Genomic DNA, 144,179 nt, shown 5'->3' with positions numbered 1-144,179 from the left:
AGGTTGATTGACTTCGCGGCAGCAAAAAACATGGTAGTTAGCAGCACCAGGTTCAAGCATCTCGATATACACAAAGCCACCTGGATTTCTCCTGATCAAGCAACGATAAATCAAATTGATTATGTTGTGATGGACGGAAGGCATTCATCCAGTGTATTAGACGTTCGATCGATCCGAGGAGCGAATATCGATTCAGACCAGCCAAGATTCGCACTCGTCTTAATGTTGCAGCAAAGGTACGATCTAACACAACATGGAAACTCGACGTCGAAAAGCTGCAAACACAACAGGTAGCCGAGGCCTACTCCGCTCAACTTACCCACCTGCTTGATGAAAGCACTTCTAGTCCCGATAATAGTATAGAAGCACAATGGCAAAGAATTGCCCTACAAAATGCAGCAAAAGCAACACTTGGGTACCAAAAACCACCATCAAGAACTCCATTTTACGATCAGGAGTGTCGTAATGTTACTGATGTGAAAAAACAGTAATGCGATGGAGAATTATCGGGAGAAAAGGAGAGAGGAGAAACGTATTTTCAGAAAAAAAGAAGAAGAAAGAATAATAAAAACATGAGCGTGAGCAAATCGAGATGTGCAGGAGTCAAAATTAAGTCCGAAAATTTTACCAACGAGTAAAACACCAAACCGAAGGTATTGGTACAGGCACATCATCCTGTAGAGATGAAGAAGGAAACCTGGTGACAGATACAGACAGCGTGTTGAGGATCTGGAAGGAACATTTTGAAAAAAACTTCTGGTATCAAATAGTAGCGGTGAAGAGGATACCCCAGAACCAATAATAGTTGACGGTATAGAGTGTATACCACCTATCCAAGATGAGGTCAGAATAGCAATCAATAATAAGAAGAATAATAAAGCAGCAGGTGCCGATGGGTTACAAGCCGAACTATTCAAGACTGGTGGTCAGATGCTGGTAAGGAGCATGCACCAGCTGATTAGTACAATTTGGCTAGAGGAATGCATGCCCAATGATTGGAAGCAAATATAGAGGAATAAGTCTCCTTCCCATCGCATATAAAGTGCTGTCCAGTGTGCTGTGTGAACGACAGAAGACAATGGTCAATGACATTATTGGACCATACCAATGCGGCTTCAGACTTGGATTTTCACTCTGCGCCAAATCCTGAAAAAAACCGCGAAAAACACATCGACACATTCAACCATTCGTCCACTATAAAGCCGCAACGGATAGGGCTGTCTATCCGTTCAGAGGTGTTAAAGCCATGTCTACGTTCGGTATTCCTGCAAAATTAACTCGGCTATGCAGGATAACTTTAACTTGTACAAGATCTGCAGTTAAAGTCGGAAAGGACCTTTCGGAGCCGTTTAATACCGAACGAGGATTCAGACAAGGTGACATTTTGTTGTGTGACCTTTTTAACATTCTGCCGGAAAAGGTCATACGAGAGGCTAAGGTGAATAGAAATGGCACTCCGTACACCAAACAACACATGTTACTCGCATACGCCGAAGACCTCGAACATTGAGAGCGGTAACAGCCACCTTTGAACAAATTGAAAAGGTGTCTGCCAAAGTGGGTCTGGCAGTAAATGGCGAGAAAACCAAGCTGATGGTATCAACGCGCAAGACATCCAGTAGACTCGGACCAACTGTGGAACTGGATAACTACAGCTTCGATGTAGTCAAAGATTTAATATACCTTGGTACCGCCATAAATAAAACTAATGCCATCAGTTTTGAAATTCGGAGAAGGATTGTATTGCCAACAGATGCTACTCAAAAGCAAGGCCACCTCCCGCCAGACCAAACTCACACTCTATAAGACGCTGATACTACTCGTGCTATTATATAGATCTGAAGCATTGGTACTTACGCAAGCAGATGAGGAAGCTCTTGGAGTGTTTGAGAGAAAAATTCTCCGAAAGATCTATGGGCCGATCTTCGTTGACAGTGAATATCGCCGTCGAAGGAACCATGAGCTGTATCAGCTATTCTCGGACATCGACATTGTTAGGCGCATTGAGCTGCAGCGACTACGTTGGCTAGGTCATGTTGTGAGAATGAATTAAGATGCCCCAGCCCAAAAGGCATATAAAAGCGAACCAGCTGATGGTTCACGCAGAAGGGGGGAATATGATCTTTCAAACTGGAAAAACTTTGCAAAAGACCGACGCGCCTGGAAATCTTTTTTAGCTCGGCTTGTGGAACGTAAGTTCTGTCACAAGCCAGCTAAGTAAGTAAGTAGGCATGTCCTGGATTTTTTTTTTAAATATTTTTTTCAAGCCATAGACACGGCGTGGGTTACCTCTAACATCCACATGTATATTATCACATGAGATCAACTTTTTCAAAGCCATCCTCTTTACATCCTGTCAAAATATTGAAATAATTTCTGTGTTTCCTTTCATTAAGCAAACATTTGAATACTACGCTTATTCGTTTATTTTCATGTTATTCGATTTTAATGAAAATATTTTGTAAATACAATAAATGTCATTCTGACTGGCCTTAGGCCTTTGCGGAGCTTTTGCATTTTTCACTAATCTATTTGATTACGGATTAAACACTCTCTTCCGTTGAACAAGAACAACAACAAACCTTAGGGCAGACAAACAGACAGACAGATATGAGACGAGTCGAAAAGACGCACAGATTGTTGTCACATTACTGCCTTCTGTCTATCTGACTGTCTGTCTGTTTGTCTCTCCGGCTCGATATAATCGCATTAGGAATAGAAATGGGATATTCACCGCCGCCGACGGTGGCAATGCGAGGAAATATCTGTTCTGTCATCATTTGCCATTGACACCAGACGCACAAATTCACCACCCGAGCGAAGAGGAATGGATGGTTCCTTTTAATACCGAAAAAATTTAATTTAAACATTTTACATGACAGGATGATAGCATTTTCTTCCTCACATCTCTTCCTGGGAGAAAAAGTGACACAAACACACACACACTTAGTTGTATAGCTGCAAGCCATAATAAACAAATGAAAATAAAAAAAATGTAAATCGAAAATTGAAATGATGAGGATTATTATTCGCCACTACTTCTGTTGTTGTCCTCCGGAAACAATGACAATATATTTTTGGGAGGTTGGTTCGGAAGTGGTGGCAATAATTTCAATAACATTTTATTGAATACTTCAAAAGCGAATGCGTAATTTTTTATGCGGGTCAACAAGGAAAAATATTGTGAAAGGACCTTCAGAAGGTCCTTGGAAAATATTGTTTAAAAAATCCACGCCTTGTGTCCTGATTCCTTTTCAAAAAATATTCTTTAACAAATCAACGCCTTGTGTCCTGAGTCCTTTTCAAAAAAATATTCTTTAAAACATCCAAGCCTTGTGTCCTGAGTCCTTTTCAAAAAAATATTCTTTAAAACATCCAAGCCTTGTGTCCTGATTCCTTTTGAAAAAATATTCTTTAAAAAATACACGCCTTGTGTCCTGAGCCCTTTTCAAAAAAAATTTTCTTTAAAAAATTCACGCCTTGTGTCCTGAGTCCTTTTGAAAAAATTTTCTTTAAAAAATCCACGCCGTGTATCCTGAGTCCTTTTCCAAAAAATATTCTTTAAAAAATCCACGCCTTGTGTGGGTCCTCTTCAAAAAAATTTTCTTTAAAAAATCCACGCCTTGTGTCCTGAGTCCTTTTCAAAAAAATATTCTTTAAAAAATCCACGCCTTGTGTCCTGAGTCCTTTTCAAAAAAATATTCTTTAAAAAATCCACGCCTTGTGTCCTGAGTCCTTTTCAAAAAAATATTCTTTAAAAAATCCACGCCTTGTGTCCTGAGTCCTTTTCAAAAAAATATTCTTTAAAAAATCCACGCCTTGTGTCCTGAGTCCTTTTCAAAAAAATATTCTTTAAAAAATCCACGCCTTGTGTCCTGAGTCGTTTTGAAAAAAATATTCTTTAAAAAATCCACGCCTTGTGTCCTGAGTCGTTTTGAAAAAAATATTCTTTAAAAAATCCACGCCTTGTGTCCTGAGTCGTTTTGAAAAAAATATTCTTTAAAAAATCCACGCCTTGTGTCCTGAGTCTTTTTCAAAAAAAATATTCTTTAAAACATCCATGCCTTGTGTCCTGAGTCCTTTTCAAAAAAATATTCTTCAAAACATCCATGCCTTGTGTCCTGAGTCCTTTTAAAAAAATATTCTTTAAAAAATCCACGCCTTGTGTCCTGAGTCCTTTTCAAAAAAATATTCTTTAAAAAATCCACGCCTTGTGTCCTGAGTCCTTTTCAAAAAAATATTCTTTAAAAAATCCACGCCTTGTGTCCTGAGTCCTTTTCAAAAAAATATTCTTTAAAAAATCCACGCCTTGTGTCCTGAGTCCTTTTCAAAAATATATTTAAAAAATCCTTTCTTTAATTTCATATGACTTCATATCCCTTTAAAATAATTTTCTTGTCCTTGTGGTGACATTAAATTTATCCTTGAAGTCATTTCATTTCACTCCTCTACAAATCTTGACATAAGCATCTTTTGTACGTTCATACATACATATATTTTTTTGACAAAACTTAATTAAAAATTACACACATTCAAACATACATTTTACAGACACAAAATATTTATATTATGTGCCTGTATGTATGACAATGTGCGGTTGGGTGTTTGTGTGTGTACAGCAACTTATTTGTAATTACATGATTGTGTAATTAAAACAATTTCCAAACCACAACAAAACAAAAACAACAGCAGTAGCAGCAGCAACACAAACCCGTTGTAAAAGGTTTTCAAAATTTACTCTGGCTCAAGAGTTAAACATAAAAATAATACACATAAATGCCCTCAAATAAAATAATTTCCTTTAGTCATATAAACAAAAACGTCCTGCGCAAATTAAACTCACACACACAAGCATACGCATTCATGCACACACACCCGATTAAAATACCACCCACATCCGTTGGCATGCACGCACTCACTTACACACACACACACCCACCCACAATCATCTGTGAATTTCAAGCACCTATAGTGAGATTAACATTTTGCACATTACATACATAGTTTTGAACAAACGCACCTACACATCGTGAAAGGTACTCACCTACTTACATACAGGCTACTGAATACCCATCTGCAGCAAGAACAGCAACAACAACAGCGACAACGGCATTACAACAATAACTACTACTATGTATACTAACAAATAGTATAAACGTTGTGATATTAGTCATGTTTTTATTGAAGTAAAACAAACGAAAAAATGACTTTGGTTTTCAAAGAAGAAGAAGAACAAAAAAACAGAATCAGCATCAAAGTGTCTCTGCTCTGGAAATCAACACAATTGTTTAAACGATTAAGTTATCACACGAACGAACACAGCGCCACGTTTATTCATAATGTCATACTCTTTCCCCACACACAGCGAGGCAATCACTTACTGCTACTTACACACTCTCACACAATCCCTTCCACCCACACATAACAACACACACACTCATTCAATCTTTAATCTCCATATTTTATTCAATTTCATTATGAAAATAAACAAAAAGCAAAAGAGACAGATAATATCATGTTAATACAAAATACCCCATAACATAACGGAGAGAGAGAGTAAGATAGCCAACACACAATCTCTTTTACACTCAACAGCATCCAGTTAATGTCCGTTACACTCAAACGAAAGGCGTTGCTCTCCATCAACACTCATTGTACAAAGTGACGCCCCTTTGCATGTTGTGTTAAGGCATTCTCTCTCTCCCTGTGTGTTTAACGTATAACTCACCGTTACTCTCTCTCTCTCTCCATATGGCTCCATTGTTGTTTATGAGATAACACAATGTCATGGGAGTTTTTCTTGTTGGATGCTAAGGTAGTTACTGCTGTTGTTATTGCTATTGCTGCTATCGTGTCACCCTTAGTGAAAACAAATAACAACATGATTGTTGTTGTTTTTGTTTGCAATTGTGGCTGCTGACTGCCATGAGTTGGGTTATTATTGTTGTTGTTTTTGTACACGCCGTGTTTATGTGGGGAGTTGTTTTTCTCCATTGCCGCTACGACGATGATGGTATTTTGGAGGTTCAACAGCAGTACTCAATTACATTGGTGTGTGTGTGTGTGTGACTATGGTGTGGGTGTTTTTACCTCTTGTTTTTGTACTACTTAGTTGGCTCAAGTGATTTTCAGTCTTTTGCTGTTCCCGTCAATAACTAGGGTTTCTAAGTAAATAAAATTAAAAAAAATAGATCATTTTAAATTACAACTTTTTAATGAATATTTTTGCACGTGGATTTTTTAAAGAATATTTTTGAAAACGATTCACACAAGGCGTGGATTTTTTAAAGAATATTTTTTGAAAAGGACTCAGGACACAAGGCGTGGATTTTTTAAAGAATATTTTTTGAAAAGGACTCAGGACAGAAGGCGTGGATTTTTTAAAGAATATTTTTTTTTGAAAAGGACTCAGGACAGAAGGCGTGGATTTTTTAAAGAATATTTTTTAGAAAAGGACTCAAGACAGAAGGCGTGTATTTTTTAAAGAATATTTTTTAGAAAAGGACTCAGGACAGAAGGCGTGTATTTTTTAAAGAATATTTTTTTGAAAAGGACTCAGGACAGAAGGCGTGGATTTTTTAAAGAATATTTTTTTGAAAAGGACTCAGGACAGAAGTCGTGGATTTTTTAAAGAATATTTTTTTGAAAAGGACTCAGGACAGAAGGCGTGGATTTTTTAAAGAATATTTTTTTGAAAAGGACTCAGGACAGAAGGCGTGGATTTTTTAAAGAATATTTTTTTGAAAAGGACTCAGGACAGAAGGCGTGGATTTTTTAAAGAATATTTTTTTGAAAAGGACTCAGGACAGAAGGCGTGGATTTTTTAAAGAATATTTTTTTGAAAAGGACTCAGGACAGAAGGCGTGGATTTTTTAAAGAATATTTTTTTCAAAAGGACTCAGGACACAAGGCGTGGATTTTTTAAAGAATATTTTTTTGAAAAGGACTCAGGACACAAGGCGTGGATTTTTTAAAGAATATTTTTTTGAAAAGGACTCAGGACACAAGGCGTGGATTTTTTAAAGAATATTTTTTTGAAAAGGACTCAGGACACAAGGCGTGGATTTTTTAAAGAATATTTTTTTGAAAAGGACTCAGGACACAAGGCGTGGATTTTTTAAAGAATATTTTTTTGAAAAGGACTCAGGACACAAGGCGTGGATTTTTTAAAGAATATTTTTTTGAAAAGGACTCAGGACACAAGGCGTGGATTTTTTAAAGAATATTTTTTTGAAAAGGACTCAGGACACAAGGCGTGGATTTTTTAAAGAATATTTTTTTGAAAAGGACTCAGGACACAAGGCGTGGATTTTTTAAAGAATATTTTTTTGAAAAGGACTCAGGACACAAGGCGTGGATTTTTTAAAGAATATTTTTTTGAAAAGGACTCAGGACACAAGGCGTGGATTTTTTAAAGAATATTTTTTTGAAAAGGACTCAGGACACAAGGCGTGGATTTTTTAAAGAATATTTTTTTGAAAAGGACTCAGGACACAAGGCGTGGATTTTTTAAAGAATATTTTTTTGAAAAGGACTCAGGACACAAGGCGTGGATTTTTTAAAGAATATTTTTTTGAAAAGGACTCAGGACACAAGGCGTGGATTTTTTAAAGAATATTTTTTTGAAAAGGACTCAGGACACAAGGCGTGGATTTTTTAAAGAATATTTTTTTGAAAAGGACTCAGGACACAAGGCGTGGATTTTTTAAAGAATATTTTTTTGAAAAGGACTCAGGACACAAGGCGTGGATTTTTTAAAGAATATTTTTTTGAAAAGGACTCAGGACACAAGGCGTGGATTTTTTAAAGAATATTTTTTTGAAAAGGACTCAGGACACAAGGCGTGGATTTTTTAAAGAATATTTTTTTGAAAAGGACTCAGGACACAAGGCGTGGATTTTTTAAAGAATATTTTTTTGAAAAGGACTCAGGACACAAGGCGTGGATTTTTTAAAGAATATTTTTTTGAAAAGGACTCAGGACACAAGGCGTGGATTTTTTAAAGAATATTTTTTTGAAAAGGACTCAGGACACAAGGCGTGGATTTTTTAAAGAATATTTTTTTGAAAAGGACTCAGGACAGAAGGCGTGGATTTTTTAAAGAATATTTTTTTGAAAAGGACTCAGGGCAGAAGGCGTGGATTTTTTAAAGAATATTTTTTTGAAAAGGACTCAGGACAAAAGGCGTGGATTTTTTAAAGAATATTTTTTTGAAAAGGACTCAGGACAGAAGGCGTGGATTTTTTAAAGAATATTTTTCAAAAGGAGTATTTGCCCAAAAAATAATTTAAAAAAAGTTTTCAAAAATTGATTTTTTGAAAAAATTTAAATAAGTCAATAACTCAAAAAAATTTAATTTTTTAATGCAGCTTCGGATTATTCGATAATTTGGGGATATTTCAATCGAATTAGCTCCGAATTGATATTTTGAATTCTCATTGGGTAACAAATATCACTACTAAAAATTATCAACAATGACCAATTTTTTAGGGTAGTCTCCATATAACTGTACCAATATTTGTTTTTTTTTTTTGGGGGGGGGGGGGCTTGTTCATATTTCTTAAACAAATTGGCTGTATTTTGTTATTTACATTTTCATTGAGTTGCAAATCTGTCTACCAAAAATCATCTTTATTGGTAAATTTTTTAGGGTATAGTCCCCATATAACTATACCCTCCAAATTATGAAATTTTGCGGCTTTGGATTACGTTTTTCAACTGAACTGGTTTATATTTGGTATTTAGGGTTCTCATTGGATGGACAAACCTCCCTACCAAAAATTATCAATATTGGTTAATGTGGGTGGCGCCCCTATATAACGTACCTTCCGAATTTCTATATTTTGGGAATTTTGAGCACGTTCTACATTGGTTGGTAAATGTTCCTACCAAAAATTATCAATCCACTTTTAAGGGTAGCCCCCATATAACTGCACCCTCCGAATTTCGTTTTTTGTGGAGCTTGGTCACGTTTCCTTTTCAAATTGTCTGAAATTTGTTATTTTGAGTTGTTGCAAAGTGTCTAATTTTCCTATCATAAATATCATAAATATCGGCACTTTTTTTTGAAATTCCTTGGGTGCCTATTTTTTGGTATTTCGTTTTCGCTTTCTAGCAATTTTCCTTGATATAGCCCCCACATATAAAAGTCCGATCCTGATTTAAGATATTTTGATTGCCTACCTAATGGTGGAGGTTCCGGTCCGGCGGATCTTTAACAATTTTTTTATTTGTTTATGACAAAAAAATTACCTACCCCCATTTTTATTTTCTTTTGAGAAAAATATTTAAAAAAAAATAATTTTCAAAAAAATATCCCCAATTTTTTTCCGCAGATTGGTAACCTTCATCGGTAGACCTGAGTTAGTGTTGAAAATAGTTTTTTTTTTATTTTTTGTTCGCCAAATAGAAAAGAATGCTATACACAATCAATGTATATGTTTTTTTGACTTGTACATTAAAAACATGCAAACACCGACACACACAGAGCACTCACACACATACAGTGGTACTCACACATTTAAATATTTTCACGTTTATAAATATGTATTGTATTATCATAGCTTTATATTGGTTGGAGGCAAGAGGAGGGTGTGTAACTATTACTTGAATGGTTGATGGGTCTATGGATAGCAGTAAAGTGGGATACCGACACCCTTACACCCACCCACAGCACATCCAATTGATATTACTATTCCCCTTGATTTCGAACTCCTCCAACTACTCTCCTTCGAATAAAAATAAATATTGAAGTATAGTTTATATGACTCTATTCGTATTCGTATTTGTATTGGAAAATTGCTAATAATCTGTCGATATGTTGAGTTGGAGTGGTTTTTGGAATGAAATTACATACTACAAATAAAACTTCGCCTCTCCCGCACTTCCTTTCCCCCTTTATCGTGTTACCACTTCCCCAGAAGTTACACAAATAGTCGAAAGAAAATAACATTTTCAATTTTGTGTATTCTTGCTCAAAATGACACAATAGGAAGTTGCAAATGTATGGGTGGTTGTGTCAGTGTGTGTATCGGTGTGTCCACCGTACCTAGAAAATTTCAAAATTGTGAATTCAATATATATAGAAAACCTTATAGATATAGGTAGATAGCTGGCTTTGTTCTGTTATACCCTGGCTATGTGTAAATATTTGCTTGTGTATCTCTGTGTTCTGTGCCCTGGCATTGTATAAATGGGTATGCTTGTGTGTGTGTGCGTGTGCTGGGGCATTCAAGCTCTGTTTGTGTGTGTGTGTGTGCAGATCTCTGTGGAATGCCAACATTAAATAAAGTTTATATAATTTACAGCAACATTTTTAATAAAAATTCTTGTGATCTTTTTTCTGCTTCTGCTGCTTCTTCTTCTTCTACAAACATTCGTTTTATTTTTTTATTATTTTCTTTGGGTTGGTCGTTTTTATTGGCATTTGTTGTTGTTGTTGCTGCTGCTGCTGTTTTTTGTATTGTGGTATGTAACAGTATTGGAAGTTTAATTTAATTTTGTATGGAATTGGTTACATGGAAAAAAAATTCGCCAATAGATCAAAATATTGAAAAAAAAAATATTCTTAAAAAAATTTAAAAATAAATAAAAATATCCATTTACAAAAATTAAAATTTTGGAAAAAATATTCGTTAAAAAATTAAGAAAAAAACCTTCACAAAATTTAAGTTTAAAAAAATCCATGTTTACAAAAAAAAATAAAAAAAAATCGTAAATCGTTAAAAAAATATCAATAAAACCAGTGAGCGGAGCAGTATAGTCGAACGGGGCCGACCATACGATACCCTACACAACTTCCACGGAACTCTAACTTTCTGCGGATGTTTATTTCGAGCCTGGGAAATATTTCGTGATATGTGTTCCCCCTAACCTGATTAAAGGACAACAGCACCTCTTCCTTACACTGACATATTTTCCGAATATTACTATTCAAATACAGTACAGCCCTTCTAATAAATTGTGTGATGTTCGGCTTATTATTGGCATCGACTTGAAAAAAACACAAAAAATCAGTCCCCTCCAACCCATAATTATAATATGATCAACACCAAAAGTTATAGGCTTTGTACTTGACCATAACTGCTACCTCATGGAAAATTTAAAAGCGATCAGCGATATATTTCCGCCCTCTAGTGTGGTATTGGGAATATATAAACACCTGTAAATATTTAAGTGTAACTCCTACATCCGAGTATATACGACCATATAATTGGTATCAATTTAAAAGTCAACCACGCCTCTTGGATATACTACCAACTTCTAGAGGGCTATGTCCTTCAGAAGTAAATACATTCGCCATTATATCAAAATGTTGTCATTTTTCACACAAAAGTCGAGGTCCATTTGACCATGCTTATTCTTCGGCCCAATCACCTTCTTCATGTAAACATTTCAGATTTGTATTTGATCCATTTCATCCCCTAAATATTAAACGATCTTTACCCAAAAACAATTGGGGTCTTCATTGGGCAGAACCCATCCTACATCCAAAATTTCGTGAAGATTGGTCCATAAATGTGGCCTGTATCGTGTTTAAAAATTATAATGGACAGACCTACGGACGGACACACATGTCTAGATCGACTCAGCTACTCGAGATATGACGATTGGTATACTTAAAGGTGGGTCTAGGAATATTTCGCGGTGTTACAAACTCTTGGGGTTACACAAAGCTATAATACCCTGACAGCATAGTGTAGGATATAAAAATACACTCCTTAAAAAATATTCTAAAAAATCTAAAATCCTTGAAAAAAATATTTTTAATAAAATTAAATTTTTGAAATAAATAAAAATTGCCATAAAAATCCACGTCCTTCTAAAAACCTCCAAAAAACATTTTTTAAATCAACGCCTTTAAAAAAATATTTTTTTTAAACAACGCTTTAAATAAATATCTTTTAAAAAATCTACGCCTTGAAAATATTCTAAAAACCCTGAAAAATATTTTAAAAAAATCTTACTTACTTAGCTGGCTTGTGGCAGAACTTTCGTTCCATAAGCCAAGCTTAAAAAAAGATTTTCAGGCGCGTCGATATTTTGCGCAGCTTTTCCAGTTTGAAATATCATATTCGGCAATGTTGTCTTCCACTTGATCTTTCCATCTTATTCGTGGCCTTCCTCTTCTGCGTGAACCATCAGGTGGTTCGCTTTTATATGCCTTCTGTGCTGGGGCATCTTCATCCATTCTCATAACATAACCTAGCCAACGTAGTCGCTGCTGTTCAATACGTCTAACAATGTCGATGTACGAGAATAGCCGGTACAGCTCATGGTTCATTCGACGCCGATATTCACCGTCAACGCAGATTGGCCCGTAGATCTTTCGTAGAATTTTTCTTTCAAACACCCCAAGAGCTGCCTCATCTACTTGCGCAAGTAACCATGCTTCATATCCATAAAACAGCACGGGTAGTATCAGCGTCTTAAAAAGTATGAGTTTTTGTCTGGCGGGAGGTGGCCTTGTTTCTAAACGGCTTACTTAGACCATAGTAGCATCTGTTAGCCATCACAATCCTTCACCGAATTTCAAAACTGATATCATTCGTTTTATTTATGGCGGTACCAAGGTATATAAAATCTTTAACTACCTCGAAGCTGTAGTTCTCAAGTACCACAGTTGGTCCGAGTCTACTGGACGTCTTGCGCGTTGATACCATCAGCTTGGTCTTCTGCCAGACTCACTTTGGCAGACTGCTTCTCAATTTGTTCAAAGGTGGCTGTTATCGCTCGCAATGTTCGACCCATTATATCGATGTCATCGGCGTAGCCGAGTAACATGTATTGTTTGGTGTACAGAGTGCCATTTCTGTTCACCTTTGCCTCTCGTATGACCTTTTCCAGCAGGATGTTAAAAAGATCACACGACAAACTGTCAGCTTGTCTGAATCCTCGTTTGGTATTGAAGGGCTCTGATAGGTCCTTTCCGACTTTAACTGCTGACCTTGTGCCACTTAAAGTTATCCTGCATAGCCCGTATTAATTTTGCAGGAATGCCGAACGCAGACATGGCTTTAAACACCTCTGAACGGATAGGACTGTCGAATGCGGCTTTATAGTCGACAAATAGGTGGTATGTTTCGAAGTGTTTTTCGACTTTTCCAGGATATAACGCAGAGTGAAAATCTGGACAATTGGTGATTTTTCAGGTCTATAGCCGCATTGGCATGGTCCACTAGTGTCATTGACCATTGGCATCAGTCGTGCACACAACACACTGGATAGCACTTTATATGTGATGGGAAGGAGACGTATTCCTCTATAGTTGGCACATATCGTCTTGACTCCTTTTTTCGCATGGGACACATGATGCTAAGGTTCCAATCATTGGCCATGTATTCTTCTAACCAAATTGTACTAATCAGCTGGTGCATGCTCCTTACCAGCATCTGACCACCAGTCTTGAATAGTTCGGCTGGTAACCCATCGGCTGCTTTATTGTTCTTGAACCGATTAATTGTTTTTATGACCTCATCTTGGAGGTATACACTCTATATCGTCATCTATTATTGGTTCTGGGGTATCATCTTCACCGCCACTATTTGATACCAGAAGCTTTTCAAAATGCTCCTTCCAAATCCTCAACACCCTGTCTGTATCTGTCATCTGGTTTCCTTCTTCATCTGTGCAGGAGGATGTGCCTGCACCAAAGCCTTCGGTTTGCTGTTTTACTCGTTGGTAAAATTTCCGGACTTCATTCTGACTCCTTTACATCTCGATTTGCTCAAGCTCACGTTTTTCTTGTTCTTTCTTCTGAAAACACATTTCTCCTCTCTTCTTTTCTCCCCATAATTCTCCATCACATTACGTGTTGCTACTGTCTGCAAGGTTCACCTATACGCTGCGTTTTTTCATATCAGCACCATTACGACACTCCTGATCGCACCATGGGTTTCTTGACGGTGGGTTTTGGTACCCAAGTTTTTCTTTTGCTGCAGTTTGTGGGGAGTGGGCAATTCTTTGCCACTATGCTTCTATGTTATTATCGGGACCTGAAGTGCTTTCGACAAGCAGGCGGGTAAGTTGAGCGGAGTAGGCCTCGGCTACCTGTTGTGGTGTTGCAGCTTTTCCACGTCAAGTTTCCGTGTTGTATTATATCGCACCTTTGCTGTAAAATGAAGACGAGTGCGAACCTTGGCTGCTACAAGGTAATGGTCCGAATCGATATTTGCTCCTCGGATCGATAGAACGTCTAACACACTGGATGAATGCCTTCTGTCTATCACAAAATGAACAATTTGATTTATCGTTGCTTGATCAGGAGAAATCCAGGTGTCCTTGTGTTTATCGAGATGCTTGAACCTGGTGCTGCTAACTACCATATTTTTTGCTGTCGCGAAGTCAATCAACCTCATGCCGTTGTCGGGTGTTTCTTCATGGAGGCTGAATTTCCCGACGATGGGGCCAAAAATATTTTCCCTTCCGATTTTTGCATTAAAATCTCCTAGCAGAATTTTAATGTCATGGCCAGGGCAGCGATCATATGCTGTTTTTTTTTTCTAGGTGCTCGTAAAGCATGTCTTTGGTCTGCTCATCTTTACCCTTGGTCGGAGCATGGACCGCTTTTATACAGATTATATAAATTCGCCCATCTACTGGAATGAACATGGTCTGCTCATCTTTGTCTTCGATCGGAGCATGGGCGCTTTTATACAGATTATATCGATTCGCCCATCTACTGGAATGAATCTGGAGACGAGGTCTTTTATTCTACTATTAACCATAAATCCGCAGCCAAATTTATCTCTCATTTCATGGCAGCTATAATACAGGGCGCATTTCCTGCTAGGCTATAATATCGGCTTTGTACGTCTTAAGTACATCCGCCGAAGCAAACACTGCGCCTGTTCTGTACAACGTGCGAACATTCCAAGTGCAGATTCGCAGATCGTGGTCCTTTATACGTTTGCGGGGGTAGTCTACATTGAGGTTTTTTTTTCGTTGCTTTTTCATAGTAGGTGGGGTTTTCCCAGTGTGAGCAACTAACCCGACGGCTCAACTCATTTTTTATAGTTCTTATAAGTGAACTCGCGGCACATATCAGCTCACTATTTCAACGGATGATGGAAATAGCTATCCCCGGTGACACCGAGGGAAGGTCAGTGTCCACAATTGAGATGAAAGAGGGACCAAGATAAGCCTGGGCTTCGCCATGTCAAAGCCAATCAGAGCCGTTGCTTGGTATCTATCATCCTCTATGTCCCCCAAAAACAAATCTACACCTTAAAAATATGTTTTAAAGAGGCAACCCCTTAAATTGTTTTTTCTCAAAAAATCTAAGCATTAAAAAATCTAAAATTCTTTAAAAAAAAATCATTCATTAGGCGTGGATTTTTTAAAAATATTTTTTTGTGTGGACCATTAGAGGTCTGAATTTTTTTTTAAGAATATGTTTTTTGTGGGCCATGATAAGCGTGGATTTTTAGGCGGATTTTTTAATAATATTTTTTTGTTGTGACCATTTTTTGAGTTTCAAATTTCACCCAATCTTAAATTAACCCACTTTTGCTCTCATTCCCCCCTACCTTAGCTTTATAAATCGCTTATGAACACGAATTATGAATCGAATTGGTATCTAGAAAAAAAATCCACTAAATTAGTGTGCAGTCTGAACCCTTTATGAAAAGCGAAAGGAAAAAAAGAAAATTAGCAGAAGAAGAAAATTGAAACACAAACAAGGAAATGATGCACTGGGCCAAATGAGTCGCTGTTGTTGCTGTCGCGTTATGTGCAGTCTTAAGTAGTCACACAAGGTGGAATTACAACAAATATAGAATTTCTGTTACAAACACACACATACACACACACACACAAGTTACATTCATCATGTAAAACAATTACATACCCCCACCAACATTTACCTATCTTTCGTAAATTGTTTTGTGACGTAGTTTTTTTATTTTTTGCTTTGCAAAATATTTGCCACCAAAACGTGAACATCACGAAGGTGAGCCCCAAAGGAGAATAGTGAAAAAAAAAACAGTGGCATTTTTTACCAAATCTTTGGAAAAATATTTTTATAAACAAGTTGGAGGAAGGTAAATGGTCTTACGTAGTGTCTTCATGCAGTTGTTGCTTCTTCTTCTTTTGCTTTGTAATATAAAAATTGTTTATTAGATGTGAGAGAGTGTGTGTGTGTCTATTTGTGGGGGAGTGCATTTGTTTGTGTAAATTTGCAGAAAAAAAGATATTTCGAAACATGAAACAACATCAACCAAATTCCGTTTTTACTTTCATTCGATTTATTATGCAGGCTACAAAAAAAAATAGGGATGACCATACCAAAAAAATTAAAATTTAGAAAATTAATTTTAAAATCAGTGAGCGGAGCAGCATTGTCGGACAGCGCCGACCATATACATTATATCGCACCTTGCGGGTGCGTACCTTGGCTGCCACAAGGTAATGATCCGAATCGATATTCGCTCCTCGGATCGATCGAACGTCTAATACACTGGATGAATGCCTTCCGTCTATCATAACATCATCAATTTGATTTCTCGTTGCTTGATCAGGAGAAATCCAGGTGGTCTTGTGTATATCGAGTTGCTTGAATTTGCTGCGCCGAAGTCAATCAACCTCATGCCGTTGTCGGATGTTTCTTCATGAATGCTAAATTTTCCGACGATGGGGCCAAATGATACCCTACACAACTAACACGAAAAGTTAACATTCTGCGGTTCTATATTCTGAGACTGGGCAATATTTTGTGATATTTGCACCCTTTGTACCAATTATAGATCATCAATTCCGGGTGGCGTAGGGGATGATTGATACCAAACAACGGCTCTGATTGGCTTTAACATGGCGAAGTCCAGGGTTATCTTGGTCCCTCTTTTATCTCAATTGTGGACACTGGCCTGTCCGCGGTGTCACCTGAGGTAGCTATTTTCATCACCCGATGAAATAGTGAGCTAGCATGTGCCTCGAGTTCACCCATAAGAACTATAAAAAAACGGGTTAGTTGCCCACCCTGGGAAAACCCAACCTACTATGAAAAAGCAAAGAAAAAGAAAACCAAACCCCCCTAAATGTTGGCGACCCTCGCAAACGTATAAAGGACCACGACCTGCGAATCTGCACTAGGAATGTGCGCACGTTGTATAGAACAGCCGCAGTGTTCGCTTTGGCGGATACACTCAAGAAGTACAAAGCCGATATTATTGCCTTACAGGAAATGCGATGGAAAGGGGCTGGCGGAAGTAAATAAGATGATTACGCCCTGTATTATAGCTGCCATGAAACGAGACATGAATTTGGCTGCAGATTTATGGTTAACAGGACAATTAAAGACCTCGTCTCCAGATTCACTCCAGTAGATGAGCGATTTGCTATAATCCGTATAAAAGCGAAGTTCTTCTGCATCAGTCTTATTGGCGCTCATGCTCCGACCGAAGACAAAGATGAGCAGCCCAAAGACATATTTTACGAGCGCCTAAAAACAGCATATGACCGTTGCCCTGGCCATGACATTAAAATTCTGCTAGGAGATTTTAATGCAAAAATCGGAAGGCAAAACATCGTTGGCCCCACCGTAGGAAAATTCAACATACAACATCAGACAACGGCATGAGGTTGATTGACTTCGCGGCGACACAAAAACATGGTAGTTAGCAGCACCAGGTTCAAGCATATCGATATACACAAGGCCACTTGGATTTCTCCCGTTCGAACAACGAGGAATCAAATCAATCAAATCATGCTGTGATAGACGGAAGGCACTCATCAAGTGTTTTAGACGTCCGATCGATCCGAGGAGCGAATATCGATTCGGACCATTATCTTATGGCAGCCAAGGTACGCACCCGTCTTAATGTAGCAGCAAAGGTGCGATCTAATGTAATACGGAAATTTGACGTCGAAAAGCTGCAAACACAACAGATAGCAGAAGCCTACTCCGCTCAACTTACCCAACTGCTTGACGAAAGCATCCGTTATCCCGATAATAATATAGAAGCACAATGGCAGAGAATTGCCCACTCCCTACAAACTGCAGCAAACGCATCACTTGGGTACCAAAGACCATCATCAAAAAATCCGTGGTACGATCAGGAGTGTCGTAATGTTACCGCTATGAAAAACGCAGACAGTAGCAACACGTAGTGCGATGGAGAACTATCGGAGAGAGGAGAAACGTATTTTCAGAAAAAAAGAAGAAAGTACAAAAAAAAAACGTGAGCATGAGCAAATCGAGATGTACAGGAGTCAGAATAAAGTCCGGAAATTTTACCAACGAGTAAAACACCAAACCGAAGGTTTTGGTGCAGGCACATCCTCCTGTAGAGATAAAGAAGGAAGCCTGGTGACAGATACAGGCAGCGTGTTGAGGATATGGAAGGAGGATTTTGAAAAGCTTCTGGTATCCAATAGTGGCGGTAAAGAAGATACCCCAGAACCAATAAGAGATGATGGTATAGAGTGTATACCATCTAGCCAAGATGAGGTCATAGTAGCAATCAATCGGCGGAAGAACAATAAAGCTGCAGGTGCCGATGGATAACCAGCAGAACTATTTAAGATCGGTGGTCAGATGGTGGTCAAGAGCATGTACCAGCTGATTAGTACAATTTGGCTAGAGGAATGCATGTCCACTGATTGGAACCTCAGCATCCTGTGCACCGTGCACAAAAAAGGAGACAAGACGATATGTGCCAACTATAGAGGAATAAGTCTCCTTCCCATCGCATAAAAAGTACTATCCAGCGTGCTGTGTGAACGACTGAAGCCAATGGTCAATGACATTATTGGACCATACCAATGTGGCTTCAGACCTGGCAAATCCACCATTGACCAGATTTTCACTCTGCCCCAAATCCTGGAAAAACCCACGAAAAACATATCGACACATTCCACCTATTCGTCGACTATAAAGCCGCATTCGACAGCCCTATCCGTTCAGAGGTGTATAAAGCCATGTCTGCGTTTGGCATTCCTGCAAAAATAATACGGCTATGCTGGATAACTTTACGTGGCACAAGATCAGCAGTTAGGACTTTTTGGAGCCCTATAATACCGAAAGAGGATTCAGACAAGGTGACAGTTTGTCGTGTGATCTTTTTAACATCCTGCTGGAAAAGGTCATACTAGACGCAAAGGTGAACAGAAATGGCACTCTGTACACCAAACAACACATGTTACTCGCCTACGTCGATGACATCGATATAATGGGTCGAACATTGCGGGCGGTAACAACCACCTTTGAACAAATTGAAATTGAAAATGAGAAGGAGTCTGCCAAAGTGGGTCTGGCAGTAAACGGCGAGAAAATCAATCTGATGGTATCAACGCGGAAGACATCCAGTAGATTCGGACCAACTGTGGAACTTGAGAACTACAGCTTCGAGGTAGTTAAAGATTTTATATAACCTGGTACCGCCATAAATAAAACGAATGACATCAGTTTTGAAATTCGGAGAAGGATTGTGATCTCCAACAGATGCTACTATGGTCTGAGCAAATAACTCAAAAGCATGGCCACCTCCCGCCAGACCAAACTCACACTCTACAAGACGCTGATACTACCCGTGCTGTCATATGGATCTGAAGCATAGGTACTTACGCAAGCAGAAGAGGCAGCTCTTGGAGTGTTTGAGAGAAAAATTCTCCGAAAGATCTATGGGCCGATCTGCGATGACGGTGAATATCGCCGTGGAATGAACCATGAGTTGTACCACCTATTCTCAGGCATCGACATTGTTAGACGTATTGAGCTGCAGCGACTACGTTGGCTAGGTCATGTTGTGAGAATGGATGAAGATGCCCCAGCCCAGAAGGCATATAAAAGCGAGCCTACTAATGGTTCACGCAGATGGGGAAGACCACGAATTATATGGAAAGATCAAGTCGAAGACAACATCTCCCGAAAATGATCTTTCAAATTGGAAAAACTGCGGAAAAGAAAGACGCGCCTGGACATCTTTTTTAAGCTCGGCTTTTGGAATGAAAGTTCTGTCACAAGCCAGCTAAGTAAGTAGGTCTTTTATAGACATGGATTATTTAAAAAATATTTACATATCCTTTTATAGGCGTGGTTCTTTAAAAAAAAATATTTTTCATGTTCTTTTTTAGGCGTGGATTTTTTAAAAAATGTTTCCCCTTCTCTTCTCAATCGACATCCCTATTTTTTGTTACATTCCTTTGTTTTTTCTTTTGCCAATCGTGGAATTTCTAAGGTTTCTTGTTTCTCTCTCTCTCTCTGCTGTTGTTGTGTTGTGAGGGTCTATTGACTTGGCGCGATGCGTGTTGTGCCTTCGTTGTTACGGACATTGGTTAAATGACCAGAATTTGACCTTAATGCAAAAACCAAAAACAAAGGCAGTGGAACAACAAAAAACCAAATGACCAATAGACCAAGTGGCATTTTTCTCGCCCAATGCGTTTACCAGAAACCTAACGCACTTTCCTTTTTCTCGTCTCAAAGAAATTTTCATTTCGATTTTTTTTTTTAAATTTAATCAATTATCTAAAAAAAAAATCATTCAATTCGATTACCAAATAACTTAAATAACCTTCCAGTCGGCCATTTGCCATGGAATGGCAAAAAACATGGAACTTATAGCCATTGGCTGTCTGTCTGTCGGTTGTCTCACTATTCCAAGAGATAATTATCAACAACAACAAGAAGAGGAACAACAACAATCGATATTCTGCTGCTGCTGCTTCTAGCCGTTTCATAGTCTGGCCACCATCACTAAGTCAGTTAGTCGCCTCTGCCAGTGGCTAGTCTAAATGCAAATTAGTTTGCTAACGAACTTCATCGGAAACGGATCGTGGTCTTAGCCATTTAGCCATTCATTCTTCTTCCTCATGGGATTTTCCCTACAGTATTAGAGGACAGTTTTTCAGGGAAATCCATCAATAAATCTTATCGCTGCTTCGATTAAAAAAATAATAGTTGGCCGTGAAAGTGATATTTTGAAAAAAAGAATAAAGAAATAAAAATTCAATTTTGAATTAACGACTTCAAAAACGAAAAAATGGTGCAATTAAATTCAGGGGGTGGTGGTGAGTTTTATCGATTTTTTTTTCAATTTTGTGCAAAGCTAAACTAATTAAAATGCGGGATTATATAACAATTAACTGTGATTTTTAAATAAAAAAGTGAAGCTTCAAAAATGAATATTCAATATCTAAACTCAAAATATGTGAAACTAAAAATCGCAAATAAAAAATAAAAATAGTTTTATATGATAAATATAATTACCTCGATAATCGATAGTCCATAACATCCCGTGTACAGAACATGGCTGCAAACATGTTCGCCTCCATAATCACGACACGGCTTATAAGAAATTGAATAACGAACGAAACCCTACACAAGTACGAGAATATGGATTACAAAACAAAACATGATGGTTTGCAATGCCGAGCAAAAAAAAAAAAATATTTTGAAAAAAAAATCCACACCTATATTGGGGCGTGATTTTGCCTAAAAAAAAAACTTAAAATCCATTTTTTTTAAATTCCAAAAAATCCAAGCCTCGATTGAGACTTGAAAAAAAAATAATTTAAAAAAAAATCACGCCTGGATTTAAGCAAACATTTTATAAAAAAATTCATGCCTATATTGGAACCGCGTCCATTATTCGTCATAAAAAACCATTATGATACCCTTCACCACTTGAGGTATATTGTATATATGTATCCTTACAATTGCATATAAATGTGCCCTCGAGGGAACATGCTCATGTCTTCCTGCAACCTATGCTAAATTTATTTACATTTATGTAAAATCGTATGTATATGTATATGTGGGAACTATAACGAAATTTGAACCGATTTTCTCGAAACTTACCACACATCATTCTAGACTTAATTCAATACGCTATGCAAAATTTCGTGCAAATCGAAGAATATAAAGGGACTTTGGTGCACTATTTACCTAAAATCGGACGAAAATAAATATGGGAGCTATATCTAAATCTGAACCGATTTTCTCGAAACTTGACACACATCGTTCTAGACTCAATTCAATACGCTATACCAAATTTCGTTGAAATCGAAAGATATATAGGGACTTTGGTGCACCATTTACATAAAATCGGACAAAACTATATATGGGAGTTATATCTAAATCTGAACCGATTTTCATGAGACTTAGCACACATCATTCTCGATCTAATTCAGTATTCTATGCCAAATTTCATGCAAATCGAAAAATATACAGGGACTTATGGGATATATGGGAGCTGTATCGAAATCTGGACCGATATTCAGGAAACTTAACACACATCATTCTAGACCTAATTCATAACGCTATGCCGAATATCATACAAATAGAATGCTATACAGGGATTTTGGAGTCACATTTACCTTAAATCGGACGAAAATATATATTTGGGAACTATATCTAAATCTGAACCGATTTTTTCGAAACTCAGCACACACCATTGCGGACTTAATTCAGTACACTATGCCAAATTTCATGCAAATCGAAAGATATATAGGGACTTTGGTGGCCCATTTACCTCAAATCGGACGAAAATATATATGGGAGCTATAGCTAAATCTGAACCGATTTGAACGAAACTCAGCACACACCATTCCGGACCTAATTCAGTATTCTATTCCAAATTTCATGCAAATCGAAAGATATACAAGGACTTTGGTGTCCCATTATGCAGCACGCATAATTTCCAAGAGAACCCACCATCCAACAAAACTTCCTAAATACCCCAAACCTTCGCCCCCACAATTATTCCAAATTCAAATTTCAGGATTCCAACTCTATCGGTTCACCCAGAATTAAAATTGTACCAAATTTAGTACAATTTCCAAAACTTCTTAGAAACCCCGAAACTTCACCCCCACAGTGATCTTAAATCCAAGTTCCTGGATTCCAATTATATCGGTTCAGCAACAATTTCAATTGTACCAAATTTAGAACACAGTACTACGAATTTCCAAAACTTCCTACATACCCCAAACCTACACTCCCACAGTGATCTTAAATCCAAGATCGGTTCACCCACAATTTAAATTGTACCAAATTTAGTACTCAATAGTACAAATTTCCAAAACTTCCTACATATCTCAATCTTATACCTCAACAGTGATTCCGACTCCAAATTACATGATTCTAGCTCTATTGGTTCATCCAAATATTCAAATTGTACCAAATTTAGTACCCATAAGTATTAATTTCTTAAACTGAATTCTGACCCTAATACTATACCCCTACAGTGATTACTTACTTACTTAGCTGGCTTGTGACAGAACTATCGTTCCATAATCTGAGCTAAAAAAAAAAGATTTCCAGGCGTTCACTTTTGTTAAACGGGTCACACGACAAACTGCCACCTTTTCTGAATCCTTGTTCGGTATTAAAGGGCTCCGAGAGGTCCTTTCCGACTTTAACTGCTGATCTTGTGCCTGTTAATGTTATCCTGCATAGTCGTATTAATTTTGCAGAAATGCCAAACGCAGACATGACTTTATACACCTCTGAATGGATAGGGCTGTCGAATGCGACTTTATAGTCGACGAATAGGTGGTAGGTGTCGATGTGTTTTTCGTGGGTTTTTTCCAGGATTTGGCGCAGAGTTAAAATCTGGTCAATGGTGGATTTGCCAGGTCTTAAGTCACATTGGTATGGTCCAATAATGTCATTGACCATTGGCTTCAGTCGTTCGCTGGATAGCACTTTATATGCGATGTGAAGGAGACTTATTCCTCTATAGTTGGCACATATCGTCTTGTCCCCTTTTTTGTGCACGGGGCACAGATGCTGAGGTTCCACTCATTGGGAATGCATTCTTCTAGCCAAATTGTACTAATCAGCTGGTGCATGCTCCTGACCAGCATCTGACCACCAGTCTTGAATAGTTCGGCTTTATTATTCTTCAGCCGATTGATTGCTATTCTGACTTCATCTTGGCTAGGTGGTATACACGCTATACCGTTCTAGGGTATCCTCTTCATCGCTACTATTTGATACCAGAAGTTTTTCAAAATACTCCTTCCAGATCCACAGCACGCTGCCAGTATCTGTCACCAGATTTCATTCTTCATCTCTACAGGAGGATGTGCCTGCACGAAAGCCTTCGGTTTGCCGTCGGTAGAATTTTCAGACTTCATTCTGATTCCTGTACATCTCGATTTACTTACGCTCACATTTTTCTTGTTCTTTCTTCATTTTTCTGACTATACTCCTCTCTCCTTTTTCCCGATAGTTCTCCATCGCACGTGTTGCTACTGTCCACAGGGTTGCCCTATACCCTGCGTTTTTCAGTAGCATTACGAAAGTCCTGAACGTACCACGAATTTCTTGATGGTGTTCTTTGGTACCCAAGTGTTGCTTTTGCTGCAGTTTGTAGGGAGTGGGCAATTCTCAGCCACTGTGCTTCTATATTATTATCGGGGCAAGGGGTGCTTTCGTCAAGCAGTTGGGTAAGTTGAGTGGAGTAGGCTTCTGCTATCTGTTGTGTTTGCAGATTTTCGACGTCAAATTTCCGTGTTACATTAGATCGCACCGTTGCTGCTACATTTAGACGGGTGGGAACCTTGGCTGCTACAAGGTAGTGGTCCGAATCGATATTCGATCCTCGAATCGATCGAACGTCTAAAACACTGGGCGAATGCCTTCCGTCTAACACAACATGATCGATTTGATTTCTCGTTTTTCGATCGGGAGAAATCTAAGTGGCCTTGTGTATATCGAGATGCTTGAATCTGGTGCGTCTAAGTACCATGTTTTTTGCTGCCACGAATTCAATCAACCTCATGCCGCTGTCTGACGTTTCTTCATGGAGGTTGAATTTTCCGACGGTGGGGCCAAATATATTTTCCCTTCCGATTTTTTCATTAAAATCTTCTAGCAGAATTTTAATGTCATCATGGGCAGGGAAACGATCATATGCTGTTTCTAAGCGCTCGTAAAATATGTCTTTGGTTATTTTTATCTTCGGTCGGAACATAGAAGAACTTCGCTTTTATATGGATTATAGCAATTCGCGCTCATCTTCTGGAGTGCAACTGGAGACGAGGTTTTTTATTCCCCTGTTAACCATAAATCCGCAGCCAAATTCATGTCTCGTGTCATGGTAGCTATAATACAGGGCGTAATCAACTGATTTACTTACGCCAATCCCTTTTCATCGCATTTTCTGTAAGGCAATAATATCGGCTTTGTACTTCTTGAGTCCATTCGCCTGTACAACGTGCGCACATTCGAAGTGCAGATTCGCAGATCGTGGTCCTTTATACGTTTGCGGGGGTCGTCAACTTTCTTTGCTTTTTCTTAGTAGGGGGGTTTTCCGAGTGTGGCCAACTAAGCCGACGCCTCAACCCATTTTTTATAGTTCTTATGGGTGAACTCGCGGCACATACACTCCGTAACATATGTAAATATTATTTAATTACTATTTGTTTTATATTTTCAGTTTTTACAGTAGCTTTAGATAAAACTGGAAAGAAATCATTCGGCATCAGCATAATAAGGGGTGAGGTAAGTACTTACAATAATACCCAATATAATTTAATATTTTTAAAATAAATTATGAAATTTTCATATTTTTATATTTCAGATCAAAGGCACCAAGACAAATGGCATTTTCATTAAGGGCATAGTACCGGATACTCCGGCACAATTATGTGGCAAATTAAAGGTACGACAATTTTTTATTTATTTTTAAGAAATATAAAACAGATCGATACTAATTTTCTATTCTGCCTAGGTTGGCGATCGCATATTATCGATAAACGGTAACGATGTACGAAATGCCACCGAACCCGAAGTCATTATGCTTATCAAAGATGCCGGCACTGTCATCAACTTGGAGGTACAATCTGTGGACCAGGATAAGGGTGGTGATTCAAATAAGCCGGTGGAAAATGGATTTGCTGCGAATAAGAATAAATTCAATCAATCGATAAAATTGAAACAGGCTCCGGCTCCAAAACCGCCAAATGTTAATTCAATGTTGAAAAATACCAATTATTCGGCGACAATATCTAGCGGGCCAACTGGAGGTGGTGGAGGCGGCGGTGGTGATGATGATGAGGAGGATGAACGTGATATGACCGGTCGTATTAGGACAGAGGCGGGTGTTGAGGTGAGTTGGGGGGGGAGATGGAGTTTTTAAATATTTTGAAATACAAATTATTGTTGTTTTTAGATCGATCGTGCATCGGCCGGTAATTGTAAACTAAATAATGCAGAAAAGGCTCGTGATAAGGAAACGGAAGATGAATTTGGCTATACAATGGGTGAGTAAGGAGAAAGTGGCCTCCATAAAGATGAGCACATTTTTATTTTCATCCCGAGTTGTAACCTCAAAAGAAAAAAATAATCTAACCTCTAAATATAAAAATGAACCTAACCTCATTCTTTTCTTCCGATGCACAGCTAAAATCAACAAACGTTATAACATGTTAAAGGATGTGCGACGTGTAGAAGTGAATAGACCCGCAAATACACCCCTGGGTATGGCCTTGGCTGGTCATGTAGATCGTCAGAAAATGGCTTGCTTCGTAGCCGGCGTAGATCCCGAGGGTCTAGTCGCCCAGCTGGACATTAAGCCAGGTGATGAAATTGTCGAAGTTAATGGTGTTGTGCTGAAAAATCGTTGCCATTTAAATGCTTCGGTTGTCTTCAAAAATATCGTCTCCGAGCGGATTGTGCTGATAACATCGCGTCGCAAGCCCAGTGATGATGGTATGAGTGTGAAGCCGGTCAAACAATTTCCACCGAAAATTGATGATGTAAGGCACCTAGTATATGTTTCCAAACTATTTTTAATATTTCCCTTTTCATTTCAGACCAAATTCTTGTTCGAACAATTCCCCAAAGCCCGAACGGTGGCTGTCAAAAAGGAGGGCTTTATCGGTATTATGATTATCTATGGTAAACACGTAGAAGTGGGTAATGGTATTTTCATATCCGATTTACGTGAGGGTTCCAATGCTGAGGAGGTAAGTTTTGAAAGGAAAATTTCCCTGTGTACCCCAAAAAAGTACTAAACTTCGATTTTCTCTAGGCCGGCATTAAAGTTGGTGACATGCTATTGGCCGTCAACAAGGATGTAACTCTGGAATCCACCTATGATGAGGTAATGTGTGCAGATCCCTATCTACCATCTCTATGTTTTTAGCAAAAAAATTGCATAATTTTAGGCCGTTGCTCTGTTGAAACGCGCCGAAGGTGTTGTCAATCTGTGTGTCTTGACCCTGAAACCCGAAGAGAAAAAAGACGAAAAGAAAGAGGAGGAGAAACCAAAGGAACCGGAAAAGATTGACCCAGCCACAGCCCCAGTGAAACCGAACACCAAAATGGTCATTGAATTGAAGGTGGAGAAGAAGCCATTGGGTGTAATTGTGGTCGGTGGCAAAAATAATCATGTTAAGGTAAGAAGAGAAGATGGGAATGTCCAAACAGAATTTAACACTCTATTCAGCAATGCTGAATTAAAGATTTTCCATATTACACCTGATTTGAAGGTTTCTTATATTAAAGTTTTTTCAGCTGAGCTGAATTGAAGATTTCCCACAGCAAACCTTATTCAGCTTAGCTAAATTGAAAACAATCCATATTAAACCTTATTCAGCTATGCCAAATTAAAAAGTTTCTACAGAAAACCATATTCAGCTGAGCTGAATTGAAGATTTTAATTGGGAAACCTTATTCAGCTCAGTAGAATTGAAGAGTTCCCATATTAAACTTTCTTCTTATATTAAAGTTTTTTCCGCTGAGCTGAATTGATGATTTCCCACAGAAAACCTTATTCAGCTGAGCTCAATTGAAAAATTGCCATATTAAACTTATTCAGCTATGCCAAATTAAAGAGTTTCTATAGAAATCCATATAAAGCTGAGCTGAATTGACAATTTTTAATGAGAAACCTTATTCAGCTCAGAAGAATTGAAGAGTTCCCATATTAAACCTTGAGCTGAATTGATGATTTCCCACAGAAAACCTTATTCAGCTGAGCTGAATTGAAAAATTGCCATATTAAACCTTATTCAGCTATGCCAAATTAAAGAGTTTCTATAGAAAACCATATACAGCTGAGCTGAATTGAAGATTTTTAATGAGAAACCTTATTCAGCTCAGAAGAATTGAAGAGTTCCCATATTAAACCTTATTCAGCTGAGCAGAATTGATGATTTCTTCATTTAACCCTTATTCAGCTAAGCTACATTGCAGATTTTCCACACTAAACCCTATTCAGCTGGTCTAAATCAAGATTTCTAGAGAAGATTTTTATTGGAAACCCTATTCAGCTAAGCAAAATTGCAGATTTTCCATAGGAAATCTCATTCAGCAGAGTAGAATTAATGATTTTCGATAGGAAACCTTATTCAGCTAAGCTAAATTGCAGATTTTCCATACTAAACCTTATTCAGCTGGTGTAAATCAAGATTTAAACCCAGATTGAGGCCCGAAAAAAATATTTTTTAAAAAATCTACGACTTTTTTGAGGGCTTAAAAAATAATTTAAAAAAAAGTTAAAAAATATTTAAAAAAAATTCAATTAAAAAAATTGACACCTAGATTGAGGTCTCCTAAAAATATTTAAAAAATATTCTTCAAAAATCCACTCCTAGATTGAGACCTGAAAAAAATATTTTTAGAAAACCATGCCTAGATTGAAAAAATATTTAAAAAAAATCCCTGCCTATATTGAGGCCCGAAAAAATAATTTTTAAACTTTTAAACACACTGTTTTCTACGGGAAGAAATTCGTTATCCCCTAATGTCCTTATTTTTTCTTTAAAAAAATGGGATTCCCACGGGGTCTATTTTTTATAGAAAAAATTCGAGGTCCTCTCGGAGTCTATTTTTTCTATGGAAAAAACATCTAAAAAACATATTTTCTATAGAAAAAAAATTGAGTTCCCTTCAGGACATTTTTTGTTAGTGAAAAATTTGGAGGACTAGTTATTTCTATAGCCAAAATCGTGGCAGCCTTTTTTATTCCCTCAGTCCCGTATGTCTAATAAGGGTACATAAACATTGCTACGGCAAAAATGAGCCTTATCGAAATATTCGTTTTTGACCCCATGTTTCTTTGGTTTATATTCTATTGCCAATATGGAATAAAACTTTGGAATTCCCTTGAACCATTTCTGCAAAATTTATGAAAATCGGTTAAGTAGTCGCTGAGTTATTCGCATTTGAAGTCAACGATGTTCCAGACCTACCCTACATTGACAGATATTGTGTTTCGCCTAAAAGTATGCTACAATTTTTGTTTACAAACCAGCAGCCCATTATGAAAGCGAAAAATTGCCGTTTTCAAAACATCCATTTTTGTGTGGTTTTTCATTTTACGGTAACAGGTGCCCAGCACCGAACAGTAGGCGTAATTCGGAACATCGTTGACTTTAAATGCAAATAATTCAGTGACTAATTAACCGATTTTTATAAATTTTGCACAGATGGTTCGAGGGAATTATAAAGTTTTATTCCATAATGAGAAAACATATAAATACTTATGTTTTATATGAGAAAATTAGCATTATGTGAAAGGTCGAATATATGTTCATTATCGACGAATTTTTTGGTAAATGTAACAAAGATCGAATTACACAAAAAATTAGTTGTGGTCCTCTCAAGGACTAATAGATATTGTGGCTATATAAGACCTATTTATTCTAAAATATTAAATTTTTGTTTTTGTTTCCAGACTGGCTGTGTTATAACACACATCTATCCGGACGGTGCCATTGCGGCCGATAATCGTTTGCAGATCTATGATCACATTATTGAGGTGCAGGGCAAACAAATGGATTGTACATCGATGACAACACTCAAGGTCCATCAGGCATTCCATACATGTTACGAAAATCTGCTCACCCTACAAGTATATCGGGCCGATCCACCAGAACTGGAAACCTTTAAGGTGGAATTCAATAGAAAGGCGGGAAAAGATATTGGACTGTCGCTGGCACCCAATGAAAAAGGATGCACAATTTCGGAAATCGTAAGTAATTATCCAATAACTATTTTAAAATTTAAAAACTATTCCTTATATCCCTGCTCCAGACCTCTGCGGGCTATGCGGATATTGATAATAAACTACAACGCGGCGATATTATCACCAAATTCAACAATGAATCCCTAGAAGGTTGTACATTTGAGGTATGCTTTGCCTTGTTCAAGGGAGCAACTGGTAAAATCTCATTGGAGGTGACTCGACCAAAGCCCACAGTTCGCACAGAGGCCAAGAAGTAAGAAAGCGACAACAAGCGCATGGCAACAGCAGCAAACTCTGTATAATCCTATTAATAAACTAATCCAAAAGTAACAAACAAACAAAAAAAGAAGCAACGAAACCTAATCTCCATACCAACTAACTTTGTAATTTTAGTTTGTAAGAAGATGAGATTTTGAGATTGATTGATGAGCGCTGATGACAAACAAAAAATACACTCTCCTAAAAGGATTCAAAAAATTACAAATAAAAATAATAAATAAAACAATTTAAAATAGTTTTTTTTTAGTTCTTTGTGTGGTCTCCTACATTTTATTATAAAAGCAAAAATAAATTTTTGGGGGGTTTTATTTAAGCAATTGAACTGGCGTTTGATGCAATACGGGGCCACAAATCAGCGCATTCCTTAGCAACGGGACCGGTGATAGCTGAACCTTTCATTTCACCCTTATTATTTACTATCACCCCCGCATTATCCTCAAAATAGAGAAAAACGCCATCCCTCCTTCTGAATGGTTTTCTTTGACGAATGACGACAGCTGGCATTACCTGGAAAGAAAAGCAAAATAAAATAGAAAAAATTAGTATTTTGTTGTTGTTGTGAAGAGTATTGAGTTATGATTGAAATGCTGTAAATGGTTGGTGGATAAAAAGAAGTCATAAGCGATTTAGTTGAGAGGAAACTAATTGAAGTTCGCTGTTATCCAAGAAGTTTTTGTGAGAACATCATCTACTTGAGCTTTATAAAAAAATCTGCATAAATTCAATTTTGGGACTTCACTGGAATTCTGGACATGTCGACACAAACAATTCGTGGTCCTATCAGAGACTTTTTGTCACATATGACATATCTCCGGGAACTATTTTTCTTTTGCGGAGGAGCCCTCTGGGGCATTTTTTCTACAGAAAAAATATTTTTCTATAAAAAAATTTACAAACAAAAATTTTTTTCTATAGAAAAAATATTTTTCTATACAAAAATTTTTTTCCATAGTAAAAAAAAAAAATTCTAGAGAAAAAATATTTTTCTACGACTATATTTTTAAATATTTGTCTATAGGTGCATTTTTTATGGAAAATAAAAGGTTCTGAGCTCAGGGGCAATTTTTCTAAACAAAACAATCGTGGTGCCACCAAGCACCACCAAAAATTGACCCCAAGAAAAAGGGTCGATTTTTTATAAAAAAAAATTGTTGCTCCAACATGGACAAAAATTTCTGGTCCCATTAGGGGCAAATTTTTCTATAGGAAAAATTTTATATTGAAATAATTCACGGTCCCCATAGGGGATATTTTTTTTGTCAAAAAAGGGTCTACGAGCGATTTTTTGATGGAAAAAAATTTAAAAAAAAACAGAAAAATCTCAGGGGCAATTTTTCTAAAGAGCAATTTTTTGATAGAAAAAAATTTAAAAAAAAAAAACAGAAAAATTTCGTAGCCAAATTGCGGCTATTTTTTCCCCGTGCCTGATTCGTGGTCGATTGTTTCTATAGAAAAAATTCATGGTCTTCTCATTGTGGTTGATTCCGTGTTCTCCACAGGGTCTACTTTTTTATAGAAAAAATACCAATAATTCTGGATTTGTGGAAGGGTAGTATATAACTTCGCCTGATATCGAAGGATATGTAGCGTGGAAAAAAATAAACCATCGATGTCTATTCACACTAAACATGTTGTTGTCCAACTCTCTTGTGATGGGTCTGGTGCCGAATCATAATCACGTGCAAGACAAGTCTATGTGAAGCTCTATATTTTCCAATCGAAGTCATATGAGGAAGCAAAGAATGTATTTTAAAGACATATTAGATTCACCTGTCTGAGATATAGCCCAGAATTTGTAATCAATTTGGTTTTGATTAGCAGATGCTGTGCTTTTTTATTTATACGATTTGGTAGGTGACTAAAATCAGATGGTGTTCAAATTAAATTATCAAAATCATTACTCCCTGCAGATGATCCGAACTGAACTAGTCCAACTAAAACTGGACATGGGACTCAAAACATGGTAGGTTAAATTCCACTTTTCTTCTCATTATTCGAGGTTTGAGCAATCGAATGCAACAGGTTATTAAATTCAAGACATTGGTATTTCCATAAACATATTACAAACGGGTCCATATTTTTCTGCAGTACCTAAAGTTTATCCCTTGATCTCCATAGAGAATATAAGTAGAAATCCAGGTTTAAAATTAAGTTTACAGGCAGGAAGTCAGACCGGAAGTTTCAGGCTCCCATTATTTTTGGGTGTTGGGTATTGGGGCTATCCGCAATACCTTGATCCCCTGTTCTTAGTTGTCTCATCACGCCCCATTGACAAGCCGGCATCAAATCACAATTCTAGTTTTTGGTATTCATTCAAAAGTATACCCCAATAACATCTTGAAACTACTATTCAGTCTCCATTATTTGTTTTCAACCATGACTTCTCCTCCAAATACCATCAAAGTAGAAGTGGAATCACTTTCAAAACTTACCTTCTTTCTCAATTCTGGTTTACCCTTCTTAACAGTAGCGACAAACATATCACCGACACCAGCAGCGGGCAAACGGTTCAAACGACCACGGATACCGTGAACAGCGATGACATACAAGTTCTTGGCACCTAAAAAAAATCAAAAAAATTAGCATGCTTTCCACAAATAAGAATTAAAATAATTCCAATCTACACACCTGTATTATCAGCACAGTTCATGACGGCGCCTACGGGCAAACCAAGGGAGATGCGGAATTTTCCTCCCGCAGTTCCACCACGTCCTGTTCATCAGTCATTCAATCATCACATCATATAAAAAATTGCAATGCGAGCGAAAACATAGAAAAGTAGAAAAATAGCACAAAAATAACACGTTAGTTAAATTCTTCACATAATTTTATTATAATTTTCATTTTTTGTTCACTTTATTCATTTATATTTTGTTTGGATTCACTTAGATTAAAATTTTTTATTGAAAATCACCTCTCTTAGACATTTTAGCTGGTTCACAATCAAAAGGAAGTCAAAAAAGAAAGAAAAAACAAAAAATTTATTGACAGCCAGCTATTGGCAGCCAACTTCGCGTGGTGTTGCCAACCACACGGTTACATGGTTGTATTTTTTTGACAAGTGAGAACAGTTGTTGACAGAGCGCAAATACAGGCAAATGGAAGATGGGAAGAGTTATTTGGTTGAAGAGAAAAAAATGTGTTTTATATATTAAAAACAAATAAATTAAATAATAATTATATATAATATTTTAAATAAAAAAACTAAACACATTTCCGCTGACATGTAGTGATTTGTAAAGTTTTGTCAAAAAAAAAAAATAAATAAAAAACGGCCCAAATATTTTCTATAGAAAAAATACTTGATTGTTCAAAAACTTGTGAACTTTTCTATAAAAAAAAGGTTCTAAAGACAGATAGGTATAATTTATTTGTATAGAAAAATACCACTGAGGGTTCGTAGATTTTTTTCCAAGACACTCAGGAGTGTCTTGAGAATTTATCTTTTTATAAAAAAAAACCCTGAGAATTTGTTTCTCTAGTATTAAAAAGTAGCCCTGAAGGCCCTGACATTTTTTCCAGACGTTTTTTCTACATCAAAAAGGGGAAGGCATTTTTTTGGCAAAAAAAATATTGTAATGCTCTAAATATTTCTATTATAATAAAAACAGGCCTGTGAAAAAGTACATGAAGGGTCTAGACAATTTTTTCTTATAGAAAAGAACTCTATATGGTTCGGAAAATAATTTCTGTAGAATAAACTTTGAAGGTTTTCAGAAATTTTTCTATAGAAAAAAACTATTTCATATATATTTTCTGAGAATTCAGATAATTCTTAGAAACTTTTCAGGGCATGAGTGCCTTGATTTTTTATAAATATCCACGCCTATGAAAATATTTTTTAACAAATCCAGGTTTTTGGCTGAGCCCCAACAAACCATTTTTTAACAAATTCAACGCCCATAGTTTAACAATTAGGGAATAGTTAAACAAATGCGCCTAAAAAATCACTAAAATATTTTAAAAAAAATCCACATTAAAAAACGACGCATATTATTGGTTACTAAGAGAATAGTTAGAAAATCCAATATTTAAAAAAATACAATCCTGAAATATTTAAAAATTAATCACGCCAATGACTAAAAAAGTTTAGGCTAAAATATTTTTAAAAAATCCACGCCTAAAATATCCACTAACATATTAAAAAAATCCACTAAAATGATATAAAAAAAAATCCACGCCTAACTTATAACAATTTTTGGGAAAATTCTCAACTAAAATATCCACTAACATATTAAAAAAAACTGAACTAAATTATCGCCTAAAATACCCACTAAAATATTTTTGTTTTTAAATCCACGCATAAAAAGTCATTAAAATATATATATAGTTGGACAGGATTTTAGGCATGACATGTTTAGTTGACATTGTATAAAATGTCAATTTATAAAAGAATATAAGAGTCAAAATTAAACTTTTTCTTCTTAATTAAAACAATTAAACAATTCCAACTTCAGATGTCATGCCTGAAGTCTTCATATGTCTCTCCCCCTTAATCGTTTTATTTGTCTAAAAATGCTCATAGTTAATACTTCCTTCTATTGTTAAAGACTTCCTTATATTGTTGCTGAAATTCTAATCAGAACTCAAATAAGAGGAGACTGGTTTGATCTTTCAGGAGATTTCTCTCAATTATGATTAATTTTTAACATTATTGTTTATTATTTATCTTTCTCCAACGAACTCTTTAAATATCCTATAAATAAAGAAAACAAAAAACAATATCAAAATTAATATTCTTTAGCATAATTTTATAGTTTTTTCAATCCTTTTTAATTTTTTTTTTTTTGTTAAAAAATATATTTATTTCCAATTTCTCATATTACCATGCCCCCCTTAATATAATGTACTTCCGCTTTGTCAATTTCACCTAACATGTTGGCAACGCGTTAATGCAATGTCATGCTTTGTATTTTTATTTGTAACTATTTCCGTTGTTCATTGTAGTGAATCACTCTACAACAAGCTATTCAAAATTCATTGCATGTTCAAAAATATCAGTAATAATTTATTAATAAATATACCACAATCTATAAAAATAAAAAAAAATTGTATTACTATTGAGCACATATTCCATTTTTTTTAATTTAATGGCTGCTGCGAACGCCACATATCATTGCAATATCTCATGTCTCCCTCTACACTAGTTCCCTTGTTCACCATCAGTGAATCATTCTATTGAACCAATTGGCGGCGTTTGCATTGTATATTTTTTAATGTTATTTTATTAATTGTTTTTTCCTATAAACAAATGTGAACAAAATGGATAGTGGTTATTTAAATCAAGTTAAAGCCATACTTAAATCGCTGGTCATATCATGTCCCGATAAAATAACCATTGATAAATTAAATCGAGATTATCGTGAAATTGAGGGACAAAATATACCCTATCGCCGGTTGGGCTATACAACATTGGAACAGTTTCTGAGGCAAATCCCGGATACATTGGTTGTGAGTATATTTTGCATTTCTATATTGAATGAATGCTGATTGTTATGGTGTTTTGATATTTCCAGGTTGTTGGTAGTGGCCAATCGGCCTTGGTTTATTTTGTGGGCAATGACAAATCGGCTCATATCCATGAAATGATAATGACCCAAAAGAAAACTCGACCCAGGACAAGATCGAAAAACAATGCAACGCCAAAACAATGTAACCTGAGACAAAATAATAAGGCTTGTTTTCAAGGTCGCCGTATAGCGCAGGGTCAACAATTGTCACCATTTCAGATTACCAATAGAAATGTTTCCACAGTACGATTAACCGTTAGAGATGTTCCCATGCAACAACAACAAAATATGCAAATGCCGGTAAATATTTTACAATTAGCTGCATTGAATATGTGGGGAAATATTAATAAATTATTGTTGGGCTATCAGTCACAGATGGGAGGTTATCATCCACAGGGGAGGCCGCCGGTACAAGTGCCACAAGTTCCCATGTATAATCCAGTGCAACAGGCTATTAATAATTCAGCCATGGTTCATAAATATGAAGAGCATGTACAGCAATGGAAAAGTTTAATGCAACCAAAAATATATCCACAAGCCCCTATGATGAATTGGGTGGCAAAAGAGCCAATTCAAAATCGAAATATGACAGAAGACAATAATATTAAAAAAGATCAGCAGAATGAAATGCCTCAGGTACCACATAATGGACAAGAGGCAAGTGATCCGGATCCTACTACACCAAAGACCCCAGCTGAAGTAAAACCACATCCTACCCAATCTCTTACAAATGATTCTCAAAAAAATCCAAACCCCAAGGAAGTTGATCAGAAATATCAAGAGCATGTTAAACAATTGGAAAGCCTATTGGGTTCTTCATGTCGTATAACAACTGAACCACCACCCGCAACACGAAAAGTCACTTTTTCAAAGGATATTGAAAATGATATAAAAATTACTGTGGCGGATAAAAATTCCAATGAATCGAGGGTCAATTTGACCAATGTTAATCCACCAAAACCCAAAATAAAACTATCGGAACGTATGGAGAGAATATTGAATGCAACTGCACCGCCCAAAAAACTTAATCCAATAGAAAATTCTGAAATTGGAAATGTTGAAGTACTAGAGGCCGAGGAAATGAAATCACCCACCAAAGTAACCAAGAAGTGTGATAGTGTCACAAATAAATTCCAAAAACTATTGGATATAACCGAAGAGGAAATAGTCAACAATGATTTGGATGAGGCGGTGCCGGAATTTGCAGCGGTATGTTGAATTTGAAATTTACAATTTTTTTGAAATATTGTCCCCCCTAGTTTCGAAAAATGTTCAAAACTATTTTTCTAAACGCACATAAAAAGCGGATTTTTTTAAAGATTATTTTTCTATGTCCTCCACAAGGCGTAGATTTTTTAAAGATTATTTTTCTAGGTCCTCCACAAGGCGTAGATTTTTTAAAGATTATTTTTCTAGGTCCTCCACAAGGCGTAGATTTTTTAAAGAATATTTTTCTAGGATTTTTTAAAGATTACTTTTTCTAGGTCCTCCATAAGGCGTAGATTTTTTAAAGAATATTTTTCTAGGTCCTCCATAAGGCGTAGATTTTTTAAAGAATATTTTTCTAGGTCCTCCATAAGGCGTAGATTTTTTAAAGATTACTTTTTCTAGGTCCTCCACAAGGCGTAGATTTTTTAAAGAATATTTTTCTAGGTACTCCACAAGTCGTAGATTTTTTAAAGAATATTTTTCTAGGTACTCCACAAGTCGTAGATTTTTTAAAGAATATTTTTCTGGATCCTCCATAAGGCGTAGATTTTTTAAAGAATATTTTTCTAGGTCCTCCATAAGGCGTAGATTTTTTAAAGAATATTTTTCTAGGTCCTCCATAAGGCGTAGATTTTTTAAAGAATATTTTTCTAGGTCCTCCATAAGGCGTAGATTTTTTACAGAATGACAAGAGGTCCTGTCCTAAACTGTATCTCATTAGGGCTTCTATAATGGTACTAATTACATTTGATTTTCTCTTTTCCAGACCAGCAATGTCTTCCGCCTTGATCTGCCCAAATACACTGTACCTTATGGACGCAAAATTGAACCCTGTGAAATACCCGAGAATGTTGATGTTGGCTCCTGCTTGGGTATATTTATATCAGAGGTTGTATTTGAAAAATAGACCCTTCCACGACTATTTTAAAACATATCTCTATTTTTAGATCCACAACCCCTTCCGCTTTTGGTTTCACATACACAAAGAGAATCATGAACTCGATTGTCTAATGCATCAAATGGAACGTTATTATGGTACGATGACGCCACAAGAATTACGCATACCAATTGCATGCCTCAATCCTGGACAATTTTGTGCAGCTGCCTTTAATGAAATGTGGCATAGGGCAGAAATTGTTGCCGCACCGGTTAATAATAAAATTAAGGTTTCATTTATTGATTATGGCACCGTATGTGATGTTGATATTTGTGATATTAAATATTTGGGACAATGTTTTTCACAATTGCCAGCCCAGGCACTGAGAGGTTCTCTATCGAATATAAAGCCTAGGGGTTTACACTGGAGCCATGAGGCCACAATACATTTCCTATCATTGGTATCCGAGAAAATGCTCTATGCCAAAATTACAGAAATTGATAGAGAGGTGAATATTGATATAATTTCTACGATCCCAAAGGAAATTTTAAAAATTGTCTCTCATTTTAGAATTCGGTATTCTATATGATCCTCTGTGATACACACGATGATGAGGTGTTGCAAATCAACAAAAATATGGTTGAAATGAAATATGCTCTCTACAATGAAGATTGGCAGGAAACCAAAATTGAAAAGGTATTCCAAAAAAAACAATTTAATTCCCAAAGAAATCTTTCTAAATTTTTAGTTTTTTTTTTTCAGAACAATGGTCATCGCACGCATCATCCCCGTGAAGACTTTCCTACGTGAGATAGTTTTTATGTATTTCATTCTGTAACCTCCATTTACTAACTAGCAATTCTTATCCTCCCACATAAGAAACTGTTAGCTCAATGTGTTTTGTTTCCGTCCTTCTTCTTTTTTGGTTTTCATTTCGAAATAGGTTTGCCATGATTGAATCTGGTGAATATCCAACATTTACTGAATTATTGGAACTCAAAGAAAAGGGTATCGATTATGAGCTTATCTATGATCGGATTATATTCAATAAATGTGCAATTCTAAATACCTATGATAATGTTCCGGAACCAATAAGGAAATTGCCATTTTTTCTATTGACGAATAATCCATTTCGTGCTGATATTGTTTTGCAATTGACATCTGCGGATATGAAATCAACAACCTGTGCTAAATAGAAATTAAATGGTCTCATATGAAATGAAGTGATATTGGCATCTCGTTTTTTTATTTTATTTTTTAAGATGATCAACCAAAAAATATGTGAATTTATTTTTAAGTTTTAATTTTTTTCATTGATTTAGTTTGACTTTTTTAAGGGAATATTATATTTTTGCATTTGTTTTTCTTTTATTTTTATAACTATTGGATGGTTGATTTAAAACATTTCATTGTTAATAGTGTTTAAGTTAATATATATATGTATATATAAATACATAGATATATATTTTTGTATACATATACTTGACAATAAATTGGTACAATTACAAATTTTGTATCATTGCATAACAAAATATATATGTATCTCTTTTTTAAAAATCTACGCCTTGTGGAAGACCTAGAAAAATAATTTTTAAAAAATCTACCCCTTGTGGAGGACCTAGATAAATAATCTTTGAAAAATCTACACCTTGTAGAGGACCTAGAAAAATAATCTTTAAAAAATCTACGCCTAGAAAAATAATCTTTAAAAAATCTACCCCTTGTGGAGGACCTAGATAAATAATCTTTGATAAATCTACACCTTGTAGAGGATCTAGAAAAATAATCTTTAAAAAATCTACGCCTGTGGAGGACATAGAAAATAATCTTTAAAAAATCCACGTGGAGGACCTAGAAAAATAATCTTTAAGAAAATCTACGCCTTGTGGAGGACCTAGAAATCACGTTAATTTCAATAAGATTTATACAAAAACTAGTGAAGTGTCCGCTAATTCGTATACGGAAAAGGGAATACAAAACAAATAAATACAATTTAGTACCATTTAGCACCTTCTGTACCCAGTAAAGTACGAAGTTTCAAAACTACCTCAACCTACCTCATATTAAGTAAATTTAGTACTTTCCCATATGTACGAATTTGCAAAACAACATCAATCTTAAACTCTAACAGTAATTTCAACTGCAAATTTCAGGATCTCAGCCCTAACCGTTCACACAAAATCATATTGTACCATATTTAGTACCATTTAGTACTTTTCATACACATACGTAAGAATTTCTGAAATCATTTCCATAAATCAACACCACTTTCCATATATTCCACATAAAATGTCAAGATTCAATATATATATACAATTATAACTAAATTAATAACGTTTTGTACTTTTCCTACACTTATAGGACGAATTTTCAAAAACCCTTTTGTATATCTTCCTAATTATTGGAATGTGGATCACTACGCATATTCCAAATTTCAAAATTCTAGCTCTTCGCGTTTGCCTAATACAAATGATACCATATTTAGTACTTTTCGTGCCCTTCTAGTACGAATTTCCAAAAAAAAAAAAAAAAAAAAAAAAAACAGCCTCAGCTCAAGTCTACGCATTAACAACAAACCACTAATCACTTAAAATTTCATGCTTCTGCGCGATTCACTTATCATTAAGATCTTTTATATATTATATATATTAAAGTTTTATTATATATTAAAGTTAATCTTTTAATTATTACAAATACACTGATACAATACACGTTATTTTAATAACGTCTTGCAGACAACATTAACAAATCGTGCAAGACAATGGCAATTCCTTGAAGACACTTTGCAGATAACAATTTTCACACAAGTGTCGCAGCATTCATGCAAGACAACTTGGGCGACAGGGTAAGCGAAATTGTCGTTGACGACAATTTCGGATGATTTTCTCGATTTTAACACCATCTGTAAAAAAAAACAAAAACATTAAAACGCATTAAAATATATCTTTCAGATATTACTTACAATATTTCACCAATTGTCATTTATTTGACCCATCCTAAGAGTAAAAGAAAGCATTTAATGATAATGATACAAAGAAAACACGCTTCTTTATCCTAAATTTCTTATATATATTCATAAAATTCTTCTTATTTGCTTCTGTCAATATTTCATATGGGCAATGGGCTACTTAATAGCTTCATTTAACATGTGGCCAGGTGGCTTTACTAATTAAACGTCAAATAATAAACATGGCGTTACTACACAGATGACAACACACGAAAACCCATTGACGCGCCAAAAAGTAAGAAGAAGAATGTGCAGAAACGATTTTGTCCGTATGAAAAGTTAAGCAAATGTTGAAATTTCTTATTGGAAATATAAAAATTAAAATAAATTGTGAAAATTATCAAAATATCAGCATTTAAATCGTTGATGTGAATAAAATGATGTGTATTTTATGTGGTCATATTGAAAGAAGCTCATAATGTTAAGTATAAAAGGAAGAAAAATGAAAAAATGGTGTCGCATAACGTATTTAACGGCCGAGTCATGTAGAATATGGTTGAATAATTTTTCGGTGCGGTTTTGTCGGTCGGTTCGAGAGTCTGTTGCGCGTGGAGCCTCGAAATAACTATCCGGGAATGTATTGGTAGGCGTAACAATAACTTAACTTTTCGGTTCGTGTAAAATGTAAGTCGCGGTTTCTATTGTCGGTCAGTTCGAGTGTCGATGGTGCTTGGAACATCGAAAAAATATACGGGAATTCGTCGGGAGTCGTGTCAACGGGAATAAATTACCGGGAATATATTATTTCCAATTTTTTATGTATGTGTTTGTAGAACAAAATACAGAAAAATACAAAAACATGGAATGGTAACGTCTTATGGAATCAACGGCGGGACTTAAATTTCAATTCAATTTACAAGTGGTTTCTACATTACGGGCAGATAATGCTGGAATGCTAACTACATCAGTTATAAACAGGTAAGGGGAAATAGTGTTATTTTTTTAGATGTGTCTTAAATTCTTATTTTTTTACTTTTCAGGTAATTGTTTTCAATTCACATTTGCAATGTATCTCTCTTTTGATTCAAATGGATTCATTGATTCAAATTTCAATATTGAGTTGGTCTTGGTCATGAAATACAACCGCTCTCCAATTCTTTAAGGGGTTCAATATCCACGCATAGTTCCGCAGGTTTTGTCATAGTAGTTAATATAAAATACAAATCTTAGAAATCTAAAAACTTTATTTTCAAAACTTGGAAGTTCGTATTGATTCCAAAGTACCTAAGTTTAAGAGTCATAATTTCATGTAGTCAATAAGGATGAAAGTGAACATCTTGAATTCATAAAGAAAACACATAAAAAATGAAATTAATAAGATTCAAACCAACGTGAGCTGAATACGGATGGGTAAAAAAATGGTTAAAAATTCAACCTATACAAATGTTACAACACAAATTTAATGGTTAAAGTAGAATAATATGAATATTGTACAATAAGGAAAAGAGAAAAGGTATGAATAAGAGTTATTTCTTTAATCAGTTTGAATCTGCTCCATAAATCCAACCAATCATGGCGATGGATTTTTTTAATAATAGCAGAAGCCTACTCCACTCAAATTACCCAACTGCTTTACGAAAGCAACCCTTATCCCAATAAAATGATCCTAGAAAAATTGAATATTGAAGCTCAATGGCAGAGAATTGCCCACTCCCTACAAACTGCAGCAAAAGCAACACTTGGGTACCAAAGACCACCATCAAGAAATCCGTGGTACGATCAGGAGTGTCGTAATGCTACTGATATGAAAAACGCAGCGTATAGGGCAAACCTGCGGACAGTAGCAACACGTAAAGCGATGGAGAACTATCGGGAGAAAAGTAGAGAGGAGAAACGTATTTTCAGAAAAAAGAAGAAAGAGCAAGATAAACGTGAGCGTGAGCAAATAGAGATGTACAGGAGTCAGAATGAAGTCCGAAAATTCTACCAACGGATAAAACACCAAACCGAAGGCTTTGGTGCAGGCACATCCTCCTGTAGAGATGAAGAAGGAAACCTGGTGACAGATACAGACAGCGTGCTGAGGATCTGGAAGGAGCATTTGGAAAAACTTCTGGTATCAAATAGTAGCGGTGAAGAGGATACCCCATAACCAATAACAGATGATGGTATATGCATACCCAAAAGATTGGAACCTCAGCATCCTGTGTCCCGTGCAAAAAAAAAAAAAAAAAAAAAAACGAGACAAGACGGTATGCGCCAACTATAGAGGAATAAGTCTCCTTCCCATCGAATATAAAGTACTATCCAGCGTATTGTGTGAACGACTGAAGCCAATTGTCAATGACATTATTGGACCATACCAATTCGGCTTCAGACCTGGCAATTCCACAGCAGATTTTCACTCTGCGCCAAATCGTGGAAAAAAATACATCGACACATTCCACCTATTCGTCGACTATAAAGTCGCATTCGATAGCCCTATCCGTTCAGCGGTGTATATAGACATGTCTGCGTTTGGCTTTCCTGCAAAATTATAGCCGTATTAATTTTGCAGGAATGCCAGCTTTAACTTTAACTGACACGAGATCAGCAGTTAAAGTCGGAAAGGACCTTTCGGAGCCCTTTAATACCGATCGTGTGACTTTTTTAACATCCTGCTGGAAAAGGTCATTCGAGAGGCGGAAGTGAACAGAAATGTCACTCTGTACACCAAACAACACATGTTACTCGCTTACGCCGATGAAATCGACATAATGGGTTGAACATTGAGAGCGGTAACAGCCACCTTTGAGCAATTTGAAAAGGAATCTGCCAAAGTGGGTCTGGCAGTAAATGGCGAGAAGACAAAGCTTATGGTATCAACGCCCAAGACGTCAAGTAGACTCGGACCAACTGTGGAACTTGAGAACTACAACTTCGAGGTAGTCAAAGATTGTATATACTTTGGTAGCGTCATAAACAAAACGAATGACATCAGTTTTGAAATTCGGAGAAGGATAGTGATGATCAACAGATGCTACTATGGTCTGAGCAAGTAACTCAAAAACAAGGCCACCTCCCGGCAGACCAAACTCACACTCTACAAGACGCTGATGCTACCCGTGCTGTTATATGGATCTGAAGCATGGGTACTTACGCAAGCAGATGAGGCAGATCTGGGAGTGATTGAGAGAAAAATTCTCCGAAAGATCTATGGGCCTATCTGCGTTGATGTGGAATATCACTGTCGAATTAACCATGAGTTGTACTAGATATTCTCGGACATCGACATTGTTAGACGTATTGAGCTGCTGCGATTACGTTGGCTAGGTTATGTTGTGAGAATGGATGAAATATGCCCCAGCCCAGAAGGCATATAAAAGCGAACCAGCTGATGGTTCACGCAGAAGGGGAAGGCTACAAATCCGATGGAAATATCAAGTGGAAGACAACATTGTCGAATATGTTCTTTCATATTATTTCTTAGGGAACGAAAGTTCTGCCACAAGCCAGCTAAGTTAGTAAGCCAAGCCGTGAATTTAATAAAATATATATTGATATATTGAGGCTTGATTTTCACTCCCAAATCCCCACACTTTGTGAAATAATTAAAACAAATATTTAAATGTATTTTTTTATTTTATAAGGCAAACGCTGTCCTTCTGGTTTTTTTTATTAGTTTACGTGTAATAAAATACAAGATATTTTTTTACATTTTTTTTTGGTTTTTTCGGTTATCTCTTTTTTGGTTTGTTGTTTTTGCTTACAATTCGAACAAATACAACTTGCAGTTTTCTGTTGTTGTTGTTTGTTTTAATTTGTATTTGTTATTACATAATTTTGGTTTAAATAATTTCATTTGCTATAATGGTTTCTTCTTTTTTGTTTATTTATTTAAACATTGCAATATTGATTTTTGTTTTGAAAATAAAAATTTGCTACGCTAAGAAAAATTAAAAAAAAGAAATAAGAAATTCTTAAAAAGTTATACACAATCATATTTTATAATCAAACAAAAAATTGTTTTTAAAAATATTTTAAAACTAATATTAGTAAGATTTTCATTTAAAGCATCCTAAGGTGAGGTTTTACAAATATACGAACTAATTTTTCGAATTAAAATCTAAAATAAAAAGATTTTTCAAACTGAATTCTATAACTGTTGTATAATATATTCCTGTTTTCTTTTTGTTATTTTTTGTATTTTATTTTTTATATAAAAGAGGTTAAATAAAATTGTACAGAAACTAGAATTTTCTTTTGGAAATCATAAAATTTATTTTTTATATAATTTTATATATAGTTTAGCTTCGTTTATTTTTTTATTATTGTTATTTTTGATACAATTTATTTTTGTTTGGTAATTGTGTTTCCTAATGTTTTTGTTTTTTTTTTTAATTTTTTTATTTATTTATAACATTTTTTAAGTTGCCGCTTTTTTTTCTACAATGTGTACTAAAAACAAATGTGTCATGCTGTTTTGGATTTTTTTTTTATTTTTGGTTTGCAGTTTTTTATAACAATGAATAGTTGTTGTTGTTCGCTATATTTATATATGTATGTAGTTTTTTTTATATTATTAACAGGTTCTTTTTTTGTTGATGTTTATATTATATTTCCTTTGTTGTTGTTATTGGTTAATGAGTTTGATTTGTTTGTTTTTAAATTCTCTAAAAATGTTTAGTTCCTTTTTGCTGTTGTTCTTGTTGTTGTTGTTTTTGTATATATATTTTAATGAAAATAATTTTATTTTCTTTATTTGTTGTTATAGGAAATTGTATGTTTTGTTTTTTGTTTGTTATTTTTTTGTAGTTATTTTTCTTTTATTTATTTTTTGTAAAATGTTTTTATAGGAGGGCTAGTTAATTTTATTGGTTTTTTTTTCTTGTGTAGTTTTGTTGTTGTTTTAGTAACATGAGAGACAGATAATAGTTTTTAGTTGTGAGTGTAGGCATGTAGTATTGTTAGTAAATGTGTAGTGTTGTCATTGTTTTTTGTTTTTTTGGTTTGAGGTTAGGGATGACAATAAAGATTTTCGATAAGAAATCGAGAGACAAAAATTTTACGGTTTAGGAAATTTTGAAATATTAAATTTTGCAGAAAAAAATATGGAAAGGATGTAAATGAAAGTTTTAAAGATTTTTTTTTTTGACAAAGTTTTTATTAAGTTCAGTTATTAATTTTCCGAAAAATAATTCAAAGGACAAAGTTAAAGTTTAAATAACTGAACGTAGTCAACATTATTAGAATTTTGACTATTTACATAAATCTATAATTTGCCCACTGGTGATATTTCACGAGCAATCTTTAATTTTGGTGAGCCTAAATAATTTTTTTGTAATAAATTGATATTTATATATTTTATCATTAGAAAAGATAGAAAAACCTATGTGGATATTATCTTCCCGGGAATTCAAGAAGTGCATGGTATAAAAGCGTTTTTTTAGCATTGGTAAGAAAAATCATTTTTTATTAACAAAATATTAATGTTTTTATTTTTAGATCTGCATAGATGAGTGCCATCTATCTACGAATTTTAAGAATTCTAAATTATAATTAAATCGGTAAAAAGTCCGATCTTACCGAAAACCTTTATTGGTTTCAATGAAACAAGTCGAGTAAATAAAAAAAAGAAAACCGAGGCGCACGCAATATAAAAGGTATGATCCCATCAATTATGCTATTTTGAAAATTATGCTAAACATTTTGTATACTTTCAGAACACCGTCTTACATTCGATTCCATATTTGTTGATGTAACCACAGGATTTCTATGATTTCCGATTCGTTGCCAGACATTAGTTAGATTTTGGAAGGCAACCATATCAAATGAACTGTCCCACGTCTTGCATTACGAAGTTCCAAACCATGTCATACGGTTTCATCTGGAATATTTCGTCATGTCAAGTTAGGATCAGGTCGTAGATAAACTTTTTAAATCTCGGTCAAAGGAGTATAAACATTTTTTTTTATATTTACCCATGCCAATCGGTCTGTTGAAATCACAACAATGCGCACAATATTTAAAATAAGGCTTAATACAATTTCCAAGTCCCGCTGAAATTTCTTCTGTAATATTTCATTTTGGGTTCACAGAGGACAATATACTTTCATAAAAATCGTTTTATTATTTGACATATGTTCCATAAATACAGGCCCGTCCAATTTTATGAATCTTTAATTTTCCTAGTCGAGTTTTTTCCAGTCAAAATATTATATTATACCATATTTTTTGGTATATGATGAAACCTAAAGTCAATATGCCAATGAAGGCCGAATTGAAGCTCCATAAATATCAGTTTACATAGAAGTTCGAAAGAAACTGAAAAAGAAGGATGCGAAGCCAAACTGTTCAAAATATTAAAAAGAAACTCTAAAAAGTCAAGACCATCCTAAAATTAAAATTGCGACGCTGACCTGAACTGAACTACCTCAAGGTTCTAGGAGTCACATTCGATAGCATATATAAGTCGTCCGCGCATGCCACTGCTATTTGCGATAACATCAGGAGAAGAAACAAGGTTCTCAAGTCACTAGCCAGCAGTACTTGGGGAGCTGACAAAGAAACCTTGTTAACGACATACAAAGCAAATAGGCCGTTGCGCCAGTGTGGTCCGTTAACGTTAGAATAATACAATAGACAATCTTCAATCCTGCCAGTATGCCGCCCTGATGCCTGTAACAGGGTGTCTCCTCATGACTCCAATAGACCACTTACACGAGGAGATAAAGATCCCTCCTGTACGTCAACACAACAAGATGTTGTCGATGCAATACTTACTTGGGTGTTCTGGAAGTAGCTATCCAAATCAGTACTTAATGGATAGGCACCCACCACCTAGGCATGTGAGGTATCGTGTCAATACGATCCTCGGTGATCACTCGCCTGCGATAGCCGCATAAGAGCAGCAACTACCCAAACCAGAGTGGTCTTCACACAGTTGAGATCTGGATGGTGTGGCCGCCTCAATTCTTATTGGACACGAATTGAGGGCGCGGTCAGCGCGCGCATGACACGCTACACTTTTTCCACTGCCCAGCCAAACCCACTCATCGGTGGCTTTTTGAAATTGGAGTTAGAAGCAGAACCAGAGTAGCAGTACAAGCTGCTACAACAACAATAACAACCCTGACCATGATTACCACCATTACCGGTATGGAATCAGAAGGAACCTCATTTTTTTTGAGATCAATAAATTGGATTTTTTTGAAGTCAATTCACATTAATGGATTTTGACAGCAAACTTGAGAAGCAGCTGATATCCAGCTGGTCTCCCTGGGTGACCTTATTAATATGCCTTGAATGGAAATCAATTTACAATAATAGATTTTGACAGCCAACTTGAGGAGCAGCTGATATCCAGCTGATCTCTCCGGATGACCCTATAAAAAGGCCTACGTCTAATGTCAAAAAATTTGAACATTATTTACATTTTCATAATGGAAGTCAATTCACAATAATGGACTTTGACAGACAACTTGAGAAGCAGATGATATCCAGCTTGTCTGCCTGGGAGACCTTAAACAAAAACCTTTGCTTTATCTCGACCATCTGTCAAATTTTCCTTATAATATACCACATGGTTGGCGACATTGCACATCGAATTCAAGTAGAAATTACGCACTTCGACAATTAATCAAGACATCAGTTGTTCGAAATGGACTACCTATTCATTGTGCCATGGTGTAGACTATGTAAATGGGACCTACGGAACGACGAATATGCTGATACAAAAATCAAGTAATTGATATTTGGTGTTGAAATAGCACCAGACACTTTAAAAATGTCAACCAGTACACAATTCTGACTAAATTATTCCCACGCTGTCAAAATTTTTGTTTACGTTTTCATGCGATTAACATCTAGTCTTACTGTTCGACCTTATAATTATGCCAGAAATTGCTAAAATCAGAATTAAACTAAAATTATGGAAGTCCCATTGATAAGGACAGATATCAGCTGGCTGGTTATCAGTTGCTTCTCAAGTTTGATGTGAAAATCCTTATTGTGAATTTTCTTCCAAATATTTGAAATTAGAAAAATAAATAGAAAAAAAACACCTGACTTCGCTTCCTGGATGACCTTATTAATATATATGTCTTGAATTGATGGGATCTTTAATGTCGATTTGAAATATAACGCTAATATGGACTCTTAGTGGTCAGAATTTCCAAATCAACGCTGTATTTCAATTACCTTAACCTCTGACTATAGTATATTGATTCAAAAAATGTGTGTTTAGCGATAGTTACAGAAATTTGTTTTGAAAAAAAGAAAGAGAATATTTTGCGCTTCATTATGAAGCTGCTTTACATGAAGTCTGTATTGTGTTTACAGTTTTTAGTGATAGTGATTGATGACCAGTGAAAGGGAAATGGTATTGGAAAATGTAAATCAAATTAAAACAAATTTAGAAATTTATTTATAGAAAATCTACAGAAACTTTAGTCAAGGTGGGATTTATTTTATTTTATTGGGTATAAAAGATTTATTTTTACTGTTATGTTTGGGAAAAATTTAGAATTTAGAAAAAAGTTCATATTATTTTAATTTTCACCTATGTTAAAGAAATTAGGAAAATTGTTCAACTAACTTTTTTTGCTAAAAAAATGTGTTGTAACCATGCTACAAAATTTGCTAATTATTATAAATTTAATTGTTGGCCAACTATTTGTTTGTTATTGTTATTTTGTATTTTATTTATTTAATAATTTTGCTACTAATTTTATCGTTATTAAATAATTATTTCATATTTTTTCTAAGAAATTAAAATTTATAATTTTTTTTATTATGGAACTAAAATCTAATTTTTTATAACAACTACAATTGAGAAAAAAAATTAAAGAGAAATTTAATTTTTTTAAGAATATAAAAAAATTAAGGAAAATACAATTTTTTTAAGAATCGGGTATTTTCATTAATTGACAAAAGAATCTAAGTTACAAAAGTGGGGAAAATGTGTGTGGAGAGTAGAGGATGTTAACTTAGGGAATCGATCCATGACTTATGGGGTTCGGGTGTCTGGCTTTTGTTTTTTGGGTGGATGACTGACTGATTGTTTGCTTTGATTTTATTTAACCTTTTATACTTCTTCTTTTTCTTTTATTTTTGTGTATGCATGTGTGTTTGTATTATTCACTTGTTGTTGTTTTTTTATATTTTCTTTAATTAATTTTCGTTTGTTTTTTTTTTTGGTTTTTCTTATACTTAAGTCATCACAGTTTGCGGAGCTGAAAAATATATATTTTTTTATTTTGTTTTTTATTAATTCTGGTTTTATGTTTTATTTCATGTTGTTGTTGTTGGTTTCTAAATTAGTTTTAAGGACATTGTTGTTATTATTTTTAGGTATTCAGAAATCAAATAGAGAATTTTTCCAGGGAAGAAAAAAAAATATTTTTTTTTTTGGAGTGATCATTTTTTCATATTTTTTTAAGACCTTACACTCCAATTTATGAATTTTTTCCTTTACGAAAATTTCTTATATCCAACTTTTTTTTTAAAAAAAATTTTTTTTTAATTAAAAAAATATTTTCCATTTTTTTTATTAATGAATCATAACAAATAATAATAATAATAATAATAACAACAATGCCTCTTTTCGGGGTTTTGGGAATAGGAGGGATTATTTTTTTTGGATTATGACAGAATGGCTTATTATTTGTATTTCTTTTTTTGTTCTAAACATAATTTGTTGCTATTGTTTTATTATTTTCTTTTAGTTATGCTATTGTTTGTCTATTTTCTATTTCTATTATTTTTCAGATTTTTTTAATTTTTGGTTTTTTTTTCTTGCAGGGACATAGGACTTTTTTTTGGGGGTTTCTTATTTTTGATTGTGTGGATAGTTTACTTGCTTCTTCGATTTGTTTTAGATTTTTTTTCATATAAACATAAAATATATTTTTTGGAAATTTTGTAATGCAACCACTAGATTTTATTTTATTTATTTATTTTTTGGTGTTAAGTTACTCTCTATTTTTTTTTGTAATGCTTAAGAACTTATTTGTTTTTGTGTGTTTTTTTTTGCACCAGGGAAATTATAAAAAAAAATTCTCAGGAGGTGTAGAAAAATTTTCAAAGTGCTGTGAAGAAAAAAATAACTGTAATTTTTTTTTGGATTGGAAAAAAATTGAATTGTTATCTGACATCAGGAGAAGAATATCCAAAAGTGGAAAATGAAAGCTGCAGGAAGGAGTCAATATAAAAGAGCCACAGATTGTTAGAAAAACAATATGCTGCTTTAAAAAATTAATAAAAAAATTTTTCTATAAAAAAAAATCAGACATGATGGTGTTAACATTTTTCTAAAAATATGTCCCGTGGATTTGTTAGGTAAAAAAACTCACACCTTGACTTTCAAAATGTTTTCCATGAAACCAAGTCAGTCATCTGGGTCTGATAAAATGTTTTCTGTTAAAAAAAATTCGATCCTGTGGATCAATGAATTTTTTTCTATAGAAAAAATTGTCCTCAGGAGCCTGTGCATATTTTTACTATTTCTTTAAGGAAAAAACATTTCTTTGAAGTCTGGGAAATATTTTGATTAGAGTTTCAAAATGTTTTCCATGAAAATAAGCCAGCCATCTGGGTCTAATAAAATGTTTTCTATTAAAAAATTTTGAATTTTTTTTCTATAGAAATATTTTTACTATTTTTTTTTTATAAGAAGAAAATATTTTTCCTTGAAGTCTGGGGATATAGTTTTCTTTTGAGTTCCAAAAATTTTTCCATAAAAACAAGTCAGTCATTGGGGTCTAATAATTTTTTCTGTTAAGAAAAAAATTGTCCTGTGGATCAATACATTTTTTCTATAGAATAAAGTTGTCCTAGGAGCCTATAAATATTTTTACTATTTTTTTTAACAAAATTTTCCTTGAAGTTTGGGAAAAAACCGTCCTGTGGATCTGGCAAACATTGGAACAAAAATCAGACATGGAGGTCTTATAATTTTTCCAAAAATATGTCATGTGGATTTGTTAGGCAAAAAACTCAAACCTTGACTTTCAAAAAAATTTTCCATGAAAACAAGTTAGTCATCTGGGTCTGATAAAATGTTTTCTGTTAAAAAAATCGGTTCTGTGGATCAATGTCTTTTTTTCTATAGAAAAAAATTGTCATAGGAGCCTGTGAATATTTTTATATTTGTTTGTAAGGAAAAAATTTTCCTTGTTGTCTGGGAATATTTTTATTTGATGCATATTTTCCAAAGTCTCCTGGAGTAAACTTAAATTTAACCAGTGATAGGGCCGACCATATGATACCCTACACAACTTCCACAAAAATCTAACTTTGTGTTCTATATTTTGAGCTTCTGAGTACAGCCCTTCTAATTACTTGTCCAGATTCCCTTCGCCGTGGGTTGTGTTGTGATGTTCGGCTTTCAATTGTGGCCTGTAGATCTACTCGAAAAAAACACATTAAATTAAGTTTTCGGTCCACTTCATCCCAATATTATTATCTGATCATCACCAAAAATTATAAGCGTTGTTTTTGACCATAACTGGAACTTTATGGGAAATTTCAAAGCAATCAGCGCTACATTTCCGCCCTCTAGCGTGATAATGGGTTAATTAATAATATCTGAGTACGTAAGGACCTGTAAATATTTAAGTGTAACTCCCACATCCGAGTACATACGACAATATAATTGGTATCAATTTAAAGGCCAACTACTCCTCTTGGATTTACTATCAACTTCTAACTAACGACTATATATATGCCATAGAATACAAATTATGTCATTTTTCACACAAAAGTCAGGTCCATTTGACCGACCTTTATCAAAACAGGCATAATTATTCTTTGGCCCGATACCCTTCTCCATGTAAAAATTCGCGATGTTTGGGCTATAATTGCGGCCTTTGGATCGACCAGAAAATTAGACAAAAGTAAATAGTAGCGGTGAAGAGGATATACCAGAACCAATAATAGATGACGGTATAGAGTGTATACCACCTATGAAGTCAGAATAGCAATCAATCGGCTGAAGAATAATAAAGCAGCAGGTGCCGATGGGTTACAAGCCGAACTATTCAAGACTGGTGGTCAGATGCTGGTAAAGAGCATTCACCAGCTGATTAGTACAATTTGGCTAGAATAATGCATACCCAATGATTGGAACCTCAGCATCCTGTGTTCCGTGCACAAAAAAGGAGACAAGACGATATTAGCCAACTATAGAGGAATAAGTCTCCTTCCCATCGCATATAAAGTGCTATCCAGAGTGCTGTGTGAACGACTGAAGCCAATGGTCAATGACATTATTGGTCCATACCAATGCGCCTTCAAACCTGGCAAATCCACCATTGACCAGATTTTCACTCTGCGCCAAATCCTTGAAAAAAACACGAAATACAGATCGACACATTCCACCTATTCGTTGACTATAAAGTCGCATTCGACAGCCCTATCCGTTCAGAGGTGTTTAAAGCCATTATTAATTAATTCGGCTATGAAGGATAACTTTAACTGGCACAAGATCAGCAGTTAATGTTGGAAAGTACCTCTCGAAGACCTTCAATACCGAACGAGGATTCAGACAAGGTGACAGTTTGTCGTGTGACCTTTTTAACATCGTGCTGGAAAAGGTCATACGAGAGGCGAAAGTGAACAGAAATGGCACTCTGTACACCAAACAACACCAGTTACTCGCCTACGCCGATGACATCGACATAATGGTCTATTGGTCTATTGCTACCTAATGGATAGGCACCCACCACCCAGGCATGTCAGGAAGGATCTCCATGATCTGGAGAGATAGGTCCAGAGGTACAAAAGGGAGCCTCTAGATCAACAGGCCTATCAAGCATGATTGAACAGTATTCACATGGACGCAGTTGAGGAAGCAGTTCAAGAATATGGCGTGAATACCATCATCGGGGACCATCCGCCTTTGATAGCTGCAGAAGAGCAGCACCTACTTCGACAAACTAGAGTGGTCTTGGCACAACTGAGATCTGGATGGTGTAGCCGCCTCAATTCGTATTGGGCACGAATTGATGGAGAGGACGACAATGTCTGCCCGGCATGTGGTAATGGACCACATGACACGCTACATCTGTTCAACTGGCCAGCCAAACCCACTCACCTAACCCCATCTTCTCTCTGGACTCAACCAATGCAGGTCGCAGCCTTTCTGAACTTGGAGTTTGGAGAGGTAGAACAAGATTAAAGAAAATAGAAAATACACAGCAGTACTAGCTGCTACAACAACAACAACATAATGGTCGAACACTTTTTTCCAAGGCTACCTTTGGTTTGACCTACATTTAATCATTGTTCGCAAATCTCGAAACTTAATTTTTTTTCTTAATTTTTTAAAAAAAAATGTCTGTCAGAATCTCTCCAGATGTGGTTTTAATAAAAAATATTTTTATAAATTTAGGTGTGGATTTTTAATTTTTTTCCAATTATTTTTTGAGATTTTTTAAATACGTTTTTGTTTAAAAAATTCTGGTATCAAATAGTAGCGGTGAAGAGGATACACCAGAACCAATAATAGATGACGGTATAGAGTATATACCACCTAGCCAAGATGAAGTCAGAATAGCAATCAATCGGCTGAAGAATAATAAAGCTGCAGGTGCCGATGGGTTACAAGACGAACGAACTTTTCAAGACTGGTGGTCAGATGCTGGTAGAGAGCATTCACCAGCTGATTAGTACAATTTGGCTATAGGAAAGCATGCCCAATGATTGGAACCTCATTGTTCGCGTATCTCGAAACCTAATTTTTTCCCCTTTACAAAATCCCAAAATCGGTCCCTGTGTCGAATAATTGTTTTATAGAAAATATGCGGGGTCCTTTGATTTTTTTCTATAGAATAAAATCAAAGGTTTCTTTGTCGAATAAATGTTTTTATAGAAAATATGCGGTCCTTCGATTTTTTTTTCAGTATAGGAAAAATCAAAGGTCTCTTTGTTTTATAGAAAATATTCGGCCCTTTGATTTTTTTTTCGATTTAAATATATTGGCCCTGTGAAGCTTTAATTTCTACCGCGTTGAAAGTTTCTCACAATTTGAATATTTTTGAAATTTATTTTCTAAATTTATTATTTCTCTCTCTCTATATATATATATATATATATATTTTAGTTTATATATATTTTTAATATTATATGTGGTTTTTTATAACATAAACTAAAAAATGTTAATTAAAAAAAAAATACATACAAAATTAAATTAAATAATTATTTTTTTTTATATATATATATATATATATATATATATATATATATATATATATATATATATATATATATATATTTTAGCTTTGGCTTATTAATGTTAATCTGTAATAATAATTATGTGAGTATGTGTGTTAGATATAAAAAATATTAACAAATAAATCTTAAAAAAATGATTAAAAATATAATAAAAAATAAAATGTGAAAAAAATTAATTAAAAATATTTAAACTTAGTACATAATAAATCCTATATTAATTGAGAGAGAGATATAAAGGGTTTTAACAAGAAGCGCCTAAAAGTATGCTATAAAAATAATTCAACTAAAACAAGATGACATTCGAGTATATTTGACTTTATAATAAATTAAATTAAATAAAAATTAACACAATGCAAACTATACAATTCAAAAACGGGGATTTTGAAAATGGCTCCCGGATAGAGAGAAGACAGAGCAGGAAAGGCTTATCCTTCCCAAGGACATTTTTTTTTTGTTTATAATTTCCCTGTTTTTTTGTTTTTGTTTTTCTAGTAGTTATGTAGTAGATTTTTGTTTTCGTATTTGTTTTTGTTATTTTTTTGTCGTTTTCTTTTTGTTGTTGTTGTTCATATCAGGCTGCTTAGTAGCTAATGAGGCTTTGTATTATTTTTTTGTTTTTTTTATAATTTTGTTAAATATATATACTTTTATATATAAACATGTTGTTGTTGCTGCGTCACTAATGCGGGTTTTTTTTTAAATTTTTTTTGTTGCTGTTGTTGCATTTTTTTCAGTTTTGTTATTGTTGTTAGGTTTTTTGTTTTGCTGCTGCGGCTGATGATGCTACTATGATGATGTGACTAATGTTGTTGTTGTTGTATTTCAATAGATTTATCCTAATCGAGGGTAGATGACATTGTCTGTGGGTGGGTGTGTGTGTAATGTGAGGTTAGGTGAGGCATGTGATGGACTTCTTCTAAATGATAATTTTAATAGCGAGCGGGCATCGTACATCTATCATAGGAAGGAGGGTTGTTGTTCTTGTTGTTGCTTTTGTTGGAGAAGGAGGAGGGATATTTCTCTATATATATAGATGTGTGTGTGTCTATATGTATATATATAAATATTTTTCACAGTGTAGCACGACGTACACCACACACACTGATCGCCAACAGCTGGCGATGATATTGATACAGCTGCAGCGTTGGTGTCGACGCGGATGAAAGCTTTTCTCAGTGTCATGGAGTATTGCCCTCGAATAAAGCACGAAATTCACCACTTCTAGGACGGGGTAGACCTTCACGTATGGTTTGTATGGGCTCTGTTATGCTCGACATGGAACCATGCAATAAATTCTCTTTAGCATCGATGTCGCTGTGAAAAACAGAAAATCAGAAATTATAACAAAAAATCTCCTGGTATATTTTCGGAACTTACTCATCTTTACAATCATCCGCTTCCGCTGCCAAGGCATTCACCACGGCCGTTATTTGATTTGACTCAGGATTGCTGATTTGTTCATCTTTCTGCTGCATAATATTGGGATTTTTGCCAATCTTATTGAGACGTTCCGCCGCCACCGTTTCCATCGTTTTGCGCATCAGCGGATATTGGTCCAGCACACAATTGAAATGATCCACGCTTAGCGAGAATAGATTACAATAGGTTTCGGCCCGGACACTGGCCACACGACGGGCATTTGTTAGCAGGCAAATTTCACCAAAATATGAGCCATCCGATAATGATGTTGCCACCTGGAAAAAAGGGGAGAAAAAATGGGGAAATAATAATTTATTAAAAGAATTTTTTTCAAGACCTCAGACAGACGTCAAAGTCCTCCTAATGCGTGGATTTTTTAAAGAATATTTTTTCAAGGTCCTCCTAAGGCGGGGATTTTTTAAAGAATATTTTTTCAAGGTATTCCTGAGGCGTAGATTTTATCAGATATTTAATCTAAGCTGAATTGAAGTTTTCTCATCTGAAACCTATTTGGAATATAATTCAGCCATGTTGAATTGTTGATGTCCAATCGTAAACTTAATTCAGCAAAGCTGAATGATTGATTTCTTATTAGAAACATAATTTAGCTTTGCTGAATTATTGATTTCTTGTCAGAAACATAATTTGGCTTAGCTGAATTTTTGATTTCTTATCAGAAACGTAATTCAGATTTGCTGAAATGTTTCTTTCTTATCAGAAACATAATTCAGCTTTGCTGAATTGTTAATTTCATAGCATAAACGTAATTCAGCTTTGCTGAATTGTTGCTTTCTTAACAAAACAGAATTCAGATTTGCTGAATTGTTGATTTTTTATTAGAAAAGTAATTCAGCTTTGCTGAATTGTTGATTTCTTATCAGAAACATAATTCAGCTATGCTGAATTGTTGATTTCTTATCAGAAATATAATTCAGCTTTGCTGAATTGTTGATTTCCAATAATTCAGTTTTGCTGTATTGTTGATTTATTATCAGAAACCCAATTTAGCTTAGCTGAATTGTTAATTTCTTAAAAGAAACAGGATTCAGCTTTGCTGAATTGTGGATTTATTATCAGATATATAATTCAGCTTTGCTGAATTGTTGATTTCTTACCAGAAACGTAAGTCAGCTTTGCTGAATTGTTGGTTTCCTAACAAAAACATAATTCAACCTTGCTGAATTGTTGATTTCATATCAGAAACGTAATTCAGCTTTGCTGAATTGTTGGTTTCCTAACAAAAACATAATTCAACCTTGCTGAATTGTTGACTTCTTATTAGAAACGTAATTCAGCTTTGCTGAAACCTAATTCAGCCAGGCTGAATTGAAGATTTCCTATCATAAATCTTATTCAGCCATGCTGAATTAAAATTTTTCTATTAGAAACCTTATTGAGCCATGTTGAAATGATCCAGAAACCTAATTCAGCCAGCCTGAATTAAAGTTTTTCTATCGGACTCCCTAATCAGCCAGTCTGGTATAATGTTTTCCTTTGAGAAACATAATTCAGTTGGACTGAATTGAATTTTTCATATCGCAGACCTAATTCAGCTGGACTGAATTGAAGTTTTCCTATCGGAAAACTAGTTCAGCCAGCTTTAAATTAAGTTTTTTTTCAACCGGAAATCTAATTCACGAATGATTTCCTCTTGAAAACCTAATTCAGCTGGACTGAATTGAAATTATCTTGTCGGAGACCTAATTCGGCTAGGCTGAACTGAAGTTTTCTTGTCGCACTCCTAATTCAGCAGGACTGAATTGACGTTTTTCTATCGGGAAACTAATTCAGCCAGTCTGGATTAAAGTTTTTCTTTGAAAACCCTAATTCAGCCAGTCTGTGTAAAAGTTTTCCTTTGATAAATCCAATTCAGCTGGACTGAATTGAAGTCTTCATGTCGCAAACCTAATTCAACTAGACTGAATTGAAGTTTTTCTATCGGAAACCTAATTCAGCTGAACTGGATTGAGGTTTTCCTCTCGGAAACCTAATTCAGCCAAGCGGTATTGAAGTTATCTGATAAGAAACCGAATTCAGCTGGGCTGAATTAAATTTTTTGCCATGGGAATCCAATTCAGCATGGCAGAATTGACGTTTTCCTATCGGAAATATAATTCAGCTTGGCTGAATTTAAGTTTTCCTAACGGATACCCTCCGTTTTATATAACCTCACATCTGTTCACTTACCTCGCCATTGGCCATAACAATATCGACGACACCTTCCTGTATAAAATACATTTTGGTACCGATTGTACCCTCCTTTATAATAATATCACCTGGAAGAGAAGTTCGAAATTCAGATCAGGTTTTTATGACTTAAAATCCAATCTGCAGTACCTGGTTGAAATACTTCGTATTTAAGTTTTGTAACGACATCGGAAACGAAATTGGAGTCAGCATTTGCAAAAAAAGGCACTGACGCAACGAGAGATCTGCAAGATAAGAAATATTATAATTTATCACGATCAATCATGATCGGGGATTTCTTTATGCACTCACCTGCAATTATAATTGATAACATCCTCTCTTAGCTTTTCGCTCAATTCACCCAGAATGCATTCTTCATCGAAGAATTTACCCTGATACCGGTGTTCGAAATATTCCGTTATTCGTTGACGCATATCGCGCGGCAGCTTCCGATATGCCATATACTCTTCGACCTGTTTGACCTTTTCGCGATACTGGCGTCGACTCGAATCCAAACTCTGGATGAGATTTGTGGCATGACCGAGGAACAGGGCATAACAGGTGGCGCCCGATATCATTGACAGCATGGTCAGCCACATATCGGTAAGGGATTGGGGAGGAAATCTGAAGGAAAGAAAATAAAAACACATTGGGGAATATTTGAGAGGGGGGTTCCATACTCCTCGAAATGGGGTCCTCACTCACCTGCCATAACCTATGCATAGCATATGTGACATGGCTTTAAATAAAGCCCATGAATATTGTTCCAGCCAATATGACTCCTAGGGGAAGAATAATATTTAATTTCGATTTTATTTTTTTTAATTCAAAATTATTTTCAAAATTGAAATTTTGAATATATTCTTTTGGCAAATACCTGTAATTCGTTTATCGACACCCACGAGTTCGAGGGAAACCCTTGTAACATTGGCACTAAAAATTGCAAACAACCACTCCAATGGCCGATCAACAACATCATACAAATCAAATTGAAAATTCGCATAAAGACCGAGGCCATATTCAGAAACTGCAAAATCGAAATTGGAATTTGAAATAAAAAACGGAAAATGGAAACGAAAAAAAAAAATTGCAGAACGAAACAAACATCCAATCATATCAGAATTTATTTTTCGTGGGGGTATTGTTTGGCTGGTTAATGGGGTTTTGAGAGATGATTGGAAATTTTTGTTATAGTTTTTTTTTTTAATTTCAGAATAAAACAAACACATTTACATTTAGATTTTGAATTTTTTTCAAAATTTAATTTTCATGTAGTCCGCCGGAGAGGTGAAAGGTTCAATACAGGGGGTAAGGATTTTTATTTATTTTTTTACCGAAGTTCTTCAATCGACACAGAACTCTTAAGAGGTCTTCTTTAGATAGAAGAGATTTTCCCGAGATTTTCTATAATGCCTCTATCCTTTTAGAAGTTTAAAATATACCCTATCTATAGGGTATATTTTAAATTTCCTCAATTCAGCTCAGCTGAATTAGTTTTTCCAACAGGAAATCATTAATTCTGCTCAGCTGAATTAGACTTCCGGTAGGAAATCCTCAGTTCAGCTCAGCTGAATTAGGTTTCGGATAGGAAATCATCAATTCAGCTCAGTTGAATTAGGTTTCCGATAGGAAATCATCAATTTTGCTCAGCTGAATTAGGTTTTCGCTAGGAAATCATCAATTCAGCTCAGCTGAATTAGGTTTCCGATAGGAAATCATCAATTCAGCTCAGCTGAATTAGGTTTCCGATAGGAAATCATCAATTCAGCTCAGCTGAATTAGGTTTCCGATAGGAAATCATCAATTCAGCTCAGCTGAAGTAGGTTTTCGATAGGAAATCATCAATTCAGCTCAGCTGAATTAAGTTTCCGATAGGAAATCATCAATTCAGCTTAGCTGAATTAGGTTTCCGATACGGTATTAAATATCCAACTCAGTTGAATTAGGGTTCCAGTAGGGAATTAAAAATTCTGCTCAGCTGAATTCGATTTCCGATAGGAAATTATCAATTAAATTTGGCTGTATTAGATTTTTCTCAAGAAATCTACAGTTCAGCCCTGCTGAATTAGGTTTACGATAAGAAATCATAAATTCAGCTATGCTGAATATGGTTTTCGACAAGAAATCATGAATTCAGCTCCGCTGAATTAGGTTTCCTGTAGGGAATTAAAAATTCAACTCAGCTGAATTAGGTTTCCAGTACGGATTTAAAAACTCAATTCTGCTGAATTCGGTTTCCGATAGAAAATCATCAATTAAACTTAGCTGTATTAGATTTTTTTCAGGAAATATACAGTTCAGCCCAACTGAATTATGTTTACGATAATCAATCATCAATTCAGCTCAGCTGAATTAGGTTTCCAACAGAGAATCTAAAATGAAATTAGACTTCTGCCACGAAATATACAATTCAGCTCAGCTAAATTAGGTTTTTGTTAGGAACACTTCAATTCAACCGATCTGAATTGGGTTTCCCATCGATAAATATAAATTAAGCCCATCTGAATTTGGTTTCTGTTAGGCTATTATTACCGCAACGCAGCTGAATTAAATTTCCAATAGATAAACTTTAATTCAGCTTGGCTGAATTGGATTCCTGCTACGGTATGAACAATTCCATACAGCTGAATTTGAATTTCGATAGGAAATCAACTATTTAGACCAGCTGAATTGGGGTTTCGAAAGGAAATTAACTATTCAGCCTTGCTGAATTTGGGTTTCGAGAGGAAATCAATTAATTAGCTTATCTGAACTTACATTCTGCTAGAAAGACTACAATATATTGAAGCTGAACTAGGTTTCCGATAGGAAATCAATAATTTAGCCCAGCTGAATTAGGTTTTCTTCGGAATATCAACTATTGAGTCAAGCTGAATTGGGTTTATATTAGGAAATTACCAATTCAATCTGCGTTCCCATAGAAAATCGACCATTCAGACCAGTTGAATTAGGTTGCCGTGACGAAATTTACAATTATGCTCAGTTGAATTAGGTTTGTGATAGGAAATCCCTAATTCAGCCCAGCTGAATTAGTTTTTTAATTTGAAATCAGCAATTCAGGCCAGCTGAATTAGGTTTATGATTGGAAATAATCAATAAAGCCCAGCTTAATTAGGTTTCCGTGTCGAAATTTACATTTATGCTCTGCTGAATTAGGGTTTTGATAGGAAATAATCAATTCAGACCGGCTGAATTAGTTTTCTAATATGAAATCAGCAGATCAGCCCAGCTGAATTAGGTTTCTGATAGGAAATCAATAATATAGCCCAGCTGAATAAGATTTGCGTGTCGAAATTTAAAATTATGCTCAGCTGAATTAGGGTTTTGATAGAAAATAATCACTTCAGACCGGCTGAATTAGGGTTTTGATAGGAAATTAGCAATTCAGTCCAGCTGAATTAGGTTTCTAATAGGAAATCAATAATATATCCCAGCTGAATTAGATTTGCGTGTCGAAATTTACAATTATGCTCAGCTGAATTAGGTTTATAATAGTTAAACTACAATTCAGCCCAGCTGAATTAGGTTTCTAATACGAAATCTGCAATTCAGCCCAGCTGAATTAGGCTTCTGTTTTGAATTTTACAAATATGCTCAGCTGAATTAGGTTTCTGATAGCAAATCTGCAATTCAGTCCATCTAAAATAGGCTTCTGACAGGAAATCCACAATTCAGCTCAGCTGAATTAGGTTTCTAATAGGAATTCATTAATTTTCTTTGGCATATTCAGATTGTTAAGGGATTTTTTTATAAAATGTATGTTTTTAACTGTATTGAAACTTCCACCTCTGCTTTATTCACGTTCAAAGTGTTGGGACCACATGAAAGAAATTATGATTGTTAGATTTTTATTTATGTTTTATATAATTTAATTAAAAGCGATTTTTGTGTGAGTGTGTTAAAATGGTAAAGAAACACATATACGTTTTGTTTTTTGTTGTTGTAACATAAAACTTTTGTTTGTTTTTGCTGAGACACAAACAAAACACTACACCAAGTAAAAAAAAAAATAAGAAAATAAACATATAAAACAACTGTGTGTTTTTGTTATAAGAAAACAATTGTTGTTTTGAGTATTCATAACAAAAATAACATAAATAATTAAATGAAAATATAAATAAAAAATAAAAATAAATAAAATCATAAATAAATACAAAACCAACAATACAAATAGAAATAGAACTAAAATAAATATTTATTTATTTTCATTTGCATAGTTTTTCTGTTTTCTTTTTTTTTTACAACAAATATTAGACGCTGCTGCCACTTCTGCATGGTAAATATCCAACAATAAAACACAAAGAAATAATAATACAATACAAACAAATATACACACACGCACACACAAATATACAAACACAGAATTGATTTGCAAATGCAATTCGCGAACAACAAACCAAAAAGGAAACGGAAAACAACGCAACAGGAAAAATAGAATAGAGAACAAATAACTGCTGAAACCAGCTCTAATTTTTATTTAATATTTATTTTTTGTTGTTTTTTGGGTTAGTATTTAAAACAAAGCATACAATTAATTGCAAGTAGTTTTTTCGTAATTCTTTTTTTTTTAGTTCAATAAAATCAAGCCATAACCAATTTCCCTTTACCATTTGGGTGGGGGAAAAACTCAAACATAGAACTTAACTTCAAAATTATAAAAGAATACACAAAACAAGTCATTTCAGATAAATATTGGATGAAAAAAATGGATTTTGGATTTAGATTTAACAGAAATCTAATTCAGCTATGCTAGAATGTTTATTTCCGTTTAGAAACAATATTTAGCAAAGCTGAATTGAAAATTCTTGGATGACGGAAACCTAATTCAGCTGAGCTGAATTCAACAATTCCTAACGGAGACTTAATTCAGCTGATCTGAACTGAGGAATTCCTAACGGAAACCTAATTCTGCTGAATTGAATTGCAGAATTCCTAACGGAAACCTAATTCAGCGGATCTGAATTGAGGAATTTCTAACGGAAACCTAATTCAGCTGAGCTGAATTGAAGAATTCTTAACGAAAACCCAATTCAGCTAAGCTGAATTGAAGAATTAATTCAGCTGAACTGAATTGCAGAATTCCTAACGGAAACCTAATTCAGCTGATCTGAATTGAGGAATTACTAACGGAAACCTAATTTAGCTGAGCTGAATTGAAGAATTCTTAACGAAAACCTAATTCAGCTGAGCTGAATTCAAGAATTTTTAATGGAAACCTAATTCGGCTGAGATTAATTGAATATTACCTAACGGAAACCTAATTCATCTGAAGAATTTCTAATGGTAACCTGAGATTAATTGAATATTACCTAACGGAAACGTCATTCAGCTGAATTGAATTGCAGAATTCCTAAAGAAAACCTAATTCAGCTGAGCTGAATTGAAGAATTCCTAAAGGAACCTAATTCAGCTGAGATTAATTGAATATTACCTAACGCTGAATTTAATTGAAGAATTCCTTAACGGAAATCTTATACAGCTGAGCTGAATTGAATAATTTTTAACAGAAACTTAATTCAGCTGAGCTGAATTGAAGTATTGACGGAAACTTAATTCAGCTGAGCTTAATTAACGAATTCTTAACGGAAATCTAATTCAGCTGAGCTGTATTGAAGAATTCCTAAGCTGAATTAATGAATTCTTAATGGTAATTATTGTAGACTGGTGTGACTTTTTACCCCCGGAAAACTATTTCAGCTTCGCTGAATACAATATTTTTTAACAGAAAATTTATTCAGTTATGCTACCGGAAACCTAATTTAACTAACATGATTAGATTATTTCCGAGTATTTTTCGAATGTTTGAATAAGATATTCAATGTCTTCGAAATACATTTCAGGCGAATGTGGATTCAGGCGATCTCTTTTATGGTAATTTAAATTCTCTAGAAGGTATCTTCAGATAGGAATTTATACCAAGATCTTCTAGCTGATCAATGACCTGAAAAGGTTCTCTGCCGGTAGGTAACCTGATTTAGTTCTTCTATTTGTAGGGAATCTGCTAATGGTCTTTTGTCTTTTGGAGATTTTTTTCTATCTCGTAGAACACCTTCAGACGATTTTCTTTCAATAAAAGGAGCTATTTAGCCATAGAACTGTTTCTGGTCTTCTAACTTTCGGGGATATTCTGATGGTATTTTATCTGCTGTGGATCAAATCAGATCTCCAGTAGGCCTTCCAAACATTGAATACCCTCCGATCGTAGAAGACTTGGAGGACATTTTTCAGCTCTTTGAGGGAATTCTACGGCAGTTGGAGACCATAGACGAACTCCAGAGGTTTTAAAAAACCTTTGTAAGGCCTTCTACGCAAGTAAGAGCTTAAGAAATTTTTCAGAATATTTTCGAGCCAGAAAAATACTCCAGATGAAGAAGAGGATCTAAAAAGAAAAATACTCCAGAAAAGCTGACCCGCTGAAACTGATCCGCAAAAGTTCTCCTAGCTCCAGAGAGTCTTCTGGCCAAAGAAAATATTCAGAATGTCATTTCTAGTCATAGTATACGCAGCTACAGTATACCTCTAAAAGTCGTGTGACCACAGAAGATGATAACCCGAAGTTCTTCCAAACTGCATTACAAATTCTAACTGTAGAAAATTTGTGGAGGACCAAAGACCATTCAGAGGCTTGCTGGATGGTCTTTGATAAAGATTCTTTGCCTTCGAAGATCTTCTGTTTATGAAGGGTTTGGTTCTGCAGGTTTTTTATACCCTCCGCCACACTGTGGTGTCTTTGTGCATATGTTTGTAACAGGCAAAAGGAATCGAGATAGACCCATGATTCCTATTGAGAATATGCATAGAATCACCTTCTGAGACGATTTATGCATGTTCGCCCGTCCATCTGTTCCTCTTTGCGTCCATCCATGTATTTTTGAGAACGTAGTACAAGTCGCATTTATGATCCAATTGGGATGAAATTTGTCATATGCCACTTATTTGGCCCAAGGACGAATGCTCCCATATATAGTTTCGTAGGATTTTATGTAAATGGTGCACCAAACTCCCAATATTGGTCCGATGGAGACAAAATTTTGCACAGAGTTCTGAATTAGGTCTGGATTGATGTATGCGAGGTTTTTGCAACGATCAGAATTTTCTGATTTTTTTTCCAGAGGTAGGTATTTTACCCTAATTATGGGAATATCATTTTTTCTTTGGTGACGTAACCGGTTACCCGGTTAATTTAACCCGTATTTTGGCTACCGGTACCCGGTTAATATAAAGTGGGTATCATTTTTATAGGGTTCTAAGGCTCATATCTTTTGATCCACAGCAAACATAGCCACATATCGCACCATTTTGGAAAGGGCTAATTGTAGTCTATCATTTTAGTCAGTATTGGATAGGGACCATAATGGACCCAAGTTCAACTTTTAGGGAGTTAAAAAAAAATCGGGTTCCAAATCCAAGTTTTTTTATTGCAATCCCATCATATTACCCACTTTATATTAACCGGTTCCGTAGAACCGGATATAGCCGGGTACCCGTACCCGAATTTCCGGGTCAAATAACCGGGTTCGTCTCCCAAGAAAAAAAATATATCCCCATAATTAAGGTAAAAATACCACCTACATCTGGAAAAAAAAATTTCAGAAAAATCTGATCTAGAGTTGTTCCTAATTCCCTCAATCTATGGAAGACCTTTTGAAGTTTTTTTTTTTTTATACAAATCCTGATTAGGCTTCTACAAGACTTGCAGATAGTATTTCAGCTATATTGAACCTGCAGTATGACTTCTAGTTATGGAGGATCTGTGGTATGTCATCTATCTATGTAAGATCTGCAGGTTTTCTCTCTTTGTTGAAGACCTTGTAGATCGTCTACAGATCTACTCCTACAAAGTTTCGTCTGGGAGCTATTTTTTTTTTGTTCAAAGGTCCTGTAGAGAAATTCTCCAAAAACGACTAACTACAGAAGACCAAACTATTCAGGATCTCTCTATAGAAGGTCTGAAAATGTTTTCTAACTAGAGTAGGGTTTCTGTTTTTTTTTTTTTGGGCACGTAAAACTGTTTATAAAACTATTTGTTGTTGTTTTTTGTTTAAAAAATATATATATTAAATATTAGTATACAACAACTATACAGCTAGCTATAGTAGAACTAGAAACATTTACAACTTTGTTTTTGTTTTTATTCGTAGCATACATCTAGGAGTCTGTTGATGTTTTTTTTTTTTTGTTAGTATACTTTAAGGCATTGTTTGTTTTGTTTTTGTTGTTTGATGTATAAAAAAAACAGGTTTCTTGGTGGTCGTTTGGGGTTTTGTTGTTGTTATTGAGGGGGGTTTTTTGTTGTTGTTTTTTTTTTTGTTATTGGAGAAGGGAGGGAACAATTAAACATTAATACAAAATAATTTTTTTTCATTTAGTTCATTTATATTTTTTGGAAAAATTTATACATTTTTTCCATTTTATTTTTTGGCAAAGAGGAGAGTTTTCAAAAAAATAGTTTTAAGGGTTTTTGGTTAAGATTTTGAGAGAAAAACCCTTAATTTTTATATTTTTATTTTAATTTTCTTTTTTCTTATAGATAGGACAGTTTGGTGCTCTATAGTAGTTTTTTTTGACTGCATAGTATAGGAGTTTAGGAGGAGACAACATACATACAAATAACATTACATACGGAAGAGATTTTTTTAAGAAAAAAAAATTCAGAAAATAAATATTTTTTTATAAAAATCTACAGTTTTTTTAAAGAAAATATATTTTCACTACTTTGATAAAGAAATTTCAAAAAAGAAAATTAGAAATAAATTCTAGAAAAAAAAAGAAATATTAAATTACTACATTCAAGTCTCAAAAAAGAGTTTCATATACTACTATCAACATTTTAGCAGATTGACCTCTACCAAGGTCACATAACTAAAATCGAAATTATCGCTTGAGTTTAGCTGCTGGGAGTTTTAAGTTTTTATTTTGATTTTAAAGGGGGGATGGATCTTTTCTTGTTCTTAATTCAATTCATCGATTCTGCACAATCTAGAAATAATTTTTTTATTTGAATATTTTTATTTCGGTTGATATTTGGTTCCCAATTTTTTACAAAAAAAAAAAAAAAAAAAAAATAAGAGTGACTTTTTTTTACAAAGTTTTCAATATTTTACAAAATAGTGATTTTTCAAAGAGAGGATTGAAACGTTTTATTTTAATAATAATTTTGAAAATTATTATTATTGGTTTTTGATATTTCATAATACACAAAATATACAACAATTTCTATTTTGTTTTTTGTTAAGTTTTCTATATTTTTAATAAAGAAAATCAATAAATAAATAATTAATTAATATATAAGGAAATAAAATTATTTTGTGCTATAATTTATTTTACGATTTTTTATAGAATTTTTATCAAGCTATTTACATGATTGGATTTTTTCAAATTAATTTCAAAATTATCAATATTACTTTAAATATTTATTAATTAATTAATAGCAGTTGTTTTTTGCCATAGACACCATTCTTTAGAAATATTCTGAAAATTTTTAATTTATTATTTTTTTTTTTTTTCAAATATAGAAATTCTCAAATTGTTTTTTTAATTTTTATTTTCTATTATTTTGTATTAATTTAAATTTGTTCCAGGTGCATATATAAAGATTATTTTTTTGTTAAATATAGTATAGAAAATATATATAGAGCCATAGTGGTAGATAGAGAGAAAGAGAGAAATATAGAGAGTCTGAGCAAGAGAGAAAAAGAGAGTGGGGCAGGGCAGTAAGTAGTAGAAACCAAAACCAAACTAAAGGAAGCTTCATTTGTTTCTCTTCTAATTTTTAGGGGTATCTGTACATTTTTTGGTCTTTATATAAAAGGGGAAAAATAAAAAAAAAATATTTTTATAAGCAATGTAAAATTTGGTCTTGAAAATTATTTTCAAAAAAAAAAAAAAAAACATATAATAAAATTAAAAATAAATAGTGTATTTCTCATTAAAAAAATATTGGTTTTATTATAAATTTGCTTTATGCGCATACCTTTTACAGAAAGACGTTATTGTTATTTTCAAAATAAGTTCCTCCTGGCTATGGTATTAACATATCATTTCATATAACATTTTGGTGTCTTTAAATATTGGTTTTAAATTTAATTAAAAAATATATTTAAAACATTATAGAAAATAATATCTATGTAATATTTGAGACTTTGAAGTCAATAATAAAAATAAATCATATGCCTGAAACTGTATTTGACTACTTGACTCATATACATATAGCCTCAAAGTATTTCTAGAAACTTTTTGTTTGAGACATGCTTTAACCATGCACCTATTTTCATTTGGTGGATCATTTTATCTTTTCCCTTTGTGAATCGGGGAAATTGTTGTCTTACCTTCTTTTCTGATTTTTCATTGGTCCTTTGAGCCGGATCAGTGACCGATAGTAAAGAAAGATATGCTGACGAATCATTTCCGTACCAGAGAAGAAGAAGGAGATGCAGTGGAAGTACGTGGCAGTACATTGCAAACCTTCAAAATGCTGTGTCAAAAGGAGACTGCGGCAAGTAACAAGACGGTGACGGCGAGACATTTAGCCAGTGAAGCTTCAATATTGAGCATAGCGGCTGCATATGAAGATAAGCTAGGCAGAGCCTCGGCACCGACTCTGGAGCTGGAGATAAACAATCTTCTAAATAATATTAACATGTTCGCAGAGAATATCGAAAGTCTAGTGAGGGACTCATCCGATGAAGTAAAAGGCGATCCGGTGGTGCGGGATCGGTGAATGGAGATATTGGAGAAGAAATCCAATATGGCAGGAGGTTTTAGGCCAGCCCAAGAACAAATGGGCAACCTTCAAAGAGCATTGGAGGAGAAAAGCCGTGACGTGGAGGAGTTACAGGCAAGGAATAAAGAGCAGTGCTAAAGAAGCTGTCTGAAGAATTGCCACTTTCGAAGAAGGCACGAAAAGCAGCCGAGGCCGAACGTGACCAGTTGGCCATACGAATGGTTGCCAATAACAATAAGGAGCGGCAAGTAAGTAAAGGGTGATTTTTTTGAGGTTAGGATTTTCATGCATTAGTATTTGACAGATCACGTGGGATTTCAGACATGGTGTCAAAGAGAAAGATGCTCAGTATGCTTTGACATTTCATCATGAATAGACTTACTAACGAGCAACGCTTGCAAATCATTGAATTTTATTACCAAAATCAGTGTTCGGTTCGAAATGTGTTTCGCGCTTTACGTCCGATTTATGGACTACATAATCGACCAAGTGAGCAAACAATTAATGCGATTGTGACCAAGTTTCGCACTCAGTTTACTTTATTGGACATTAAACCAACCACACGAATGCGTGCAGTGCGTACAGAAGAGAATATTGCGTCTGTTTCTGAGAGTGTTGCTGAAGACCGTGAAATGTCGATTCGTCGCCGTTCGCAGCAATTGGGTTTGTGTTATTCGACCACATGGAAGATTTTACGCAAAGATCTTGGTGAAAAACCGTATAAAATACAGCTCGTGCAAGAACTGAAGCCGAACGATCTGCCACAACGTCGAATTTTCAGTGAATGGGCCCTAGAAAAGTTGGCAGAAAATCCGCTTTTTTATCGACAAATTTTGTTCAGCGATGAGGCTCATTTCTGGTTGAATGGCTACGTAAATAAGCAAAATTGCCGCATTTGGAGTGAAGAGCAACCAGAAGCCGTTCAAGAACTGCCCATGCATCCCGAAAAATGCACTGTTTGGTGTGGTTTGAAGGATGGTGGAATCATTGGACCGTATTTTTTCAAAGATGCTGTTGGACGCAACGTTACGGTGAATGGCGATCGCTATCGTTCGATGCTAACAAACTTTTTGTTGCCAAAAATGGAAGAACTGAACTTGGTTGACATGTGGTTTCAACAAGATGGCGCTACATGCCAGACAGCTCGCGATTCTATGGCCATTTTGAGGGAAAACTTCGGAGAACAATTCATCTCAAGAAATGGACCGGTAAGTTGGCCACCAAGATCATGCGATTTGACGCCTTTAGACTATTTTTTGTGGGGCTACGTCAAGTCTAAAGTCTACAGAAATAAGCCAGCAACTATTCCAGCTTTGGAAGACAACATTTCCGAAGAAATTCGGGCTATTCCGGCCGAAATGCTCGAAAAAGTTGCCCAAAATTGGAGTTTCCGAATGGACCACCTAAGACGCAGCCGCGGTCAACATATAAATGAAATTATCTTCAAAAAGTAAATGTCATGGACCAATCTAACGTTTTAAATAAAGAACCGATGAGATTTTGCAAATTTTATGCGTTTTATCAAGGTCTTAACAAATCACTCTTTATTATTCCATTTGTTCACAGTAAAACTCCATTTGCACAGGTAATAGTTCCAGTCGAGTTGGTCATGGAAAAGGACGATGGAGTGGCTGATCCGGAGAAACCAGTTATGGAACAGGGTTCGGATGTGACGATGAATCCGATGAAAAAGCAAGTCCATGAGGGAATATATACTAAGAAGTGTGAGCCGCCAGTGGATAATTGTTTTGCCGATATGAAGGTAAAGCCGGCGAACAAGGAGCAGGTACATAAAGAAAAACTTGCTGTGAACTGTGCATCGTCAGTGGATACTTGTTTTGCCAGTAGGAAGATGAAGCCGGCGGAAAATGGCGCTGAACCCACAACAAAATGTAATTGGGTATGTAAGCAAAGGCTGTTAGTTGCAGATGTCTCTACCAGGAAGATTGCGGATATAAATCGTGAAGCTGCGCCGGGAAAATGAAGGCCGAGGTCAAATGTGACGTTCGTCGAAAGAAGGAAGTGGTGGTTATGATGAAGCTTGTCGATGATACCGCCAATAAGACGAAGACAGCAGCCGAAGATTCGGAGCCGCCAAGAAAAAGCAGTTAAATTGCCAATATGAAGAGATTTGTGGATATGCCGCTCTGGAAGATGAAGAAGACGGCCAAGCGTAGCAAGCAGTCAATGAAAGATGTGGCCGGTGTCAAGCTGAAGAAGCTATGATGAGGTTTGCAAGTGCCCAGCCTGGAGAATGATGCTACCGGCCAAAGATGCGGACAAGCCATTTGGAAGCCGTATGACCAAGAAGCTGAGGATAACTATGACCAAGAGTTCAGACTGGAAGAATAAGCCGGCGGACAAGGTGGAGGTGCCAACATGAGAAGCTGGTTGGAAAGATGGCGGTGGTACCTAGAGACGATCACCTAGCTGTTTTTTTGATTTCTTTATAATTACATTTTTGATATTTTATACTTTTTATATTTTGGAATAGTTTATATTTTATATTCATTTTCTGGCCCGCAAGATGTACACGTAACGAACATGGTCTTTAAATAATAAAAATAGTGTCTTGCTGTGGATCTCTTGTGTGTAAATGCACAGCAAAGAAGTAAGACGTGCTTTCACTCCGCGGACAGTATCCGCGTAAGATCCCTGGTTAACATAAGTAATACTTTAACATTGGCCAACTGATCGAATGAGTGTTGACGTCAATTATACGTACTATGGGCAAACTATAAAAATTTATTCAAATGTATTTAAACAATTTTATATCCTCAGTCAATTATACGTACTATGGGCAAACTATAAAAATTTATTCAAATGTATTTAAACAATTTTATATCCTCAGCCTTATGGCTAATTAGGGTATATACACATTGCTATGGCAAAAATGTGCCTCATCGAAATAATGATGTTGGATTCTATGTTTCATTGGACCAAATCCGCTTCCGACTTTCATACTGAACGACATATCGGCTATATAACGTCAAAATCTAATAGTTCCAAATTTCTGTGGTCTATAAATGTAACAAAAAATATTTCCCACAATGGCTGAAGTTACGATTTTTATAACATACTTAATATGTTTCTCTCATAAGTAATATTTTAATGTTGGCCCCCTAATCGAATGAGTGTTGACGTCATTTTTCACAGCATGGTCAAAAAAATAAACAATTATTTAAATCCATACTTAATACTAATGCAAATGTGTATATATAAACTATTTCTATGGCAAAAATTAGCCTCATCGAAATATTGATATTATATATTAGTTTCGCATCAGGGCGGAATAAATACAAGTTATCAATGTACGACATTTGTAAAGCCACATAGCCCAATATGCCTGATGAGCCGCTTAACCAACGGCGAAACGCGTCGCATAATGGTGGGTACGTAGGTTCTTCTCCTGGCTTTCCTTTTCATTGCAAAACTTAGATCATCAAGCTCGACTCGAAAGAGTATAAATAACCACTTAAAAAATAAAATAAAAAATATCTCCCACAAAAGTTACGATTTCTGTAACATACTTAATTGGGTTTTCTCTCTCCTAAATAATACTTCAGGTGGCCAACGACCTGATCGCATGAGTGCTGACGTCAATCATATGTACCATGGGTAAAATAAAAATAATTATTTAATTCCATACTTATTAAAAAATTAAACAATTTTATTATACCCCTTAGTCTTATGACTAATGAGGATATATACCCTTTGACATGGCAAAATGTGCTTCATCGAAATTGTGATTTTAGAGCCAATGTTTTTTTGGACTAAATCCGTTGGCCACCTTATCGAATGAGTGTTGACGTCAATTATACGCACCATGTGCAACATATACAAATTTATACTTAATACTATGTAAATATATTTAAACAGTTTTATCATTAAAAACAAATTTTGAAAAAATCCACGCCTTAGGTGGATCTTTAAAAATAATATTACCATATAATATAGTTTTAATTATTGTCATTTGGACTACCAAAAATGTTATTGTTGAAATGATATGTTTTATTTTTTCCTTTTTTAAATATGTCTCTATGCTAAATGAATCCAAAAATAGTATAGTTCTAGGACATAAGGTATCCACGATGTTTACAAAATTATGTTCGGCATTTTTATTTTATAATAACCTATGAAGCTTGGCCTATAGAGCCACCTAATTTAATTACCTAAATTTTTAATGTGACATTAAAGCAAATACTTAGCCATACATATCGGGGACTTGATAACGGAATGCTAAGTGGATTAATATTTATATTTTTCTTGAAAAAAAAAACACAAATGATGGACTGTGCTTTTTTTGTGCAACAAAATTTTTGTTGCAAAAATTATTATTTTATTTCATTTTCTTATTACCATTCATGCAAAAACATTGGAGGAAACATTTAAATTGTTGTCAGTGCTTTTATTTAAAATTATTTTTTTCTTTTGATTGTTGTTGGTTGGTTGTGGTTGCTGTTTGATTGATTGGTTGGTTGGTTGGGCAGAATTTCAAACATATTTGTTAATAAAAAGCGTTAGGGGTGTTCAGCATTTGCTCAATACGTTCATGATCATGATGATGATGCTGATGTGGTGATAAATGGTTGATGGATGGATGGTGGCCCCTGGAATTCCAAAATCCGAAGATTTCTATTCCAGCAAAAAATTATTCTGGGCCCTGGTGCAACAAATCTGTGAAGACCCCCTGTCGTTTATAAACAAACATCAAAAGTGCATTTGAGAAAAATCGAAAAAGAAACCAAGCACAAAATTTGTTTTTTTTTTATTGGTTTTGTTTATAGCGTCTTTTTGGGATGCTTTGTTGTTATTTGAGGGTTTCAAGTTATGGGTCCTTGCTCTGAGGAAAACGGGAAAAAGGGGTCAGAGTTAGGGGCCCATAACTTGTCTAACCTCTTTTGTGGCACAAAAAATAAACGCTATAGCTTTGCATTGCATTTTTTTTAAAAGACGGTGTTTTAGAAGCGCATTTTTTTTTCTTAAACTTTTTTTAGTTTTTAGATTGGACAAAGAAAAACTTGTAACAAAAGCAAAATAATATTAAAATTTGAGAAATACCAGAAGAAATTGTGTTTTGGAACAATTTCATCGGGTATTTCAAAATGCAGTTGGGTTCCCCAGGCTTGAGGTTTAATTTTTTGGGGGGAAACTAAGTGCATTTTTGTATTATTATTTGAGAAGATCAATTAATTCAAACAAAACAATATTCAAGTTTTTTGTATAGTTTTTTTTTATTATTTGAGAAGATCAATTAATTCAAACAAAACAATATTCAAGTTTATAGTAAGTATAGTAATAATGAGAGAAAAAAGAGTATGTAGAAAAAAGTTTACTTGGAAAAAATAGTTTGGAAAAAAATGTAGCATTATATTGTTGTTGTTTTTGTGTGATTTTCATGTGTTTTTTTTTGAGGCCTAAAAGCTATTGTTTAGTTTAGAAAAAAATTAATTTAAAATAGAAAATAAAATTTTGAAATTCTAAGATAACAAAAAATTCAATTTTTAGTATTGCAAATAAATAACTACGAAATATTTTTTTAAGAAAAACAATTAATTGACTAAATATCATTTGGTTTTGATTTTAGGCGTATAAGTGTTGACGTTGCTTCGAAGTTCCCAAAATTTAATTTCTAATCATTAAGATCAAGAGCTGTGAGAAAATTTTTCATCTAAAGATAAATACTATCGCCCCAGAACAGTGTTGGGCAAAACTAAATTGAGAGCAAGTGTGTGCGAGCATAACTGAGAATTCACCATTAAAAACGACTGACTTAAGGTGAAAAAAGAGAACATGTGTTTACCCATCTACCCTCAGTTACGGTAGCATATATGGGTATAAAAAACAATTATGAAATTCTCTCAGTGATTTTTCTTGGACTAAATATCATTTAGACGCCATTGCCTAAATATCATTTGTTTGTAATTTTAGGCGTATAAGTGTTAACGTTAATCATGCGCCACTTGTTTCGAAATTTCAAAAATTCAATTTATAATCATTTAGAGCATGAACTTTGAGAGAATTTTTTATCAAAAGAATTCTATAGTAATTTCTATCGCCTCAGAAGCTAAATAATTTTTACAGTAACTCTCTCCCAGCGATTCTTCTTGGACTAAATATCATTTAAACGCCATTGACTATATATGATTATTTTGTAATTTTAGGCGTATGAGTGTTGATGTTAATCATACACCACTTGCTTCGAAATTACCAAAATTAAATTTCTAATCATTTAGAGCAAGAACTTTGAGAGGCAATTTTATTTAAAGAATTCTGCAGCGATTTCTATTGTCTGTTCTATTGTCTATTGTCTTTCTATTGTCTAAATATCATTTATGCGCCACAATGTTCACGGACTAAATATAATTTGTATTGATTTTAGGCGTATAAGTGTTGAAGTTAATCATACGCCACCTGCTTCGAAGTTTCCAAAATTAAATTTATAATCATTTAGAGGAAGAGCTTTGAGAGAATTTTGGTTAATTTTAATATTGAAAAGAAATGACGGAATATTTAAAAAATATGTATATAATACTGTATTGTGTTGGAATTCAATTTGACAACTTTGAAAAAAATATATACCGGAATTCAGTAATACTAAATAGTAGTTTATATATATATATATATATAGTATATATATGTTGAAGTTTCTATATATATATATATAATTCATAGTAGTAAAATAAAGTATTTTTAAATACACAATTAAATTAAAAGCCAAATATTTCAAATATCATGGCAAATTTGAAAATAACTCAATATTTTCTGCGTATGATTTTTTACGATTAAAAACACTCCTATAAACCTATTTATAGAATCATAGTCCTATATTAAATTTGTTCTACGAAGAAGGCTAAAGAACAGCCTTTGTGATTCCAAATGCGGCTAAAAAATGCTGACTGACCGAAAATGCGGACTCATGTTAAGCATTTTATAAATATCGATTGATTTTTTTTTTTTTTTAATTTTTGATAGGAGGATTTGAAAATAAATTTTAAATTGGTCTTAGCAAAGACACACTTGGGTCCCCAAGCGGTTAATTGTGAAAAAAAATCTTGAAACGTACTTTCAGAATATATAAATATGGTTTGCAGTGTCGTTGAGAGTGTGGCACAAAAAAGCACCGAACGGTCTTGGGTTCGAATCACAAACGTTTCGATTTTTCAAAATGTTTTTCGAATATTATTTAAAGAGGAAAAAAGTATCTGAAGTACCCTGACACCCAGAGGTATATGGTAACACTACTACATAGGCAAGGACCCCCAGCACTGCACACACAATTGAAGTATTCATTGTTTCTAGGCAACGTAGATGGCACCACTATCATCTAGGACATGCTGCCGCCGATCAATGTTCTAATTAGTCTACTTAACTGAAAATAATAATAACGAAATTCATATAAGCACTAATCGCTTGGAATGGTGATACTTTGTCTAAAACTCTATTCTCACGAAAGGAGTGGCGGACGGAAATAGTATATCACAATCGGAAGCCCTCTGACAGTGTAATAAGTAAACTTGACATCAACATCGAAAGATGAGGGTAACACGGAAATAGCAATAACAGGCTATAGCGCCATCCAGAGGAAAATGGCAAAACTGCAGGAGGGTGCGTTGTTTCTATGCAGAGATAGATGGCAGTTCCATCACCTAAGACAGGTTACAATTGACCTAAGACAGGGTGCAATGAAATTCACACAACGACTTATCGCTTAGAATGCTAATACTTTGTCAAAAACCTATTCTCCCGAAAGGAATGACAGCCGTAAATAATATATCAGCAAGGAGACGGACAATCGGAATCTCTCTGACAATGTAATAAGTACACTTGATACAGATGAAGGCAATACGAAAATAGGAAAAACAGGCGATAACGCCATCCAGTTGAAAATTTCAACACTCAGTAAGTAAGGGAGTGCATTATTTCTAGGCAAAGATAGATGGCAATCTCATTACCTATGACAGGGTATAAATAATCTATGACAAGTTACAATTGACCTAAGACAGGGTACAACGAAATTCACCCAAAGACTATTTGCTTAGAATGGTCATACATTGTCAAATCCATATTCGTCTCAAAAGGAGAGATAGGTGGACAAAAGGATGAACAAAAAGAGAAAACCATGAGGATAATACTAAAATAGGTATGAAGACGATAGCACCATCCATAGGAACAGAGTCAAAACTACATAAGCATGGACCACAACCACTGCAAACATTCAATGATGTGTTAACACTAGGCAAAGATAGATGGCAGTCCCAGTCCAACTATAAAGTAAAAAGCAATGATTATTGAAACTATACGAGTAAGATGGCGTTGCTTTGTGGAAGCAAGAGGAGTGATATATATATATTCTCGTTTTTCTGCCATGGATATATACCTTAGAATATATAAAAATTAAAAAAAATGAATTTGCTTCTAACCGTTATTATAGATTTTCCCTGCAAGCCACAGATGTTTTCCTCAACATATTAATTAATATAGTTTCTAAATATATTAGAAACTATATTAATTAATATGTTTTCCTATATATACAGTTGTATTATTGAATTCCGATATAAAATTATTTTGTAAATATATAAATAAATGTAGTATTTAATCACCTTTTACCATTTTGAATTCCAACATATGACTTTCTTTAATAAAATTGTGAGTTCTTTTCCCTACACCATTATCCATTTTCCTCTCGATTCACACCCAAAAATTTTATTTTAATTAAACTTCTTCAATTGATTATGAGATTCTTCCGATTTCTATTGCCTCTCAGGGACTGAGAATTTAGATACAGTTCATGGTCTAAATGGTTTTAATTTCAATAAGTCCAAGCCAAAGATTTTGGACCACATCTCATTAATTTGCTTTGGGTACACCGTGTCGAATTAGATGTGTCGTTACTAATACGCTCCATATGTTACTAGACATATAATATATTTAAGATGTATAATTAAATGAAAGTTAATTTCACAACGAGGTGGTATTTGTAGAATCGAAACTGAAAATTTGCATCTATGTTTTATGGTCTAAATGCTTTTAATTTTAGGCGTATAAGTGTTGGCGTTACTAATACGTCACCTGCTTAAAAGTTCCCAAAATTACATTTTGAGAGAAGATTTAGATCTATAACTTTCGGAGAGAATTTTGCTAACATATTTTGAGCAAATAGGTTAACTTTTTTCCTTGTCTAAAGGTACATTTTTTAAGAGGGCATTGAAAGATCGTGTTTATGGTGCCTACAATACAAGTATATACTAGGACAAATATTAAAGCCCATCTTTTTTGATTAGAGAAATAAAAAATGCCCAGAAAGTCGAAACTTCTGAAAAATATTATTCTCACTGATTTTTTGGACATAATATTTCAAGTTTTCAACTGCCAAATTATTTACATCGCTGAAAGAATGGTCCTTCCCTTAAAGGAAAAACTCATTTTACCTTAAAATGTCGTTATTCATCGTAAAACACCATATTTAGAGGCTTTGACTTCTAGAACAATTCTCTTTTTAATGTCTGAGAATCGATTTTTAATTCGACCATCAACAATAGCCTTTATTTTTGTGCTATAATTTTACTGTATGTTTAGTGACTAGTTCATATATAAAATTGGATCCGATATACGTGAACTTATTTGTCAATATTTTATGAGAGAAATTCTCTCAAAATTTTTAGCTCAAATTCGCCCATAAATTTACTTTTGGGTTCTTAAAAGTAGGTGACGTATAAGTAACGTCAGCACTTATACGCCAAATATTAAAATAATTAGCTTTGGTCCATGAACTGGGTGGCGTATAAGTGATAATTATATCAGGAATATCCGAGAGAATTTTTATAAAAAAAATAATAAAATTGCATTTCCTATCAAATATTTTTCACATATTCTAAAATTTGAAATGGTGTAGGGTTTCAAATTAATTTGCTTTCCTTAAAAAAATATTCCGAAAAAAAATTCTTCAAAAAATATTTAAAGCCTTTTATTATAAGAAAATGAAGCAATTATAGTTATTTAATAGATTTCAAAATTTTTACTAAATAAATTCAAATAGAAAAAAAATATTTTAAAATAGAAAGTGGGGAAAAAGTTTTAAAAAAATTGTTTACATTCCTGGTATTTGTTATGTAGTTTAAGATAAGTTTTTAAATATGTTTTTTTGTGTGTTTAAAATATGTAATGGTGAATTTATTGTATTAATTTTTATTATATTAATTTTTAAATTAATTATTTAATAAATAATTAAAAAAAAAATCACTCACAATTACTTGTAAAACATATATAATCAAAACAAAGCTTTTTTTTTCAAAATTAAAAACAACATAAAAATTTAATTTAATAAAAACAAAAAATGAGAAAAAAATTAAAACTGAATAATAAGAAATTGTTGTTATTGTTTTGTTTTTCTGTTTTTTTGTTGTATCAATTATTTAATTTTTACAATTAAAAATTTTTTATTTTTCTGTTTGATTGATTGATTTGTAAATGAAATAGTTTTGTTTGAATTTAATTTGAAATTGGGTTTTTTTTTAAAAATTATTTTTTTTAATATTGTTGTTTTTTTTTAATTTTTTTGATTGTTTTTTTTTTTTTTTTGGGTTTACCTTTAAAATTAGGTTGCTTTTAGTTATGCCATCTTTGTCTTTTCTGTGCATTCTCCCTCTTCGATCAGCACTTTTTTTCTGTAGATTCTGCAGAATCTAGAACCATAATGATTTGAGTTTTGTTTAATTGAGAAAAGCCCTGATCACAACTAAATGTTTTTTTTGGTTTTTTGTTATGTTTTTTTTTAATTTAAAATATTTATTTGTTTATATTTTTGTTTAAGGTTTAAGAAATTAATTAAATTATTTGATAAATTTTATATGTTTACACACACACATAGACAGACATTCAGTAACGTAAAAAAATAAAGAAGTTCCAAAGTAAAAAAAGTAGATATATTTTAGGAGAACAGTAATGAAAAATATTTTTTGAAATATATTTAAGGATTGGAGTTCTATATGGGGAGGAGTGTGGGGCGGAGGGGGCAAATATAGGTGGTTTGATTGGTTTTGGGGAATCAGGGGTCACATCTCCAAAGAACACAGTTTTAAATACAGTTTTACATTTAGCAAACAAACGCAAATGACAAAACTAAATGGAGGGGGAAATTAAAATTATATTATTCTGTGTAAACAAAAATTAAAATATATGAAAAAGCTTAGCAGAAAACTGAAAATGTTCTTTTTTTTAATATTGTGGCATTTCTATTCATTTTTCAATATTATATTAAATTTGGCGTATAAGTTTTGACGTTACTCATACGCCGCATGACCTAAGGTGAATAAATCATGGCATACTTTTAGGCCTTCCAGTTTTGACAATATTTTATTGTGAATCTGAGGTTCTATGACTTTTTTCTATTAAAAAAGAAACCGATGCTTAAATTTCTTACCTATCAAAACTTTATAGAATCTTCAGAAAAGTACCCTAGTACCTGAGGACTGGTGAATGCTTTTCCGGCGAATATTTTTATTTTTACTAAAAAAATATAATCTGGGGGAATGTCCATTTCAAAAAAAAAAAAAAAAAAAAAAAAAACTGGAACCTGAGGTGCAGGCAAAGTTTTTCTATAGAAAAAAAATAGACCGCATATCAGCCAAATTAATGCTATAGGACAAAGTCTACCGATTTTTTTTCTTTTGTAGGAAAAAATAGGACCTGATATAATATTTAATAGTACAAATTGAACATTAGGCCTGCCTAATATTTCTCTACTTTTAAAATAGAAAATTCCCGATATTTTAATAGAAAAAAATGGATTATTATAATTATATCTTGCAATTTGTTTCAAGAAGAAAAAAGTCTTGCCAATATGTATTTAGAAAAAAAGTCTCCAAATAGGGTTTTTTGTAGTTTTGTTTTTCTCTAAAGTTTTCCATAAATACTACGTATACGAATCGAATAGAATATAGGTTCTATAATAAAAACTTCACCAGAAATTCTACAAGTTTTTATAGAGGAAAATCTAGACCTTTGAAAATGTTCTAGAAGGGAGTCAGAAAATGTCCTCTGAACTATACGAACAATATAAAGAAAAATGACAAATCCAAAAAGTATTGATAATATTAATTCGGTTTACAAGGGCAATAAGAAACCTAACTTGAAATTTTATCTTTTGAGCACTTGATTTTTTTTTCATCCTATAAATATATTTGAGAAATAGGCTTCCATCATATAAAAATCGCAGGTTGAATGTATAGATTCAGCTAGCTTTGATAAACCTATTTGGAAAATTTTGCTAATTCTCTTTGGGTACAAAGGTCGTATAAGTGGTGTCGTTACTTATACGCTCCATATATCGGAATACCTGTTTATTCAAGTAACAAAATTCTTCAGAAGGAGTACGTCTTGGGTTTCATTTAATGTCCTATGTGGTGTGTGAATATGCTACTGGAAAACAATATTTTTTCCCTTATAATAGCTTTTATTATTTTCATGAACACAAGGTCGTATGAGTTCTATTGTTACTCATACGCTACAGACATTTAAAAAAAAATTTGTAGCAAATTTGCAAATTTTACAGAAATCCTCTGGAAGTATACACTGGATTTTTTTTCAACAGATGAATCCTAACAGACGTCGCATTTTCGAAGGACCATTAACATGAAATTGGATCCACAAACATGTCATTCTGCAACCCATACTAAATTTTTCATTTGGTCAGATATAGAGTTGCTTCTTACAATGGGACAAAATTATGTAAATCAATTTAAAGGAAATTTCAATCGGACACCCGTTGATTATTTGTATAAATATTTGATAAACATGAGGAGTTTGGTGCACCATTTACTTAAAATCGGACGAAAATTTGTATTAAAGCCATATCGACATCTAAACCGATTTCATCTAAACTTGTCACAGCTTAGGTTATACTAATTTCAGTATGTTTTGTGCATATCGGCCACATTTTGAGTTCTTGGAGCATCATTTACTTAAAATCGGGAGAAAATATATATAAGAGCTCTATCCAAATCTGAACCGATTTCAACAAAACTTTCCACTACATTGTGCACAGTTCATTGTACAAAATTGCGTGGGAATCGGACAAACTTTGGGTCTTTAGTGCACAATTTACATAAAATCTTAATTAAAAGTATATAGGAGCTATATCTAAATCTGAATCGATTTTCAGGAAACTTACCACTTATCATTCTTGACTTAATTCAGTCCGCTATACCAAATTTCGTGCAAATCGAAAGATATATAGGGACTTTGGTACACCATTTACCTTAAATCGGACAAAAATATATATGAGAGCTATATCTAAAGCTGAACCGATTTTTCCCCAATTTCAATAGGGTTCGTCCTTGGGCCAAATAAGTGACATATGCCAAATTTCATCCAATTCGGATCATAAATGCGACGTGTACTTTGTTTACAATTTAACATGGACAGACAGACGGACGGACGGACATGCATAAATCGACTTAAAAAGTGATTCTGTGCATATTCTTAAAAGGAACCATATGTCTATCTCGTTTCCTTTTGCAAAGACATAATACCCTGTACCACAGTGTGGTGAAGGGTATAAAAATATACATCAACATTTTTCTGATTGCATTAAGACTAGCACTTTTCAAAAGTTCAACTATCGTGGGGACTTCTTCGTAAATTAAGCATTTTTGAACGTCTTTTAATACCCTCATTTGAACATCTAATTATTTGTATTTCTGTACATCCGATCGAATAGGTTATGGCAGTCAATTGTATAAGTAAAATAAATAATTCAATAAATGTGATTTAACTCCTTTCCAAAAAGAACACAATTTCTCAATCTATTATAGTTAGAAGAGTATTTAAAAAAGCAACTGCACATAGTTCACACATCGCCTATGAAAATTGTTTTATTAACTGCAGTGATGTTATGTAATTCTTCTATTCACTTCTTTTAAAAGTTTTTGAATTATTATTAATTTTTTTTTGTGTTTTCATTGAATTGTTTCTGATATTGTAAATATTCACCAAATTCTTTTTAGGTATATTAGGTCGTATGAGTGCGGTCATTACTTATACGCACCATATGTTCACATATATGAAATCGATTTAAAAATGGAGATTTTTTTCAGTTTTCTGCTTGTAATTTTGTATTTATTTAAATATTTTTTTTGGACATTTGCAATTAAGTGTTATAATTTGTTTTTATTTTTTAATTTTATTAACATTATCCTTGTTCAAATTAATAAAGAAAATGTGTAATTGTAAACGAAAAAAAAAATTGTTCAAATAAAACAAAATCTTGAAATCCTAATGAAATAAGCCTTGATTAGCACAAACAAAATGATATGTAATGCATCGGAAATATGCTAATAACTGAAATATTTTACTTAGAGTTATAAATGACTTACAAATCATGCAAGCCATTTTGGGATAAATATTTATTTCATTTAAGAGAGTGAAATATTTTGTTTTAAATATACAATTCCTAAAAACATGAGGCAACGTAGATAGGTGGAACAAAAAATAGTTTTAATTCATATATTATATTTTTAGCTGTAAATGAAACAGTTTTTGCAGAGAACCTATAATATATAACTCTATTCTCAATTTAAAATATAGAGTTTTCGTAAAAAGTCAATAAGAAAATTATCCTCCATGAATATTGATAAACATAATTTGTTTATTCTTTGCACACATCAGTCGTATATATTCTATATGATTTAAAATATTGTTTATAGATTTGTTTTCTACACATAATTTTCTATCATTAATTTAACATCAAAGGCAAATACTGAGGGTTTTCTAGAAATATTTTGATTTTTATGTGAGCTATATATATTTTTTTCATCCATAAATACAAATAGTTTTCAATAACAATTTTAGTGTCTGGTATAATTTGGAAAAAAATAATTTCGATATATAAAAATGTGTAAAAAAAATCGCCTGCATTAATTATTATATTAATTAAATTTTCTTTACTTTGTAAAAAATACGAACCTGCATTTTTTCGATAAAACCCAGTAAGGAAAGTAGTAAAGTCGAACAGGGCCAACTTTATGATACCTTTCACTACTTTGGGTGTATTCAACAGGGCTATTGATACGTTTCGTGTCAACCATGCAACATTTACATAATTTCGTGCAAATCCAAGGATATATAGGGATTTCCGTGCACCATTGACATAAAATCGGACGAAACTATATATGGGAGCTATATCTAAATCGGAACCGATTTTCAAGAAACTTAGCACACATCATTCTAGACTTAATAAAGTACACTATGCCAAATTTCGTGCAAATCCAAGGATATATAGGGACTTTGGTGCATCATTTACATAAAATCGGACGAAACTATATATGGGAGCTATATCTAAATCTGAATCGATTTTCACGAAACTTAGCACACATCACTCTAGACTTAATTCCGTACCCTGTGCCATATTTCGTGCAAATCCAAGGATATATAGGGACTTTGGTGCACCATTTACATAAAATCGGACGAAACTATATATGGGAGCTATGTCTAAATCTGAAACGATTTTCACGAAACTTAGCACACATCATTCTAGACTTAATTCAGTACGCTATACCAAAATTCGTGCAAATCAAAAGATATGCAGGGACTTTGATGGAACATTTACCTAAAACCGAGTGAAACTATAGGGGAGAGGGGGGCACCTTTGAACGTGGGGCAGCTTTGAACAGCGCTCATAAAATCTTGGTTTAATATTTTTCCGACCCGCAACCACATTTTTGTATATGGCAATCTTGTTCTCTATATGCGTAAACCACTTTGGCTTGCTTTTTCAGTTGTCGAAAAATTGTGCATGGGTGACCATGTTTTCTCAGTGTCATTGTAAACTTTTATTCATTTGGTTGTAAGGGCGCAGGAAGAATTCTGTGATAGTTTTCTTTCGTCAAACAAATTTTTTGCATTCCAACAATCATTTCAAACATAACTAATGTTATTTCTTTCATATATATTTATTACAAAAAAAGTTATTTTAAATTTCCGTAAAATGCCATGGGTGGGGCACCTTTGAACATGCCCATTAAACTCGAGTAAAAAAAGGAGTTTTTAACATTTGGCTTCGATTTCTCAAAATTTCAAATGGGCTAATATGATTACGAAATTAACTGTATTTTTCACCATATTAATTTTTGTTTTTAAGTCATTTTATGTTTTAATAACTTTTGATCTAAATTTTTTAAATTTTGAACATTTTTATATATTTTTTAATGAATTAATGCATTTCTGATATGTATGAATAAAATACATACATATTTGAACATAAACACTGTAAAAAACCGTGTCGTTCAAAAATGCCAACCCCTGTTCAAAGGTGCCCCCCTGGGGGGGCAGTTTTGAACACTTTGAGTTCGTCCATTAAAACAGTAATAAAATATATTTCTCAAGCTTATAGTATGTCATATGTATACTCATTTTAAAGGTTACATATGTACCTATAAGTTAAAATTTATAAGACACCAAAAATTATAAAATAAAAAAATGTTATAAGGCTTGAAAGCAAAAAGTGTTCAAAGGTGCCCCCCTCTCCCCTATATGGGAGCCATTTCTAAATCTGAACCAATTTGCACGAAACTCATCACACATCATTCTACACTTAATTCAGTACTTTATGCCAAAATTCGTGCAAATCTAATGATTTTCAGGGACTTTGATGTACCATTTACCTAAAATCGGACGAAAATATATATGGGAGCTATATCTAAATCTGACCCGATTTTCTCCAATTTCAGTAGGGTTCGTCCTTGGGCCAAACCACTGGGCTGTGCCAAATTTCATCCAATTCAGATCATAAATGCGACCTGTACTTTCTCACAAAAATACATGGACGGACGGGCAGACGGACATGCATAAATAGATTCAGAATATGATTCTATATAGCTCCCATATATAGTCCGATTTTTGATAAATTGTGGACCAAACTCGCAACATTTGTCCGATTGAGACAAAACTTTGCACAGCGTACCAGATTAGGTTCAGTTTCATGTGTGAGAAGTTTTATGGAAATCGGTTCAGATTTAGATATAGCTCCCATATATAGTTTCGTCCGATTTTAGGTAAATTGTGCACCAAACTCGCAATTGTAGTCAGATTCAAACAAAATTTTGCAAAGTGCACTGAAATAAGTCCTGATTTATGTATGCGAAGTTTTGTGAAAATCTGATCACATTTAGATATTGTTTTGTCCGACTTTAAAAAAAATGTGCACCAAACTCGTAATTTTTGTCCGATTGAGACAAAATTTTGCACAGCGTACTGAATAAGGTCCTGTTTGATTTTTATGAAGTTTTGTTGAAATCGTTTTAGATTCAGATATAGCTCTCATATATAGTTTCGTAAATGGTGCACCAAACTTTCCATAATTTTTTTTCAATTGAGACAACATTTTTTTTGCAGAGCGTATTAAAATAGTTTCACATTGATGTATACGAAGTTTTGTGAAAATCGGGTCAGATTTGGATATATCTCCCCTATACCGATTTTTTGGTAAATGGTGCATTAAACTCCCAAGAATTGTCCGATTGATACAAAATTATGCCAACGTATTGAGATAGGTCCTTATTATTATTAATGTATTCGACGTTTTGTGAAAATCGGTTCAGATTAAGATAGGGCTCCCACCGAGGAGGCCTACGTCTGTTCCATATACACGAGAGAAAATTGTGAACAGCGCTCTGTGCTGCAGCATACCAAACGGTATATGAGACGGTTGCTTAATTAGGTCCAGATTTACATATAGCTCCACATACATACACATACAAATGGTACACAAAAGAATCAAATTGACATATAATTTTTCATAGATTTCAGAATGGTAAGTGCATTGAGTTTTTACTTGATTCAAATATCTATGTAGATAACACATTTAGTTTCGCCCCATTGCATTTCAATGGTCGTCGTTTAAAAATAATATATGTCTGTTCTATCTACAGGATATTGTATATATTAGCATCTCATGTATGTATCCAAAATGGTGAAGGGTATCATATAGTCGGCGCCGTCCGATTTTTGAACTTTCTTTACTGGTTTTGATGTACAATAATGACAATTTAATCAAATTTTTTTTATTATTATTTTTATTATTTGTACACAAGGGCGTATCAGTGTTGTCAATTCGTATACGCACCATACGTCGACACATTAAATATTTGTTATACTCTCGATCATAAGAGTGGAGTGTGTATAAAATGTGTCATTCCTAGCAAAATATATGTCGTTGAAACCAGGGACGTACGCAGGGGGGGAGCCCTGGGGGCTTAACTTCAGAGCTGATGCGCTGATGAGTTTTTTTTTAAGAAGGTCTAAAGTGTGTTTTTATAGATCAGACTCTTTTTTTATCGAGCTGAAACCGGGAGGTTTCATCTAAAGAGAATATTTACAGAAGAGCTTAAGGAAGTATTTATAAACCAGCTGAAAGCAGTATTAGCCATCTGTAACGAGGAAGCTGGAAGTAGATGGCGGGAGAAATCTGTAGAAATTTAAAATCTATTTGCTTGGTCATTCAGATTATTGTCAATATAAGGAAATGATTAATACAAATACATTGGGTCGTATGAGTGTTGACAATACGTATACGCATGCCCATACCTATTAAATTTTGACATAGATTCTGAGAATTTTTTAATGAACTTTAATAATTTATTTAATTTTTCAATTCTTTTTCTAATAAATTGCATGACAAGCTTTCTTAGAAGCTAAATTTTTCGTGTTTGACATTGAAATAATATATTCAATGCTAATAGAACTAATAAATTTATATGAACTAGGAAGTTATGTCTATAAAGAAATATATTAATATTAATTTAAAAACCTGTTAATTGTTGTAAAGAGATTTTCTTATTATTTATTTTGTATTTACCAAGTTATAATTAAAAATGTGGGAAAACTAATTAGTAATTGTAATTATTTGATTGTTTAACCAGGAAAATTACATTGAACTCATCATTATAGGAAAAAATCAAACAAACCGGGGCTACACACCGTTTCAATCTAAGATGAGATTTAATTTTTAACTATTTTTCGTTAATGTGTTTTTAACAATTAACAATTTAATTAATAATAAGAACAATAACGTAATGCATATTTATGAAAATTCTCCAAGATTCATTAATAAATATTCTAAGCCAGAAATTCGTCATCACATCACATCTCACTCTTATTTGTGTTGAGTTAATAAAAAATAATATCTTCCACAGTCTCGTGGCTAATATTGTTTGATTTGAAAATTATACATTTTACTGCGTTATACATTGAAATAGTTTATAATTATTATTAGTATTAGCTTTAATTACACTTGAAACTGTAAGTGATTTTTTTATGGATTTTTCTTTGCAGTCGGCTGGTATTTAATTCAATTTAATTAGTTTGCGTCATTGATATCATCCCGTAAGAGATGAATGAGGCATCTCTTTTGTTATGCCTGTTTAATTAGAACAATAAAATTAATGAAAACAATTTCACAATTGTAAATATTGTGGAAAAAAATTCTTCGAAGCGAAGTACACAGAGAGAATATTAGAAATATTAAAAAAAAAAAATATTAAAATAAAATAATAATTAAGATAATTTCTGAAAATAATCTTTCTGAGATATACAAATCTATATGTCCACGGTTTGTTACATTAAAAATATTTTTTATAAAATTGGAAACAAATTAAAATCTTTAAAATGGGTTGCATAACCTAAGTTTGGAGAAAATATTAACTTGTGATTGTTTTAAATAATATTGCTCTGTTCCAGAACATGAAAGAATCTTGATAACTTTAAAAAATATTTTTCTTTGCATTTCTTTTTTATTATTTTTTTATAAATACCTATTTTTTAAGGTCCAATATTGGCTCTTTAAAGTAATAATTATAATTTGTACATAAGGTCGTATGAGTGTCGGCAATACGTATACGCATCATATGTCCACACATTCAAAATATTTGTGATAACCTTGACCTTAAGGTAGAGTAGTGGGTATTGAATTTGTCATTTGACTGGCAACACCACGAAAAATTCGCCAAGGACACCATAAAGAATAAATTAAGTATTCAACGGAATACAATTCGATGTCGATTTAGCCAAGGTCATATATCCGTCCGTTTGTTGAAATCACGGCAGATCTTGCAACATTTAAGATGGAGCATTTGTAATTTTGTTCACACATTGCTACTAGACCTAGTATGTTTGGTCTAAAATTGATTCACATTTTTGGTATAGCCCCATACAGAATCAACGGATTGTGTAGGTTCTTGAAAAAAAATATCAAAAACGTCTACACCTTATGTAGGTCTCTGAAAAATATTTTTAAAAAAATCTACGCCTTCTGTAGGTCCCTGAAAAAAATATTTCAAAAATCCTAAAATTATTCTTAAAAAATCTATGACTTCTGTAGGTTTATGAAAAATATTTAAAAAAAAAATCTACAACTTCTGTAGGTCCCTGAAAAATTTTTCTTTAGAAAATCTACGCCTTATGCAGGTCCCTGAAAAATATTTATGAACATCTTCGTATCGTGGAGGTCTCAGAAAACAAATATTTAAAATGTCTACGACTTCTGTAGAGGTCCCTGTTGCCATTTATGGCAACTCCCCTAAAAGCTGACGATATTTTTGGGATTTTGGGGATGTTTTTTCATTCATCCATTTTTGGGAGTAGCTACCATATCAGGGTAACCCAAGAAATTTGCATTTTTTAGAGATTTTTAGTAGGTCTTTCATTTGGTATTTTAGATTCTCATTGGATGGAAAATGTTGCTACCAAAAATTATCAATATTGGTTCAAGTTAAGGGGTAGCTACCATAAAAGGGTACCTCAAAACTGCCGATATTTTGAGGATTATTAACACGTTTTCAATCGAATGGGCTATAATTTGTTAATTTTGATTCTCATTGTTCTTTAAAAAATCTACGACTTTTGTAGGTTTATGAAAAATATTTTTCATTCATCCATTTATGGGGCAGCTACCATATCAGGGTACCCCAAGAAATTTGCGTTTTTTAGAGATTTTTTGTAGGATTTTCAACCGAATGGTCTATAATTTGGTATATTGGTTTCTCATTGAGTAGAAAATCTTCCTACCAAAAATTGTGAATATTGATCCACTTTCTAGGGGGTAGCTACCATATAAGGATACTCCAAAGATTTTGGTATTTTGGGAATTTTTAAAACCTTTTTTTAACCGAATATACTGTCGTTTGATATCATGGGTTCTCTTTATATAATCAAACTTCCTACCCAATTATAACAAATATTGGTATATTTTGGGGTAGCTACCATATTAGGGTACCGTCAGAATTACGATATTTTGAGAATTCGGTAAACGTTTTTTCAATCGAAAAAGCTATAATTTGGTATTTTAGATTCTCATTAGATGGAAAATGTTGCTATCAAAAATTATCAATATCGATCCAAGTTAAGGGGTTAGCTACCATATAAGGGTACCTCAAAACTGTCAATATTTTGAGCATTCTTAACACGTTTTCAATCAAATCGACTATAATTTTGTCGATACTTTGAGGATTCTTAACAGGTTTTTTAATCAAATCGACTATAATTTGGTATTCTTATTGGATATGAAAATCTTGCTACCAAAAATTTTTAATATCGATCAAGGTTTTGATATAGCTGTCATATAACGGAACTCCCCAATTTCCGATATTTTGGCCAATTTTCCAATCTGAGTGTCTGTAGATTGATATTTTGATTTCTCCTGGCATGTCATAGCACCGCTATAACAAAAGTCACGATCGATTTTAGGTATTTTAAATTGTTCACCTCATGGTGAAGGGTCCGGCGGAAGAAAATTTATTTTTTTACATTTATATCCTTAACAACACTGTGGTGCAGGGTATTATGTCTTTGTGCATATGTTTGTAACAGGCAAAAGGAATCGTCATAGACCCATAGTTCCCTTTGAAAATATGCATAGAATTTTCTGAGTCGATATACGTCCGTCGATGTCCGTCTGTCCGTCCATGTATTTTGTGACCAAAGTACATGTCGCATTTATGATCCGATTTGGATGAAATTTGGCACAGTTCACTTATTTGGACGAACCCTATAGAAATTGGAGAAAATCGGTTCAGATTTAGACATAGCTCCCATATATAGTTTCGTCCGATTTTATGTGATTGTTGCACCAAACTCCCAATATTTGACCGATTGGGACAAAATTTTGCACAGAGTACTTTATCATGCGAAGTTTTGTTGGAATCGGTTCAGATTTAGATATAGCTCTCATATATAGTTTCGTTCGATTTTATGTGAATGATGTACCAACATTATGCACAGAGTACTGAATTACGTCCAGACTGATGTCTGCGAAGTTTTGTTAAAAACGGTCCAGATTTAGATACAGCTCCCATATATAGTTTCGTCCGATTTTTTTTTGTGAATGACGCTAGAAAATCCCAATATTTGTCCGATTGAGACAACATTTTTGCACAGAGTACTGAATTAGGTCGAGATTATTGTTTGCGAAGTTTTGTTAAAATCGGTTAAGATTTAGATATAGCTCCCATATATTATAGTTTCGTCCGATTTTATGCGAATAATGTACAAACCCCAATTTTTGTCCGATTGAGACAACATCTTTGCACAGAGTACTGAATTAGGTCCAGATTGATATCTGCGAAGTTTTATTAAAAACAGTCCAGATTTAGATATAGCTCCCATATATGGTTTCGTCCGATTTTTCTGAATGATACACCAAACTCCCAATATTTGTCCGATTGGGACAAAATTTTGCATAACGAATGAAATTGAGGAAAAAATTATGTATGATAAGGTTTGTTGAAATCGGTTCAGATTTTAATATAGGTCTTATATATATATTTTCGTTCGATTTTATGTAAATGGTGCACCGAAGGATCTATGATCGTTCGATTTATACGAAATTTGAATATGGAGTGCTCAGGTCCATAGGTCTATGTGTTTATACATAGCTCATATATATAATTTTACTCGATTTCATAGAAATTTTCAACCAAACCAAAGGATCCAAGTCTGCCCTTTTGAGTGCGGTTTGGGGTTTTTGGGGGGGTTTTCTTAATTGGTTCAAATATCTATTTATATAGCACATTTAATTTCGCCCGATTCCATCTCAATGGTCCTCCAAAGATTCTATATCTGTTCTATCTATAGGATATTATAGATATTAACATCCCTCGTATGTACTCAAAGTGGTGAAGGGTATCATATAGTCGGCCACGTCCGACTTTTGATCTTTCCTTACTGGTTTTAAAATTATTTTTAAGGGTCCACCAAAGGCGTGGATTTATTTTAATTATATTTAAGGGCCCACCAAAGGCATCGATTTTATTCAAAGTTCCTGCATAGACGTTTCGAAGTTCATTTAGAAACATGTGTCGGTCCCGTCCGAATTTTGAACATTCCTTACTTGTTTTTTTTTTCTGTTTTTGCAATGTTTTTTTTTTAATTTTTTTATTTTCCATATTAATTCATCTTACCGACATATATTAATTAATATTTTTTTATTATATTTATCACATCTCTTCCCTATTTTTTTTATTTCATCTCAGAATATATACGACTTCGGTTGATGTGTGCAAAAGAAAAACGTTGGGTAACGGTAATTATCAAACTAATTAATAAATAATTACTAACAACAACATTTTCTTTTCTAAATAACAAAAAAATAATGAAACTCATTTGTCAGATAATATTTCCTGTATATTCGGTTCGGACATATCATCCCAGAAGAAATAAGATAAATGACAAAATATTTAAGTTTTTCATTATCCCCCCTTCCTTCCCCTAGTTCCCTCAATGTTGTGCCACTTAATCTTAATTCAAATCTAAGTCCCTGGGACAGAAATATGATCTCTTGTCGGAGTGGATTTTTTGTTGTTGTTGTTGTTGATTAACTTTAGGAAGAATGGCAAACAAAGTAGTTAAGTGCCTATTAGAGACATCTCTGCAACAACAAACTGTTATTTCTATTTCAATTTCTTTTCTGCTGTTGTTGTTGTTTTTATTTATATTTCCTATTAAAATGGAATCTCAGCAGTACCGGGCCGCCCTGACAACCGTGATAACAATTAGACGACGTTAGCCGTGACTTTCGCCATAACCTAACCTTCAACATCATTATGCCAATGATGGAGAAGGGATGATGATGTCGCGGAGAATGACGACCAGTGTAGTCACTCACACACACACGACCACTCACTCACTTACTCACTGGAGTGACCATGGGCATGATGTGATTTTGAATTCTGGAATTCGGTTTCGTTTTATTATTTTTTATTATTATTACCGTTACTATTATTTTTATTATTATCATAATTTTGACGACTACAATTGGTGAGCTTCGGTTCGATTCGGTTCGTCGTTCATTCCCTCAGTCATTAGTTCGGTAATGAAGTATTTAATTTAACGATTTTTTTCTTCGTTAATTTATCATAAAAAATAGCCACAGCAAAGACAGAGGGGAAGAGAGCGAGCGGGCGAGTGAAGGGAGGAGCAAGTAAGGGAAACTGAAGACGAAGTGAAAAAAAATACTTTGCGACAACAACAACGACGACGAGATAGACGGAAAACATATTGCTAACAACAATAATAATTGAAAATAGTAAGGAAAACACAAAACAAAAACAAAAAAAAAAAAGAGAAAATTACGAAGAAAGGAAATCCGAAGAGGAAAATATAAAAAGCTTAGTATTTTTTTTTTGTTATTAAAATTCGAGGATATGGCAGCTTAGAAATATAAACAGTCGAATACAGCTATAAAGGTCCTACTTTTTTACATTTCTCAGGAGAAGGTCTCCTTTCCATCGCATATAAAGTGCTATTCAGCGTGTTCTGTGAACGACTGAAGTCAATGGTCAATGACATTATTGGACCATACCAATGTGGCTTCAGACCTGGCAAATCCACAATTGGCCAGATTTTCACTCTGCGATACATTCCACCTACTCGTCGACTATAAAACTGCCCTCGACAGCCCTATCCGTTCAGAGGTGTTTAAAGTCCTATGGCTATGCAGGATAACTTTAACTGGTCAGCAGTTAAAGTCGGAAAGGACTTTTCGGAGCCCTTCAATACCGAATAAGAATTCAGACAAGGTGACAGATTGTCATGTGACCTGTTTAACTTCCTGCTGGAAAAGGTTATACGAAATGCAAATGTGAACCAATGACATTCTGTACACCAAACAGCATATGCTACACGCCTACGCCGACGACATCGACATAATGGGTCAAACATTTCGAGCGTTAGCAGCCACCTTTGAACTGGGAAAGGAGCCTGCCAAAGTGGGCTGGTAGTAAATGGCGAAAAGACCAAGCTGATGATGATCAACGCGCAAGACGTTCAGTAGTATTGGACCAACTGTGGAACTTGAAAACTACAACTTCGAGGTAGTGAAAGATTATATATATACCTCGGTACCGCCATAAAGAAAACTAATAACATCAGCCGTGACATCCGGAGGAGAATTGGTATTGGCCAACACATGCTACTATGGTCTAAGTCAGCAACTCAAAAGCAAGGTCAAACTCACACACTACAAGACGCTGATATTACCCGTGCTGTTGTATGGATCTGAAGCATGGGTACTTGCGCAAGCAAACGAGTCAGCTCATGAAGTGTTTGAAAGAAAAAATTCTCCGGAAGAACTATGAGCCAATCTGCGTCGACGGTGAATATTGGCGTCAAATGAACCCTGAGCTATACCATATATTCGCTGACATATACATAGTCAGACGTATCGAGCTGCAGCGACTACGTTGGCTAGGCCATGTTGTGAGAATAGATGAAGATGCCCCAGCTCAAAAGGCATATAAATGAGAGCCAAGTGATGGTTCACGCAGAACGGGAAGGCCACGAATCCGATGGAAACATCATGTAGATGACAAAATCTGAGAAAATGGTCTTTCAAAGCGGATGAAATGCGTCCAAGGCCGATGCGCCTGGAAATATTTTTTAAGCCCGGCTTATGGGACAACCGTTTCTGAATTCATTCTTTTGAAAATTATATTTTCTGAACAATTTGCCAGAACAATTAACAACCCAAATTTGAACAAATTTCGGAGGAATTTGAAGCAATTTCATTTAAGAACACCTTAAAAAATATTATTTTAAAAATTCACACCTATGGAAGATCTAGAAAAATATTTAAAATAAAACCTCACCTACAGAGAACCTTAAACCTCACCTACAGAGAACCTTAAATATAACTTATTGTAACGACCAAAAGTCGTGGAAACCCGGTTTTTGTTTGGAGTAGGACCCGATCTGAGGAGTGGTGTTGAAAAACGCAGTCTGAAGGAATTGAGATAGGGTGCTGAAAAAGGTGGGATATATCGGTCCACGTTTAGGCATAGCTTCCATATAACAGTACCCCCCAATTTTCGGTATTTTGGGATTCTTGAGGGCGTTTTTTTCGATCGAATACGCTGAAATTTGGTACATTGAGTTCTTATTGAGCACTAAATGTCTCCACAAAAAAATTATAAATATAGGTCCACTTTTTCTGGTAACCGCCACTAATTTTCTGTTTTTTTTTGGGGTTTTTATGGTATTTTTTCACCAAATTGGCTGTAATTTAATATATTGAGTTCGTAATAGGTTTCAAATCGCTCCACAAAAAATTATAAGTATAGGTCCATTTTTCGGATAGCCCCCCATATCAGGGTACCCCCAAATTTCGGTATTTTGGGGTTCTTGAGCGGGTTTTTCAACCGAATACATTGGTACATTGAGTTCTTATTGGGTACTAAATGACTCCACAAAAAAATTATAAATATAGGTCCATATAACGGTACCTCCTAATTTTCAGTATTGTGGGGGTTATGATCGTAGTTTTTCACCGAATTGGCTGTAATTTAGTATTTTGAGTTCGTAATAGGTTTCAAATCGATCCACAAAAAAAAACCCAGTAAGGAAAGTAGTAAAGTCGGACGGGGCCGACTATATGATACCCTTCATCACTATGGGTATATTAAACAGGACTATTAACATGAAATTGGATGAAATAAAATATGAGATATTTATCTAAATGTGAATCTACCTAGATCTATCCATAAAGTATGTAAATCGACTTCAAACAAATATAAATAGGTCATCCGTTGGGCTATGTCTGTCAAATTTCGTGCAAATCGAAAGATATATAGCGACTTTGGTCCACCATTTACATGAAATCAGACGAAACTATATATGGGAGCTATATCTAAATCTGGACCGAGTTTCTCGAAACTTGGCAGACATAATTCTAGGCTCAATTCAGTACGTTATGCCAAATTTGGTGCAAATCGAAAGATATATAAGGACTTTGGGGCACCATTTACATGAAATCGGACGAAACTATATATGGGAGCTATATCTAAATCTGAACCGATTTTCACGAAACTTGGCAGACATCATTCTAGACCTAATTGATTAGGCTGTACCAAATTTCGTGCAAATCGAAAGATATATAGCGACTTTGGTCCACCATTTACATGAAATCGGACGAATCTATATATGGGAGCTATATCTAAATCTGGACCGATTTTTTCGAAACTTGGCAGACATCATTCAAGGCTCAATTCAGTACGTTATGCCAAATTTCGTGCAAATCGAAAGATATATAGCGACTTTGGTCCACCATTTACATGAAATCGGACGAAACTATACATGGGAGCTATATCTAAATCTGGACCGATTTTCTCGAAACTTGGCAGACATAATTCTATGCTCAATTCAGTACGTCATGCCAAATTTGGTGCAAATCGAAAGATATATAGGGACTTTGGAGCACCATTTACCTGAAATCGGACGAAACTATATATGGGAGCTATATCTAAATCTGGACCGATTTTCACGAAACTTGGCAGACATCATTCTAGACCTAATTAATTAGGCTGTACCAAATTTCGTGCAAATCGAAAGTTATATAGGGACCGTTTACATTAAATCGGTTAAATATATATATATATATGGGAGCTATATCTAAATCTGAACCGATTTTTCCCAATTTCAATAGGGTTCGTCCTTGGGCCGAATAAGTGACCTATGCCAAATTTCATCTAAATCGGATAATAAATGCGACCTGTACTTTGTTTACAATTTAACACCAACAGACGGACAGACGGACGGACGGACGGACGGACATGCATAAATCGACTCAGAAAGTGATTCTATGCATATTCTCAAAAGGATATATGGGTCAATCTCGTTTCCTTTTGCCTGTTACAAACATATGCACAAAGACATAATACCCTGTACCACAGTGTGGTGAAGGGTATAAAAATATAAATATAGGTCCATTTTTTTTAAGGGTACCCTCAAATTTCGGTATTTTGGGGTTCTTGAGCGCGTTTTTCAACCGAATTCGCTGCATTAATTTCGTTAGAAATAATAAGATGTGCAAAGTGTGGATGAAATCAAAAATTTTTTGGAAACAAATTTTGTCCAAAGAAACATGGGGTCTAGGACCAATATTTAGGACCATAACCGGTTTGTAGAAATGTCTGTATAGGTACACTTTTTTGGTATGTTCTCTATATTTTTATTTCAAGTACCTGTCAGTATATCTATGGTGGAGGGTATCGAACTTAACGCTTTTTCACTTGTTAAATATTTTTATAACTGTATTCGACTGTATTTTTTCTGAGGGAAGGGGTTGATTATTTCACTAAGGGGTGGTAAACTAAAAAAATGACACCCAAAAAAATGCAAAACTATTTGAAAAAAAAAATAATTCTCATCATCATCAACATTGTTGCCATCTGATTTAATTTTTTTTTTAATTTTTAATAATTATCGTCATTATTATGACAAATATTATCATCCTAATATTTTATATAGAAATGTTTATAATTATATTTTAATACAAATATCGATAGAACACTCAAGGAGAAATAAAACAGAAATAAATAAAATTAAGAAATTCAGACACAATAACACTTAATGGTAATTTAATTAAATTTAATTAATAAATTAATTAAAGAGAGAGGGAGGGAGGACATTAATTTAAAGAAATGGATAGTATTTAATTTTTTTTCATAAAAAATATATAGGTAGTTAATAAGGTTACGATTAAATATATAAATACTAATAGTTGTTGTTGAGATATAATTAATTAATTACTTTTAAGTTTTAAATAATAATAATTTCAAAATCAGATTAGAGTAGAATAAAAAATTGTTGTTGGAGTTTTTTTTTTGAGAAATTGCTTTTTTAATACTTACATACACCTCCTCCCATTGCGACACATAGCGCACGAGACGCGACAGACGCAACAATCGCACAAGCGATAGAAGCTTAGCTAAGCGTAATATTCGTAGGGCACGACCGGCATGTAGAATTTGAAATGAATCGGAGAAGTCCTGCAATTTCATAATCTTAATTAAAGACATGCGATCTGTTTTATCAACCTACATACCTGATTGAAAATCAAAAAGATATAGTCGAGCGGTATCGATGAGATTAAATCAAGAAAAAACCAGGTCCTTAAATAATGTTTGGCTATAAGCTTGGGATCCAATATCACCTGTTCGGCGTTGTCTTGTTGCATAATTCCTAGGGTGGGTGGGTATAGGTACAGAGGTGATGAAGTTGATATAATGGAGGATTGATTGATCGATGAGAGGGGGTTAGGGGTGTGTGTGTGGAGATTTCTTACCTGTTCTAAAATTGACTACAATATCTATTAAAAAAATAGTATCACTTAGGCAGTTAAAGGCAATCCATCTTGTGCTTAGATCATCGTTGAAGAATGATATTGCGACTGGCAGGATAATAAGATTTGCTACTAATAATAAAAGCATACAAAGGTCCCAATAAAACCTGTCAGGAAGAAGAGGAAGAACAAATTTTAAGGATTAATTTCAAAAATAAAATAAAAAAAATAATAATTTCGGTTCTTCTCCTATGGTAGAAAAATCTTCCTACCAGAAATTATCAAAATCGGTCGATTTTTTAGGGTAGCTACCATAACGGCACCTCTCAAAATTTAATTATTTTGGTCGCATTTTTCAACCAAATTGACTTCAATTTAATATTTTAGGTTCTCTATGGGTAAAAAAATCGTCCTGCAAAAAATCATCAATATTGGCCCAAGTTAAGGGGTAGCTACCATTACGGCACCTCCAAAAATATCGTCATTTTGATGGGCTTGGGTGCGATTTTCAACCGAATTGATTGAAATTTGGTATTTTGGGTTCTCATAGGTTAGTAAATCCTCCTACTAAAAATTATTCATATATGTTCACTTTTTAAGGTAGCTATCACATAACGGAACCCCAACATTTCGATATTTTGAAGAATTTGGTCATGTTTTTCAAACGAATTGTCTGGAATTTGGTAATTTAGGTTCTCAGAGGGTAACAAATCTCCCTACCAAAAATTATCAATATTGGTCCAAGTTAAGGGATAGCTACCATAACGGCACCTTCAAAAATATCGATATTTTGGGGGGCTTGGGCACAATTTTCAACCGAATTGTCTGGAATTTGGTAATTTAAGTTCTCCTTGGTTAGTAAATCTCCCTACCAAAAATTATTAATATAGGTTTACATTTTAAGGTAGCTACCCCATAACGGAACCCCCAAATTTCGGTATTTGGAAGATTTTTTTTTACCGAATTGTGTGTATTTTTTTATTTTCGGTTCTCATAGGGTAGCAAATCTCGCTACCAAAAAATTATCAACATTGGCCAAAGTTAAGGGGTAGCTACCATAACGGCACTTCCAAAAATATCGATATTTTGGTTAGCTTGGGCACAATTTTCAACCGAATTGTCTGGAATTTGGTAATTTAAGTTCTCCTGGTTAGTAAATCTCCCTACCAAAAAGTATTAATATAGGTTCACATTTTAAGGTAGATACCCTATACGGAACCCCCAAATTTCTATATTTTGGGGAGGAGCTTGGGCACATTTTTCAACCGAATTGTCTGGAATTTGGTAATTTAGGTTCTCATAGGTTAAAAAAACTCCCCATCAAAAATTATCAACATTGGTCAAAGTTAAGGGGTAGCTATCATATAACGGGACCTCCAAAAATATCGATATTTTGGGGAGCTTGGCCAAGATTTTCAACCGAATCGACTATAATTTGGTATTTTAAGTTCTCCCAGGTTAACACATCCTCCTACCAAAAATTATTAATATAGGTTAACTTTTTAAGGCAGCTACCATATAACGGAACCACCAAATTTTAAAATTTTGAGTAGTTTGGGAAAATTTTTCAACCCAATTTTAGATTCTCAGAGTATAGCAAACATCCCTACAAAAAATTATAAATATTGGCTCAAGTTAAGGGGTGGCCACCATAACGGCACCTCCGAAAATCCCCATGTTTTGCGGAGCTTGAGCACATTTTTCAACCATATTGGCTGAAAACTGATATTTTGGTTTCTCAAAAGGCAGAAAATTCGCCCACCCAAAATTATCAAAATTGTTACACTTTATACGGTAGCTACCATACTGACACCTCAGAAATTTTATGGACTTTTGACATGTTTTTTAACCGAATTGCTTGGAATTTGGTAATTTAGGTTCTCGTAAGATAGGAAACCTCCCTACCAAAAATTTTCAATATTGGCTCAAGGTAAAGGGTAGCTGCCATTAAAGGCACCTCTATATTTCGGTATTTTGGGGAGCTTGGACATGCCTTTCAACCGAATTGGCTGTAATCTGGTATTTTGGGTTTTCATGGGGTAGCAAGTATCCCTACCAAAAATGATTAATATTGGCTCCAGTTAAGGGGTAGCTGTCATATAAAGGCACCTCTATATTTGACATTTTGGGGAGCTTGGATACGTTTTTAAACCAAATTGGCTGCAATTTTGTATTTTAGGTTCTCATTGGGTACCAAATCGACGTACAAAAAATTATCAATATTGGTTCGCTTTTAAGGGTAGCTGCCATATAGCGTTACCTCGGAATTTCGATAATTTAGGGAGCTTGAGCATATTTATCAACCGATTTGTCTCGAATTTGGTATTTTGGGTTGTCATAGGGTAGCAAATGTCCTTATCAAAAATTATCAAGATTGGCTCATTTTTAAGGGTAGCTGCCATATTGCGGTATCTCCGAAATTTCTATAATTTAGGGAGCTTGAGCATGTTTTTCAACCGATTTGTCTCGAATTTGGTATTTTAGGTTGTCGTAGGGTAGCAAATCTCCTTATCAAAAATGATCAAGATTGGCTCATTTTTGCCATATGCTATATCTCCGAAATTTCTATAATTTAGGGAGCTTGAGCACGTTTTTCAACCGATTTGTCTGAAATTTGATATTTTAGATTCTCCTTACCAAAAACCATCAATATTGGTTCACTTTTTAGGGTAGCTACCATAACGGAACCCTAAAAAATTAGGTATTTTAGGAACGGTTCTCAATCGAATTGGATGTAATTTAGTATTTAGTGTTCTCATAGGGTAGGAAATCTCACTACCAACAATAATTAATATTGATCAACTTTATATTGTATCTACAATATAACAGTACCCTCAGATTTTCGGTATTGTGCGGGTTTTGAGTTCGGTTTTCAACGGATTTGGCTATAAATTGGTATATTTGGTTCTCATATGGCAGCAAATCTCCCTACCAAAAATTGCCAATATATGTCCAATTTTAAGATTAGCTACCATATAACAGGACCCTCAAAATTTCGATATTTTTGGGAGATTGGGTTCGATTATTAACCGAATTGGCTGTAATTTGGTATTTTGGGTACTCATAGGGTAGGACATCTAACTATCAAAAATCATTAATATTGGTTCACTTTTTAGGGTAGCTATATATTTAGGGAGATTGGGTTCGGTTTTCAATCAATTTATAGCTAAATTGGTTTATTTGGTTCTCTCAGGGTAGCAAATCTCCCTATACCCATATATAAAAGTTCCGATCTCTTTTTAGGTAGTTTAAATACCACCTCATGGTGGAGGTTATTAAAATGTCGGTCCGACCGAACTTAACGATGTTTTAATGCCCTTGCAATTTTGATATAAATTTCTTTATAATTTTAATAACAAATGTGCGTCTTCGGTACTAGATACCGATTTCTTAGACCTTCATTAACTGTCACAAAATAGCATTCCGATTTTAGGATCTATGTACACTTCGTATGTCACCGGTTAAGGGTGTTGAGTACTGAGACCTTTTGACTTATTTTTTTTATTAATTTGTCTATTTTTTTAATTATTATTTTTTAATTCTTCTTACCTGAATGAACTGCATGGGTGAATAACCCAATGTCCGGAAGTCTTCTGGCGTATTCTTTCTTTGACCAATGCCTTGCGGCTGCCAAATAATTTCATAGCCAACCGATTGTCGGTCGGTTGAAACCATGATTGCAATTGACTCTTTAAGAAGTTCGCTGAAACTTTTTCCGAAACAATGGGGATGGAAGGCATTGGCTCCTCTTTCGGAGTCCCGTACAACGATACGTCATCAAAGTGAACCTGTGGTGAAGATAAGAGATGGAAGGGGGAAGAAAAAGAGGGAAAAATAAATAGAATGTATAAGAAAATCAAATGCGTACAAACTACACAAAGCGGCTACAAGGGTGTGAAGGATGCCTTGTTATATATTGAAGTTTAATGCAGGAGATGATATCTATAGGAGGACCCAGAAAGGTCTCTAGGAGCCCTTTATGGGGTCTTTTATGTATGGAGGAGATTTTTCTAAAATGTGTTACGGATGTCTGCTATACATAGAAGAACATTTGGAGGGAGAACCTATAAACCTATAGGAGAACCTATAAAGTTATCATATCTAGAGGAGACCTTTAAGAGGTCTTCGATATATGCGGAAGATTTATTTTAAATTTGTTAGGGGTATCTGCTAGACATAGAAGACCATTGGAAGAGGCTGTTACCTATAACAGGACCTATAAAGGTCTCCATATCTATAGGAGGCCTTCAAGAGGTATTCTGTATGTATGGAAAATTTTATCTACATAGTGTTGCGGATGTCTGCTATTCACAGAAGACCATTAGAAGGATCTGCTATCTTTAGGAGGACGTATAAAGGTCTCATATCTATAGAAGGCCTTTAGGAGGTCTTCAATATATACGGAAGATTTGTTGGGCATGTCTGCTAGGCATAGAAGACCACTGGAAGGGGTTGTTATCTATAACAGGACCTATAAAGGTCACATATCTATAGGAGGCCTTTTAGAGGTCTTATATATGTATGGGATTTTTTTATACAAGGTGTTGGGTATGTCTGCTATACATAGAAGACCATTAGAAGGGTCTGCTGTCTTTAGGAGGACCTATAAAGGTCTCATATCAATAGAAGGTCTTTAGGAGGACTTTAATATATACGGAAGATTTATTTTAAATTTGTTGGGGGTGTCTGCTAGACATAGAAGACCTATGGAAGGGGTTATAACAGGATCTATAAAGGTCTCATATAGAAGACCTTTAGGTGGTCTTCTATATATATGGAAAACAATCCCCAAGATGTTGGGGATATTTGCTACACATAGAAGACCATTTGATGGGGTTATAACAGGATCTATAAAGGTTTCATATCTATAGGAGGCCTTCAAGAGGTCTTCTATATGTAAGGAACAATTTTTTCTACATGATGTTGCGGATGTCTGCTATTCATTGAAGACCTTTGGAAGGGTCTGCTGTCTTTAGGAGGACCTATAAAGGTCTCATATCTATAGAGGGCCTTTAGGAGGCCTTCAATATATACGGAAGATTTACTTTAAATTTGTTGGGTGTTTCAGCTAGGCATAGAAGACCACTGGAAGGGGCTGTTATCTATAAAAGGATCAATAAAGGTTTCATATCTATAGGAGGTCTTCTATAGGTATGGAAATAATTTTTCTACAAGGTGTTGCAGATGTTTGATATAAATAGAATACCATTCGGAGGGACTGTCATCTATAGTAAACCTTTAGAAGGTATTCAGTACATACCGAAGATTTATTTTAAATTTGTTGCGGATGTCTGCTATTCACAGAAGGCCCTTCGGAGGAGCTACTATTTATAACAGGACCTGTAAAGTTCGTTTGCAGGCCTTTAAGAGGTCTTCTATACATATCGAAGAGCTTTTCTAAAAGTGGTTGAATGTCCGCAATACATAGAAGACCTTTAGAAGGGGCTGCTATCAATAATAGGGCAGGTCTCCTATACATAGAAAAGTTATTTTATATACATAAAATACCATTGGAAGGGACTGGAAGGTCTCCTATACATAGAAGATTCTTCGGAGGGGTTGCTATCTATAAAAGGACATAGAAATCTCTCACTATCGTTTGCAGGCCTTTAAAAGGTATTCTACATATATATCGAAGAGATCTTCTTAAAGTGTATGCAAATGTCCGCTATACATAGAATACCCCTAGAAGGGGCTGCTATCTATAACAGGGCATATAAAGATCTCATATCTATAGGAGATCATATAGGAGAACTTCCAAAGAAGAAAATTAAAACAAATAGAATGATTAAAAATCAAAAGGTTTTAACTACAAAAAAGTAGCCTACAAATGTGTTGCGGATATCTGCACCATATAGAGAACCTTTGGAAGGGGCTGCCATATATAACTGGACCTATCAATGTCTCATATATATATAGGAAGCATTTGGAAGGCATTTCATATATTGAAAAGATATTTTTGAATGGTGTTGCTTATATCTGCTATACATAAAAACCATTGAAAGGGTCTGGGAGGTCTCCTATACACAGAAGACCCTTCGGAGAGACTGCTACTATAACAGGACCTAGAAGTGTCTCAAATCTATAGCAGGCCTACGGGAGCTCTTCAAAAAATTATTTAAAGCCAAAAAAAAAAAAAAATATTTCCACTTTTTCTATTTTCTATTTTAAAAAAATTATTTGTTTAGTGTTTTTATTAAAAAATCGCCCACTGTGCTGCAGATGATGATGACTTCTCTTCTACAAACTAATACAAAACTATTGACAAATTGAAACAATAACAACAATAAATCATGCAAATATGATGTGATTGATAGATAGATATATACGTAGGTATCTATGTATATATGTAACCAAGCCGTAAGCGTGTAAATGTATGAACGGGTGGGCCTCAGAGTGCCTACAGTGAGTGTGACAGGCGGCTAGATGGTGTGGCATGCGAACACGATGGCTGGCAGGTTGCCTGCCTGCCTGCCCATTGATGACGATGAGTTGTGTCTGAAAAGTGTGAATGATTTGATGGATGGATGGTAGGCGAATGGATAGGTTGGTCGGACAAATTGATGTCGATGCGGATGATGATGATGTTTAGTTGGTTTGGCAGGTTGTTTGGTTTGCTGTCTGCTCGGGTCAACTAGTTTCAATTTTTTTTTGTTCTTGTCGAACAACATGACCAGAATTTTATTGTGAGCCAGCATATGATTGGGTGAATTTTTAAGGATGATAGTTTCTTGATGTTTGTGTGTGTGTGTGTCTGTGGGCCGGGTGTCACCACTACTCTCTAATCGAATTAAAATAAACCTTTGTCCTTGCCATTTCGTTTCCTTGGTCGCATATTAGTAAAGCCTCATCATCAAAAGCTGTTACCAATGAATCGGTGCAGGTATTTTCAAAGGATCTCCTCAAATCGTTCTCGTTGACATTTAGTACAGAACAGTACGAGCATCGAACGGATGAATCTTCGCTATCACGACGTAAGAGTCTGCAATGGAACAAAGAGAAAGAAAAAACAGAAACGATTAAGAAGAAGTATAAGACAAATGTAGAACAATTGCAAAAAAGGAATCGATAACAAAATTTAAGGCGAACAAGATTCAAGATTTTTAGAGAACATTTATTTAAGGTCTCTAATAATCGTGGATTTTTAAAAATATTGTTTCTCAGAAGGGGTGGATTTTTTAAAAATTATTTTTCAAGGTTTTCAAAAGGGGTGGATTTGTAAAAAAAAAATCTTCAATAGGCGTGGATTTTTTAAAAATATTTCTTCAAGGTCTACCTAAGGCGTGGTACAGGATGTGGTGGTACAGGATACAGGATGTTATGTCTTTGTGCATATGTTTGTAACAGGCAAAAGGAATCGAGATGGACTCATGGTTCCTTTTGGGAATATGCATAGAATCACTTTCTGAGTCGATTTACGCATGTCCGTCCGATTTGTTAAAAATTATTTTTCAGGGTCTTCAATAGGCGTGAATTGTTTAAAAAATATTTGTTCAAGGTCTACCGAAGGCGTGGATTTTTATACCTTTCACCACACTGTGCTACTGGATATTATGTCTTTGTGCATATGATTGTAACTGGCAAAAGGAATCGAGATAGACCCATGGTTCATTTTGAGAATACGCATAGAATCACTTTCTGAGTCGATTTACGCATGTCGTCCGTCCATCTCTCCATCCGCCCGTCCGTCCATATATTTTTGTTAACAAAGTACAGGTAGTTAACAAAGTACAGATCATAAATGATCCGATTTGGATGAAATTTGGCACAGTTCACTTATTTTGCCCAAGGACGAATCTTATTGTAATTGGAGAAAATCGGTTCAGATTTAGATATAGCTCCCATATATTTTTTTTGTCCGATTCAAGGTAAATGGTGCACCAAAGTCTCTATATATCTTTCGATTTGCACGAAATTTGGCAAAGCGTACTGAATTGAGTCTGGAATGATATGTGCTGAGTTTCATGAAAAATGGTTCAGATCTAGATATAGCTCCCATATATATTTTCGTCCGATTTAATGTAAATGGTGCACCCAAGACCCTTTATATTCTTCGACTTGCACGAAATTTGGCATAGCGTACTGAATTAAGTTTAGAATGATGTGTGCAAAGTTTCGTGAAAATCGGTTCAGATTTAGATATAGCTCCCATATATAGTTTCGCCCGATTTTAGGCAAGTAGTCAAGTAAAGTCCCTATATATCTTTCGATTTGCACGAAATTTGGCACAGCGTAATGAATAAGGTCTAGATTGATGTGTGATAAGTTTCATGAAAATCGGTTCAGATTTAGATATAGCTCCCGTATATAGTTTCGCCCGATTTTAGGCAAGTAGTGAATCAAAGTCCCTATATATCTTTCGATTTGCACGAAATATAACATATCACACTGAATTAAGTCTAGAATGATGTGTGTTAAGTTTCGTGAAAATCGGTTCAGATTTAGATATAGCTCCCATATATATTTTCGTCCGATTTAAAGTAAATGGCGTACTATAGTCCCTATATATCTTTCGATTTGCACGAAATTTAGCATAACGTACTGAATAAAGTCTAGAATGATGTATGTAAAGTTTCGTGAAAATCGGTTCCGATTTAGATATAGCTCCCATATATAGTTTCGTCCGATTTTATGTAAATGATGCACTCCCAATATTTGTTCGATTGGGACAAAATTTTACACAGCGCACTGAATTAGGTCTATACTTATGTCTGCGAAGTTTTGTTAAAATCGTTTCAGATTTAGATATAGCTCCCGTATATAGTTTTGTCCGATTTTTTGTGAATGATGCACCAATCTCCCAATATTTGTCCGATTGGGACAAAATTTTGCACAGCGCTCTGAATTAGGTCCAGACTGATGTCTGCGAAGTTTTGCTAAAATCGGTTCAGATTTAGGTATAGCTCCCATATATAGTTTCGTCCGATTTTATGTAAATGATACACCAAACTCCTAATATTTGGTCCAGACTGATGTCTGCGAAGTTTTGTTGGATTCGGTTCAGATTTAGATGTAGCTCCCATACATAGTTTCGTCCGATTTTTTGTGAATGATACACCACACTCCCAATATTTGTCCGATTGGGACAAAATTTCGCCCGATTTCATTTCAATGGTCCTAAAAAGTCTGACTTTTGAACTTTCCTTACTGGGTTTAAAATATATTTTTAAGGTCGTGGATTTTTTTAATTAATGTGTATAGGGCCTCGATAGGTGTGGATTTTTTAACATAATTGTTTTTCTATTTTTTTTTTTAAATTTGAGGTTACAAACAAATTTTCATTTAATTAAAAAAATTTTGAAATATTTTTCATTTCCGTTTTGCTGTTCTTGTTGTCAATGTCCATCCCGCTGCTAACAACTCAAACTACAAAAATTAAATAAACTCTCACCCTGCCAAAATAGAAAAAGTTTCGAACTTGTTGTAATCATAACGAGATCTATGCTGTGCTGCGCTGAACGAACAAAGTAAATCCCAGTAACATCAACAACAACAACAACAATGTGAAAGAGGAAGACTTAGTGAGCAAGGGCGGAGAGGAAGAGGAGGAAGCCAGTAGAAGCTAGCAGCCAGTCTATTAAATATTTTGTTACAGTTTCGTCATCCTTCAAAACTCAGTTTTTTTTTAATAGAGTCGTCATAAACTATAGTTCGTTTATCGCCAAAGCTATTGTTTATGTCGATGTTGTTGTTGTTGTTGTCGTTATTGCTGTGTTAGATTGTTCAATGATTTTGTGGAAGTTTGTTAAACAAAACTAAACATGAAAACAAACAACAAAATCGCCATGCTTTTCAAGGCAGAATAGTTCGTAATTCTAATTCTATCCGCTATTTTTGTTGTTGTTGTTTTCATTATTTTGCTGACTATTACTTGAGGAGTAAAGTTGTGTTTTTTTTGTAGTAGATTTTTTATAGTGAAATAAAATCAATTTTCAATTGTTGTCGATTCGCGTTTGTATTCCCCGAGGACGGCGAAAGTGAACGATGCTGTCACTGGCCGATTTAACAAAACAAAAAGTTATTGACAATTAAAGTTTTTATTTGGGAATTTATGCAGTTGTTTGGATATTGAAACCAGTAAGGAAAAGTAGTAAAGTCGGACTGGGCCGACTACATGATACCCTTCACCACTTGGGTATATTGTACATATGTATCCTTACAATTGTATGCCAATGTTCCCTCGAAGGAATATACGCATGTCTTTATTCGGGCAGATTTAGAATGATTTAAAAATATAATCTCAATCGGACACCCGTTCGAAATAGATATGGAAGCTATGGCTGGATCTGCATCAATTTCAACAAACCCGAATAACGTCATTCAATTCTCAATTTGATACGTTGTACAAAATTTCGTGTTAATCGGACAATAATTAGGAGTTTGGTGCACTATTTACATTAAATCGGACGAAAATATATATAGGAGATATATCTAAATTTGAACCGATTTTCAGGAAACTTAACACATGTCGTTCAAGACCTAATTCATTACCCTGTGCCAAATCTTGTGCAAATCGAAAGATTTATAGGGGCTTTGATACACCATTTACCTTAAATCGGACGAAAATATATATGGAAGCAATATCTAAATCTGAACCGATTTTCACGAAACTTAACACACATCATTGTAGACTTTATTCCGTACGCTATGCCAAATTTCGTTCAAATCGAAGGATATATAGGGACTTTGGTCCACTATTTACCTAAAATCGGACGAAAATATATATGGGAGCTACATCTAAATCAGAACCGATTTTCATCATTCCAGACTTTATTCAGTACGCTGTGCCAAATTTCGTGCAAATCGAAAGATAAATATGGACTGTGGTACACCATTTACCTTAAATCGGACGAAGTTATATTTGGGAGCTATATGTAAATCGGAAGCGATTTTCACGAATCTTAACACACATCATTCTAATTTTAATTCAGAACATTATGCCAAATTTCGTTCAAATCGAAGCATATATAGGGACTTTGGTCCACTATTTATCTAAAATCGGACGAAAATATATATGGGAGCTATATCTAAATCTGAACCGATTTTCAAGAGACTTTACACACACCATTCTAGGCTCAATTCAGTACGCTATGCCAAATTTCGTGCAAATCGAAAGATATATAGGGGCTTTGATACACCATTTACCTTAAATCGGACGAAACTATATATGGAAGCTATATGTATAAATCTTAACCGATTTTCACGAAAATTAACACACATCATTGCAGGCTTTATTCAGTACGCTTTGCCAAATTCCATGCAAATCGAAAGGTATATAGGGTCTTTGGTGAACCATTTATCTTAAATCGGACGAAAATATATATGGGAGCTATAACTAAATCTTAACCGATTTTCATGAAATTTAACACACATCATTCTAAGCCCAATTCGTTACGCTGGGCCAAATTTCGTGCAAATCGAAAGATATATAGGGACTTTGGTACACCATTTTACATTAAATCGGACGAAAATATATATGGGAGCTATATCAAAATCTGAACCGATTTTTCCCAACTTCAATAGGGTTCGTCCTTGGGCCAAATAAGTGATGTATGCCAAATTTCATCCAATTCGAATCATAAATGCGACCTGTACTTTGTTTACAATTTAACATGGATAGAAGACAGACAGACGACCGGACGAACGGACGGACATGTATAAATCGAAATAGAAAATGATTCTATGCATATTCCCAAAAGGAACCATGTGTCTATCTCGTTTCCTCTTACCTGTTACAAACATATGCACAAAGACATAATACCCTGTAGCATAGTGCGGTGAAGGGCATAAAAGCACTCCTGTTGGACCCCTTAAAAAATATTTTTTTATAAAATCCACGCCTACGGAGGGCCCTAAAAAACTATTTAAAAAAGTACGCCTACGGGGGTCCCGATTTTCAGGAAACTTAACACACATCATTCTAGACTTCATTCAGTACGATATGCCAAATTTCGTACAAATCGAACGAGATATAGGGTCTTTGGTACACCAGTTATCTTAAATCGGACGAAAATATATATGGGAGATATATCTAAATTTGAACCAATTTTCATGAAACTTAACACACATAATTCTATACTTAATTCAATACGCTATGCCAAATTTCGTGCAAATCGAAGGATATATAGGGACTTTGGTGCCCCATTTACAATAAACCGGACTAAGATATATATGGGAGCTATACATAAATCTGAACCAATTTTCACGAAACTTAACACACATCATTCTAGACTTTATTCAGTACGCTATGCCAAATTTCGTGCAAATCGAAAGATATATAGGGACATTGGTGCACCATCATTTTACATTAAATCGGACGAAAATATATATGGAAGCTATATCTAAATCTGGACCGATTTTCACGAAACTTAGCACTCATCATTCCAGACTTTATTCAGTATGCTATGCCAAATTTCGTGCAAATCGAAAGATATATAGGTACATTGATACACCATCTTACATTAAATCGGACGATAATATATATGGGAGTTATATCTAAATCTGAACCGATTTTCACGAAACTTAACACACGTCATTGCAGACTTAATTCAGTACGCTATGCCAAACTTCGTTCAAATCGAAGGATATATAGGGACTTTGGTCCACTATTTACCTAAAATCGGACGAAAATATATATGGGAGCTATATCTAAATCTGAACCGATTTTCACGAAACATAACACACATCACTCTCCAATCAATTCAGAACGCTATGCCAAATTTCGATCAAATCGAAGGGTATATAGGTACTTTTGTGCACCATTTACCTAAAATCGGACGAAACTATATATGGGAGCTATATCTAAATCTGAACCGATTTTCACGAAACTTAACACACATCATTCTAGACCTAATTCATTGCCCTGTGCCAAATTTCCTGCAAATCGAAAGATATATAGGGACTTTGGTGTCCCATTTAAAATAAATCGGACGAAAATATATATGGGAGTTATATCTAAATTTCAACCGATTTTCATGAAATTTAGCACACGCCATTCCAGACCTAATTCATTACGCTGTGCCAAATTTCATGCCAATCGAAAGATATATACCAAAGACCCTGGTGCATAATTTACCTTAAATCGGTGGAAAATATATATGGGAGCTATATCTAAATCTGAACCGATTTTCCGGAAACTTAACATACATCATTGTAGACTTTATTGAGTACGCTATGCCAAATTTCGTGCAAATCGAAAGGTATATTCGGACTTTGGTGCACCATTTACCTTAAATCGGACAAAAATATATATGGGAGCTATATCTAAATCTGAACCAATTTTCTCGAACCTTAACACACATCGTTCTAGACTTAATTCAGTGTGGTATGCCAAATTTCGTGCAAATCGAAAGATGTATAAGGACTTTAGTGGACTATTTACCTAAAATCGTGAGAAACTCTATATGGGAGCTATATCTAAATCTGAACCAATTTTCATTAAAGTTAACACAAATCATTCTAGACCTACCCTGTGCCAATTTTCGGACAAATCAAATAATATATAGGGACTTTGGTATACCATTTTACATTAAATCGGACGAATGGGAGCTATATCTAAATTTGAACCGATTTTTCCCAATTTCAATAGGGTTCGTCCTTAGGCCAAATAAGTGACGTATGCCAAATTTCATCCAATTCGAATCATAAATGCGACCTGTACTTTGTTTACAATTTAGCATGGACAGACAGACAGACGGACGGACGGACATGTATAAATCGACATAGAAAGTAATTCTATGCATATTCTCAAAAGGGACCATGTGTCTATCTCGTTTCCTTTTGCCTGTTACAAACATATGCACAAAGACATATTACCCTGTAGCATAGTGCGGTGAAGGGCATAAAAGCAAGTTGGTATTTTTTTATAAAATCCACGCCTACGGAGGGCCCTAAAAACTATTTAAAAAAGCACGCCTACGGGGGGCCTTAAAATAATAAAAAACATGTCGAGGAGTGCCATAAAAATATTTAAAAAAACACACCGACGGAGGGATTTAAACATATTTTTAAAAAAAATCCACGCCTTTTGAGAGCCTTAAAAATAATTAAAAAAAAACAACGCCTATGGAGGAACCTGAAAATGTAGGGCTTGAAAAATTATTTTTTAAAAAAAATCCACGCCTCAGTTAGACCTTTAAAAATATCCGTTTCAAAATCCAGGACTATGGTAGAAATTCAAAAACTATTTTTTTAAAGTCCATTTCTTTGGCAGACCTTTAAAAAATATTCTTAAATTTCTATGGACCTCTGTTCGGCCCGTTTTGACGGGATTGTGCCGACGTCAACCACAATGAGGAGGATGATGACAGAATCATTTTTTTACCGTTAATTCTGCCATGACCACATACTTTTGTATGAATATTGAAGAGGTATGTCGGTGTGGGTGTATTTATGTTCTTCAAAAAGTACATTTGTGTGTGTGTGTGCAATAAAACCCGCAATGTATGAAAATTGTATGACTATTTTTTCTCTGTGTGTGTGTGTGTGTGTGTGCGTGTGTGAGTATTTGTTTAATATGCCTATAAAGCTCATATTTGCTGTTATTGTTATTATTTCTCGTGGTTGTTGTTGTTGTTGTTGCTGCTGCCAAACGTTTAATTAAAACACAATTTGTTTGCGAGCTATACTTCATTCTTTATGCACTGATACAGTTATTGCTCTTGTTGTTGTTGTTGTCATTGTTTGTAGTTGTTGTTGTTGCTATTGTAGTTATTGTTATTATTGCTGCCGCAGCTGATGTTGTTGTTATTGTTGCTGTAATTGTTATTATTTATAATGAACAATACTGACGGCTGGCTACCCTGATTGATGATGATGCTGCTCCTCTCCTCTGTTTCGGGTTTCTGTAGGTCTTGCTGCTGCTCTCAGTGTTGTTGTTGCTGTGCGCAAACTCCACAAAAACATATTGTTGCTGTTGTTGTTGTTGGCGAATAAATCTCTTCAAAAGAAATCCATGCCATGCTTTTGGTGTGACACAGAACCCCCCCTAACATCTGAGCTCTCATCTCGGAACCTTCACTTGTGGCAAAGCCTCACTTAGAAATTGCGTGTTGTTGCACGCGTGACTAGTGTGAATATGATTTAGTTTTTTGTCATCATTTTCTTCTTCTTCTTCTTCTTTGTCATGTATTTCGCCTTGCTTGGCATTCTGTTTTTTTCTTCGTCTTCGTCTTCGTCTTCTTCTTCTTTGTTATCTTACAAAGCCGAGGACAATAAAATCGAAAAAAAAGTTTTGAGGAGCAGATGTTGAAGTGTTCTTGACACTGTCACTTGTCGTTGTGGATTTTTTTAGTCGGTCAGTTGGTTAATCGATCAATGCCTCACGATAGTGGTATCCACTACAGGCATGTTTTGGGGGACACACACACATTTTTGTGTGTGTGTGAAGAGACTTTGATTGCTCAGTTATTTTTTTGTTCGGGGTGTGTGTGTGTGATTGCGGGTGTGGATGCTGTTTATGTATGTTTATACGTTTTGATTTGTCCAAATGATCAATCAATCACTCATTTGATCACTGGAATCAGTGGGTCACTGTGTTATCATGGGACGAGTACAAATACTACAAAGTAGGGGAGTATTAAAACCAGGCGTAGACTTTAATATTTTGATCTTTCAAGGTCTTTCAAAGCTTAAGCTTCAATGGGCGTGGATTTTTAAAAAAATATTTTTAAGGGTCCACCAAAGGCCTGGACTTCAAAAAAATATTTTTAAGGGTCCACCAAAGGCGTGAATTTTTTTTTTTTGAATTTTTAAAAGATATTTTTAAGGGTCCACCAAAGGCCTGAACTTAAAAAAAAATATTTTTAAGGGTCCACCAAAGGCGTGGATTTTTTTTTTTTTTGAATTTTTAAAAAATATTTTTAGGGGTCCACCAAAGGCCTGGACTTAAAAACATATTTTTCAGGGTCCAACAAAGGCGTGGACTTCAAAAAAATTTTTTTAAGCGTCCACCAAAGGCGTGGATTTTTTTTTTTGAATTTTTAAAAGATATTTTTAAGGGTCCACCAAAGGCGTGGACTTCAAAAAAATATTTTTAAGGGTCCACCAAAGGCGTGGACTTCAAAAAAATATTTTTAAGGGTCCACCAAAGGCGTGGATTTTTTTTTTGAATTTTTAAAAAATATTTTTAGGGGTCCACCAAAGGCCTGGACTTAAAAAAATATTTTTCAGGGTCCAACAAAGGCGTGGACTTCAAAAAAATATTTTTAAGGGTCCACCAAAGGCGTGGATTTTTTTTTTGAATTTTTAAAAATTATTTTTAAGGGTCCATCAAAGGCGTGGATTTGTCTACCCTTCACCACACTGTAGTACCGGGTATTATGTCTTTGTGCATATGTTTGTAACAGGCAAAAGGGAACGATATAGATACATGGTTCCTTTTGAGAATATGCATAGAATCACTTTCTAAGTCGATTTATGCATGTTCGTCCGTCTGTCCGTCCATGTTAAATTGTAAACAAAGTACAGGTCGCATTTATGATCCGAATTGGATGAAATTTGGCATAGGACACTTATTTGGACCAAGGACGAACTCTATTGAAATTGGGAAAAATCGGTTCAGATTTAGATATAGCTCCCATATATATTTATGTCCGATTTAAGGTAAATGGTGTACCAAAGCCCCCATATATCTTTCGATTTGCACGAAATTTGGCACAGCGTAATGAATTAGGTCTAGAATGATTTGTGTTAAGTTTCCTGAAAATCGGTTAAGATTTAGATATAGCTCTCATATATATGTTCGTCCGATTTAATGTAAACCGTCCCAATATATATTTCGATGTACACGAAATTTGGCGCAGCGTTATGAAATAGGTCTAGAATGATGTGTGTTAAGTTTCGTGAAAATCGATTCAGATTTACATATAGCTCCCATATATATTTTCGTCCGATTTAAGGCAAATGATGCACCAAAGACCCTATATATGTTTCGATTTGCTCGAAATTTGGCGCAGCGTTATAAAATAGGTCTAGAATGATGTGTGTTAAGTTTCTTGAAAATCGGTTCAGATTTAGATATAGCTCTCATATATATTTTCCCCCGATTTTCTGTAAATGGTGTACCAAAGACCCTATATATCTTTCGATTTGCATGAAATTTTGCATTGGGTACTGAATTACGTCTAAAATGATGTCTGTTAAGTTTTGTGAAAATCGGTTTAGATTTAGATATACCTCCCATATATATTTTCGTCCGATTTAAGGTAAATGGTGCACCAAAGCCCCTATATATCTTTCGATTTGCACGAAATTTGGCACAAAGTAATGAATTAGGTCTAGAATGATGTGTGATAAGTTTCCTGAAAATCGGTTCAGATTAAGATATAGCTCCCATATATATTTTCGTCCGATTTAAGGTAAATGATGTACCAAAGACCCTATATATCTTCCGATTTGCACGAAATTTGGCACAGCGTTATGAAATAGGTCTAGAATGATGTGTGTTAAGTTTCGTGAAAATCGGTTCAGATTTTGATATAGCTCTCAAATGTATTTTCGCTCGATTTTATGTAAATGGTGCGCCATATATATCTTTCCCTATATATCTTTCGATTTGCTCGAAATTTGGCACAGCGTAATGAAATAGGTCTAGAATGATTTGAGTTAAGTTTCCAGAAAATCCGTTCAGATTTAGATATAGCTCCCATATATATTTTCGCCGATTTAAGGTAAATGGTGTACCAAAGACTCTACATATCTTTCGATTTGCAGGTAATTTAGCGTAGGTTGCAGAACGACATGTTTATTGATCCAATTTCAGTTTACTGGTCCTTCTGTTCGGATTCATCTGTTGAATACATCCAAAGTGGTGGAGGGTATCACATAGTCGGTCCCGTCCGACTTTACTGCTTTCCTTACTGGTTTTTTAATTATTTTAAGGGTCCAGCAAAGGCGTGGATTTTTTCACTAATCATTAATTTTTATTAATTAATAATTTCTCATATTTATGACGCCATTATAAATCTACTCACACACCACAGACATCCGAATTGAATTTGTGTTCTTCCTCGCCTCACTATTTGTTTATTGTTGTTGTTGTTGTCGTTTTTGTTTTAAACTATTTATTATTATTATGTTGTTCAAACACTCGGCACAAGCCATCCGTTTAATATCCAAACAAGATTTGTAAATAAGAGATGCGGATTTTTCCACTAGCGCAATAGAAACGAAATTTAAAGAAGACGTGGGCGGCAAGGGAGGAAGTCAAATAGAAAATGGAATGTTCCGACGTATTTCCGTGTGTAATTCCTTTGCCCGTTTCGAACACAAAAAAATTGTTTAGCTTTGTTGTCGATTAACTAGATTCGTTTTTTTCCTTCTTCTTCTTCTTCTTGGGAAACAATACCTACTTCCCAAAGCGTCTGAGAGTGCCTCTAATTATGAATGTCTTCGGTTTCGTGTGGTGGAAAGAACTTAAGTGGTATTTTTTCACTTTTGTTGTTGTTGTTGTTATTGTTGCTTATTTGTTTTAGTTTGCAATGCGGACTAGCTTTAGGCAAGCTGGCTGGCTGGCCGGCGGACTGACTGTCTGGCAAGTATTTATTTTATGGTCGAAGATCAGTGTTTTTTCGTTTTTTTGCTATTCCAGCATCGTCAATGCTGATAACCTGTTTGGCATTTTTTGTGCGCCGTTTTTTGTCTTTTCTGAAAAAAGTGATACGTATGCATAATTTATTTTGCGTCTGCTATTTGCTTTTGTTGGTAATTAATTTGTTGTTGTTGTATACATTGTTTTGATTTTTTGTTGTTATCGGTTTTGTTATTTTCTCCTCATTGAATTCTCAACGAAATTGTTTAGATTATTGGAAATATACGAGTCAATACGACCCACCCCCACACAACCGGCAGTGGACCAAAGTTCACAGATGTTTCTAAATTAACATAGAAGCGTCTATGTAGGAACTTTGAAAAAATCCACGCCTTTGGTAGCCCTCGAAAAATAATTTAAAAAAAAAATCCACGCCTTTGGTAGACCCTTAAAAATAATTTGAAAACTAGTAAGGAAAGTTCAAAAGTCGGACGTGGCCGACTATATGATACCCTTCACCACTTTGGGTACATACAAGCGATGTTAATATCTATAATATCCTGTAGATAGAACAGACATAGTATCTTTTTAAGACCATTCAGATGGAATCGGGCGAAATTTTGTCCCAATCGGACAAATATTGGGTGTTTGGTGCGTCATTCACATAAAATCGGATAAAACTATATATGGGAGCTATATCTAAATCTGAACCGATTTTAACAAAACTTCACAGACATCAGTCAGGACCTCAATTCAGGACGCTATGCCAAATTTCATAAAAATCAAAGCATATATAGGGACTTTGGTGAACCATTTACATTAAATCGATCGAAAATATATATGGGAGCTATATCTAAATCTGAACCGAGTTTCAAAAAGTTTTACACACATCATTCTAGACTCAATTCAGGACGCTATGACTTTGGTGAACCATTTCCATAAAATCAGACGAAAATATATATGGGAGCAATATCTAAATCTGAACCGATTCCAACAAAACTTCACATACATAAGCATGGACCTAATTCAGTGCGCTGTGCAAAATTTTGTCCCAATCGGACAAATATTGGGAGTTTGGTGCATGATTCACAAAAAATCGGACGAAACTATATATGGGAGCTATATCTAAATCTAAACCGATTTTCACGAAACTTAGCACACATCATTCTAGACTTAATCCATTACACTATGCCAAATTTCGTGCAAATCGAAAGGTATATAGGGACTTTGGTACACAATTTACCTTAAATCGGACGAAAATATATATGGGAGCTATATCTAAATATGAAGCGATTTTCACGAAACTTGGCAGACATCACTCTAGGCTCAATTCACTTCGTTAAGCCAACTTTCGTGCAAATCGAAGGATAGATATGGATTTGGTGAACCATTTACATTAAATCGGTCGAAAATATATATGGGAGCTATATCTAAATCTGAACCGATTATCACGAAACTTTGCACACATCATTCTAGACTGAATTCAGTACGCTATGCCATGTTTCGTGCAAATTGAAAGATGTATAGGGGCTTTGGTACACCATTTACCTTAAATCGGACGAAACTATATATGACAGATATATGTAAATCTGAACCGATTTTAACAAAACTTCGCAGTCATCAATCTGGACTTAATTCAGTACTCCGTGCAAAATTTTGTCCTAATCGGACAAATATTGGGAGCTTGATGTATCATTCACAAAAAATCGGACGAAACTATATATGGGAGCTATATCTAAATCTGAAGCGATTTTCACGAAACTTGACAGACATCACTCTAGGCTCAATTCACTTCGTTATGCCAAATTTCGTGCAAATCGAAAGATATATAGGGACTTTGGTACACAATTTACCTTAAAGCGGACGAAGATATATATGGGAGCTATATCTAAATCTGAACCGATTTTCACGAAACTTTGCACACATTATTCTAGACATAATTCAGTACGCCATGCCAAATTTCGTGTAAATCGAAGGATATATAAGGACTTTGGTGCACTATTTACCTAAAATTGGACGAAAATGTATAAGCGAGCTATATCTAGATCTGAACCGATTTTCTCCAATTTCAATAGGGTTCGTCCTTGGGCCAAATAAATGAGCTGTGCCAAATTTCATCCATATCGGATCATAAATTCGACCTGTACTTTGTTCACAAAATACATGGACGGACGGACGGACAGACAGACAGACCGACATGCGTAAATCGACTCAGAAAGTGATTCTATGCATATTCTCAAAAGGATCCATGGGTCGATTCCTTTTGCCTGTTACAAAGACATAATACCCTGTACCACAGTGTGGTGAAGGGTATAAGAATCAACGCCTTTGGTGGACCCTTAAAATCCACGCCTTTGATAGACTTTGAATTTTTTTTAAATTCCAAATATTTGGCGTTTGGTGCATCATTTTCATGAAATCGGACGAAACTATATATGGGAGCTATATCTAAATCTGAACCGATTTTCTCCAATTTCAATATGGTTCGTCGTTGGTTCAAACAAGTGAACTGTGCCAAATTTCATCCAAATCGGATCATAAATGCGACCTGTACTTTGTTCACAAAAATACATGGACGGACGGAAATGCGTAAATCGACTCAGAAAGCGATTCTATGCATATTCTCAAAAGGAACCAGGGGTGTATCTCAATTCTTTTTGCCTTTTACAAAAAACATAATACTCTGTACCACAGTGTGGTGAATGGTATACAAATTGGTGGACCCTTAAAAATAATTCTCGAAAAACCCACGCCTTTGGTGGACCCTATAATTTTTTTTTTAAAAATTCCACGCCTTTGGTAGACTGCTACCATTTGGTAGACTTTGAAAAATAATTTTTAATTTAATTATTCATTTGTTCTGGTTCTATTTCGCCCACCATCACAATTAATTGGCAAAAATCGAAGCAGGCCTAAAAACAATCGACGTTCTCAAATAAATTGGTTTCGGATTTATTTTGGTTTGGCTATACAGGGAGGGAGGTAGGGTTGCTGTAATGAATATTTATTAACGCCACACCTTGTTATTTCAGGTGTTATCGACGAAAGTCACTATTTTGATAAATATTCATATTTGAAACTTAAACTAGATTTTTTTGTTTTATTTTTGAATACAGAGAAAAATTTTGTATTGGAAAAAATGTAAACAAGGTGTATTGATGAACGAACGATGTCAATGAACGTGTTTTTTTTAATAATGGAAAAAATATTCCAAGGAAATTTTCCATTCGGAAAAGGGAGGTTTGATTCGAATTTATTTGGGTCATGTTTGGAAGAGGGGGATTTTTAAACCCTTCACCACACTGTGGTACAGGGTATTATGTCTTTGTACATATGTTTGTAACAGGCAAAAGGAAACGAGATAGACACATGGTTCCTTTTGAGAATATGCATAGAATCACTTTCTAAGTCGACTTATGCATGTCCGTCCGTCCGTCTGTCTGTCCATGTTAAATTGTAAACAAAGTACAGGTCGCAATTATGATCCGAATTGGATAAAATTTGGCATAGGTCACTTATTTGGCCCAAGGACGAACCCTATTTAAATTCGGAAAAATCGGTTCAGATTTAGATATAGCTCCCATATATATTTTCGTCCGATTTAAGATAAATGGTGTACCAAAGTCCCTATATCTCTTTCGATTTGCACGAAATTTGACACAGCGTAATAAATTAGGTCTAGAATGATGTGTGCTGAGTTTCGTGAAAATCGGTTCAGATTTAGATATAGCTCCCATATATATTTTCGTCCGATTTAAGGTAAATGATGTACCAAAGTCCCTATATCTCTTTCGATTTCCACGAAATTTGACACAACGTAATGAATTAGGTCTAGAATGATGTGTGCTGAGTTTCATGAAAATCGGTTCAGATTTATATATAGCTCCCATATATATTTTCGTCCGATTTAAGATAAATAGTGTACCAAATTCCCTATATCTCTTTCGATTTGCACGAAATTTTGCATAGCGTACTGAATAAAGTCTAGAATGATGTGTGTAAAGTTTTCTGAAAATCGGTTCAGATTTAGATATAGCTGCTATATAAATCTTCGTCCGATTTAAGGTAAATGGTGTACCAAAGTCCCTATATATCTTTCGATTTGGACGAAATTTGGGATAGCGTACTGAATTAAGTCTAGAATGACGTGTGCTAAGTTTCGTGAAAATCGGTTCAGATTTGGATATAGCTCCCATATATAGTTTTGTCCGATGTAATTTAAATGGTGTACCAAAGTCCCTATATCTCTTTCGATTTGCACGAAATTTGGCCCAGCGAAATGAATAAGGTCTACAATGATGTGTGTTAAGTTTCATGAAAATCGGTTCAGATTTAGATATAGCTCCCATATATATTTTCGTCCGATTTGAGGTAAATGATGTACCAAAGTCCCTCTATCTCTTTCGATTTGTACGAAATTTTGCACAGCGTAATGAATTAGGTCTAGAATGATGTCTGCCAAGTTTCGTGAAAATCGGTTCAGATTTAGATATAGCTCCCACATATATTTACGTCCGATTTAAGATAAATGGTGTACCAAAGTCCCTATATCTCTTTCGATTTGCACGAAATTTAGCATAGCTTACTGAAATAAGTCTACAATGATGTGTGTTAAGTTTCATGAAAATCGGTTCAGATTTAGATATATTTGTATTTTCGTCCGATTTTATGTAATTGGTGCACCAAAGTCCCTATATATCTTTCGATTTGTACGAAATTTGGCACAGCATAATGAATAAGATCTACAATGATATGTGTTAAGTTTCATGAAAATCGGTTCATATTTAGATATAGCTCCCATATATATCTTCGTCCGATTTAAGGTAAATGGTGTACCAAATTCCCTATATATCTTTCGATTGGAACGAAATTTGGTACAGCGTAATTAATTAGGTCTAGAATAATGTGTGGTTAATTTCCTGCAAATCGGTTCAGATTTAGATACAGTTCCCATATATATTTTCGTCCGATTTAGGATTCATCTGTTGAATATAACCAAAGTGCTGAAGGGTATCATATAGTCGGCCCGTCCGACTTAACTACTTTCCTTACTGGTTTTTTACTATTTTTCCATGCCGAGAATTGGGAAAAATAATTAATTTTTAATCACATCAAAATGTACATCATCATCAGCATTGCCATATTCACTTCAGCTGTCTATATGTTCCGAAATTATTTTGTAAATACAGACACCGACACATGTCTGTATACATCAATGTCGATCATTTTTCTTTTTCTCCGTAAAGAAAAGCCATCAATAAGGTAGATTGAAATTTTTCTAAATAAAAATAACAAAAAAAATGGAAATAGTGGCGGTGGTGGTGGTGGTAATGTCTAGGCCAAAATTTTTCTTTGAAACAACAAAGAAAATTCAAAAAAAAAAATCGGATTTATTGGAATTTTGATTGGCAACTGTTTTTAATAAATATTAAAATAGATAAAAAAAATAATTTCTCAAAATTACTGTTTATATTATGTCGGCACGCACACAAACACACATTTATTTTGTCGCACATAAAACTAAATCAATTTTAAATTTCAAAAATTAAAAATAGTTTTTTTTTTTAAATGCCCTCCCTCAGTATTTCCTTTCGCATGGATATGGTTTTTTTATTCAAGGTTGCATTTGGGCAAAGTAGTCAGGTGTTTTGTTCCAATTTTATTTTTTATGGCTCAAATTAACTACAAATTGGAATTTGATTTAAAAACCCAAGACACCTCTCCCCACCCCTCCTAAGTCACCTCACCGACAAAAATGCAAAAAAAAAACAGAAATTGAAACACAAAAAAATCACGAAATAAAATTGATAGATATGTCATATAAAAATCACAATTGTCTGTCTGGCCGTCCGTCTGTCTTTCTATCAATCCGTATCGCCACCGTGCGCTAACGATTCTATTGTTGAATTTTTAATTGAAATTGAAATCGAAATACATATGTTTGTAGGTACGCGGCGTTGTCATCGTCGACATTGTACCGAGAGCCAGCCACCTTGTTTGCCTACCCAGCAAACGAAACATTCCTAAACACGGCCTATCGTGCTGTGAATGTGTGTATGTCTCTGTACATATATTTATATCAGCTGTATTGTAGAGTCACTCAAACACCACGTTGTACAATTAAAATTAAACAACAACAACAACAAACAAACAAATGTAATAAGAAACGTATATGGAAGTAAAATAATTTTTTGAAATATTTGAACAGTGGATTTGAAAAAAATATATGGAATTTTTAAAAGTAATTTTTAGGGAACTACGAAAGGCCCACGCCTTTCTTAAAAATTATGTTTAGATGCCCAGCAAAGGCCTGCATTTTTTAAAAGTTATTTTTAGGGATCTTCCAATGGCATGGATTTTTATAGCCTTTACCACACTGTGGTACAGCGTATTAGGTCTTTGTGCATATGTTTGTAACAGGCAAAAGGAAACGAGATAGACCCAAAGTTCCTTTTGAGAATATGCATAGAATCACTTTCTAAGTCGATATATACATGTCCGTCTGCCCGTCCGTCCGTCTGTCTGTCCATATTAAATTGTAAACAATGTACAGGTCGCATTTATGAAACGAATTGGACGAAATTGGTCACCTATTTGGCTCAAGGACGAACCCTATTGAAATTGGAGAAAATCGGTTCAGATCTAGATATAGCTCCCATAAATATTTTCGTCCGATTTTATGTAAAGTGCCTATATATCCTTGGATTTGCACGAAATTTGGCACAGCGTAATGAATTAGGTCTAGAATGATGTGTGTTAAGTTTCGTGAAACCCGGTTCAGATTTAGATATAGCTCCCATATTTTCGGCCGAATTAACGTAAATGTCATACCAAAGTCCCTATATATCGTTCGATTCGCACGAAATTCGGCATAGCGTACTGAATTAAGCCTAGAGTTGTGTCAGCAAAGTTTCGTGAAAATTTGTCCTGATTTAGAAATAGCTCCCATATATATTTTCGTCCGATTTAATGTAATGGTGCACCAAAGTCCCTATATATCGTTCAATTTGCACGAAATTTGGCATAGCGTACTGAAATAAGCCTATAATAATGTGTGCTAAGTTTCGTGAAAATCGGTCCCGATTTAGATATAGCTCCCATATACAGTTTAGTCCGATTTAATATAAATGGTGCATCAAAGTCGCTATTTATCGTTCGATTTGCACGAAATTTGCTATAGCGTACTGAATTGAGCCTAGAATGAAAATCGGTTCAGATTTAGATATAGCTCCCATATATATTTTCGTCCGATTTAATGTAAAAGGTTCAACAAAGTGCCTCTATATCCTTCGATTTACACGAAATTTGGCATAGCGTACTGAATTGGGCCTGGAATGATGTGTACGGTTCAGATTTAGATATAGCTCCCATATATATTTTCGCCCGATTTAATGTAAATTGTGCATCAAAGTCCTTGCACGAAATTCGGCATAGCGTACTGAATTGGCCCTGGAATGAAGTCTGCCAAGCTTCGTGAAAATCGATACAAATTTAGATATATCTCCCATATATAGTTTCGTCCGATTTAATGTAAATGGTGCACCAAAGTCCCTATATATTTTTCGATTTGCACGAAATTTGGCACAGCGTGATAAAATAGGTCTAGAATAATGTGCGACAAGTTTCATGAAAATCGGTTCAGATTTAGATATAGCTCACATACATATTTTCCTCCGATTTAAGGTAAATTATGCACCAAAGACCCTATATATCTTTCGATTGGCATGAAATTTGGCACAGCGAATGAATTAGGTCTAGAATGATGTGTGTTAAGTTTCCGGAAAATTTATTCAGATTTAGATATAGCTCTCATATATATTTTTGTCCGATTTAAGGTAAGACCCTATATATCTTTCGATTTGCATGAAATTTGGCACAGCGTAATGAATTAGGTCTGGAATGGCGTGTGCTAAATTTCATGAAAATCGGCTAAGATTTAGATATAGCTCCCATGTATATTATCGTCCGATTTTAGGTAAATGATGTACTAAAGTTCCTATATATCTTTCGATTTGCACGAAATTTGGCATAGCGTACTGAATTAAGTTTAGAATGACGTGTGCTAGGTTTTGTGAAAATCGGTTCAGATTTATATATAGCTCCCACATATATTTACGTACGATTTAAGATAAATGGTGTACCAAAGTCCCTATATATATTTCGATTTGCACGAAATTTGGCATAGCCTGTGTGTTAAATTTCGTGAAAATCGGTTCCGATTTAGAAAATATATATTTTTATTATTGTATTTAATATTTGTTATTGTTTTTGTATATTTTTTTGTTTTATAAAGGACTCGGTTAATAACCTTTCTAGTGAAGAAATAAAAATTACCGGACCTGCTCCTGTTTTTTTTCGTTCTGCGTTATTTCGAATATAATCGTTCGAATAATTAATCGTTTACAGCTAATTTGCTTAAGCTGTGTCATAAATTGAAGATTGACTGGAAATTAACGGAGGCTATTTTTGTTGTTGTTTGACATCGTTCCGTCAATGAGATGACGACGAGTGAGTGACGTCAGTGTCATTAAATGTCATTTGCAAATATTGTCAGCAATAATAATACGAATTTTGCAAACAATTTATTGTCGTGTATTGAATGTAAATAATATTAAAAAAAATCTAGGCTATCGACGTTTTTCAAAAAAATACTTTTTCAATACTCACTTCAATATTGTTTTAAAAAAATATATAATTTTTCGTTTATAAAATATTTTTTTAAAAATATGTGCCTTGTTGAAAACTTCCAAAAAAAATTTTTTTAATATTCTTAGAACTCAATTTTTATCAAAATCTCATTAACAAAGTCGATTGCCATTAATATTGGAATGTTTTTTTTCAAATCAGCAAATTTATGTGAAATATATTTGTTGTCATTTAAAGGCGTCATATTTTCATGTGCCAATTCGGGACTTCCCTGAACCACAAAACATTAAATGACAAACAACAACACAATTAATTACTTTATTAGTGTGAGTGTGTGAGTGTGTCTGTGTGTTTGTATTACATTCTTAGAATTATTACAACAACCAAAAAAAGTTTATTCAGCAGGTTATGTATGCGTAAAATCGTATCGTAAGAGGGGAATAACAACACTACTTACAAGTAAATGGAGGAAGTTAATGAATTCAAATTCGAATTCAATCAAAGTTGGAAGAAAAACTTGGAACAGTGTTCCGAAAATGTAAAATATCAAAAATAAATAATAAAAAGAAATATTGAAAAATCATTTAAAAATTAAAAATTTGGAAGACAATGAAAAATAATTAAAAAAAACCAGTAAGGAATGTAATAAAGTCGGACGGGACCATTTAGTCGGCCCTTCACCACTATGGATATATTAAACAGGACTATCAACATGAAATTGGATAAACGTCTTAGATCAATCCATAAATGTCATGTCATTCGTTTGTTACAATGGGGAAAAACGTATGTAAATCGACTTCAAACAAATATGTCATGCCAATTTTCGTGCAAATATAAAGATTTATAGGGAATTTGGTGCACCATTTACATAAAATCGGACGAAACTATATATGGGAGCTATAGCTAAATCTCAACCGATTTTCACGAAACTCCGCACACATCATTCCAGACTCAATTCAGTACGCTATACCGAATTTCGTGCAAATGGAAAAATATATAGGGACTTTGGTGCACCATTTACATTAAATCGGACGAAACTATATATGGGAGCTATTTCTAAATCTTGACCAGTTTTCACGAAACTTTGCAGACACCACTCTAAGCTCAATTCAGTACGCTATGCCGAATTTCGTGCAAATCGAAAGATATATAGGGACTTTGGTGCACTATTTACCTTAAATCGGTCGAAACTATATATGGGAGCTATATCTAAATCTGAACTGATTTTCACGGTACTTAACACGCATCATTTTAGACTTAATTCAGTAAGCTATGCCAAATTTCGTGCAAATCGAATGATTTTTAGGGACTTTGGTGCAACATTTACCTTAAATCGGACGAAAATATATATGGGAGCTATATCTAAATCTGAACCGATTTTCATGGAACTTAGCCCACGTCATTCTAGACTTAATTCAGTAGGCTATGCCAAATTTCGTGCAAATCGAAGGCCATATAGGGATTTTAATGCAACATGTACCTGAAATCGGACGAAAATATATATGGGAGCTATATCTAAATCTGAACCGATTTTCATGAAACTTAGCACACATTATTATAGACGCAATTCAGTACGCTATGCCAAATTTCGTGTAAATCGAAAGCTATATAGGGACTTTGGCACACCATTTACCTATAATCGGACGAAACTATATATGGGAGCTATATCTAAATTTGAACCGATTTTCATGAAACTTATCATACGCCATTCTTGATCTTATTCATTACACTCTTCCAAATTTCGTGCAAATCGAAAGATATGTAGGGATTTTGTTACACCATTTATCTAAAATCGGAAGAAAATATATGGGAGCTATATCTAAATCTGAACCGATTTTCTCCAGTTTCAATAGGGTTCGTTCCTGGGTCAAATAAGTAACTTGTGCCGAATTTCATCCAATTGGAATAATAAATGCGACCTGTACCTTGTTCACAAAAATACGTGGACGGACGGACGGACGGACAGGCGGACATGCATGAATCGACTCAGAAAGTGATTCTATGCTGATTCTCAAAAGGAACGATGATTCTATCTCGATTCCTTTTGCCTGTTACAAACATATGTACCCTGTACCACAGTGTGGTGAAGGGTATAAACAGCCACGCCTAAAGAGGACCTTCAAAAATATTTATAAAAAAAAAATAATTTAAAAAAATATCCACGCCTCATAAAATAACTTTTAAAAAATCCAACTGTCAGAAAAAAATCTCTTTAAAAAATTCACCTGCCTGAAGATAAAATCTGTTTAAAAATCCACTCCTCTGGTATGCCTTGAACAATGAGTATTAAAAAGTCTACGCCAAGGGTAAACCTTGAAAATATTCTCTTTAAAAAATACACGCCTAGGGTAGACCCTCAAAACATATTCTCTAAAATATCCATAACCATTGAGGACCTCAGGTTGACACGCATAAATATTCTTATAAAACTTAATGCCCGTGGAAATTGTCGAAAAAAACATATTTTTTATAAAAATCGCGAAGAAAGAAATCCTCCCGGAGGCTTTCTTCCATATTCTCCCCTCAAAGCAAAAAAAAAAAGGATATCCGCCATCCACTTACCTTTCATTTAATTTCGTATTTTTCTGCCGTTTGATGTGGCGACGATTAAAACTATTCGTGCACGAATTCGATGTCGGTTTCGTTAATACTGTTGTTGTTGACGCGCTCTGATGCGGCGGCAACTGTTGCTGGTGTAAATGCTGTTGACTGTGTTGGTAGTGGTGGTGCTGATGCTGCAACAGATGCTGGTGCGGATGCGGATGAAACTGATGCTGATGGTAGAGATGGTGTTGTTGCTGTTGTTGTAACGGATGCTGTTGCTGCTGTTGTTGTTGTTGGAGCTGCTGGAGCTGTTGCAACTGGAGCTGCGACTGTTGGTGCGACTGCGACGACGACTGTGACAAATGGGCGCCGGACGACTTGAGGACCGCAGCGGCACTGGCTACCGTTGAGGTGGATGCGCCAACGTGATGGACCTCCTGCTGGGAGTGACGCGAACCACCACCGTTGCTCGCACCGTTGCTGGTCGACGAATGGTGGGTGTAGTCGGTCGGGGCGCTTAGCTGGCGGTTGAATTCGGTCTTGCGGCGACTGATGTCGGTCAGACAATACTTGTTGAGGTGACCGTTGCTGGATACAGAGCTTTTCGGTGATATTGCATGTGGCGAACCGGCATGTAGACGATTGCACGAATTTGTGCTGACGCTAAGTTTGGTGCCGTTGTTGACCAGATTGCAGCCTTTGTTGTTAATTTTGGCTGGTTTCGTGGTTGGCCGTTTGGTGGAAGTCGAAGTGGTCGATGTGGGGGTGGGGGTATCGGCTGCGGCGTTGCCTGGATTGGATTGTTGATAATTGACCGGAGTTGATTGAACGACCGCTGCTGCTGCTGCAGATGAGACGTGCGTCGGCGGCGGATGATCGCTAAGACTACTGCCGTGAACACCTGCGGCAACACTGGGACTGGTACTGGTTGCTGCTGCACTTGCGGCTTGTTGTTGTATGGCGGCACTTACGGCTGTTTCACTCTTCACTGAGGAACGATATGATGCGGGATATGACGAGGGCTTCACAGCTCCGTTGACCACAAAGGGGGCACTGTGGCGTGATGCTGCACTCTGGCCTGCTGCGGGCTGCTTATTCTTCTTTTCCACCAAATAGAGATTCAAATACTTGTCACCCGGATGCAGGGAGTTGTCGGAGACCGCGTTCGATTTCGATAGGATTTGCGATTTCTTTTTACCCGTCGACGGATTGGTTTTCAACGAGAGGTTGCGCAGTTTACGCGTCTGCTCTTTGATTTTATTGGTCTTGAGGAACGATGTGGGACTCTGTTGACCCGCTCCTCCGATACACTTGAAGATGTAGGCGTTATTGACCAGCTGCTGTTTATCCGGTTGCGATAGGTGGCGATCAAGTTCGTTCTTGGCGTAGATGTTAACGTCACTGTAATGGGTCTTCAGTAACGAGGCCGGACAATGGCTGAGTTCCGGATCTAGTTCGGATCGAATGGGATCCGAATGACTCAAGTTGCGAACGACTAGTTGTGTAAAATCTCCGGTTGACTGCTGGGCGTCCTGATATTCAGCATCGGCTATGGCCAAGCTACTGCTTTTACTGTTCGGACTCTGTGAGAGACGGCTGGTGGGGCTGCAGCTCTCCAGGTACTGGTGTGTGTAGTGGGACTTAGTGGCTCCTGGTCCCGGGGTCTGGTGCCGAGCATCAGCTAGGGATAGCAGTTGGGGCGAACGATGTCCTGCTACGCCGCCGTTGCTGCTGCTGTCGTACGAGGTTTGCTTGGACAAACGCTGACCTGCTGCTGTTGCTGTTGTCGATGTTTCTTCGTAGGGCAGCGAATGGCGATCACCATCACCTGTGGACGACGGTGTGGTGGTAAAGGATCTGGCCGCGGGGCCAACACTTCCGCTGCGCACACTTACACCGCTAATCGATTTCTTACTAGGGTCCAAGGAAAATTCGTTGTTATCCCGTTGTTGTTGTTGATGATCGTGTTCGTCGTCTTCTCCTTCGTTTCTTTTTGTTAACGCTGTCGAATCCCGAAAATTGCGACTCAGCGATTTTGTTGTGCTAGTATCGAAATTACGACGTTGCGATTCTTCGTCGTTGGCCAAACAGGGCGACGGTGTTTCAAGACCTCCGGCCAAGGATACCGATTCGGCACATTTCAACGATTCACAGCTGCACGAAATCGATTTGTGGAGTTTGGCACCACCTGGCCCAGTGCCACAACCGATCGGATTTCCCTGCTGCTGGTCGTGTTGATGGTGCTGGGAGGGTGAACGAGAACTTCGGGGCGTACTATGCAAATAGGCGGCAGATGAAGACAATTGTTGTTGTTGTTGCGATTCCGGTTGTTCGAGCGATGTATTGGCGCTACAATAACTGTTGTTATCCGAATGACTACCCGATAGCGGTGGGGTACTCTGAACGTTCTGAGCACCACTGAGGTTGATCAACGACTGGCGCAATAACTGTTGATGTGAATGGTGGTGGTGTTGTTGCTGCTGCTGTTGTTGCCCTGATGTTGTTGTTGTTGCTGTTTGGTGTTGATGTTTCTGTTGTTGTTGTAGTGTTTGTTGTTTATGATGTTGCTGATCACTGCTATACAAGTTTTCTCTGCTAGCACTGTTAATGGTGGTTATATCCAAAAGGAGAGAGAGAGAGAGTGTGTGTAAGAGAACGAGAGAGAGAATAAACAGAACACCATTAATAAATCAGAGTAGATATTTGGAGATCAATATTCTAAACAGAAAAAAAGCTATGTGAGAGTTGGTGTGTGTGTGTGTATGTGCTTAAGTTTTATTGTGGAGTAAAAATATTAGGATGTGCCGGACAAGGGGAAATTGTAAAAAATATTTTTTTTAAATACAAAAAGAAATAAGAGAAAGCGTAGGTAACACATTCACAATAGCAAAACATTCACAATAACCCAATACAACACACATTCATGCAATATCGATATATATAAGGAAAATCTACAACATCTAGAGTCTAGACAACCCAGTCAGTCGCCGCTCAATATCTAACAGATATTCTCTTCTGTTTTTCTCTCTCGCAGCATTCAAAACATTTAGCTTAGATTATAGAACCACCGAACGAACATTCTTTCAAATCTATAAAAACTAATCAATTTATTGTTTGTTTTTGTTGTTGTTGTATTTTTTTCGTAAAGTAAACAAATAAAAAGAATGTTGATCTTTTCAAAATTTAGCTGTGTGTGAGTGTATGGGTATTTTGATTTTTTTTTTATTTTGTAAAAAATTGGAATATTCATTCATAGATTTATTTAGATAAGGCCTCGCTAACGCCACAGGCTGTGGCCCTGACATTGTCAATATATTTCAATGGTAGTTTTGTTCTACATTTCGAACCAGTTGTTGGAGAGTAGAAAGTTTACATTTGATTTGAATTTTTTGTTTTGAAATATTTATAGACTGAAAATTGTTATATGACTTTGGATTTTGATTTAAATAAAAAAAATATTTTTCATACCTATAAAAATACCTATAAAAATATTTAAAAAACACACCTTTGGCAAACCCTAAAAATACTCCTTGGGTAGATTTTCAAAAAATTATCTCTAAATCAGTAAGGAAAGTAGTAAAGTCGGACGGGGCGACTATATGATACCCTTCACCAATGTGGGTATATTCAACAGATGGAATCCTAACAGACGTCGCATTTTTGAAGGACATTAACATGAAATTAAGCATGTCATTCTGCAACCTATACTAAATTTTGTTCAGATATAGAGTTGCTCTTTACAATTTAAAGCAAAATATCGAAATCTAAACCGAGTTCATCGAAACTTGTCACATGTTAGGTTACACTTATTTCAGTTTTGTGCATTCGGACATTTTTTTTTTTTTTTTTTGAAATCCAAATTTCGTGCAAATCGAAGAATGCACCATTTACATAAAATCGGACGAAAATATATATGAGAGCTATATCTAAATCTGAACCGATTTTCAAGAAAATTGCAAGACACCACTATAGGCTCAATTCAGTACGTTATGCCAAATATGGTGCAAATCGAAAGATATATAGGGACTTTGGTGCACCATTTACATTAAATTGGACGAAAATATATATGGGACCTATATCTAAATCTGAACCGATTTTAACGAAATTTAACACACACAGTTCTAGACAAAATTCAGTACGCTGTGCCAAATTTCGTGCAAATCGAAGAAAATATAGGGGCTTTGTTTCACCATTTACATAAAATCGAACGAAAATATGTATGGGAGCTATATCTAAACCTGCAGCGATTTTCACGAAACTCAGCACACATCATTCCAGACTCAATTCAGTAAGCTATACCAAATTTTGTGCAAATCAAAATATGTATAGGGACTTTGGTGCACCATTTACATTAAATCGTACGAAACTATATATGGGAGCTATATCTGAATCTTAACCGATTTTCACGAAACTTGGCAGACATCATTCCAGGCTCAATTCAGTACGCTGCGCCAAATTTCGTGCAAATCGAAGTATATATAGGGACTTTGGTGCACCATTTACATTAAATCGGACGAAAATATATATGGGAGCTATATATAAATCTGAACCGATTTTCACAAAACTCAGCACTCATCATTCCAGACTCAATTCAGTACGCTATGCCAAATTTCATACCAATCGAAAGATATATAGGGACTTTGTTGCACCATTTACCTTAAATCGGACGAAAATATATATGGGAGCTATATTTAAATATGAACCGATTTTCACGAAACTTGACAGACATCATTCCAGGCTCAATTCACTACACTATGCCAAATTTCGTGCAAATCGAAGGATATGTAGAGACTTTGATGCTCTATTTACATAAAATCGTACGAAACTATATATGGGAGCTATATCTAAATCTGGACCGATTTTCACGAAACTTGGCAGACATCAATCCAGGCTCAATTCAGTACGCTGCGCCAAATTTCATACCAATCGAAAGATATATAGGGACTTTGTTGCACCATTTACCTTAAATCGGACGAAAATATATATGGGAGCTATATTTAAATATGAACCGATTTTCACGAAACTTGGCAGACATCATTCCAGGCTCAATTCAGTACGCTGCGCCAAATTTCGTGCAAATCGAAGTATATATAGGGACTTTGGTGCACCATTTACATTAAATCGGAGGAGAATATATGTGGGAGTTATATATAAATCTCAACCGATTTTCACGTAATTTAACACACATCTTTCTAGACTAAATTCAGTATGCCATACCAAATTTCGTGCAAATCGAAAGATATATAGGGACTTTGGTGCACCATTTACATTAAATCGGACGAAAATATATATGGGAGCTATATGTAAATCTGAGCCAATTTTCACGAAACTTGGCAGACATTACTCAATAATGTCAATAATAATGCCATGCCAAATTTCGTGCAAATCGAAATATATATAGGGACTTTGGTGCACCATTTACATTAAATCGGACGAAAATATATATAGGAGCTATATCTAAATTTGAACCGATTTTCACGAAATTTAACACACATCGTTCTAGACTTAATTCAGAACGCTATGCCCAATTTCATGCAAATCGAAGAATATATAGGGAATTCAGTGCCCCATTTACTTTAAATCGGACGAAAATATACATGGGAGCTCTATCTACATCTGAACCGATTTTTCTCAATTTCAATAGGGTTCGTCCTTGGACCAAATAGATGAGGTGTGTCAAATTTCATCCAATTCGGATTATAAATGCGACCTGTACTTTTTTACAATTTGACACCAACAGACGTATCGACTCAGAAAGTGATTCTATGCATATTCTCAAAAGGAACCATGGGTCTATCTCGATTTCTTTTGCCTATTACAAACATATGCACAAAGTCATAATACCCTGTACCACAGTGTTGTGAAGGGTATAAAAACTCCACGCCTTTGGTAGACCTTTAAAAAAATATTTTGTGAGGAGGAGCTTGATAAATAATTTATAGACCTCCTCTAGGAAGTCTCCTTTTCTTGTCATTCATCCCTTGTGTGTTAACGGAATTTATATTGTTTGTTGTTGTACAATTCCATTAATTCGCTGACAAATAAAAAAATGAATGTACAAACAAATTATGGCAGTAGCAATGGTAGCATCTCAATTAATTTATGGCAAGAAGTCAACAAATTCATTTTTGAACACACAGACGCACACACACACACACCTACAATATAGACTGATCTGAATATTGTTCCGATTACTACCTAAGTTCCAGTTTTATTTTTCACTTCTGCTAATTTGTCCACCAAAGGAATAATATATGGAACGTCTCGGTCCAAGAGTAAATAAACTAAAGGCGAACAAAAAGAAACAATTACATGGATCCGCAATGGATCTGCTGTTTGTTTATCAATGAGTTTAATTTCGTTGTATTGAAAATTTAAATATTATCTCTCTGTTCAATTGAACCCCCACATGTCATAACAAAACATGTCTATTTTTAAAATCTATTTGGCATCGAACAATAAACAATAAAATTAAATATTGAAAAATGTTCCTGGGAGGCCAAGGGATGGAGGTGGGGTTGGGAATTTTTATAAAAATGATTTTAAGAGGCTCCTCTGTAATAAAAGGACATTCAGTAGGCCTTTCATATAGGGGATATTTTTGCATGAAATGTTCATAACAACACTAGTAAGGAAAGTAGTAAAGTCGAACGGGGCCGACTATATGATACCCTTCACCACTTTGGGTATATTCAACAGATGAATCCTAACCGATGTCGCATTTTTGAAGGACCAGTAAAATGAAATTGGATCCATAAACATGTCATTCTGCAACCGATACTAATTTTTTCATTTGGTCAGATAAGAAGCTATATCTAAATCTGAACCGATTTTCACGAAACTAAACACACATCATTCTAGACCTCATTCAGTACGCTGTGCCAAATTTCGTGCAAATCGAGAGATATATAGGAACTTTGGTGGACCATTTCCATTAAATCGGACGTTAATATATATGGGAGCTATATCTAAATCTGAACCGATTTTCATGAAACTTACCACACATTTTTGTAGGCCTATTTCATTACGCTGTGCCAAATTTCGTGCAAATCGAAAGATATATAGGGTCTTTGGTGGACCATTTACCTTAAATCGGACGAAAATATATATGGGAGCTATATCTAAATCTGAACCGATTTTCAGGAAACTTAACACACATCATTCCAGACCTCATTCAGTACGCTGCGCCAAATTTCGTGCAAATCGAAAGATTTGCACCATTTACATTAAATCGGACGAAAATATATATGGGAGCTATATCTAAATCTGAACCGATTTTCATGAAACTTAACACACATCATTCTAGGCCTAAGTCATTACGCTGTGCCAAATTTCGTGCAAATCGAAAGATATGTAAGGACTTTGGTGCTCCATTTACCTTAAATCGAACGAAAATATATATGGGAGCTATATCTAAATCTGAACCGATTTTTTCCAAATTTCAATAGAATTCGTCCAAATAAGTGACCTATGTCAAATTTCATCCGAATCGGATCATAAATGCGACCTGTACTTTGTTCACAAAAATACATGGACGGACGGACGGACATGCGTAAATTATTAAATTATTTCGGTTACAAAATCAAGATCACGATTTTTTTAAATTAATTTCAACAACAGTCGATGAATTATTTTTATTTTCCTGACTGTGTAATTTGGAATATTAACTGGCCAGGCTGGTCGGCCGGTCGATGTGCGTTGGTGTTATTTTTATGAGCACTGGTGATGGCAGGAAATAACCCAGATTCTACGAAACGAAACGGAAAAAAACGTTCATTAATAAATAAAAGTCATTGCGTAACGAAAAATGAACGAATCGCCGAACGAATTATAAAACTTATACCCTCTCCACCTCCTGTTGCCAAACTCTCAGTATTCCCACTCCATTGCCAATGCAATTGAGATCAATTTATTTGCAATGTGTGGGGTAGTAGCGATCACTGCAGGGAGGCGGCAGATTATATCACCACCTTCCCATTAACGAGGTAGAATCTTACAAAAATAAATCCCCATTAAAGGAGATTCCGTAAACCGTCCAGATCGACCTCGTGTCGCTGTAAGCTGTAACAGCACGTTTTGGAAGTATTCCAAATTAAAAGATTAATGGAAAACAATTCGTTTTATTTCAATTTATTTTCCGAAACTACTGAGGATAAAAATGGACTGGCCGCATGACTCAGGGTGGGTGGTTAACGGGGAGAGATTAATGCCAATAGTCGTAGATCAGATAATTTCAAGATCATGAACGTGTGGACAAGGACAATTAAGTTGAATTTTATTTTTTTTTTTTCATTTTGCTTAATGATCGGATATTAGCTGAATTATGTGATCTTCTTCAACTAGGAAGAAATGTAATTGACAATTAAGATCTGAAACGAGATAATAACACCGCACTTAGAACAGAAGTCGTAAATATTTGTTCTGGGATTACAATAATTACAGATACTTTTTTTTCAAAAATATCTTTAAAATCTTCCATAGACGACGTTTATTTTAAATTTTATTTTAGGATTAGGATGCGTCGATTTTTTTTAATATTTTTTCAAGGATCCAAACAAAAAAATATTTTTTTAAGCTCCACACAAGGCGTGGAGCTTTTAAATAATATTTTTCAAGGATCTTATGCAGATGGCGTGGATTTAAAAAAAAAATTGTTCAAGGATCTTGAGAATTTTTTTATTGAAAAATGTGTTCTCAGAGTCCTAAAGAATTGTTTGTATAGAAATAAGTCTCCTCAGTGTTCTGATAAAAGTCTAAAAAAAGTTTTTTTTTAGTTTTCTGGGAATTTTTTTTCAATAGCAAGAAGTCTACTGAGCGTCCTGAGGATGTTCAGGCGTGGGTTTTCAAAAAAAAAAAAAATATATATTTGTTCAAGTGTCCCGAGGAATTTTTTTTCTATAAAAAAAGTCTCCTCAGAGACATGAAGAACTTTTCTTCTAAGAAAAAAAAATCCTCCGGGACGGGTGGAGTTTTTATACCCTTCACCACACTGTGGTAAAATAGTTTTATGGAACACATTGCTTAGTTTTCTGAGGATTTTTTCTATATCAAAAAAATCTACTGAGCGTTCTGAGGATTTTTTTTTCTATAGACAAAAAAATGTTCAGGCGTGCGTTTTCAAAAAAACAAAAAATATTTTTTCAAGTGTCCTGAGGATTTTTTTTTCTATAAAAAAGACTCCGTAGAGACATGAAGAACTTTAAAAAAAAACTCCTCCGGGTCGTGTGGAGTTTTTATACCCTTCACCACACTGTGGTACAGGGTATTATGTCTTTGTGCATATGTTTGTAACAGGCAAAAGGAATCGAGATAGAAACATGGTTCCTTTTGAGAATATATGCATAGAATCACTTTCTGAGTCGATTTACGCATGTCCGTCTGTCCATCCATCCGTCTATGTATTTTTGTGAACAAAGTACAGGTCGCATTTATGATCCGATTTGGATGAAATTTGGCATAGTTCACTTATTTGGCCAAAGTTTCGTCCGATTCTATGTAAATGATGCACCAAACTCCCAATATTTGTCCGATTGGGACAAAATTCTGCACACAGTACTGCATTAGGTCCAGACTGATGTCTGCGAAGTTTCGTAAAAATCGGTTTAAATGTAGATATAGCTCCCATATATAGTTTCGTCCGATTTTTTGTGAATGGTGTACTAACGTCCTTATATATCTTTCGATTTGCACGAAAATTGGCAGTTCGGATTTCGATATAGTTCCCATATAGAGTATCACCCGATTTTATGTAAATGTTGCACCAAAGTCCCTATATATCTTTCGATTTGCACGAAATTTGGCACAGCGTAATGAATAAGGTCTAGAAGGATGTGTGTTAAGTTTCGTGAAAATCGGTTCAGATTTAGATATAGCTCCCATATATATTTTCGTCCGATTTAAGGTAAATGGTGAACCACAGTCTCAATTTATCTTTCAATTTGCTCGAAATTTGGCACAGCGTAATGAAATGGGTCTAGAATGATGTGTGGTAAGTTTCATGAAAATCGGTTCAGATTTAGATATAGCTCCCATATATATATTTTCGTCCGATTTAAAGTAAATGGTCCACCAAAGTTCATATATATTTTTTGATTTGCACGAAATTTGTCACAGCGTAATGAATAGAGTCTAGAATGATGTGTGTTAAGTTTCCTGAAAATCGGTTCAGATTTAGATATAGCTTATATATCTGACCAAATGAAAAATTTGGTAGCGGTTGCGGAATGACATGTTTATGGATCCAATTTCATTTTACTGGTCCTATAAAAATTCGACGTCTGCAAGGATTCATCTGTTAAATATACCCAAAGTGGTGAAGGGTATCATATAGTCGGCCCCGTTCGACTTTACTACTTTCCTTACTGGTTTCTATATAAAACAGTCTTTTCAGGGTCTTGAAGAATTTGTTTTTCTATAGGAAAGAGTCTCCTGAGTGTCAGGGACCTGAGGATTTTTTCTATATAAATAGGTTTTCTCAGTGACATAAAGAAAAAAGTCTCCTGAGGGATCTGAGGATTTTTTTTTCTATAGAAAAAAAGTCTCCAAAGGGACCTTAGGAATTTTTTCTTATTGAAAAAATGTCTTCAGTGCCATGACCCAGACCCTTGCAAAATAAAAAAAAAATAGACCCTTGAAAAATAATAAAATAAATAATAAATAATAACTCATCAAGGGCTACTAACATTGAAAAAAAAAAACAATTTAAAAAATCTACTCATATCGAGGTTCTCGAAAAATCATTTTTAAAAAAATTCCGCCTCTGTTAGACTTTAAGAAATAATTTTTAAATATTGCTAACCTATTCTGGTCCTTGAAAAAAAAATAATTTTAATAAAAGCCCACGACTATGGTATGTACCTTCAAAAATAAAGTAATCGATTTTCACAGCAACAGAATTACCAAATTTTAATATCAGATCTGTCAACAGTCACCCATAGTCACGCAATATTTTCTCCTTTTGTCCCAAAAACAAATAAAAAACTTTCTAAACCATCGAACCCCCCTCAGCCATGGCGAGGACTTAATGAATGAATGGCGTTGAAAAGAATCATTCAACAGAAACAAAACCAACAACAAACAGAACATTAGCTCTAGTGGCAGTGGTCGTGGTGGTTTTACGCTTATCTGATTTTCTACCGCTTATAAATTACATAATTAAATACTCTCACACAAACACACACACACAACGACACACCGAATATTTCAATTGGCGATTGTCAATGCAATTTGCAAATGGATTCGAATCGTATCGATGCGAATTGAATTGTAGATCAGAATATTCGCCTGGCAGCTAAGCTACGGAATGTTGAGGCAGCAGCATGGCTAAGTTTCGCCAGTCCAATAAAAATAGCAGAAATTGGACTTGACTTTCAGAAACTGTAAAAAATATTGAGTCTGGTCGGTTTGGCAAATAAATAAAAATTAAAACAAACTGCAGCTTTTAATCGCTTCCAATCTTATTTTACTGCTGCTAATCGGTCATTGTCATTGATCACTTCAGTGTGTGTGCGTGTGTGTGTTTGTATATAAGTCAGATGCTTGCTACATGGAGAGCCTTAGCGGACTATGTCGATGCCGTTGTTACTTGTCGCCAAAGGCATCAGAATGACTGGCCAGCCAGCTAGCCATTCACCAACCTCTCATAGCTCTCAGTATACCAGCAAGTACATACAAACGTACATACCGACCGACCAACAGACTGACAAACATATCTCCTCGTCGATTAAACGAGTGAGATATTGACCTTGACTTATTAATACCGTTTTTTCTTTTCTTTTTTTGTATTTGTTGTTTTGTTATCTTCATCTCGTACGATAGAGAGACACACACACAAACCGCCGGACCAGCAGACAGACAGAGATATACTCTAGGCAGTTGCTGCCTGGCTTGGATACTTGTGGCCTCCATTGATGGCTCTGTATCAAGAGGAGATACACCGAGTAGTTTCTTTTAATTTTATTTCATTTTTTGTAGCTGGGATCAGAAATGCGATTGTACATAGATATGTATGTACATGTGTATGTTTGTATGTACATATGTTTCTTTGATTTTAATTGAACAAAAATGTCTTCATCTTCCGAGCAGCTACCCCACCGTCACCACCTTCATTGTGTCTCTGGCAAGTCTCTGGCTTCTTAATTGTTCCATAATACCCTGCCAACCATACAGACAAACAAACAAAGCAACAACAATAAACACACACACACACATTTCTTTTGCAATAGATCTTTGGGACATCAATGGATGACGGAGGAGAGTTATCGAAACACATAAAAAAAAAAAAATTAAATAAAACTACAAAGTTCCTATTCACACTAGTTTCAACCAGAAGCACTGCAGAAGATCTTCTTCATTAAAGTTTTTTTCCACATTTGAGTCATATGTAGACTGGAATGTTTTTAAGAATTGATTGCACCAATATGGTCAAGGAATTTCTTAAAAATTATATTTCAAAGGCCACGTAAAATTACTTTTCCAAATCTGCCAAAGACGTGGACTTTTATACAATATTTTTTTTCAAGGAATTCCATAGGCGCGGATTTAACTATTTGTCAAAGTCCACGATAAGCGGGCATTTTTTAAAAATTATTTTTCATGGTTTTTAAGGGAGAAATCCTAAGGGACCTGTGATTTTTTTCTTTTGCGGAGCCTTTTTCTACAGAAAAAATTTCGTCAAGTCCCCTAAGGAGACTTTTTTTCTATAGAAAAAAAAATCACGTCAAGTCCCCTGAGGAGACTTTTTTCTATAAAAAAAATTCCTCAGGTCCCCTGAGGAGACTTTTTTCTATAGAAAAATACTTCTTCAAAATTAATATTTTTTTTAAATCCACGCCAATTGTTTATCTTTTAATTTTTTTTAAATCCTAAGGGACCTGTGATTTTTTTCTTTTGAAAAAAGTTTCTTCATGGGTCTAAGACATTTTCCTATTGCAAAAGTCACCTCATGGGACTGAATTTTTTTTTTTCAATAAAATAATGTTTAGGCCCATGAGGAGACTTTCTATAATAGAAAAAAAATCCTCAGGTCCCTAAGGATTAATATTTTCTATAGAAAAAAATACCGTAAGTACCTAAGAAGATTGTTTACTATATGAATAAATCTCAGGGCCCTGATGAGATTTTTTTTTATAAAAAAAAATCGTCAGCTCCCTGAGGAAACTTTTATCTATAGAAATAAAATTCTGAGAAGACTTATTTTTATAGAAAAAAATTATCTTGTATCTCGGGCTCCCTGAGTAGACTTTTTTCTATAGAAATAAAATTCCTCAGGTTCCCAGAGGAGACTTTTTTCCATAGAATAAAAATTTCATCAGGACCCTGAGGAGCCTTTTTTCTATAGAAAAATTTTCGTCAGGTCCCTGAGGAGACTTTTTTTCTATAGAAAAAAATCGCGTCAAGTTCTATAGAAAAATACTTTTTCAAAATTAATATTTTTTTAAATCCACGCCTATTGTTTATCTTTTAATTTTTTTTAATCCACACCTTTTGTTTTTCCTTTGAAAACTAGTTTTTTTTTAAATATCCCCGACTTTTTATCCTTTGAAAAATATTTTTTTAAAAAATCCACGCCTTTTTATACCGTTCATCACACTGTGGTGCAGGCAAAAGGAAACGAGATAGACCCAGGGTTCCTTTTGAGAATATGCATAGAATCACTTTCTGAGTCGATTTACACATGTCCGTACGTCTGTCCGTCCGTCCGTTTGTAGATGTTACATTGTAAACAAAGTTCAGATCGTAGTTATAATCCGATTTGAATGAATGGCACAAGTCACTTATTTGGCCCAAGGACGAACCCTATTGAAATTGAAGAAAAACTGGTCAGATTTAGATATAGCTGCCATATATATTTTCATCCGATTTCAGGTAAATGGTGCACCAAAGTCCCAATATATCTTTCGATTTGCACGAAATTTTGCATAATGTACTGTATTGGGCCTAGAATGATGTCTGCCAAGTTTCGTGAAAATCGGTTCAGATTTAGATATAGCTCCCATACATATTTTCGTCCGATTTAATGTAAATGGCGCATCAAAGTCCCTACAGATCTTTCGATTTGCACGAAATTTACCATAACGTACTGAATTGAGCTTAGAGTGATGTCTGCCAAGTTTCGTAAAAATCGGTCCAGATTTAGATATAGCTCCCATATATATTTTCGTCCTATTGCAGGTAAATGTTGCACCTAAGTGCCTATATATCTTTCGATTTCCACGAAATTTGGCACAGAAATTTGTGAATTAAGCCGATTTAAGATAAATGGTGCACCAAAGTCCATAAATATCTTTCGATTTGTAAATCGAAGGCCATATAGGAACTTTGGTACACCATCTATCCTAAATCGGGCGAAAATATATATGAGAGCTATATCTAAATCTGAACCGATTTCCAGAAAACTTAACACACACCCTTCTAGACCTAATTCAATACGCTGTGCCAAATATCTTGCAAATCGAAAGATATTTAGGGACTTTGGTACACCATTTACATTAAATCGGACGAGTATAGATATGGGAGCTATATCTAAATTTGGACCAATTTTCACGAAACTTAACACACATCATTCTAGGCATAACTCAGTACGCTGTGTCAAATTTCGTGCAAATTGAAAGCTATTTAGGGACTTTGGTACACCATTTACATAAAATCGGACGAAAATGTATATGGGAGCTATGTCTAAATCTGAACCGATTTTCAAGGAACTTAGCACACATCATTCTAAGCTCAATTAACTACGTTGTGTCAAATTTCGTGCAAATCGAAAGATATTTAGCTACTTTGGTGCACCATTTACCTTAAATCGGACGAAAATATATATGGGAGCTATATCTAAATTTGGACCGATTTTCACGAAACTTAACACACATCATTCTAGGCATAACTCAGTATGCTGTGCCAAATTTCGTGCAAATCGAAAGCTACTTAGGGACTTTGGTACACCATTTACATAAAATCGGACGAAAATGTATATGGAAGCTATGTCTAAATTTGGACCGATTTTCAGTAAACTTAACACACATCATTCTAGACCTAGTTCAGTATATATATGTAGGGACTTTGGTGCACCGTTTACATAAAATCGGATAAAAATTAAAATGGGAGCTATGTCTAAATTTTTCCCAATTTTAATAGGGTTCGTTCTTGGCCCAAATAAGTGGTCTGTACCAAATTTCATCCAATTCGGATTATAAATGCGACCTGTACGTTGTTTACAATTTAACATGGACAGATAGACAAACAAAGACATAATACCCTGTAACACAGTGTGGAAATAAAATTCTCAGGACCCTGAAGAGACTAAGATTTCTGACGAGGCAACTGGGGAGATATTTTTCTATAGAAAATAAATTCTTTGGAATCTCAGGCTCCATATGGAACTTTTTCCAAAGAACAAAATCATCAGGGACTTTTTTCTAACGAGGAGACTTTTTTCTATAGAAGGCGTATATTTTCTATAGAAAAAATCCCTGCGGAGACTTTTTCTATTGAAAAAAAATTTTCGACAAGCCCCTGTGGTATTATTTTTCTAAGGAAAAAATTTTCGTCAGGCCCTGAGTAGACTTGAAAAATATATA

General features: G+C 34.8%; 4 protein-coding genes across 4 annotated transcripts; 2 read left to right on the top strand and 2 right to left on the bottom strand.

Moving 5' to 3' along the window:
* Positions 1–25,382: 25,382 nt before the first annotated feature.
* Positions 25,383–30,181, top strand: LOC133338489 (inactivation-no-after-potential D protein; the record flags this gene model as incomplete). Its single annotated transcript, XM_061546656.1, has 10 exons — positions 25,383–25,447; positions 25,527–25,607; positions 25,677–26,054; positions 26,118–26,208; positions 26,348–26,703; positions 26,761–26,913; positions 26,979–27,050; positions 27,115–27,345; positions 29,628–29,924; positions 29,987–30,181. Coding segments are annotated over 10 exons (1,913 nt in total), but the record flags the coding sequence as incomplete, so codon positions are not given.
* Positions 30,182–30,489: 308 nt separating this feature from the next.
* On the bottom strand, positions 30,490–33,229 carry LOC133338487 (large ribosomal subunit protein uL14). The gene is made up of 4 exons (XM_061546654.1): positions 33,112–33,229; positions 32,826–32,909; positions 32,630–32,757; positions 30,490–30,704 (listed from the first exon to the last, which is right to left on the bottom strand). The coding sequence occupies exons 1-4, from the start codon at positions 33,122–33,124 to the stop codon at positions 30,507–30,509; spliced, it is 423 nt and encodes a 140-aa protein (XP_061402638.1). The 5' UTR covers positions 33,125–33,229; the 3' UTR covers positions 30,490–30,506.
* Positions 33,230–35,459: 2,230 nt separating this feature from the next.
* LOC133338488 (tudor domain-containing protein 5) lies at positions 35,460–38,989 on the top strand. Its single transcript, XM_061546655.1, has 8 exons — positions 35,460–35,648; positions 35,714–35,950; positions 36,077–36,916; positions 37,683–37,805; positions 37,864–38,301; positions 38,364–38,489; positions 38,556–38,599; positions 38,737–38,989. Exons 1-8 carry the CDS (start codon positions 35,460–35,462, stop codon positions 38,987–38,989), a joined length of 2,250 nt encoding a protein of 749 aa, XP_061402639.1.
* Positions 38,990–56,023: 17,034 nt separating this feature from the next.
* On the bottom strand, positions 56,024–131,205 carry LOC133338485 (uncharacterized; the record flags this gene model as incomplete). The annotated part of the gene is made up of 14 exons (XM_061546653.1): positions 56,024–56,265; positions 56,329–56,645; positions 58,558–58,646; positions 58,708–58,802; positions 58,870–59,181; positions 59,263–59,339; positions 59,435–59,584; positions 79,870–79,965; positions 98,455–98,592; positions 98,649–98,785; positions 98,889–99,052; positions 102,435–102,673; positions 105,699–105,867; positions 128,623–131,205. Coding segments are annotated over 14 exons (4,702 nt in total), but the record flags the coding sequence as incomplete, so codon positions are not given.
* Between the last annotated feature and the right edge of the window lie 12,974 nt (positions 131,206–144,179).

The sequence above is a fragment of the Musca vetustissima genome, unplaced genomic scaffold (genome assembly GCF_032173495.1).
Source record: "Musca vetustissima isolate MV318-11 ecotype Yass unplaced genomic scaffold, APGP_CSIRO_Mvet_v1 utg19307, whole genome shotgun sequence".
NCBI classification, from domain to species: domain Eukaryota; kingdom Metazoa; phylum Arthropoda; class Insecta; order Diptera; family Muscidae; genus Musca; species Musca vetustissima.
This window is presented reverse-complemented; position numbering and strand designations above follow the sequence as displayed.

Bases quoted from the DNA above. Each gene is read 5' to 3' on its own strand.
- LOC133338487 (XM_061546654.1), bottom strand. The intron at 32,758-32,825 runs GTGTGTAGATTG...GATTTTTTTTAG, and splicing joins GAACTGTGCTGATAATACAG to GTGCCAAGAACTTGTATGTC. The intron at 30,705-32,629 runs GTAAGTTTTGAA...TTTTCTTTCCAG, and splicing joins AACCAGAATTGAGAAAGAAG to GTAATGCCAGCTGTCGTCAT.
- LOC133338488 (XM_061546655.1), top strand. From the start codon at position 35,460: ATGGATAGTGGTTATTTAAATCAAGTTAAAGCCATACTTAAATCGCTG. The intron at 38,302-38,363 runs GTGAATATTGAT...CTCTCATTTTAG, and splicing joins TTACAGAAATTGATAGAGAG to AATTCGGTATTCTATATGAT. The intron at 38,600-38,736 runs GTGAGATAGTTT...ATTTCGAAATAG, and splicing joins CCCCGTGAAGACTTTCCTAC to GTTTGCCATGATTGAATCTG.